We start from the raw sequence: 121896 nt of genomic DNA on the forward strand, positions 1-121896 counted from the left end.
GAAATTCTTCTCCGTCTCCCTTCATATCCATTTGTTAAATCCAGGCTGAGTCCTGGACAACTAAGCCATTTTCTTTTTCTGGCACTCAGGTTTTTTATATTATACATGAATTTTTTTGAACAGGAAATGCAATGGACCGATTCACCATTTTGTGAACCCGTCACATAACTACAGTAAAGTGAATAAACTGTGAATTGGAATTCACAGAATAGTATAAGATATACAGTATGCAAGTCACAAAAGATGAGGTCACCTAACGGTTTAAATCAAAACAAACCACGTTATATTATATGATATGAGTTAAACCAGTACACACATTATCTTCTATGCAAGTGCTCTGGTTTTTATATCAATAATTAGTTTTTCAGCATTCAAGGTGCTGCTGATGACCTATAAAGCCCTGAATGGCTTGGGTCCGGGATATTTGAGGGAACACCTGCTGCCAGCATCAAGCTCCCTTCGTCCAGTGCGCTCCCACAGGGAGGGTCTTCTCAGGGTGCCGCCGGTAAGAGATTGCCGGCGGGTAACACCCAGGGGTAGGGCCTTCTCAGTGGGTGCGCCTGCCCTGTGGAACCAGCTGCCTGCGGAGCTTAGGACTGCCCCCGACCTCCGTTCATTCCGCCGGGACCTGAAGACCTGGCTCTTCGAGCTCTCTGGCCCAGGCTGAGAATTTTTTAATTTTAATTTTAATTGGGTTTTTTACTGTTCTCAGGGTTTTATTTAATCTTTTTTAATTTGTTTTAACGTTTGTATTGACTCTCTTTTAAATGCCCTGTAAACCGCCCTGAGTCCTTCGGGAAAGGGCGGTATATAAATCTAAATAAATAAATATCTAAGTCTGCTTCAACACCAATAACAAAAGAACAGAGTGAGAAGGGATCTTGGAGATCTTCTATACTAAGACCCTAATATAGGGTCTTCTGAGCAGAAGACCGTACTATTTTAGACAAATGGTGGTCCAATCTCATCTTAAAAACCTCCAGGGTTGGAACACCCACAACTTCTGGAAGCAAGTCATTCCACTGATTAATTGTTCTAACTGTCAGGAAGTTTTTCCCTAGTTCTAGGTTGCTTCTCTCCTTGATTAGTTTCCATCCGTTGCTTCTTGTCTTGCCTTTGGAAAATAGCTTGACTCCCTCTTCTTTGTGGCAGCCCCTAAGATACTGGAACACTGCTATCATGTCCCCCATTGTCCTTCTCTTCATTAAACTAGATATAACCAGTTCCAGCAACCATTCCTTATATGTTTTAGCCTCCAGTCCCCTAATCATCTTTGTTGCTCTTCTCTGCACTCTTTCTAGAGTCTCAACATCTTTTTTATATTGTGGAAAATATTCCAACTGTGGCCTTAATTCAAAGGCACCAATAATTTTTGATCCTGCTTCTTCAAAGCAGAATGGAGTTGCTCTCTATATAAGAAAAAACTACATCTCTACAGAAATAGAGCACAATAATGATGAAAACTGTCTTGAATGCATTTGGATCAATATAAAAGGGGGGGGGGGGAATGACGTTGCCATAGGTGTATATAATAGGCCAGCCAACCAAACAGAGGAAATAGATGAACTTTTTGCTAATCAGTTAATTAAGATATGTAGGAAGCACATCACAATAGTAATGGGGGGGTGCTGCCACCACGTGGCTGTTTTGGGGAAATTACAATGTGGGCAGCCAGACCCCCCTCCTACCCTATGATGTATTTCCTCTTCCCTCCCCTTTTTTGGGATGGACTTCCTCCTTCTTGCTCCCTGGAGGTTCTCTTCCTCCATAACTGGGAGACACACATGTAATTCTTCATAACTGGCAGACACACGTGCAGACGCTGTGAGTAATTACTGTCTTCTGACCTTGGGAATACTGTCCAAATGTCATCTTAACGCACCTCATCTGCTGAAATCTACTCTTCATGCAAATAAAGGTATTTCTAGATGATAAAAGGTGTTTCCATGAGTTCTGCTATCTGAAAAGGACTGTTAATAGTGATGGCATCTGATTATATAGACCACAGGGGTCTTAACAAGGGGATCAATCACAATACAGCAGTTTGATTCAGAATAGGGGACTTTAATTACCCTGACATCAACTGGGAGACAAACTCTGTACCAAGTGGAAGATCAAACAGATTCCTGACAAATCTAGCAGACAACTTTGTCTCCCAAAATGTAGAGAAGGCAACTAGAGGATCAGCCATATTGGATTTAATTCTCACTAACAGAGATGAAATGATATAAGATGTTGAAGCCACAAGAACCTTGTGGGGGGAGTGATCATGCAATACTGGAATTCAATATTATGCAAGCACAAGCAATGGAACATAGTCAAACTAGAGTCTTGGATTTTAAGAGAGCTAATTTCAATAAATGTAGAGAGAACTTGGGAAGGATCCAAGGATGAGAATCCTCAAGGGGAAAACAACTCAAGAAGCTTGGGAAATTTTGAAAAGTGAGATTATAAAAGCCCAATCTAGCACAATACCAATGAAGAAGAAAAATACCAGCTCTTAAAAGAAACCAGCATGGCTGCATAAAGAACTCTCTGATAAATTGAAAGATAAAAAGGACAAGTATAAAAAGTGGAAAGAGGGGCACATAACTAAGGCAGAATATCAGCAAACAGCCCGAGCCTGCAAAGATGAAGTGAGGAAAGCTAAAGCTCAAAATGAACAAAGACTTGCATCAAAAGTCAAAAATAACCAAAAAAAAGCTTCTTTCAACATGTAAAAAACAAGAAAAAAGTTAAGGAAACGATTGGTCCCTTAGTGGGAGTAAGTGACAAGAAAGTGACAAGCAACAGGGAGAAAGCAGAACTACATAATCCATTTTTTGCATCCATCTTTACACAAAGGGAAAAAACAGACCAACCTATCAAAAATAGTGCCATAAAAAACAGAATAGAAACATGTTAAGATAGGCAAGAAAATGGTAAGTGAACACCTGTCCACTCTAAATGAGTTCAAATCACCAGGACCAGATGGACTACACCCCAAGGTTCTGAAGGAACTGGCATGTGATCTCAAGCTCTGAACTATATTTTTCAAAGATCCTGAAGCACTGGGGAACTATTATAGGACTGGAAAAGAGCTGTTGTAGTTCCCATCTTCAAACAAAGGGGGGAGGGGTGGATCCAGGAAACTACAGGCCTGTCAGCCTGATCTCAATACTTGGGAAGATTCTAGAAAAGATAATCAAGCAATGAATCAGCGAACACCTAGAGGCAAACAAAATCATTACCATAAGCCAAGATGGGTTTGTCAAAAACAGATCATGCAGACAAATCTTATTCTTTGATCAGATGACAAAATTAGTGGACCAGAGGAATGCTGTGGATATAATTTACTTGGACTTTAGTAAGGTATTTGATAAAGTAGACCACAGCCTACTACTTGATAAGATATAAAAATGTGGATTAAACAACATAACCCCTTGATGGATTCGTAGTTGGCTGACCAGCCACACTTACAGTAGCATGTGGTTCTCAATGGAACTGCATCTACATGGAGGAAAGTTTGTAGTGGGGTGGCCCAGGGCTCTGTTCTGGGCCCAGTGATCTTCAACATCTTCATCAATGATTTGGATGATGGGATAGATGGGGAACTCATCAAATTTGCAGACAACACCAAGCTGGCAGGAATAGCCAATACTCCAGAAGATAGGCTTAAGATACAGGAGGATCTTGACAGACTTGAACATTAGCCACTATCTAAGAAAATGAAATTCAATGGTGAAAAAAGTAAAATTCTACATTTAGGCAAGAAAAACTGTGAGAGGGATCTTGGAATCCTAGTGGACAATCACTTAAATATCAGCCAGCAGTGTGCTGCAACTGCCAAAAAAGCCAACACACTGCTAGGCCGCATTAACAGATGGATATAATAAATATCACATGAAGTGTTAATACCACTTTACAATGCTTTGGTAAGGCCACACTTGGCATAGTGCATCCAGTTTTGAGCGCCATGATGTAAAAAAGATGTTGAGACTCTAGAAAGAGTACAGAGAAGAGCAACAAAGATGATTGGGGGACTGGAGACTAAAACATATAAGGAACGGTTGCTGGAATTGGGTATGTGTAGTTTAATGAAGAGAAGGGTGAGGGGTGACATGATAGCAGTGTTCCAATATCTCAGGGGTTGCCACCAAGAAGAGGGAGTCAAGCTATTCTCCAAAGCAAGACAAGAGGCAACAGATGGAAACTAATCAAACAGAGAAGCAACCTAGAACTAAGGAGAAATTTCCTGAGAGTTAGAACAATTGATTCTGCCTCCAGAAGTTGTGAATGCTCCAACACTGGAAGTTTTTAAGAAGAAATTGGACAGCGATTTGTCTGAAATGGTATAGGGTTTCCTGCCTGGAAGGGGGTTGGACTAGAAGACCTCCAAGATCCCTTCCTATTATTATTATTATTATTATTATTATTATTATTATTATTATTGTTGTTGTTGTTGTTGTTGTTGTTGTTGTTGTTGTTATTGTTGTTGTTGTTATTGTTATTGTTATTGTTATTATGAGTGCCATAAAAATAACATGGCTTTCACAATTTTGACTTTGTAAGTATAGGCATATCATAGCATCTGAATATCTTTTCTTTTTTCCAATAATTTTATTAAAGATTATATTAACAAATAGATCTGATGCAAAAGTCTACTATAAAAATATATTTTTAAAAAAGTAAAAACGGGGGAAAGAGAAAAATCCCCCCCCCAAAAAAACAGAAAACAGTGAGAAGAACAAACTTCTCCATCCAAGCAAGCATATTTAACATTAGCAACTTGCCACTGTCTTTTAAAATGCAACCAAATACATCTTCATTCCATGCCTCATCCTATTTTATATAATTCATCTTCAGCTCTCTGTATTAATCAGCAAAAACCTTCATGGTTCCTCTACTAAGTGCTAGTTTGTGGTGAATACTATCTCTTTACTGTTCTTTATTGTTGATAATAATAATAATAATGATAATAATAACAACAACAACAACAACAACAACAATAACAATAACAATAACAATAACAATAACAATAACAATAACAATAACAATAACAATAACAATAACAATAACAATAACAATAATAATAATAATAATAATAATAATAATAATAATTTTATTTATATACCACCCTTCTCCCGAAGGACTCAGGGCGGTGAACAGGGCAGATATATAAAAAATACAAAAATACAAAAGTTAAAAGAAAATTAAACATATGCCCAACTAAAAACAGTAAATACATATATTAAAAATGACAATAAAAACCCAACCCATCCCCCATCAGATAAAAAAGATAAAGGGAAATATTTTCCCGTGTCCAACTCTAGGGGACGGTACTCATCTCTGTTTCTTAGCTGAGGAAGACACCATCATCAGAAGATGCTTCTGTAGTCATGTAGCCAACATGCCTATGTGCTAAGGCATACAGAACACAGTTACCTTTCCACCAAGATGGTACCTATTTATCTAGTCATATTTGCAGGCTTTCGAACTGCTAGTTGGGCAGGAGCTGAGGCAAGAACTGGAGCTCAATCTGCCACATAGTGCTTGGGTCTCAAATTGTCAACCTTCTGGTCAACAAGCCAGTGTCTTAACCACTAGACCACAGTGAGACTCTAAAAAGCAGGAGCTAATCACCACTTTCACATCCATTGTCAATTCTAGGGCTGGTATTGCCATTCTTTATATTTAATTTTAGTCCCATTTTTTCACTTTGGTCCTTCATTTTTATTACTGAAGCTTTCAAATCATTTGAATTTTCAGCAGAATAGTCAAAGACGTAGTAAATAGAGTTTTTGCTACTAATCACCCAGTCTAAGAGATGTAGCAATGGTCTGACATATTAAGCTTAGAGACTGAAGGTTTTTTTCCAAATATATCTGCATTTACTGTTGTATTATTCTGGTAACAAAATATCCTCCCCAGAGAAGTTTGCTTAGTACCAACTTTACTTGATTTAAGTAAACAAAATATAATTTACTGCTGTACTCGTATTTTTGCATGCAAATGATGTGGTTTGGCTGAAAATCTTCTAAACGATTAGATAGATTGTAGAATGTGGCAAGGGATATGGATCTGAAAATTAATGTTTCAAAGAGCACGGTGGTTGTGTTTGACAAGGAACAATAGTTAATAAGCTATATTCAAAGGATGAAAAACTAGAGCCAATTGATAGATTTATATACTTGAATAGAATGGTGACTAACAATGGAGAAACAGATTGAGAAATATTAAGATGTACAAATGCTGGTGAAAAAATAATAATAATGGGCCCCATGTGGTCTGTTGTAAGGGATGAATGTTTGTTGAAATTATTTTTTTAAAAAAATAGCTGTGTCTAAGAGCATGCACCTGCCCACTGTGGGAAGAATCCAGAGAAAAAAATATTTTGGGAAATATTAAAAAGGCAGAATATATTTCCCCAAAGGAATAATGGAGAAGATCTTTTAAAAAGACAGAAACTGCAGTGTATGCCTCCCAGCATACACAAAGGGACAGCACAGCAGGAGGCTGATGGTGCAGATCAGCAGAGGGGTTGGACAGCTCCGGGCAATAACTGCTCACTCAGGATAAGCCTAATGAGTTAAGCTGTTGACAGCCCCAGGCATGGTCAGCCTGGTGGGAAGCCAGGATCTACACCCATTGTCACCTGCACTGGCAGGAAGCCCAGGTTTGAACTGATTGGATGCCATCCACCTGGGCAGGTACAAATAGACGCCAGGCTTCCCTGTTTCCCCAGTTCATTCTGTTCAGAATAAACTCATCTTTACCCCAGCTCTGTGTCCGTCTCTATGTGAAGCACACGACTTTACAGAAACCAGCCCCCATAAATCAGCCCCAGCCTCTAGGCATAGGCCAGCTTTTAGAAATGCAAATTCAATCATCCTTTCAGGAAGGTTGGAGCCAGGAAGCTAGAAACTAAGAAGACAAAGACACCTAAAATCTATATACCCCCACCCAAATTCTAAGGACAGGAGACATAATAGTATTAATCCACCAATACCAAAAGGGCACACTTAAGACCCAGATCAAAGTACATGACACAGGAAATACAAAGCCTCAAACAGGAACAGGAAACAACCTCAAGAGCCCTAGAAGGTATAAAAGCCCACCACTCTGCTCCATGGGATCAGTTTTTTTCCAGAGCCATCTTTCTGTCTGGCTCTCCTCTTCAATAAACTACAACCTTCTTTCTAAAGCAGTCTCCATTTTGATTATTCCCAGCTTGGACTGGGCCCTGATGAAGATTTGTCTTTCTACACCACTTTGTTATTCTGGTAGTCCTTGACTTACAGCCAGTCCTTAGTCCTTCCCAGGAGTATTTATGACCTGGATTTCAAGTTTTAATGGTCTGGTTTCCCCCGCACTTCAGGTGCTCGGCCACCATACCACAATTACAGCCATTAGTAGCATCCTACATCAAGGTTTTATGACCTAGTTTTGAATGGTTGCTAATGTGACTGTTATGACAGTGCTGAAAAAAGTGACTTACAATCCATCACACTTATGATTGTGCAGTGTCCCCACATATGATCAAAATTCCAGTGCTTGGCAACCAACAAGTATTTATGAGGACTGCAGCATCCTGGGGTCATATGAATGCCATTTGCAACCTTTCCAGCTGGCTTCCAACAGGCAAAGTGACCAGGGATCAGTACAATTGGTTTTACCTTAATTTAATATTTTATCTCATATATTCTCCACATATTTTATATACATATATATTTTTGTTTGTATGTATGGTATGTTTTATTATGGTCATATATCAATGATTGCATGACCTCTGCAGGTGCCATGCACTAAACAAAATAATGACCATGGTGGGACATTTAATAATCACCATGATTTACTTATAAAAGATCATGGCAAAAAAGGTTGTGAAATCGGGTGCAGTCACCTGATACTTCGCATAATGACCTCACCATTTAACAACAAATTTGTTTGTATGTATGGTATGTTTTATTATGGTCATATATCAATGATTGCATGACCTCTGCAGGTGCCATGCACTAAATAAAATAATGACCATGGTGGGCCGTTTAATAATCACCATGATTTACTTAAAAGATCATGGCAAAAAAAGGTTGTGAAATCGGGTGCAGTCACCTGATACTTCGCATAATGACCTCACCATTTAACACCAAATTTGTCAGTCCCTGCTGTGATCATAAGTTGAGGGTTACCTTTAGTTTCATCATCAATAGATTAGATATACTTTAATTGGAAGTGATATTTCTATCGCAATCAAACTTTGAAATGAACAGACATTGAATTGGGCTCATATGCAGCATGGGTGCAGATTGAGTTTGTCCAGGAGATTCACTCGAAACTTTTACACAACGAAAGAGCTCCCTCTAGCTCTCTTTGAAGTATTTTCTATTAAATAACCATCCATCCTAAACAATCTCGAAAGAATAATGTTGGGGAGAGCTAGTAGACCTCAAAGCTTACTGTAATTTGAGATGTAATTCATTAAGGCTAATGTCTCTGAGTCTATTTAACAGGCAAAGCTGTGAAATTAGTAATCTGCTGGTCTTGTTTCTTTTTCTGCTAGACTTCTTTAAGCAGCTTTAATAAACAACAATTTAAATTTATGAATTTAAAATATACACACATAAGCGGCACGTTTATACATGAGCACATTTGGAAGTGTTCATTTCATCTATTTTTTTCACTTTGCATGTCATTCACATCCCCATTTCCTGTCTAATTCTTCTTGCAAATGTATTTTATGACAATGCATAGAACATAGAATCATACAGCTGGAAGGTGCCCTGGAAGTCTTTTAGTTCCACCCTGGACAAATGGCTGTCCAATCTTTTCTTGAAAACCTCCAGTGATGGAGCATCCACAACTCCAAGAGGCAAGCTGTTCCATTGATTAATTGTTCTCACTGACACGCTTTATCTTAATGACTCCATCTGGATGTGAGCCCTAGACTATCAACTATTTAATTTCAGCTGCAGTATTGTATTTTTAAACATTCCATATCCCCACAGCGGTTGAAGTATTTGAGGAAAATCTATTTACAGCTACTGAAGGTTGAACATTTCTTCCAGTAGTGTAGGCCTTCAGTAGACACCATGAAATCATCACTTAAAATGAGTTGTCACTAGCATCAGTTGTAGATGATACACTAGTTCAGACAGGCCAAACTCAAGGCCTGCAAGCCAGATCCAGCTCATAACGTGTTTAGATCTGGCCCGCAGGCAGACTAGGAGGAGAAGGTGATTGACTATGTAGCCATGGGGAAAAGGGGTAAGCTGAAGCAGCAAGAGTGCCAGAGAGGCCCAGGGGAGTCAGCTGGAGCTGCGGTGTTGCTGGGGCTCTGCTGAGGCCCCGGGATCAGCATGGCTTCAGCTGATTCAGGGGCTTCTGGCTGCTTCAGGGATGGCTAGCAGCCACCTGCAGTCTTCGGGAGAAAAGTCAGCTGGAGCTGAGGGGCTGTCGGGGCTTAGTCAGGACCCTAGAATCGGTGCAAGCAGCTTCAGTCATGAGCGCTGTGTGAAAAGGAGGATAGAAGAGGCTTCTCTGGGGCAAGCCCGAAGGAAAGAAGGGGGTAGAATAGGGGAGGCTTCCGAGGGGCAAGCCTGAGGGAGAGAAGGGGATAGGAGAAGAGGCTTCTGTGGGGCAAGCCTGAGGAAGAGAAAGGGACAGCAACTGACCCTTTGAGGGCAACCATAATGTTGATGCGGCCCTAATTGAGTTTGACACCCCTGCACCAGGTGAATGATGTGAGGGATGACATTCATGTTATTTTCATAAAGATATCATGAAACACACAAGAGATCTCCCAAGACCCCTTAGACATTCATGTATGGTGGTACATGGAGACTGAGGATTTGCTTTGCTTTTTGAAATTAAAAAACCACTAAAAAAAACCTACCAACCCCTATTTGAATTAGTAATTCAGTTTGGAAAATGTGTTTTTGGAGAAACACAAAAAACCATCAATATGCAAAGGATGTATTTCTGGGTAGACTACTTTGTTCATGTGAATAGAGGCAGGAATCTAATTTCTAAAATATAAATTCACTCAGAGCTTTGAACGATGGACCTGCCTCTATTCCTCAAAAGGCCAAATTCAGTTTAAGTCTTCAGTGCTATCAAAAACAGATCTTGAAAATGTTGTATATCTCATTGCTATGACAACGTAGAGATTGATGTCACAGGCATTTCCTCAATCAATGTTTCAGTTAAGTGCCTTCTTATCAGAATTTAAGTCTTCTGCAGGAATCGTATACATAGCACAAAAGCATTTTTGAGTATCCTATTCTTTGTGCTAGAGAAGATAAAAGTTTTATGTTCATATTAGCTTCCTAATAGTTTCATCAGCTCCAACTATCTGGAGGCCAAAAGGTAGCAATTAATATAAAGAAGCTTTCGCTATCGTATTTACCCTCTCTAGGAAGTAATGTATGGATGCAATAAGAAAGTTAATTGGTTTCCTGTGGCTTTGGAAGCACCAATGAAACACAAGAAAAATCTCAATTTCTGTTCCTAATTAAAATTTCTGAACGGGGTTATCATGGAAATGGCTCTCTAGGTTTTTAGGACTGTGCTCAGTCATTCTATTGAAATACACCAGAATGGTACATCTCTAATTCCATTACTTGCTAGGGGTAAGGATGCTCACACCTTATTTCGCACTTTGGCAAACAGCTGACACAAAATGTGGACTAGATAAATGTTAGAGACTGGTAGCTGGTTTGGGGTTAGGTAACAATGGGAAATATAGCCCTCCATAATTACTCGTGTTTCCCCGGAAATAAGACCGGGTCTTATTTTTACTTTTTTTACCTCCAAAAGAGGCACCAGGTCTTATTTTCAGGGAATATCTTACTCATCTCCAGCACTGACAGCCCCGTCCAGCCGGTCCACTTCTTCTGTGGACCGGCTGCAGAATGAAGGAGCAACTTCATTCTGCAGCTGCATTCCGGCCTGCATTTTGCAGTCAGGCCTTTCCGGAAGGCCTATGCATCCGAGTACCAAGCTATGGATTCAATCCACAGCTAGGTCCTCAGCTGTAGAGATCTTGCAGAACCAAGCTATAGATTGAATCCATAGCTTGGTTCTTGGCTGCAGAGGCCTTCTGGAAAGGCCTGTGACTGAGAAATGCAGGCCTGCTGCAGAAGACACTGCAGAAGAAGTGGGCCAGCGAGGAGAGGCCTGGCTGCCACACCCCCACTCCAGCTTGATTTTTAAGTGTGTGACTCAGCCCAAAACTAGGGCTTATTTTTGGGGAAGGACATATTTTAGGCCCACACCCCAAAAGTCAAGCAAAGGCTTATTTTTGGGGTAGGCCTTACTTCCAGGGAAACACAGTAGATACTGAGGATTTCCTGGTTCTGTGCCATCACCAAATCCTGTCCCCAATTTGGAACTCACAGGTTACTAGAATTTGCTGGGGATGTCCCTGAAAACTGGTGAAAACTTCAGCTGCTACAAAAATGTGGTGGCCCACATACCCACTGCGTTGCTGGAGTATGCCGTGTAACTGCTTCAAGAACTGCATTGATTACTATAGGAGAAAAGCAGGCAGAGCTGGAAGGCAGCATTATATGTGTCATTAGTTTGGAATCATTGCTTTGCCACAAGAGACCCAAATCCAATTCCCCATGAATTCTATTCATCCTTATCTAGCATCAATTTAGCACTAGTTGACCAGATTCTTGTGTATAGGTCCCATCAATAAACTCTTCTGTGCTTTCAATCCAATAAATGCTCCTTGTTATTTGCATCTGACAATTACTAATCTGTTGTAATTTGCAATTCGAGTTGTTGAACAACTACTGTGGGTAGTATCAAAATAAACCTGCTTAAAATTAACCAAATACAGTGTCAAAATTATACAGAAAGTCAAGGTGTACCCAAGCCCAAATTCAAATCTTCAATCGCACCATGCCTGCCTAATGAGGTTTGAACATTTAGGTTTTCAATTTTCTTGTTCATGGGTTCTTCACAGAAGAAGATTCCAGATTATAAGAATCAACTAAAATATGTCCCTCTTCCACTGAGAGATGGTATTTTCATGTAGACAAGATCTGGACAATGTTGAGCCTTTGCAATCTGATTGAAGAGGGAGATGAAAATGATGGAAGACAGTCTGTTAGATAATCAAGTCCAGAGTCAAAGGAGACAATCAGCATCTTTGATCATATCTAGTAACCAACAAGGCAGCTCCTAAAATAGTGAAATCATATCACTACTGTATATTGAGGTACACCCAGCACTGCCCAGGTACTATATTTTATAACAGGGTAAGCTTCTGAAGATTATTCAAGATAGCCCTATATACAAGCCAAGCAAGAGGCAACTCACATACATGTGATTATGAGCAGAGCCTTCTGATATGAAAATGGCCACAATTGGCCCAAAAAAGTTAACTCCACGAATGTTCTCCAGGCCATCTGCTGATCAACTGGGAGCTATAAATCAGTTGTTGTTGTTGTTAGTTGCAAAGTTGTGTCCAACCCATCGCAACCCCATTGACAACATTCCTCCAGCCCTTCCTGTCCTCTACCATCTTATGGAGTCCATTTAAGCTCACGCCTACTGCTTCAGTGACTCCATACAGCCACCTCATTCTCTGTCGTCCCATTCTTCTATTGCTCTCAACCTTTCCCAACATTAGGCTCTTCTCCAGTGAGTCCTTCCTTCTCATTAGGTGGCCAAAGTATTTGAGTTTCAACTTCAGGATCTGGCCTTCTAAGGAGCAGTCAGGGTTGATCTCCTCTAGGACTGACCGGTTTGATCGCCTTGCAGTCCAAGGGACTCTCAGGAGTCTTCTCTAGCACCACAGTTCAAAGGCCTCAATTCTTTGACACTCAGCCCTTTTTATGGTCCAACCTTCACTGCCATACATTGCAACTGGGAAGACCATAGCCTTGATTATACGCACTTTTGTTGACAGGGTGATGTCTCTGCTTTTTAGTGTGCTGTCTAGATTTGCCATTGCTTTCCTTCCCAGGAGCAAGCGTCTTTCAATTTCTTGGCTGCAGTCCCAGTCTGCGGTGATCTTGGAGCCCAGGAAAATAAAATCTGTCACTACCTCCATTTCTTCCCCATCTATTTGCCAGGAATTGAGAGCGCCGGATGCCATGATCTTGGTGTTCTTAATGTTTAGTTTCAACCCAACTTTTGCACTCTCCTTCTTCACCCACAACAAGAGGCTCTTTAGTTCCTCTTCACTTTCTGCCATTAAAGTGGTATTATCTGCATATCTTAGGCTGTTGATATTTCTCCCGGCAATCTTAACTTTTGATTCATCTAGCCCTGCCTTTCTCATGATGTGATCTGCATATAAGTTAAATAGGCAGGGCGACAGTTTACAGCCTTGCCGGACTCCTTTCCCAATTTTGAAGCAATCAGTGGTTCCGTGTCCAGTTCTCAATGTTACGTCTTGACCCGCATATAGGTTTCTCAAGAGACAAATAAATGGTCTCTTTAAGAACTTGCCACAATTTGTTATGATCCACACAATCAAAGGCTTTAGCATAGTCAATGAAGCAGAAGTAGATGTTTTTCTGAAACTCCCTAGCTTTCTCCATGATCCAGCGTATGTTGGTAATTGGATCTCTAGTTCCTCTGCCTCTTCGAAATCCTGCCTGTAGTTCTGGTAGTTCTTGATCCACATACTGCTGGAGTCTAGCTTGTAGGATTTTAAGCATAACTTTACTAACATGTGAAATGAATGCAATGGTGCAATAGTTTGAACATTCTTTGGCATTACCTTTCTTTGGAATTGGAATGTAAACTGACCTTTTCCAATCCTGTGGCCTCTATCGAGTTTTCCAAATTTGCTGGCAAATTGAGTGTAGCACTTCTACTGCATCGTCTTTTAAGATTTTGAATAGCTCAGCTGGAATACTGTTACCTCCACTAGCTTTGCTGTTGCTCAGATTTCCTAAGACCCACTTCACTTCACATTCTAGGATGTCTGGATCAAGGTCAATGACCACCCCATCGTGGTTATCTGGGACATTAAGCTCTTTCTTCTATAGTTCTTCTGTGTAGTTTTACCACCTCTTCTTAATCTCTTCTGCCTCTGTTAGGTCCCTGCCATTTTGGCCCTTAATCATGCCCATCTTTGCATGAAACGTTTCCTTCATATCTCTAATTTTCTTGAAAAGATCTCTGGTCCTCCCTATTCTATTGTTTTCTTCTATTTCTTTGCACTGTTCATTTAAGAAGGCATTCTTATCTCTTCTAGCTATTCTCTGGAATTCTGCATTCAATTGGGTGTATCTTTCTCTTTCTCCCTTGCCTTTCACTTCCCTTCTTTCCTCACCTATTTGCAAAGCTTCCTCAGACAGCCATTTTGCTTTCTTGCATTTGTTTTTCTTTGGGATGGTTTTAGTTGCTACCTCTTGTACAGTGTTGCGAACCTCTGTCCATAGTTCTTCAGGCACTCTGTCTATCGGATCTAATTCCTTAAATCTATTTGTCACCTCTACTGTATATTCATCAGGGATATGATTTAGTTTATCAGAAAGACCCCCAAACTGTGAATTATTTCTTAAAAGGCAAATATAACTCTGTTCAGAGTCAAAGAAAGCATGTAAATATAGTTGTTTGATCCACAAATCCAAAGACACTTTATCTTGGAAGTATTCTGTTTGAGTCAGTTCTTCCCCTCCTGTCAGTTTCACGTAGATTTTAAAAAGAAGCGAGGTGGATAGAAAGGTACTCCATAAAGGATTTCTCCTCATTTACCATCAGTGATTTGAACACACACACTCCAGGGAAGAGAACCATTGCAAACCACAGTCCTCCCACTCCAATGAGAGGCAGTGTAAAACAATACAATTGATGGCACTGAAAGCTGCTGACAGATCAAGAAGGATCAGGAATTCTCCTGAATACTCAAGCATGCCCAATGCAGTTCCCAAACTTACTTGAAGCCTGACCAAGGGTCCAAATAATCTGGTTCCTCCAGGATTGTCTGAAATTGTAGGTCCACTGGTCATTGTACAATATTTCCTATCAAGGGGAAATTGGAGACAGGTCTAAAGTTGTCCAAAACAGGGAAATCAAGTGAGAGTTTACTGAGTGGAGGGTGTGACACAGCTGCTTTCAGAGGTAATGGGGGATACTTACTCACTCAAAGAAGCATTGCTTACTGCATTTAGAAGATGCACAGTGATCACTATCTCCTCATTTATGATGAAGATCCTGACCAGACCCTGAGGATTCAAGATCAGTTGCAATATATTCACCTTCCTTTGAGTTTTCAACCCTGGCTTCCTGAAGAAGGTTTTCAGAGAGACAGACAGACAGACAATCTTAGTAGTGGTATCCTTTAAGGATGTTTTGTATCAATTACCAACATTCCTAGCCAGCATGCTAAGAAATTCTAGGGATTGAAGTCTCATTATATTTGGAGAGTGCCAGTTATGGAAGTTGCTTTAAAGTGTGAAGCTTGGGAAACTTTAATACCATGTTCGTTGTATCGTATCTACATCTTATTCATTTCTGATGGCCCCCAAGCCAAGCAGCCTTGAATCAAGCAATAATTTTCTTGGGTTGTGTATAAAGAATTAGTTTGGAAGTATATATTCAAGGCTACTGATTATGAACCCTCACCCTCCATTAATTCTGGCTCATCAGGGCAAAGGCAGTGTAATTACAGCCTAGGCAGGAGCAGAATTACTGAAGAACTTCATTGCATAGGAATGTAATTATAGCCTGCCTCTAATCCTTTAATTGCCACCAGCATTTGATGTATTGAAGGCAAGGCCATAGCATGGATCGATGGAAGAGGTGAGGGAGAACTTGTCTACCATAAGGGAATAGGAAAAAAGTCACATTATCTGCTAAGAGCAGCTGAGAGACTGAGTAGACTGCTCTGACTCATCTGGAGCAGCGGGGGAAACTATGTAAGATTTTAGCTCTGCATTTAACACAATTCTTCCATACACACTAGTGTCTAAACTTGTTGTCAAAACTCGCAGGAAGGCAGAAAAGCCGCGGTGCTATGAAAACGCTGGCTTTCTGTCAAAACTCGTCCTGCAACAAGCAGGGCAGAGTGCCGAACACAGGAACGAGAGACTTCCGCTGCGGTCTGGAAGCACTTTATTTTCCAAGGCAACAGCCGCAACAAGAAACAAAGCCAGCGTTGGCCGCTACCTGCAACCAACGCTACTATATACACACCCGAAACACCCACCCATACTCCACCCAAACACGCCCACGCCCTCCCATTCCCTATAACTTCCCCACCTCTCCCCTACAAGCCCCTTCGCCCGACGCCCAATCAGGTAAGCCCCCTCCCGTGCTTTGCCGCCACCATGCTCCACCCCCTCACCCCCTCCCTGCCGCGCCCAGCTCCGGACCCCCCTGTCGTCGTCCACGCTCGGGGCCCCCAGCCACCCGGGCACCGCGGCGGGGAGGGACCCGTCCCCTAACGGGCCCGCCAGCTCCCGAACAACACAGTCCTGCGCACGATTGTCCAGTGCCTCGGTCTGCTCCGCTGAACGTGGTCCCGGCAGCCGAAGCCGGGGAAAGGCCGGTGTCATGCTGCGGGCTCCCGAAGCGGCGGTCCCGCTCTCAGCTGGCTTGGAGCGTCCGTTGGGCGTGCCACCGGCTGGGGAGCCCCGTACAGGCGTGGCGTCGGCTGGAGGAGACAGCCGCAGCGGCGGGGTCTCCGAAGCTTTCTGTAGCGCGGCCGAAGCTCCCGAAGCCTCCCAGGCTGCCGAGACGCAGGGTGGGTCCGGGCCTCTGCCGGTCACGCCATGGGCCGGGGAGCCCTGCGCAGACGCGCCGCCGGGCGAAGACAGCAGCCGCGGCGCGGATGGAGACAGCTGAAGTGGCGGCGCGGCCCCCGGAGCCTTTCGGGCCGCCACAGAGCCGGTCAAATCCGGCGCGGCCTCCGGAGCCTCTCGGACCGCTGAGGAGCCAGGTAAGTTTGGCGGGTGCCAGGCAGGGGGTGCCGGGGAGGTGGAGGGGCCCCCCCTCGAGTGTCAGGCTCACGAGGCCCGACACTTGTCAACCTTGGACTTTCACATTCAATCTGCCTTTGGATTATGAACTTCCTGTCTAGCTGCTCCCAGAGGGTTAGATTAGGCAACTATATCTCTTCAGCCCTTATTCTTAATACAGGCTCCCACAGGGCTGTGTGTTGAGCCCCCTACTTTACACTCTCTATGCCTATAACTGCACCCCCATCATCCCAGCAATATTATTATTGTTAAATTTGCGGATGACACAAGAGCCATCGGGCTTATCTCCAAGTGGGATGAGGTGGAGTGTTTGCTCTTATGGTGCAGAGACAATAATTCGGTTCTCAACATCGCTAAGACCAAGGAGCTTATAGTAAATTACAGGAGGAATAGATCAGACATTCAGCCCCTGATCATCAGTGGAGACCGTGTGGAGCAGGTGGCCAGCTTTAGGTTTCCAGGTGTTACCATAAAGGAGGACCAGACCTGGAGTGCTCATGTTATAGCATTGGTTAAAAGGCCCAGCAGAGATTATATTTCTTGAGACTTCTCAGGAAACCACAACTGAATGAAAAACTGCTGGTGTCCTTCTACTGCTGCTCCATAGAGAGCATTCTGACCTATTGCATTTGCCTGCTGCACAGTAGCAGATAGGAAAGCGCTCCAGAGGGTCATTACCATCATCCAGAGGATTATTGGCTGCCCTCTTCTCCAAGAGCTGTAATCATATTATATACTACTGTATAGTGCAACATTGAAGTGCAATATTGGGGGCAGCGCAATGGTGAATAGAATGTGAAGGATGTCTGTATATGATGTATGTTTTAACTTGTGGTTCTTACTTGTGTGTAGTGTGCGCTGTGGATAGCACTTAATTTCGTTGTGAGATACCTAATGACAATAAAGATATTCTATTCTATTTTAGACATGGGAAAAAGATTCGTGTATTGAATAGGTCCATGGGGCATTCTCCAGATGTTGCTCTAAAACCTACAAGATCACTAGGAGAGTTCCTGCCAGAAACAACCACATCCATCGCCAAGATGACATGGAAAATTAAAGGTGGGAGGAAGGTGCTTTGAAGCACCTTTGTTGGGAGCAAATCCAGAGTGCTACACAAGCCCTAGTATATGAAATGTGTGGGCTTTTCCCTCAAGAATAATTATAATTGCTGGGAAAGGCAGATAATGATCAGGACCAAGAGAACTACCTACCACACTCCTTCACTTTTATTCCCACAACTTACAACTGGTCATTTAGTGACCATTCCAAGTTACAATTAACCTACTTAAACTACTTACAATGCAGATTCAAAGTTCCAACAGTTGTTTCCCCCTCCCCTGTGGTCATATGAACGAATTAAGAAGCTTGGAAACCAGGCTGCATTTATGGCCTTTGGCAGAATCCCAGAGTTATGTGATTGTGGTTTACCACAGTTTGTGGAAAACCAGCATTTCCTTCCAGTATTTAGCAAAACTGCACCCACAGCAAACCATTGGTTTACTTAACAACCATGGCAGCCTCTTAGTGAACATGGCAGCCACTTGACGACCACCACCTTCACTTGATGACTGCCACAAAAAAGGTAGTGAAATCAGGTTGGTCATGTGACTGACCAATTTTATGACCGACATGACTTATGGCCCCGAAGGCCAGGTTCCATAAGTAAAGGACTCCCAGTATATGAACTGGGAACAACAACAAGACACCCATTCTGTCTTCACAGGTTTCACTGGAAGATCTTTCTTTGGAACATCTAGAGTTCTCTGAGAAATGCAAGTACTCCTCAATTTACAACCATTTGCTTAGTAACCATTTGAAGCTACAACAGCACTGGAAAAAAGGGGCTTATGACTGTTTTTCACACTTACAACCATTGCAGCAACCCTCTGGTCACATGATCAGAATTTGGATGCTTGGCAACTGGCATGTATTTTATGACAGTTGCACCCTTCCGGGATCACATGATCCCCTTTTCCGAACTACTGACAAGTAAAATTAATGGGGAAACCAGATTCACTTAACCCCCTTGTTACTAACTTAACAACTGTAGTGATCCATTTAACATCTAAGACAAGAGAGGTTGTAAAATAAGGCAAAACTCACTTAACAACGGTCTTGCTTAGCCACGGAAATATTGGGCTCAATTGTGTTTGTACGTTGAGGACTTCCGTTAAGTGTTTATTCCCCTGCTGGCAGAGGACCTGGTTATCTAAGGGACCTGGTTATCTAAGGTTACTTCTGCCAGTGTTGCAGAAGAACTGGAATGTTCCAGGTCTCTTCCATTAAATAACAGGATTTGAGGGGCTTAATAAATGGGCCTCACAGCACCTGCCTTCTGGGAGAAGTTTGTCTGCAAGATCCATCAGGCCCCCTAATCAGCACCAGAATCTGGGCCTGATTGCACTGTTGGTTCCTATGCACAGTAATTTTTAGATTGGATGCTTTGCTTGTACTGGACATTGGGGGGGGTGTTTATTTACATTGTTTTTACTATTGATTTTATTATATGCCACCCAAAAAACTGTTAGGGTCTTACAAATTTTTTAAAAATCCTTGATGGAGGTATACTTGGATTTTGAACGCACCATTCTACACATTTTGCTTCTTCTAATCCATTTTAATTCCTTCTCTTCCCCTTCCTCCTCCTTCCTCATCATGTTTGTTTAGAGCAGGGGTGTCAACTGCCGGCCCGCAGGCCAGATGCATCATAGTGAAACCACGCCCACCCCCATTGCCAGCAATGTCAAAAAAGTCGAGATACCTCGGGACACGTCACGTGACATTGCGAGTTTGACACCCCTGGTTTAGAGACTTAAATCACATTGTGCTGTATCACATTAGGGTCATTATATTTGGCTTAATGCATTATTAGTCGCCTAAAGTCACTGCACTAAGATGTATGGCCTTAAAAATTATTTAAATATATTGCTTTCATTTATTTAAATACATAAAAATGATATTCACTTCACTAATGTTGTTATTACTACTACTGTTAGACATTATAACAATAGGGAAGGGAGCAGACGTTCATCACAAATGTTTGTGAAATTGGAGAGTAAATAACGGTAGAACTGTCATTAGTGTGGTGACGTCACACAAATGGCACAATTTATGTCATTTGCATTCTTTTCTGTCATTCTTTTACAGAAATGACTTCTTTACATATATAGCACCAGTAGCTCACACATGCAAGCTGCGAAGGCTACTGCTAAGTTTGTAAAGCTGCCCTGAGTCTTCGGAGAAGGGCGGGATATAAATGGAATTAAAATAAAATAAATAAAATAAAAAATAAATGAAATTTTTATTGTGTGGTTAATTATTTCACTCCATTGCAGTCCTATGCTGCAGAAGGGTAGTATCAAAGTTAGTACTGCTTTATACCACTTTGGTAAGATGACCCTTGGAATAATGTGTCGAGTTTTGGTTACCACAATACAAAAAGAGGATGTCAAGATCCTAAAAAGATCATAGGAAAGAAGAACATAGATGATTATGAGACTGGAGGCTAAAACATATTAAATATGGTAATAGGAATCGGGTAGATCTAGTCCAGGGATAAGCAACCTTGGCTCTTTTATGACTTATGGACTCCAATACCCAGAATTCCTGAACCAGCCATGCTGACTGAGGAATTCTGGGAGTTGAAGTCCACAAGTCATAAAAGAGCCAAGGTTGCCTATCCCTGGTCTAGTCTAATGCAGAGAAGGACAACGGGTGACATGAAAGCAATCTTCCAATCTTTGAGGGGCTGTCACACAGAAGAAGGAATCAACTTACTCTCTCCAGAGCCCCAGAAGGCAGGACAAAAAGTAACTGATGGAGACTAATCAAAGAGAGATCCAAATTAGAACCAAGGAGAAATTTCCTGACAAGTGAGAACAATTAATCAGTGAATGGGTTGCCTTCAAAAGTTGTGGGTGCTCCATCACTGGAGGTTTTTAAGAAGACATTAGACAGCCATTTGTCCAGAATAGTATAGGATCTCCTGCTTGAGCAGGGGGTTGGACTAGAAGACCTCCAAGGTCCCTTCCAATTCTGTATTTTGTATTCTGATTAATTGATTCAGCAGACTGCTCAACTCAAGCTATGTGACCTTAAACAATACAGGCCTTTCACAGCCATAATCCAAAGCAAGAGTTTGTAGCTTTGTTTCACACTCTCTAGTGTTATGTAATACTTTCCAGTTGACAATTAAATTGCAGATTATTTATTCCTGTTTCTGTTGCTCTCCGGGGTGAATCTGAGCCAGCTTTTGGCTTTAGTGCCTTCAGACACTCGTTTGGCACCCCTGTGCTCTTTTTCCAAACAAGAGAGAACAGCATGATCATAAAGAATGAATTATTTACAGGAGGATCAGCACTTCCCATCATGTCAAAGCTTTGCTAATTGAGTCTAATTGAAACTTTGATGGTGAGACATACGCACCACATTTTTCAAATTTATCACAAAGAACCCCAAGGGTCGTTAAATATTTACCAGCGAGGCAGCCTAGGGGATAGGCTAGTGTATGGAAAGCCAACCAGATATTTCTTTAAAATGTCAAATCCGGATGATTAAACAAAAGTTATTACGTGCACATTTTTGGCTGACTCATCCAGTCCTTCCCCATTGCTGATTATTGCGCATCCTTCAGAGTAAAACTGGATAAGATCAAAATCCCTATGTTCCTTTAACTCTGAATAATAAGGCCACACAGCTTATCTTCACTGCCTTCAGTTCCATTTATCCAGCAGTGGGATCTCACAGTAATAAACAACTTCAATTGTCATTAAGTGCTATACTCAGCTTTAATTGTACAATTCAAGCAACCCAATATAATACATAATATATATTAACATTTCAGAATTTATATCCAATACCGATATAATCTTTTTTAATCTCTAAAGGTTTAAATTACCTAAACTATTACAGTGTTAGCAATTTTTAGTTTACTACTACAGTTCTTCTGTCTGTTTGTAACCCTCAACTGGGAAAAACAGCACATCACAGAGCAACGGTTTTTGAAGCAAGGTATCTGTAGATGACCAGGCTGAGCCCAAGGGAGGGGTCAAATGCATCATCAGTCTCGAGTCCCTTCATGTCCACAAGAGGTCTAAGCTCAGCCCAGCTTGAATTCCTTTGGCTCTTATCGACCGCCAATTTCCTTTGGCCATTAGTAGTTCAGATTCTTGCAGAGAACCTAAGATTGGGATAAATCTTTATTCTTATTTGAATTGCCTGGATCTTCTGATTTCACTTGTGCATGACATTTATCTCAAATGAGCTTATAGAATGCATCCCAAATCTAGGACCTATCACTCCTATTGTTGTTGTTGTTAGCTGCGAAGTCGTGTCCGACCCATCGCGACCCTATGGACAACATTCCTCCAGGCCTTCCTGTCTTCTACCATCTTCTGGAGTTCATTTAAGCTCACACCTACTGCTTCAGTGACTCCATCCAGCCACCTCATTCTCTGTCGTCCCCTTCTTCTATTGCCCTCGATCTTTCCCAGCATTAGGCTCTTCTCCAGTGAGTCCTTCCTTCTCATTAGGTGGCCAAAGTATTTGAGTTTTAGCTTCAGGATCTGGCCTTCTAAAGAGCAGTCAGGATTGATCTCCTCTAGGACTGACCGGTTTGATCGCCTAGCAGTCCAAGGGACTCGCAGGAGTCTTCTCCAGCACCATAGTTCAAAGGCCTCAATTCTTTGGCGCTCAGCCTTTCTTATGGTCCAACTTTCACTGCCATACATTGCAACTGGGAAGACCATAGCCTTGACTATACGCACTTTTGTTGACAGGGTGATGTCTCTGCTTTTTAGTGTGCTGTCTAGATTTGCCATGGCTTTCCTTCCCAGGAGCAAGTGTCTTTTAATTTCTTGGCTACAGTCCCCATCTGCAGTGATCTTGGAGCCCAGGAAAACAAAATCTGTCACTACCTCCATTTCTTCCCCATCTATTTGCCAGGAATTGAGAGGGCCAGATGCCATGATCTTGGTTTTCTTAATGTTAAGTTTCAACCCAAGTTTTGCACTCTCCTTCTTCACCCGCAACAACAGGCTCTTTAGTTCTTCTTCACTTTCTGCCATTAGAGTGGTATCATCTGCGTATCTTAGGTTGTTGATATTTCTTCCAGCAATCTTAATTCCAACTTTTGATTCATCTAGCCCTGCCTTTCTCATGATGTGCTCTGCATATAAGTTAAATAGGCAGGGTGACAGTTTACAGCCTTGCCGGACTCCTTTCCCAATTTTGAACCAATCAGTGGTTCCGTGTCCAGTTCTCACTGTTGCTTCTTGACCCGCATATAAGTTTCTCAAGAGACAAATAAGATGGTCTGGTACTCCCATCTCTTTAAGAACTTGCCACAGTTTGTTATGATCCACACAATCAAAGGCTTTAGCATAGTCAATGAAGCAGAAGTAGATGTTTTTCTGGAACTCCCTAGCTTTCTCCATGATCCAGCGTATATTGGCAATTTGATCTCTAGTTCCTCTGCCTCTTCGGAATCCTGCCTGTACTTCTGGTAGTTCTCGATCCACATACTGCTGAAGTCTAGCTTGTAGGATTTTAAGCATGACTTTACTAGCATGAGAAATGAGTGCAATGGTGCGATAGTTTGAACATTCTTTGGCACTGCCTTTCTTTGGAATTGGAATGTAAACTGATCTTTTCCACTCCTGTGGCCACTGTTGAGTTTTCCAAATTTGCTGGCAAATTGAGTGTAGCACTTTTACTGCACTGTCTTTTAAGATTTTGAATAGCTCAGCTGGAATACTGTCACCTCCACTAGCTTTGTTGTTGCTCAGCTTTTCTAAGGCCCACTTCACTTCACATTCTAGGATGTCTGGCTCGAGGTCAGTGACCACCTCATTGTGATTATCTGGGACGTTAAGCTCATTCTTGTATAGTTCTTCTGTGTAATTTTGCCACCTCTTCTTAATCTCTTCTGCCTCTGTTAGGTCCCTGCCATTTTGGTCCTTTATCATGCCCATTTTTGCATGGAATGTTCCCTTCATCTCTCCAATTTTCTTGAAAAGATCTCTGGTCCTCCCTATTCTATTGTTTTCTTCTATTTCTTTGCACTGTTCATTTAAGAAGGCATTCTTATCTCTTCTAGCTATTCTCTGGAATTCTGCATTCAATTGGGCATATCTATGTTTTTCTCCCTTGCCTTTCGCTTTCCTCCTTTCCTCAGCTATTTGCAAAGCTTCCTCAGACAGCCATTTTGCTTTCTTGCATTCTTTTTCTTTGGGATGGTTTTGGTTGCTACCTGTTGTACAATGTCGCAAACCTCTGTCCATAGTTCTTCAGGCACTCTGTCTATCAGATCTAATTCCTTAAATCTATTTGTCACCTCTACTGTATATTCAACAGGGATATGATTTAATTCATACCTGAGTGGCCTAGTGCTTTTCCCTACTTTCTTCAGTTTAAGCCTAAACTTTGCAAGGAGAAGCTCATGGTCTGAGCCACAGTCAGCTCCTGGTCTTGTTTTTACCGACTGTATAGAGCTTCTCCATCTTTGGCTGCAGAGCATATAGTCAATCTGATTTCTGTGTTGACCATCTGGTGATGTCCATGTGTAGAGCTGTCTCTTGGGTTGTTGGAAAAGAGTGTTTGCTATGACCATCGTATTCTCTTGACAAAATTCTATCAGCCTGTGCCCTGCTTCATTTTGTACTCCAAGGCCAAACTTGCCTGTTATTCCAGTTATCTTTTGGCTTCCTACTTTAGCATTCCAATCCCCCATGATGATAAGGACATCATTTTTTGGTGTTACTTCTATAAGGTGCTGTAGGGCTTCATAGAACCGGTCAATTTCATCCTCTTCAGCACTGGTGGTTGGGGCATAGACTTGGACTACTGTGATATTGAATGGTTTCCCTTGGATTCGAACTGAGATCATTCTGTCATTTTGAGGATTGTATCCCAGTATTGATTTTCCTACTCTTTTATTGACTATGAAGGCTACTCCATTTCTTCTGAGGGATTCTTGCCCGCAGTAGTATACCTGATGGTCATCTGAATTAAATTCACCCATTCCTGTCCATTTTAGTTCGCTGATACCTAAGATGTCGATGTTCAGTCTTGTCATCTCTTGTTTGACCACGTCCAGCTTTCCTTGATTCATGGATCGTACATTCCAGGTTCCTATGGAGAAAAAATCTTTACAGCATCGGACTTTCCTTTCACCACCAGACACATCCACAGCTGAGCGTCCTTTCGGCTTTGGCCCAGTCGCTTTATTCTTTCTGGCGCTACTAGTACTAGCCCTCTGCTCTTCCCCAGTAGCATATTGGACGCCTTCCGACCTGAGGGGCTCATCTTCCAGCGTCGTATCGTTTTGCCTTTTGGTACTGTCCATAGGGTTTTCATGGCAAAGATACTGGAGTGGTTTGCCATTTCCTTCTCCAGTGGATCACGTTTTGTCAGAACTCTCAGCTATGACCTGTCCGTCTTGGGTGGCCCTGCACGGCATAGCTCATGGCTTCATTGAATTACGCAAGCCCCTTCGCCACGACAAGGCAGTAATCCATGAAGGGGCTTGCGTAATTCACTCCTATAGGCAGGGCTTTTTTTCTCATAGAACGCTCAGAACGGCGTTCCAGCACCTTTTTTTTTTTTTTTGCAAAAAAAAGCTCCCTCTATTGGCTTTAGGAGTAGGCAATCTTGGCTCTTTTTTATGACTCGTGGACTTCCAGAAATCCTGAGCCAGCCACGCTGAGGGGAAAGAGAGAGGTTTCCAAGCTGAGCCATACTGGCTCAGGAATTCTGGGAGTTGAAATTGAGTCATAAAAGAGCCAAGGTTGCCTACCCTGCACTAGAGGAGGACATTAAAATTATTTACAAGGTTTCTTCTTTAGGAACTAAACTTTTAGAATCTAAAACAGCTAATTCAAAAAAGCCAACAGGAAAGAACCTCACATTTTTCATCTGCTTCTGTTTTTTGGAAGGTAAAATTAGATAACAAAATAATATATTTCCTATGTTAACATCTCTGCAATGAAATAAGAAACATTTTTCTCAATATAATATGTCTAATTTAGCTGAGCTAGAAAAAAAATAGTATCTTTTGTACACTCTTGAAAACTATTTTGAATCTATAACCATCTATTACAACTAAACCACTTCAAATTAAACAATTCTTAAGAATGAAATATTCTTAATTTGGACTTTACTTTTACTGTTTGAACTGTTGTGTGTTTTGAAAAATAGATTATTTAGAATCTAGTTATGTTGCACTTCAGTCTTTAAATAATTAACCTAGTATATACATAACAATATATGATGTTTTCCATGGTGAGCTTAACATCAATAACATTTATTAAAAAGGCTAAAATAATTTCTGGTGGTATTATCTGTACATTAAAATTTTGTTTAGTCACAATCTTTCACTTTTCACATTCTGGAAAAGCAGTGGTCATGTATCCTAGCAAAAGATGTTACATATGTGCATAAGCGTAGTCAGTAGCATATGCCTTTTTAAAAATATCAAACATGCAAAGAAACAAAAATAAGTCCAAAATATCTGTATTACATCCAGAAATGCCAACTTTGCAACCAATATTTTTCACCCATAACTATGGCACCCTAAGGATATCTGCATACATGTAAATGCTTCTCTGGGATCAGTAACGCAGCAGGGATTGCTTTTTCCTTCCAGTAACAGATTGCTGGGAATACCAAACATGGCCTTGAGAATTCCAATGTTTGTTACAAATTTTTCTGGATGTGGTTGGAAAGAGGCTGTTTGGTGCCGGAGACCACTACCACGAGGAACACAGCTCTGGGTTGAGGTTCGGAGCAGTTCCGGGTGGGGGCTCAGCACGGGCCGTAGCATGGCAACTGCGGGGAGGGGAATCCCCACGGCGGCTGTGGGAAGGGGAATCCCCATGGCATGTGGTTCTGAGCCGCAGGAGCGGGGGCGCAAAGGACGGGCAGCGACGCCGTAGCAAGACACCTGCATCGCTCCCAGGGACAGCACCTCTGAGTTCTGGCACCTTTTAAAGAAAAAAAGCACTGCCTATAGGACAGAAACTTGGAGAAGTTGTGATTGTTTCATGTCAAGGACAGAGTGAGGTGTGCAGGGGTAACAGGGTAAACACTATACAGGACAGGAAGTGTGTGTGAGGGGCCCTGCCTAGGATAGGCAAGTTGTGCAAGGGAGCAACAGGGTACACAAGAGGGGGGTGCAGGTAGGGGAGGGATGTGGGGGTGCCCAAGAGGTACCAAGTAGGTCAGGGAGGACACAAGAGAGGGAGGGAGGGACACCACCTAATTTGGAGAGGATGCATAAGGAGGTGAATGCATGAGGGGTGCCAAGAGGCGTGCCTTGCACAGAGGTGCAAGGAGGCATCACATGGGATAGGGAGGGTGCACAAGCATGCAAATACAGGTAGTCCTCGGCTTACAAGTTCATTTAGTGGTTGTTCAAAGTTACAGCAGCACTGAAAAAAGTGACTTATGATTGTTTTTCACACTTATGTAAATCATGTGATTTACATTCAGATGGTCCTGGGTTCTTGTGAACCCCTTCTGTGACCTTTTGACAAGCAAAGTCAGTGGGGAAGCCAGATTCACTTAACAGCCGTGTTACCAATATAAGAACTGCAGCGATTCACTTAAATGTGGAGGGAAGTCACAAATGTGGGGCGAAACTCACTTAACAAATTTCTCACTTAGCAACATAAATTTTGGGCTCAATTGTGGTTGTAAGTTGAGAACTACCTGTATGTACATGGCAGGCACTGCACAGGTCACGGAGGTGCACGAGAGGTGCCATGTGGATCAGGAAAGGTGCCCAAGGGCAGATAAGAAGCACATCACGGGTCAGGGAAAGTGCACAGGTTGCATCAGCACAGCACAGGTCAGGATGGTGCAGAAGGCTGCAAGTGACGCATTGCTAGGGTCGGGGGGTGCGGCAGTGGCCAGGTTTTGGTCTGCATCCAGTTTTGGTCACCACAATGTAAAAAAGATGTTGAGACTCTAGAACAGAGATGTCAAACTCGCAATGTCACATGACATTGTGCAACGTATCAGAACTTTTTCCCCATTGCCGGCAATGGGGTGGGTGCAATTTCCTTGTGACGCATCCGGCCCACAGGCCGGCAATTGCTCTAGAAAGAATACAGAGAAGAGCAACCAAGATGATCAGGGGACTGGAGGCTAAAACATATAAGGAACGGTTGCTGGAATTGGGTATGTCTAGTGTAAGGAAAAGAAGGACGAGGAGTGACATGATAGCAGTCTTCCAATATTTGAGGGGCTGCCACAAAGAAGAGGGAGTCAAGCTATTCTCCAAAGCACCTGAAGGCAGGACAAGAAGCAACAGATGGAAACTAACCAAGGAGAGAAGCAACTTAGAACTAAGGAGAAATTTCCTGACAGTTAGAATAAATAACCAGAGGAACAACCTGCCTCCAGAAGCTGTGAATGCTCCAACACTGGAAGTTTTTAAGAAGAGACTGGCCAGCCATTTGTCTGAAATGGTATAGGGTTTCCTGCCTGAGCAGGGGGTTGGACTACATGACCTCCAAGGTCCCTTCCATCATCATCATCATCATCATCATTAAGGAAACATCTCTGAAATCATGATCCTGTGGCTCATGGGTTTTCTACTATTACATAAATATCACTGTATCTGGCCCAATGTCTGTATTTCATAATGAAGTAATCACATCTTATAATGAAATAATTCTGGGGACAGGTCCTGTACTTGACTGAAGGGTTGGGAAGTTACTACAGAGTTCAAATATTCAGTGGATTTTAGTATAATTCAACATTTTGCTTGCTCAGCATCAGTTATTTTGTCCAACCAAATCCAGTGAAGGCATGGATGTGTCAAACTAGCCTAATTGAAAGAAATTGCAAATATATGTTGTAATTGTCCTCTTATAGCCTGATTTATTTAAAAAATAAAAATAAAAATGGATTCCACTAAAGAATCCAGGGACAAAAGATTCTGTCTGCTTTGAACTGCCCAAGACCAGAAATTGGAATAATCTTTTAGCAGAATTTGCTAAGCAGAGGGGAAAAACTGGGTCACTGAACCTGTTGTTTGTACAAATGTGGTGAACGAGTGCTAGCAAATGTTCACTCACAGCAGGTGTGGGCAAAGCACAATTCCCTTTCACAACACCCAGACTACAGTGGTGGGATTTAAATATGTGAACAACCGGTTCTCTGTGTGGATGCTGCTTCCGGAAGTCCATTCTGGGCGTAGGCAACAAAAAATTAACTACTGGTTCTGCCGAAGTGGTGCGAACCGGCTGAATCCCACCACTGGTAGACTATCTCTTTAATATCCTGCCAAACTTCATTGGCAAAATGACTGCTTTCCAGCCACAATTTTAATCACTAATTTTTTAAAAAAAAAGTCAGCACTGGGTTAACTCTTGACTCAGCTGCATTTGGTTCTTCCTGAAAATAATAAGAAAAAAATCACATTATATCTTCTCCAAGAATATATTGAGAAATTAGCCCCACTTTATAGCAAAATATTTTAAATGGAGAAAAGGGCCTTAACAAGATAGAATATAACAAGTACAGTTGTTTGTGAACACATTAACTGTTTTTATTTCACCAAGAGAATCAATTCCCATTTTTAAAACTTTTTAAAACAATAACCCCCAAAATCAAATAAATAGCAGTAATAAATCGTACAAATTAATTCCAGAAGCAGAACATGTTCAGCCCAATATAAACATTGCCATTAAAAAACCCCATAACATCCTCAAAAATGAACTTAGGTTTTGTACTAATGGTAAGGAAGACTCATTATTATATTTATAAGCTGCTCATCTCACTCTCAAATAACACTGGGTGGCTTGTTAACATGATATCATAGGCCTCACCTAAACACTCAGATCACTTTCACAAATTGGGCATTATGATACTTGTACTCTTATGCAGAAAAAACAACCACAAACATAATCATGAGTGTAAAACTTTCAAAACCTTTGTATATTGCAAATGTGGGATACTTTTTTAATGAAACAAGACACCAATTTTACAATGGCTAAGCTTTCCCCTTGCCAAATTCACTATAACAGGCAAGAATTCAGGGAGTTGATGTCCACCCAGCTTAAAGTTGTCAAGGTCAAGAAACACTGCAATATAAGGTTAAAGCCAATGTCAGATTCAGGGGGAACAAAATCACATTTTGGGTTCTTATCTGGATCTCTGTTCATCTAGGCCAGGGGTCTTCAAACTTGTCCCTTTTATGACTTGTGGACTTCAACTCCCAGAATTCCTCAGCTAGCATGCCTGGCTGTGGGATTCTGGGAGTTGAAGTCCACAAGTCATAAAAGGAACAAGTTTGAAGACCCCCTGATCTAGGCTATTGTTTCTCTACCCTGGCAACTTTTAAGATGTCTGGACCACAAGTCCCAAAATTCTCCAGCCAGCATGGGAAGTTGTAGTCCACACATCTTAAAATTGCTAAGGTTGAGAAACACTGATCTAAACAGTTTCTGCTTTCACCCTTTCTAGGAAAGCAAATGTTATATACTAGAAGCTAACTTACAGAAAGGAGTTAATTTAACAATCAAGTTGAGTCATTTTTCTCCATTGAGTTCTAGCCAGTCCATTGCTTTGAAGTCCCTGATTCTAATGCATATTCTAGGCAGGGAAGCATCCACACCACACCGAATTTTGATATTTGCACCAAGTCTCTCTCCTCGTCAGCAGAAAGTTCGCCATCAAACCCCAGAGCTGCACCAGGATGCTGAACCGTAATGATGCTGCACTGTGAATCTTATGACATAATTCCAAAAACAGGATTGTGACGGCAAATGCCAGGACCATATTCCTCGTAGGCTTTCTTGGTGTGACACACTTCGAAGAACTCTGGCTGAGAAAAAAAATTATTAAGGATAGATCAGAAGCTGCCGCATGTGAAAAAGTACGATCAAGCAAATGAACCAGTCCAGAAGAAAAATTGGTGGTACATGATCACCTTCACAGTGCATTTATCTCCCTTGGAAATAGCAGGAATTCACCTCACAGGGCAAAGATAGAATGGCAGTTAATTTTGAAAGAAAGAGACACATATACTTAAGATATTTTTTACCAAAAGCCCTTTGGACAAGGAACAGAAATTTAAAGCAATACAGAAAGGTTTTGTTCCATTTCTAGCAGATGTTATACTACAATGCAAAGTGACTACATGCATGAAAACTTGCTGAAGTCTACTCTTACACCATGATTTCTCAAAATAAAATGATGGTTTATCTCCCATGCCATCACTCTGCTAAACAATTACCGTATATACTTGAGTATAAGCCGACTCGAGTATAAGCCGAGACCCCCAATTTCACCCCCAAAAACTGGGAAAAGTTGTTGAGTCGAGTATAAGCCGATCCGCCGTTCTGCAAGCCTCCGCCGCCGGCGGAGGCTGGATCCGCGCTCTGCAAGCCTCTGCCGCCAGCAGAGGCTCAATCCGCCATTTTGCAAGCCTGAATACACAGGAATACCCTGTGTGGCCGCGGCTCTCGGGGAAGCCCTGGCTGTCCGCTTCCTCGCTCCACGCTGCCATTCGGGGCCCGCGCGTTCCCCGGGCAAATCGCGGCGCCCAGCAGGCGAGGAAACACGCCCACTCCAGTCGCCCCCCCTTCCCTCAGGAGACGCGAAGCAAGTGACCGCCCGGAGCTTACCAAGGACTTGCGCGCGGCCGAGGCTTCGGTGCTTCCAGGATCGCGCGCACCTCTCCCAAGCCGTCGCCGTCCGGAGACCTGCCGAAGTTTGGGGAGGTTTGGGGAGGTGCGCGCGCACCTCCCCAAACCTCCCCAAACGTCGGCAGGTCTCCGGACCTCTGCGCCCTGCCTGCCTGCTTCTTTCCGCTGCGGAAAGAAGCAGCCTGCCTGCTTCTTTCCACTGCGGAAAGAAGCAGCCTGCCAGCGGAAAGAAGCAGGCAGGCTGCTTCGTTCCGCTGCAGAAAGAAGCAGCCTGCCTGCTTCTTTCCGCAGCCGAAGGCAGGCTGCTTCGTTCCGCAGCGGAAAGAAGCAGGCAGGCAGGGCGCGGAGGTCCGGAGACCTGCCGACGTTTGGGGAGGTTTGCGCGCGCACCTCCCCAAACCTCCCCAAACTTCGGCAGGTCTCCGGACGGCGGTGGCTTGGGAGAGGTGCGCGCGATCCCGGAAGCACCAAAGCCTCAGCCGCGCACAAGTCCTCGGTAAGTTTTTTTTGTTGACTGGAGTATAAGCCGAAGTGGAATTTTTCAGCCCAAAAAGTGGGCTGAAAAATTCGGCTTATACTCAAGTATATACGGTAATTCCCACAACACTGTCTTATGCCCTGGGATGTCAAACCATGTAATATAGCTGTATTACTATTATCCTTCTCATCTTTCCTATTACCTATTTCTTTAGCATCTTATGACTATAGCTCTGTTGTATGTATCTTATATTTTATGTTGATTGCTTTTATTTAGTATCCTATTATGATTTATGTTGTTTATTTAGCATCCTATGACCACCCCTGAATATTGTATCTTATGATTTATGATGATTGTATTTTATGACTATGATCATGATTTATCACTTCTTGCTTGTATGTACATGAGAGCTTATGCACTGGAGACAAATTCCTTGTGCGTCCAGTCACAGTTTACCAATAAAGAACTATGTTCTATTTGTCAAAAGTCCTATCTGACTTACTATTTTGCTTCTGTTAAGTTACCACCAGAAAGAGCTGGTTCTGAACTTGGAAGTCTCGGAATTGGCTCGGGGCTATTCCAAATTAGAGGCTGAAAACCTATCTGAATTTTCGTGAACTGGACTACAGAATTGTAAAAAGTGTTCTATGAAAGCAATTCAGTACACTGAGCAGTTAGCCAAGACTCAAGGCTGGAGAAGGTTCACTCAATCAGATTAGAGCTGGAAGGGGCATTAGAGGTCTTCTAGTCCAACCCACTGCTCAAGCAGGAGACCCTATACCATTTCAGATAGATGGCTGTCCAATCTCTTCTTAAAAACCTCAATGATGGAGCATCCATAACCTCTGAAGGCAAGCTGTTCCACTGGTTAATTGTCCTCACTGTTAGGAAGTTTCTCCTTAGTTCTTGGTTGCTTCTCTCCTTGATTAGTTTCCATCCATTGTTCCTTGTCTTGCCTTCTGGTGCTTTGGAAAATAGTTTGACTCCCTTCTTCGTGGCAGCCCCTCAAATAGTGGAATTTGAAGCAGAGATGCTGGGGAACAAAGGCAAATATACGTGTCCCAGGTTAATGCTGAAGGAACCAATCTGGATCAGTCATTGGAACCAGAGATTTAGTCTTCCAAGCTTTCAGACTCCTGCTGTAGCCCATCCTCAGAGAACTTCTCTCTACCAAACTGTTTGCTTTGGGCTATTCTATTTATGTGGTCCTGGGCTTTGAAAGCAGTAATTGCCAATTGCAAACATCTTCAGATGTTTAGGACTACTTCTTAAATGCAGATCATCTGAGTCTGTATCCTGCAAGAAATCCTCAATTTATGAGTCCGGAATTATAAGATTGTGGTTGTAAGCCAAGGCATCACATGATGAGATCCAGAGTTATGACCTTTCTTTTAAGGAAACACTGCAATCATTAAGTAAACGCCATGATCATTAAACAAATGTTTTCTCCAACAGGCTTTTTTTTGCTGAAAATTGGAAGTAAAACATCAGAAACTGGCCAAAAAAGTCACTAATCACAGTTAAGTGACTGTGAGACACTGCACAAAGCTGCAATTTGAGCAGGTTGCCAAGTGCCCAACATGCAGATCATGTGATGTGATCATTGTAGCCCTGAAAATGAGTCATAGGTAGCCCTGGGGAGGTACACTGAATGGTGATTAAGCAACCAGTTGTGAGAATTACCTGTATGTTCTTTGGATTTAGATGAATCTAATCAGATATCTTTAGAAGTCCCTGGGTCTTTTTTTAACTGAGAAATGTAATTTCCCCCCCACCCCAGATTTTGCCTAACATTTGTTCTCTCCATATTGATCTTATTACAGTAATGCAAGGTGTAAGTCTGACCATCAATGGGAAAAACAGTGAGTTTATTTGCTGGTGGGAACAATAAAGAAGCCAATTTCTTGCCTAGGAATCGAACAGATCATCTTTTTTTATTTAAAGCATGTCAGTTATCTTTTTGCTCAGTACAGAATAAGTAGAATTTTTGTCTGAGACTAAAATAAATTTGGAAAAAGTATTATCTTAAATAATGTATATAAAACAATCATTTTGCAGCTGAATGGAATACAAGATACATTTTGGTATAATCATTTCTTCTGAACTGTAAACTAGTAATGGTTTTGAACTAGAATATATGAAACATTGTACAATGTATTATCTTCTTTTGGGATTTTCCTGGGTGCTGCATTGTTTCTTCCTGTTTTTTTTAAACCTATATTATTAAGTTAATAAATTCAATGTTTCTCCAAAATGTCAAAAAATGTAATCAAATTCTTAGGATAGCTGCAGCAGTTAGTAAGAGTTCAAAAATTATTTAGGCTCTTTCATATAAATAATAATTTCATATAAATAAATCACTTGCAACTTTATACGGTATACATGCTTAATATCCTGGTTTTTTCCTAGGACCAGCTGATTTAATAAAAGACATACCGTCGACGCAAGCATAGATCCGCCAAACCAGACGGCATAACGCTGCATGTGATGACTGATCACTTGAACTTCCACAGGTTTGGGCTGCAAAACACAAAACAAAAACAGAATATTATCAGAACACAACACAGGCTGAGTTAACCAGGCCTACCAGTTGGAACAGCACACTGTGTTTAATGAGTTATTATGGGAGAAGAGATTCTGAATAACCATCTGTGCGGAATTAATAAAGCTGACTCAGATTCCAGCAATGGGGGTTGAAAATCTCTATGGCCCAATTTATTTATTTTATTTTTGGGACTTATATGCCGCCCTATCTCCCGAAGGACTCAGGGTGGCTAACAATAAAAAACAACAATACAAAAATTAAAAAAGAATTAAATAACAGCCCCAAAATAAATTGACTACACAGTTAAAAATTAAAACATATTTAAAAACCCCATCATCAATCCAGGTCAGCCTGATGGAAGAAAAAAGTTTTGAGGTTGCGGCGAAAGGACCGGAGGTCCGGGGCCATCCGAAGCTCAAGGGGGAGTTGGTTCCAAAGGGCTGGTGCTCCCACAGAGAAGGCCCTCCCCCTGGGGGTTGCCAGCCAACATTGTCTGGCCAACGGCACCCTGAAGAGGCCCTCTCTATGTGAGCGCACTGGGCGATGGGAAGTCGTCCCCAGTAGCAGACAGTCCTGCAAATATCCCGGGCCTAAGCCATGTAGGACTTTAAAGGTAAGTACCAGCACCTTAAATCTCACCTTAAATACCCAAGATTTGAGCTCTCCATTCCTAATGCAAAAGACTTTATCCTTCTACTAGAAAGAATGGCCTTGGTGGAGCAGTGGGCTAATGCCTCCTTAAGTAACACCAGCTGCCTGCAATTAGTGCAGGTTCGCATCCCACCAGGCTCAAGGTTGACTCAGCCTTCCATCCTTCCGAGGTAGGTAAAATGAGGACCCAGATTGTTGGGGGCAATTAAGCTGACTTTGTAATAATGCCACTTGGGGGGGGGGGTTGAAAGCCCTAATAAGCAGGCATATACATAGAATGAAGGCTATTGCTAAGCTTGTAAGCCGCCCTGAGTCTTCGGAGAAGGCCGGGATATAAATGGGATTAAAAAAAAGAAGAAGAATGGCACCCGCCTAAAATATTGTGAGTTCTGCTATTTCTTTTTACACTGTTGCTACAATTACAGCTTGGATATATATGGTCCAGCAAAGAGAAAATATTGATCCTCTTTTTTTTCTTTTTTTTTTCTTTCTTTCTTTCTTTTTCTTTCTTTCTTTCTTTTTCTTTCTCTTTCTTTTTTCTTTCCTTTCTTTTTCTTTCTTTCCTTTCTTTTTCTTTCTGTTCCCTTCCTTTCTTCCCTTCCTTCCTTAACTTTAGATCTTTCTGTTTCTTTCTTTTTCTTTCTTTTTTCCCTTCTTGTCTTGACTCCTGGCAACTAGCTGGATAAAGTTCCTCAGTTTTCTTGGCAAGATTTTCAGAAGTGATTTGCCACTGCCTTCTTCCTAAGCCTGAGAAAGAGTGGCTTTGCCTCTAAGACAGAACTAGAACTCACAGTCTCCCACCTGTTAGACTGATGCCCTAACTGCTACACCGAAATGACTCTCATTGATCCTCTGCTTCACTCCTAATAACCAGAATGAAATCCTTTGAACTAAATTTTTGCAACCAGACCTTTGACTGCCGAAAATCTCACTTTTGTTACAAAATAGTAAGATGAGCTGAAAATGTTCTAGCATTTTCTGGATGTTGGACATTTCTTTAAACCTGAAGAATTCAGCTGACTATCATCATATAAACAACATAATGTTCTTTGTCAATCATCTCAGAGCAGCATACTGGCCTGAATAAATGCAATTAGCATGTTAAAATGACATCTGATTTACAGGCCTTGCTAATCAGTTCAGGGCCTCTCCCTTTGCTTGTTCAGGCATTTAATGGGAAATAAAATCAATTTACCTTTATTCGACCACCACTGAGTTCTTCACTGATTTTTAGTCGAGCATCTACTACTCTTTTCAAGTCCCTCTGTAAACGACGACCAAAATCTCTAAACATTGTAGATCCTCCTGAAAGTACCACATTCTAGATGACAAAGAAACATTTTTGGGCTTTAGACAATACAACCAACCCTTTTTTTAAAACAATCAGATCTATAGATCTTATCTCTAGGCCACGGGTCGGCAACTCACAGCTCAGGAGCTGCATGCGGCTCTTTTAGCCTTCTCCTGCGGCTCCCAGTCCTCCTCCGCCATTTGCAGAGAGACAGAGACTGTTCCTTGCGGAACAGCAGGACACAAATGTGATAGGTCAGGTACAGCCATACTGATAGTTCTCAACTTACAACCATTACTGAGCCTGGAATTATGTTTGGAAGGTATTGCAGTCATTAAGTGGGTCACTACATGATTAGGCCTGACATTTTTGTGGTGGTTGTTAAGCAAATGCCATGGCCTTTAAGTGAATCCATTTTACCCCAAGGGCAGTTTTTGCTGAAAACTGAAACAAACGTGGGAAACCAGCAAAAAACATTGAAAGCCACAATCATGTGACCACAGACGACAGGAACCAGCTGTAAAAATGAGACGGTTGTCAAGTCTCCAAAATGTGATCACATGACCACAGGGAGTGAGTGTATATGCGGCTGCGGCCATCATAATTTCAAAATCGAGTCATAAGTATCGTTTGGGGGGGTCTATAGTAACTACCAATGATCACTAAGTGACCAGCGGTAAATGAAGGACTTCCTGTATGACATGACAGATCTACTGATGGTCATTCTGCATGGAGATAAAAAAAACTAAGTTGGTGGCTATCATCACCGCACAAAGTGCAATCAGATTTTCACAAGCATTTCACTTATAAATGTTTCTAGTGCAAAGATGCCATTTTTTGACACAGATGCTCCACAGACGCATCTACCTTCACATTGAGTGTCCACTTACTTTTGGCTTGCCTGGGCTGCATTGAAGAGGAATGATCTTGGGCCGCATATAAAATATATAATATAGTTACTGTATATAAATCATACAATCATATAATTATGTGATTTATATACGTTAACTATATTTTACTATAAACTATACCTAACTTAACATTAGGATGTGACTTATATACAGTAATTATATTATATATTAATTATGCAGCCCAAGACAATTCTTTTTCAGTATACATTATTGTTCTTGTTAGTTGCGAAGTCGTGTCCGACCCATCGCGACCCCATGGACAACGTTCCTCCAGGCCTTCCTGTCCTCTACCATCTTATGGAGTCCATTTAAGCTCACGCCCACTGCTTCAGTGACTCCATCCAGCCACCTCATTCTCTGTCGTCCCCTTCTTCTCTTGCCCTCAACCTTTCCCAGCATTAGGCTCTTCTCCAGTGAGTCCTTCCTTCTCATTAGGTGGCCAAAGTATTTGAGTTTCAACTTCAGGATTTGGCCTTCTAAAGAGCAGTCAGGGTTGATCTCCTCTAGGACTGACCGGTTTGATCACCTTGCAGTCCAAGGGACTCGCAGGAGTCTTCTCCAGCACCATAGTTCAAAGGCCTCAATTCTTTGGCGCTCAGCCTTTTTTATGGTCCAACTTTCACTGCCATAGATTGCAACTGGGAAGACCATAGCCTTGACTATACGCACTTTTGTTGGCAAGGTGATGTCACTACTTTTTAGTGTGCTGTCTAGATTTGCCATGGTTTTCCTCCCCAGGAGCAAGCGTCTTTTAATTTCTTGGCTGCAGTCCCCGTCTGCAGTGATCTTGGAGCCCAGGAAAATACAATCTGTCACTACCTCCATTTCTTCCCCATCTATTTGCCAGGAATTGAGAGGGCTGGATGCCATGATCTTGGTTTTCTTAATGTTAAGTTTCAATCAGTATACATATCTTGGGCTATATTACTAGCTGTCTGTGGGCAACAGGTTGAACATGCCTGATTTAAAACATTTTTATCAAATTCTAATCTACAGCAAAGGCAATGAAAACATATAAATGGCCACCATTAGGAGCAAAAGTTAACTCCTGTTAATCTCAGCAAATTTGCTCTCAAGTACAGCCTTCTTACTGCAGCTGAGCAACAGCTGCCCATTCCCAAGTATCTCAAAATTATTTTGATCACAATTTTCCAACTATGTGTTAGGTAACTCTCTTAGTATTCAAGATATAGCTTAAAATAAGGATCTCCATTACAAAATGAATTGAATTAGAAGTGAAAGAAAGCAGCAGCTAGGTTGGAGAAGGAACGAATTAATTTAAGCATGGATCAGTGTTTCTCAATTTGGCTACTTTAAGATGGGTGGACTTCAACTCCCAGAATTCCCCAGCCAGCTTGTGGGAGTTGAAGCCCACACGTCTTAAACTTATCAAGTTAAGAAACAGTAGTCTAAACCAATACACTATAAGATCTTAAGTGGGCTTTTGAAGATAGGGTGAAAATTAATCAGATATTTCAGAACAAAGAATTCCAAATTTCCATAACTGAAAAGGTCATAGACATCTTATCTCACCTCATAATTTACCTTAGTCTATAGAAGGGTACACAGTTATATATTATTTAGTATGTTAAATAGACTTAAGGCCCAATCCTTTTCCCTCACATGGCAGATTGCAATAATGAGGGCTAATTAAACTGATATGGATTTTGAGAAAATGGTTGGTTTACTTCTTTCAAACGACTAGAAAGGCTAATGAGAATTAGCCTTTATTAATTCCTTCACCTCAACCAAAGCAATACAGGCAGTCCTCTGCTCATGAACCTTAGACCATGACCAAAAACACGTTACTTACAACCGGTCCTCACATTTACGACTGTTGCAACTTCCCCACAGTCACACGAACAAATTCGGGTGCTTGGCAATTGGCATGTACTGTATGTACAAAGGCTGCAGCATCCCAGGGTTACATGATCACCATCTGTAACTTTCCCAGCCGCCTTCTGACAAGCAAAGTCAATGGGGGAGGTCGTATTCATTTAAAACACTGGGCAATTCATTTAATGCCAGCAGTGATTCACTTAGCAACCATGGTAAAAAGATCACAAAATTGGGCATGATTTAACAGCAGAAATTCTGGTTCCAATTGTGGTCATAAGTCAAGGAATGTAGAAAATGTCTGCTAGCTAATAGCAATTAAAGAGACACAGTGGCTCAGTGGGTTAGGACACTGAGCTTGTCGATCAGAAAGGTCGGCAGTTTGGCGGGTCGAATCCCGAGTGCCCCATAACAGAGTGAGTGCCTGTTACTCCTACCAGCTTCTGCCAACCTAGCAGTTCGAAAGCACGTAAAAATGCAAGTAGAAAAATAGGAACCACTACGGTGGGAAGGTAACAGCGTTCCGTGCGCCTTTGGCGTCTAGTCATGCCGGCCACATGACCACGGAGACGTCCTCGGACAAGCGCTGGCTCTTCAGCTTTGAAACAGAGATGAGCACCGGCCCCTAGAGTTGGAAACGACTAGCACGCATGTGCGGGGGAACCTTTACTTTTACCTTAATAGCAAATAAATCTAGAATGTTTAATAAGATATGCCTAAACATTGGAGAAGAGAATTAGAGAATTTACTACAGCACTTATAAACCCAGTTGATGATGGAATATGGGAAACTGATGAATTTTGATGCAGAAGATAATCTCCATAACTTCTACATTGAACTGTAGCACCTGGGGTAAAAATAATTTGAATAATAATGTACTAAAAAAACTGAAGGTCAGAAGACTAAATGAAACTTTTGGATGATCCATCCATATTCATGGAGAAAAGTTTGCTCAGCAGTTAATAATAAGAAAAGGGTAATAAAGTAGGTACTAATGTTAACTAGAAATGCCTATATTGTGTATGGTACAACAAAACTAATTAATCCACAAATATGTTATGGCTAGAAAACAGTAGTAAATACCAATGTAAGGTATACAAAAAGGGTTTTCATTTGAAATTCCTTTTATAAAGGTATTTTAAGACAACTTCTACTGCAAAACGGTATTGCTTCATTCATGAAATCAAAAAGCGGTATTCTTCAGTGGACAAATTATTTCCAGTTTCTCTTTTTCATTCTTGATTATGATTAAAGGTCAAGATACCCAAGAGAAAAACTGGATATTATTCCAAAGAAGATGACCCCAAAACACTAGTATAAACATGTGCTGTCTGAGCTTGGTTGTTTTCTTGCAGCCATTTCATTACCGAACTAGGTAACATAATCAAGTACAGGAGCAAACCCCACACTCAGTAGCAATGACGATGTTAGTAAACTGGGTAATGAAACGTCTGCAAATTCAGAGAACACCAGGGACGCCAAAGCTCAACCATGAACAACAAATATTCACTTCTATTGTTAACACTATAAAATCTTCAGAGTGATTTATAGCCTGCTCCAAATGTCATCTATGGATTTCCAGCAGATAGTGATGAATGAGAGTCAGTGAACTCTTTTTACTAAAGAATACTTCACTCAATAATCTACTAACTTGGGGTTTTTTCATTAGCTACCTTTTGAACATTTGAGCTTTAATCTTCAATTTTGGAATTTGTACATTTATGTTTCAGAAGGCCAGCCCTATACATTTTTACAACTGACTCCTTTTTTCCAGTGTTCCGAGAGTTTAACATTTTTTTAAATAATAGTTTTAAAATTATATATTTGCCTATAGGAGGGACATGGACAGTAGCAAATTACAGTATATTTGATCAATATAGCTAGGAAATTTTTAGCATAGGAAATATTTCTTATATTTTATTTTACTCTTTCTAGCTCAACAAGCATCACAGATTGATCAAGAAATGCCATTTTCAATACAATTTTACTAATAATTATTTTACTAATCTGAAAACAATTTATTTTTATTGTGATTCTATTTATCTTATTTCTATTGTATTTCCTGCCACCAGGTTATATTCCTAATGCAAACAGCTTTGTTTCATGTGTAATTATTTGATCAAACTTTTTTTAAAAAAATTATGAACTTTATGAGATTGTTTTCTTGCCACAAGAGGGGGCTCCAAGATAAGAAATAACTACTTGGGTGTTTTCTATTTTGAAATTAAATTTAAATTAAGATAGGCAGACAGAGTTTGGGTTTTAGTATAAACAGCAGTATTTTTAAAAAAACTTTTAAGAACTGAATGCTTAGAACAAGACTGTAGTCTTCTTTTAAGGATTTTCATTATATCTTTTTTCTCACACTATTATCTGGAATTTATATATTATATTTATGTATCATTTTTTAAATCTTACTCTTAACTGTATACTGGAGCGTTCCGTGCGCCTTTGGCGTCTAGTCATGCCGGCCACATGACCACGGAGACGTCCTCGGACAAGCGCTGGCTCTTCGGCTTTGAAACGGAGATGAGCACCGGCCCCTAGAGTCGGAAACGACTAGCACGCATGTGCGGGGGAACCTTTACCTTTACCTAGTCCTTGGCTTACAACCATCCATTTAGTGACCATTTAAAGTTACAACCACACTAAAAAATAAATGACTTATGACTGATATAGATCAAGGACTAACTGTACCTTGTTCCATTGCTTTTTCATGAAAAGAAATTGTGGGTATAATTAAAACAAGATTTTGAAAGAAAATTGGATTCTCTTAAAGGTCACTTTATTGATAAATAGGACAGCTGAATGGCCAAGTTAGAACACCAGGATAAAGAAATGAAAAAGATCTGTAGGCAGGATACAAGAAGACATCATTAATTCAGAGAAATTGAAAATGCTAAATATTTTGTTTATTTATTAAATTTCTATTCCAAATATATTGGAAGCTAAACTGGAAATAGTGAAATAGAATAGTAACAAGAACTTTAGCGGGGTACCTAAGGATTGGGTGAAAGAAAGTCTCGAAAGAGAAATGGAAAACGTGCTCAACACTTATCTTCAGTGGGAAGTAGAGAAAACTTTGGACATTAACAAAATCTACAGAATAAATTCATGAAAAAGAAAATTGCACATGATGTGCTTCTCAAGGAAAAAAAGCAGTAGTGGAATTAAAAGAAGTGATGTTTCCTTAACTCTTAGAAACATAATAAATGAGATTCTACCAGAGGTATCTCTAGAAAGAAAGAGGAGATTTCTGAATTTCTGACACAACAAGAAAGACCAATCCTACTTTATTGTAGGGTTACATTAATAGAATCTTGCAAGTCTAAAGGTGCAAATTTCCCATAGCCTCTTTTAGCTTCTTGATCCAATTATAAGTAAGTGAAGGTGGATCCTTCCCATCTGTGGCCATTAAGCCACTGAGGGCACCTCCCCCTCTTGACTGGTTGTTTATTTATTTAATTTTATTTAATTTATTTATTAAATTTCAATTCCACCCATCTAACAGAATAACAGAATGACAGAGTTGGAAGGGACCCTTGGAGGTCTTCTAGTCCAACCCCCTGCTTAGGCAGGAAACCCTATACCCATGGTGGCGAACCTATGGCATGCATGCCAAAGGTGGCACACAGAGCCCTGTCTGTGGGCACGCGCACCGTCACCCCAGTCCTAGGCCTTTAGCTGAGTTTTATAAAACCTTTTTTTATTATTATTTTTATTACAAGTTTTATTGGTTTTTAATATTTACATATACATGAATTTGTGAAACAATATGGTGGTTGGGTAATCAAAAGTAACAAATCACAAGTTGTTTGTAAGTAGTTCAGGATACATCAATAAAGATTCCCTCTCTGATTCCCTTAGTTTTCACATAGTCAAAGTAATCAAGTTAATACATTTCTAGCTGTAACCTAGTCAATTAACAAAATTTTCAATATAATTTCATTAATACATAACAAAATCCTGTTTTTAAGTTTTACCTACTTGCAATAAAATACTTTAAAGTAGCCTATAATATACAGAAGAAAGCTTAATTTTGGGGTAACCCACAATTCCCTATTTCAATAAAGAATAATTCTCTTGTCTACAAAACTTACATTGTTCATTACAAAACATTCTTATGATTTACCAGTAAAGTCTAGTTTTCATCTTAACAAATCACCAATTAGAAAAATGTTTTTTGTCTTAACCGTTCAACAATTATTAAAATACTATCTTTTGTTATAAGATTCTAAATTCTATAGTATAGTTCAAAATTTTATTCTAAAAGCTTAATTTTGTTTTCCTTTAAAGATCTAAAACCTAAATGTAAAATCAGTTTATATATATCTATTTTTTAAGTAGGGACGCGGTGGCTCAGTGGGTTAGGACGCTGAGCTTGTCGATCGGAAGGTCGGCAGTTTGGCGGGTCGAATCCCGAGTGCCGCGTAGCAGAGTGAGCGCCTGTTACTCGTCCCAGCTTCTGCCAACCTAGCAGTTCAAAAGCATGTAAAAATGCAAATAGAAAAATAGGGACCACTACGGTGGGAAGGTAACAGCGTTCCGTGCGCCTTTGGCGTCTAGTCATGCCGGCCACATGACCACGGAGATGTCCTCGGACAAGCGCTGGCTCTTCGGCTTTGAAACGGAGATGAGCACCGGCCCCTAGAGTCGGAAACGACTAGCACGCATGTGCGGGGGAAACTTTACCTTTACCTTTTTATTTTTTAAGATTCCCCTTATTCCATCAAAAGAGATTTTTTAAGCTCTGTCCTTGCAAATCCCAAAAAAGAGATAAGTCTAAATTTTTAAGTCTAACTCTCGCCTTCCTTTTGTGCCAATCAGGCTTCCATCTTTGAATGCCTTTGAATTTTTAAATGTGTCTCCCTTTCTTCCTCTATCTCTTATTTGAATCTGAGGAGACCATCCAAATGACAGTTTTGCCAAGCTGGTGTCCCCTTTATAATCATTGAAATATTGCTTTAATAGCTCAGTTTTTGATGTTTGATGTAATATAATTGTCATTAATTCAGTCTGATCTTTTTCTTCTTTCATTTCCATCTGGGTTAGGTAGAAAGTAGTAGCTAATGTTGTTATCGTTTGATTAGCTGAATCCTCAACATACTGTATTTGAAGGCCTTTGATATCTTCACTCTTAATGTTGCTTTCTTCGGGTGTTGTTTTTTGAGTTGTAAGTTTTGTAGTTGAAGTTGGAGTTTGGACTTCAAGGTTCACTGTAGGCTGCGTTTGTTGCTCTTTGAAGTCTCCTATTTTGATGTTAATTTCCACTTCTTCTATTTGTTTTTGAATTGTCAGTTCATCATTTAAGGTCAAAGTTTGGTTTAGTGGCTGTAAGTTGTCAGGTTTATCATGCAATTTGGCTTTAATTTGCTCAGTTATAGCCAAGATTATGTCCAATATCAATTTGTAGTTAAGTGGTGGGATATAGTCATCCATTTCGTTGGTGTTTACAGCTAAGTCTTCCATGGGGGCTATTTTAATAAGAGTCAATAATTTTCCACCTCCAGTGCTCCTAAAAGTGGTTTTCAGTGCCAGGTGTTCCCACACTTATCTTTGAAGATAGTATCAAGGACAGCTCTGTTATTCAGTCAGCTCTCACAATAAGCAAAAGGTTTACTTGCAATTCCAGGTTTAGCCACAAGATGTCATCAATAGCATATAGAATAAGTTGTAAAGTTCTTTTTTTCCAAATTAATATAATTAGTTCATTCTTTTCTCCTTAATTCACATCTTAAACAGAAAATAGGATAGTAGATCCCCACAAAAATAGGAGCTTTTTAATGAGTAGAAATAAGATTGCTTAATTTCTTTGCTTAATCAGATGGTTTTTTTCATTCCACACTTTAAGGCTTAAAATGTTATTCCCCAAGTATACAAATGCCGTTTTTTCAAAAAAAAAAACGGGGAGAAAATTTTCAGAAAAGTCCCACAGGCAGGCAGTTAAGGGAATAAGAAAGGTAAGGTCTCACCCAGGTCCTCCAGATTGCTTCGTTGTGCTAGGTAGTGCTTTTGGCAGGGAACGGCTTAATGATCGGCCATCTTGATGGCCGGTCTCTTCTTCTTTGGGCCAAAAGGAGCTGCTCCAGATTCAAGCAAAGGGCTGCCACCCTTCCATGATCACAGGAGGGCCTCCTTGTGGTGTATACCCTTCCAGGGCGACTTTCGACCCTTTCCAGGGTCCTCCAATGAAGAAGGATTGGACGGCAGGGAGAGAGCTCTTCTTGTGCGTCCAAAAGCGCCGCACGCGCAAACCAGAGTACTCTAGTTTTATAAAACCTTTTCACTTTAGGTCTCCACCCCCTTGTGCAAAAAAAGGGATGGTTCAATCAATCAATCAATTTCAACTTCTTGTGGGGAAAAAAAATCTCGCAAAGTTGGAATTGATTGATTGAACTTTTTAGTCTCACCCAGTCTGCCATTACCACCACAGCCACGTCCACCCAATGGGCCACAACCACCCAATGGGCCACGCCCACCCGGCACCCGATGATACATAAGTGGGTTTTGGGTTGCAGTTTGGGCACTCGGTCTCTAAAAGGTTTGCCATCACTGCCCTATGCCATTTCAGACAAATGGTTGTCCAGTCTCCTCTTGAAAGCCTCCAGTGTTGGAGCATTCATAACTTCTGGAGGCAGGTTGTTCCACTGATAAATTGTTCTAACTGTCAGGAAATTCCTCCTTAGTTCTAGGTTGCTTCTCTCACTGATTAGTTTCCATTGCTTCTTGTCCTGCCTCAGGTCCTTTGGAGAATAGCTTGACTGCCTCTTCCTTCAGCTTACAATATAATGGTATCATCGTTAATTGGTTCCAGGAAGCACAATGAATACTAAAAATGATGAGTACCAAACATTTTTTTCCCATAAGGAATAATGTAGTGAGTCACAAGCAGCCAACACAAGTTCAAGCTTGTGTGTACCAAACAAACTAAACAGACCCAAACGGCACCAAATGAACAATGAGTACTGGGACAAAATTTTTATGTCAAAATGCATTGAATACGATGAGTCTCAGGCCCCATCCGGAGAGCAGGAAAATCAAGCAACCGAGACGAGTGCCGAGTTCTCAGGAACAGTTTATTGACAAGAAGCAAACAAACTCCTATGGAAATAAAGCCAGCATTGGCTGCTACCCGCTTTCAAAGCAGTTGTGCTCTAAGCCAGTGGTGGCAAACCTATGGCACACGTGCCAGAGGCAGCACTCAGAGCCCTCTATGGGCACGCGCACCGTTGCCCCAGCAGAGTTCGCCAGAGTAGTGAGCATATGGAGTTTGGAAGCGACAGGGCAGGAAATGAGCAAGCAAGCGGTGTTGCCCATCCGGGGATGCCCCAGGGATGGCGAGGGACTGGCCCCAGCCAGGCTCACCCAGTCTGCCCTGACCACTGCAGCCACGCCCCCCCGCCGCCCCTGAGGGCACCACAATGCTGATGCAGCCCTGGCACTTTGTGACAAATAAGTGGCTTTTGGGTTGCAGTTTGGGCACTCGGTCTCTAAAAGGTTCGCCATCGCTGCTCTAAGCTATCACTGCATAGCAAAAAGTTTGAAAGTACTAAAAAAAATAAAATTCTAATAAAAAGATTAAAAGTTAAGGACCAACCTACCTATTCCAGCAAGCCGGCCTGGCCTGATAGATTTTGGGGTTTCACTTGTTTTACTATTGCTTTACTGTATACTTACCTTGCTCTGTACACCGCCCCGAGTCCTTCGGGAGAAGGGCGGTATATAAAACAAACAAACAAATAAATAAATAAATAAATAAAATGATGGGCAGTCTGGAGGTGAGAATCATATCTACTCTGTCAGCCAATCCCATTGTATCAGGGCCCAGACCAAGCAGCACAGCCAAGTTTTTAGAGTCTTCCAAATCCACAGTAGGCCCTTTCTGTTGGAATGAGTGGGGCGGTTAATACCATTGGGGAAAGGCAATTCTTCAGATACCACGCTATAAAGGCCTTTGAAAATGATGACCTTGTTTTTTGGCCAGCATATCTTCCCCCTTTTCCCCAAGATTATCCATGCATTCCATTACAAAACGTTTTCTCTTCCCAGGTCAGGAAAGAGACATCACAAAAAAACATATTTGAACTGTGTTGACACAAAATATAATAGCAGAATCTTAAAGCCTGTCTAAGATTCTTTCTCCTCTTCATACTAAAGAGAATCAAGACAGGGCAATCTTGAGTGTTTATCTCACCCTCTCTACCTGGGCTAAGTAGATATTTACATAGTAGTCATGGATTGCCTTCCTCAAGACTATCTCTATCCTTGGCATCTTTTGTACACCCCACTGATAAGCCATTAGAAGAAAAGAATGAAGACAAAGGATCCAAATATAACAGACAGAACTACTATTTCTTCATAAATGAACTTGATAATTAACATCATGCATCTAATTAAAAGACTCTCAGCTGATCCTAATGGTTCAGCAGCCCATTTAAAAAGGAAAAAAATGAAGCTAATAAAAGCTAAAAAATAGAGTTATTATATGTCTTTAAGAGAGACATAGGGAAAAAGAGAATGTTAACCTGTTGGGATGTAAGTGATCAAGCAAAAGATAAATACAATTCAATATAAGTAAGTATAAAATGATCCACAATGGAGCTAATTATCCTAACTTAATATAAAAATAGTCTAAGAAGGCCTTCAAGGCACTTCCTTGTAATTCTAGGACTGTCATAGTTTCTGATTGGCAGCATCCATCAAGGCACAACTTAAATGAAATATGTACCTCCTTGCTTGTGTGAAAATGCCAACTAATGTTTAATCACACCAATTTAACTTAAGGGTGCTAGGATGGCTAAGAAATGAACTAGCCGAGAATGCACAGATCGCAGGCAAGGAAATTTAAATGAATCTTTTCCTGCTAAATTACATTACCATTTTAAATATGTTTATCCCTACAAGGGTTTTTTTAATAAAAATAAAAGAAATAAAGATAAAGGTATGTAAGACAAATTCCTTGTGTGTCTAATTGCACTTGACCAAATAAAATATTTTATTCTATTTTGTTCTGTTCTTTTCTAATTCTATTCTATTCGACTTGACAAACATATGCATGGGTTTAATTATTAAAAGTTTATTTTTTAATAGCTGAAATTTCATGAGATCAGTAAACCTCATAATATTTTTAGAATTATGAGGCTACCAAAAGTCTCCAGCAACTAGAGCCACTTAAATATTTTTATAATATCTCATTTCATTTTTGCCTACATCAATGATCAACTGTCGTATTTTGTGGGTTATCAGTGCCCCTTGGACCATAAACCAGGAACCATCAAGGTAAAATTACCTTGTCAGTGAAATGGGCAGGCTCCAAATTTGTTAAGAATAATAAAACAAATAAAAAATAAATGTGTGATTTTTGTCTACTTCTCCAAGTATTGATGAACTGTAAAAGCATGAGAAAAGCTGAATCCATAGCTGGACACCTAATAATGTTCAGAAATGTTCAGTGTTGGAATAACACGGAAAATAAAAGCAGTTTTTACCAAAAGTATGTTTTCAAGATCGTAATCTATTTCTGTTTATCCCTCTATCTACAAGCTACTAATCAAACCAGCAGGCAGACGCACATGGTGTGAGACTTTAAATTTCACCTAAATGTCATTTAATAATTCTGTCTCTCTATGTACCTTATACAAAGGACGTCAAACATCAATGGGACAGTTCTGTATAACTTCATCCACAACATTCGAAATAGAGTCTATAAAATCTGGATTGGCAAACTAAAAATAAATAAGAGAGACAGATAATCAAATAATGCACATATAGAAAGCACTGGAATTATGAAAATTGGTTTAAACATATAACAGCTGAAGTTATAACAGCTGAAAAAAGCATGCAGGTAATTCTCGTACTATGGCCATTGCTTTAATGCTGTTTGAAGCTATGCTGCAGCTGAAAAATGTGACTTATGACTGGTCCTTGTGCTTACGACCGTCACAGCATCCTCACTGTCATGTGATCAAAACTCTGACACATATATGTACAATGGTTGCAGCATCCTGGTGTCATATGATTGCAATTGGTGACTTTGCCAGTAAGCTTCTGACAAGCAATGTCAATGGGGGAAGCGAATTCGCTTTGTAACCATGTGATTCGTTTAAGAACTATGGCAAAAAGGTCACAAAATCAGGTGCAACTCATTTAACAATATCATCACATAGTGGCAGACATTCTAGTCCCAATTCTTGTCATAAGTCCTTCCTTGGGAGCTAACAAGATCTGTTGTAGGTGAGCAAGAGAAGTGACATGCAACCAATAACAAGGAACTGTCAAAGGTGGGGGGGGGAACCTTCTCTGGATTTCACATAGTCTGGGCAAGGAAGCATCATTTATTTCTCCCATTGCTGGGTTAAAAAATTGACAAGTTCATCCACTTTCTGTTCTGTTCTAAGGACTTACATCATCAGAGCTCCTGAAAAACAAAGCCAGCTGAATTTGTCAATAACAGCTCTTACACTTTAAATTTAACAGAATAACACAGTTGGAAGGGACCTTGGAGGTCTTCTAGTCCAATCCTATGCTGAAGGAGGGAACCCTATACCGTTTCAGACAAATAGTGGTCCAATCTCTTCTTAAAAAGAGTTTCTCACGGACAAGGTGACCAATCATTCTGGTTTTCTTGGATCATCTCAGTTTATGCTTGTTATCCTAGCATTCCATCTGCTTTAGTGTTTGTCCTGGATTTTTCATTTCTTAGTGACGTAGGATTGTTAGTAACAGTTGTTTAGCAAGGCCAGTACTTTGTGAATGCAAAATCAGCCCCAGGCATACTCCACTATTCTTCCCTTGCAAGGCTGCTAGCCAGATGCCCCCTTCTTCCCCACAGCAGCTAACCCATAAGCCTTCCACGTCTGTTTCCCTTGAGCCTTCATCCCCAGCTAGTTTTTCACCTTTCCCCACACAAAAGGCCTGGGTTGGATGATAAAGGATATGGCCACACTACATGTGGATCTTAACCATAGCCATTAATTCTGCTGGTCAAAGAAGAGGTGGCCAAAAGAGATGAACGGCCTTCTGTCCAGAATGAACTTCATGTCAAAAACAAACAAAAAAATACCTAACACAACGTTTTTCAATTTTGGGAACTTTAGAATGGGTGGACTTCAACACCCAGAATTCCCCAGACAGCCTCCCTTCAATTGAAGTCCACACATGTTAAACTTACTAAGGTTGAGAATGACTAATCTATATCAAGTGGAAGTTGTGTATTTTCTAACACTGCTAGAAAATAATTTGGCCATAAGATGGTGCCTTACATCCATGAGTACCATTGCCTTCTTTCCTTCCTGCCTGCCTCATGCCTGCCTTCCTGCTTTCTTATTACCACCCTTGCAACTACTACTACTACTACTACTACTACTGCAATGACTTCTACTATAGCAATCTTGTCTCTTACCTCTGGATGAAAGAAAACCTCTGGCCCAAGGAATCTTTCATAGCCGACATCTATCGTAAATGTGTTTTTATTGATGGCATTAATCCCTGTGTATTGCTTAATCCATTTGTGGGGATCAACATCATACTTTGCAAATTCTTTTACTATGTCAGGACAAATGTAACAGTACTTTTCCTGCAAACGATAAAATAAAGAAGGAAATTGTTTCACTGGATGAAAGAAGGTAAGATTAATTTCATACGTGATTCTGCATTCTGCTCATTTGGTGGTCCTATATTGTACAATGTTGAGAAAAAAAATGTTTATTATCAGGACCTAAAAGCCATGAGTAAAAAAAAATGATCAGAGAACTGGTGAGCTACGTTGACTTAATGGGGTTGGGCAATATTTTGCATTGCAAGGCTACCCCTTCAAACTGCTGTCGCTCTTTTCCTAAAACCACACGGCAATTGCGTCATGCAGGACTTGCAGGCAAAAGAAGAAATAGAGCACTTTTTAAGCCAAGAACATCCACATAACATTCAGAAGTGGATCAGGCAAATTCTCCCTTATTCACCAAATTACAGGGAGGGCTTACAGCTCAATCAGACTTGCAAGATTCTGTTATTATATCCAGTCTCAATCAGTGTAGTTTTAGTTTTGATTTCTTGGTCAAGTCCATCTAGTGAGGCTGACATTTACGTTCATTCACCAATGTGCCAGGAGTTGAAGTCCAACTACCTTAAAAGTTTTTTATTATTATTATTTTATTCTACCTTTACTATTTTTAAAAATAATTCAAGGTGGCAGAGATACCTAATACTCCTTCCTCCTCGTTTCCCACAACAAACTTACAAGGTGGGTTGGGCTGAAAGAGACTGGCTGGCCCAAAGACACCTTTGTTAGGCATATGGTGCTAGCCTACAATGTTGGGTTGAAAATATATTAACCATAATGCTATGTCTTTAAGAAGTTAATTGGCCAATGGGTGTGTAAGTGTTCTCATGACCATAAGAGGGAGCTAGTAACGTAGCTTCTTTCTCTCTCTGAATTCACTGATCTCTACTATTAGTTTTTGCTCTGCTGTTGGTTTACTACTGTTGTAACCTGAACTGTGTATTGACCTCTGGACCAGTAAGAAGACTTTGTAGTTTGGATTATTCCTTGGACTGTTGCTATTGTGTATGACTTGGACTGTTTATTTTTGACTGTGCATTTTTGTTTTTACACCACCTCAAAGTAAAATACTTTTTGCTTTTACAACTCAGTGTACTCCTGTGTGTGACTCTTACTGCTCTCAGTACCCTTCCTTGTCTGTGCAACTCTTTGGTAGCACAAGGAGACCTCTGCACAACAAATTCCTTAACAACCTTGCCAGCTTCCATGCCTAGGGCAGGACTAGGACTTGTCTCCAGATTTCTAGCCTTAACTACTAGAAACACTACGCATTTCCTTATCTACAAAGGCAGCCTTCACAAGGATCCCAGTTCCTAATCAGGCTATTCCAAGGATTTTGGAAGCGTTGTAACTAATTGTTGGAACGCTTCTGTGAAAAACAATCTGTTTTGAGGCTGGAGGAACCTATTCTGGGATTGAGGTATTCTGTGACAGAATGTTTTACAAGTCCCTTGTACCATCATTTTAAAATAAATGGGGTATCCAGAAACCATGGGGAGCACACTTTACATTCCAGAGAAATAGAAATAAGTACTTACCTTTATAGCCTTTGCTGTTTCCAAGGATTGCTCTGGAGGGATCCCCATCTCCCTTTCCCTTAGGAGTTGCTGAATAAAATACGTGATGTCTCTTCCTGCGATGGGGATGTGCTTGATGCAGCTGCCAATTACATAACCTTCTGCCTTCCGAAGGGGGGGGAGAAAGTTACTCAGCTTTAGATGTCCAACAGTATAAGCAGTTCAGAATCTGGGGCATCCCGCTTTTCAATCAGTTACAGTAGTCCTTGATTTACAACCACAGTTGGAACCAGAATTTCCATTGTTAAGCAAATGTTGCTTAACAATTCACTTGTTGTTAAGTGAATTGTGCCTCATTTTATAACATTTTTGCCATGGTTGTTAAGTGAATCGCTGCAGTTGTTAAGTGAATCATGCAGCTGTTAAGTGAACGTAGCTTGCTTCATTAGGTGGGAAGGTTGCAAATGGTGAGCATGTGACCTCAGGACATGGCAATACATCGAAAATACATGCCGAGTGCCCAGGTTTTGGTCAGTTAATCATGGAGATGCTGCAACAGTTCTAAGTATGAGCACTGGTTGTAAGTCACTTTTTTCAGCACTCCTGTAGCTTCAAATGGTCACTAATCTAAATCTAAATCTAAATGAATGGTTATAAGTCAAAACTATCTATATTACTTAATAGAGCTTTAAAGAGGGGAAAAAGTCAAGATGGCACACCACCTTGCAAGAATAGAATAGAATAGAATAGAATAGAATAGAATAGAATAGAATAGAATAGAATAGAATAGAATAGAATAGAATAGAATAGAATAGAATAGAATAGAATAGAATAATAGAATAGAATAGAATAGAATAGAATAGAATAGAATAGAATAGAATAGAATAGAATAGAATAGAATAGAATAGAATAGAATAGAATAGAATAGAATAGAATAGAATAGAATAGGCTTCTGGTTTGCGCGCACAGCTCTGGAGGACGTTCTGGGAGAAGCTCTCCCACCACCGTCCGGTCTTTCTCCCTCGGAGGACCCTGCAAAGAGTTAAAAGTTGCCCTGCAGGGGCGACCACCGTGAGGAGTCTCTCTCTGCAATCGCGGAAGGGTGGCAGCCCTCCGTTTGACCCAGAGTTACTTCTCTGGCCCGAAGAAGAAGAGATCGGCCATTAACATAGCCAATCACTAAGCCGTTACTTGCCGAAAGCCAAAATTACTACCAAGCACAACGAAGCAATCTGGAGGATTTGGGTGAGACCTTACCCTCCTTACTTCCCTAATTACTTTCCTGTGGGACTTTCTTGAAAATCTTTTCTCCCCTTCTTGAAAGAATGGCGACTGCTTACTTGGGGATTTACAACCTTAAAGCCTCAAAAGAAATCAAATGACTAAACTAAATAACTAAGCAACCTTATTTCTACCTCTGAAATTCTGGGGCCACTAAAAAGTTTTTATTGCTTATTTTTACAAGGACCTACTACCCTATTTACTACTAAAAATAAATTAATTGGATAAAAGACTTATATTATATTAGTTTGCAAAAGGATGCAAATACATGCTATTAAGGACATCTTGTGGCAAAACCTGGTATAGCAAATAAACCTTTTTTTTTACTCTGAGATTTGTCTTAGAGATTTGTCTTTGACATTATCTTTAAAGATAAACATTGGGAACACCTGGCACAGAAAACAACTTTTAGGAATAGTGAAAGTGGACATTTATTGACTTTTATTAAAATAGCCTCCACTAAAGGCCCATCTGTAAAATACTAAAGAAATGGAAGAATATATTCCACCACTTGATTATAAACTCATACTTGATACAATTTTGGCAATGACTGCAGAAATAAAAGCCAGACTTAAAGACAAATCTGACAGCACAAACTCACCAAATGAGACTCTTACTTCAATTGATAAACTGACAATCCAAAAACGAACAGAGGATGAGGAATTTAACAACAAAACAGGGGACTTTAAAGTACAACAAGTGCAATCTACTGAGAGCCTTGATGCCCAAACATTGTTTCAACTATAAAACCTACAATCCAACAAGCAACAGAAGCTGAAGAAAGCAATACTAAGATGGAGGATACCAAAGGCCTTCAAATACAGTACATCAAGACTTCAACCAACCAAACAATAACTATAACACCAGACATGACCTCTTACCTAAGCCAGATGGATTTGAAAGAAGAAGAAGACCAGATTGAATTAATGACAACTGCACTACGCCAAACATGGAGATTGAATTTACTGGAACGAAAATTTAATGACTACAAAGGGGTCACTCTCTATGAAAAATTGGTAACTGGGTGGTCTCCCTGGATTCAAACAACGTGAGTAGGAAGAAAGGGAGACACATTTGAGAAGCTATAGGCAATGATATGGAAGCCTGCCTGGCACAAGAAGAAAGCTAGAATTAGATTTAGGGGGGGAAATGAACTTTTCTTCTTTTTCTGTTGTAAGTGTTGGGATTTGCAATAAAAAAGCTTAATTTTTTCTTTCAACAGGCCAAGGAGAACTGTTAAAAGATATAAACTGAGTCTATATTTAGGATCTAGATTTTTAAGGGAATGAAAATTAGCTATAAACAATAAAACATACTTTGTTAACTATAGATGAACTGTAAGGATGACAAATGGAATATGTATGTATTTCAGACATGATAATTACTATATAATGAAATAGATTAGCTATTAGAAAATAACTTTGAATTATATTATAGAATTTGCAATGATATAATAAAATATATTATTTTAAAAACTGATGAACTACTAAGATGATAAAGAGAATATATTTGCTGTAATGATAGAGCTAAAATTTTTCTTAATAGGCTACGGGAATCTTTAAAAGATACATATTGATTTTATACTTAACTTTTAGACCTTTAAAGGAAAGGAAAGTTAGCTATTAGAACTGACTTACCGGTATATTACAGAATTTGGAAGGAGACAACAGATATTTTCTCAATAATTGGTGAACTATTAAGATTTTAAATAGAATAAATTTGTATAACATAAGAATGCATTGAAATGAACAATATATGTATTTTAGACAGGATAACTACTATATAATGAAATGGGGGAAATGGGGGCTACCCAAAAATGAAGTTCTCTTTTATATATTATAGGCTAGTTCGGAATATCTTATTCCAATGAGGTAAAACTTAAAAACGGGATATGGATATGTAAACATATCTTGAAAATTGTTCTAACTGATTGTGTTACAATTAGAAATGTATTAATTTGATTAATTTGACTATGCTATCATAACTAAGGGAATCAGAGAGGGAATTCTTGTTGATATAACTTGACCTATCTAGAAATGATTTTGTTATTTACTACTGTTTATTTTTAACTACCCAACCACCATATTGCTTCATAAATACCTGGATGTAAAACTAAAAAATATATTAAAAATAGAATAGAATAGAATAGAATAGAATAGAATAGAATAGAATAGAATAGAATAGAATAGAATAGAATAGAATAGAATAGAATAGAATAGTGTAGAATAGAATAGAATAGAATAGAATAGAATAGAATAGAATAGAATAGAATAGAATAGAATAGAATAGAATAGAATAGAACAGAATAGAGAACAGAACAGACTAGACTAGACTAGACTATTGTCTATTGTCACTTTAAATGTACACTAATCAGCATCCATTAAAATGAAATTATGTTGCATTCAACTCTAAAAAAAATACCATTATGCACATACCCAGATACACACACATATATGACACAGAGAAACATTATAGTCTAGTCTGAATGTATACATATACATGGCGGGGGGGAGGGGGAAATCCTGCGAATTTACAAGACTGATCATAAATTCTATGGTTTCAGGCATGACGCAGAAGCTTCTGGAAGCAGATGTGTTTGTTTTAAACAGCCACACACAAGTGTTGTGTTCATGTCTTCCCAAGTACATCCTCCAAAACCATTGCACTATCTTAATACATTTCCTCACCTCTTTAGATCTAAAACTTACTTTCTGGTGTAATTAGCAGTACCCCAAAACAAAACAGAAAAACTAAGATCCTACAGGTACTCTCTTAACTTATGACCCCAACTGAGACTGGAATTTCCATCATAAGTCATTGCAGTCTTAAGTCAACTTGGACCGAAATTTATGACAATTTTTGCAGCAAACATTAAGTGCATCACTGCACTTGTTAAGCAAATCATGTTAACCAAATCCAGTTTTTCCCAATGGACATTTCTTTTGCCAAAAATCAGCATAGAAGATTGCAAACTGTGATTGTGTGACTGTAGGACACTGCAATCACTCATCAACGAGAGCTGGTTGCCAAGCACCCAAATTGTGATACCATAAGTGGCATGGCATGGGTCCGGGTTATTTACGGGAGCACCTTTTGCCGGCGTTAACTTCCCATCGCCCTGTGTGCTCCCACAGAGGGCCTCCTCAGGGTGCCGTCGGTCAGGGAATGTCGACTGGCGGCCCCCAGGGGGAGAGCATTCTCTGTGGGCGTGCCTGCCCTCTGGAATCAGCTTCTGGTTGAGGTCCGGATGGCTCCCGACCTTCGCTCGTTTCGCCACGACCTGAAGACTTGGCTATTTGAACTTGCCGGCCTGGACTGAGGGACTGGGATTTTAGATTTTAAATTTTAAAAACTTAAAATTTTAGTATGTGTTTATTGTTTAGGGCTATTTGATTTAATCTCATTTTAATTTTTATACATTATGTGTTGTTTATAGTGTTTTAATTGCCCTGTACACCGCCCCGAGTCGTTTCGGAGAGGGGCGGTATATCAATCCAAATAAATAATAAATAAATAAGTAGTCATGTGACTATGGGAGTGGTGAGTAACATCATTGAGAGCACAATCATTTTTTCCAAGGCCATTGTAATTTTGACCCATCGTTAAATGAATGATCCTAAGTCGAGGGCTACGTGTACATCGTACTTACCACTGGAATGACGTGAGTCACCCCATCACCACTGTCAACAACTGTGCCAGTTAAGGTACGGTTGCCAACTTGTCGTGAGGTCCAGGATGCAGCTAAGGCTAGCACTGCCTGTGAAAGGTAATTTGAAAAGATACAACAGTAATACAGAATTTCTCACCAATTTCCCAAAGAGTTGGTAAATTTCCAGCCCAGGTGGGACTCTATCCAATCAATCAATCAATCAATAATAGATAATAAATAAATAAATAAATAAATAAATAAATATCTTTCCTCTTTTTTTAAAACCAAAGAAAAGAAAACCTAAAAGACATTTCAATAAAATAACATTAAAAATAAAAGCACTTTCTATGCCTTCTGTAGAATGGCAGACTGGTCTTCCGGAACCAATATTTCCCGGACCAACTTTAAGAGCTGTGGATTTCAACTCCCAGAATTCTTCAGCGAGCATGCCCACTGGGAAATTCTGGGAGTTGAAGTCCACAGGTCTTGCTAAGGTTGAGAAACACTGTCCTAGAATAATGACTTCTACTTCTACAGATGTTCTCTCTGATCCCCATGCTAGTTAGTCCACAAACCAAAATAATCACGAGACTATGTTAGATTCCTGGAGCCGTGTCTAGACAGGAAAGGAACAGTAATTGAATAAGGCACTATCTGTGGTGGAAGAAGAAACATATCTTTCCAAAGAAATAGCCCCAAACATGTTGATAACATTAACTGGAACCAAGAGTTTCCCTTAGTTTTTGTGAAGCTGTGAAAGGAAAGTAGGAAGGAAGGAAGGAAGGAAGGAAGGAAGGAAGGAAGGAAGGAAGGAAGGAAGGAAGGAAGGAAGGAAGGGAGGGAGGGAGGGAGGGAGGGAAGGCGGGAGGCTAAAATTATGCAATAATGCAAAATGGAAAACATTTGGAAAAAATAGTTCAATAAAATAATCTTTGCTACAGAGATGAAATATAGTGACATCACAGCAAAAGCCTTCCTTCCTTCCTTCCTTCCTTTCTTCCTTCCTTCCTTTTCCTCCTTCCTTCCTTCCTAAAACCAAACTGACTTTGTAAGAATGATTTCGCTTCCTCTTTCTATGTATATAAGATCAGCCCTTTAGCAGTAACGTTCACATCAATCAGAGACTTTTGCTGGGAGGTTTAAAAAAAGTCAAGATGGGACCTGCAACTGCATGATCCAAACTCTGTTGCAACTGCGATCTTCATCTTTTGGACACCCTCTTCCAGAACATATTCTGAAAAAGCAGAACAAAATGCACAGAGAAGCCTCTGTGTCCAGTGCCAAAAGCAGCATCCCAGGAAGAACCCATTTGATTTTACCTGCACAGCAATATAAAGTCCAGGTATGTTAAATGATTCAAACATGATCTCTGCAAGATATTCTCTGTTTTCAGGTGTGTTCAGCGGAGGTTCAGTCTATTTCCAAAAGAGAGAGTTAAATAAAGAAGATACCAATCACATATTTTATCAAGGTTGATAGATAGCATGTGTGTTCATTGAAATTCTCTCTTTTGACAGCTAAAGTTTTGACAAGAATACAGTCAGCGAACCGACGGTTAATTTTTTTTTAATATATTGGCAACAATTAAACTGGTGTTGGAATATTTACCATCCCTTGTTTTCTTTATTGCTTAACATAATATTCTGCTCTATTTATTCTCTCACTTTGGCTCTCCTGACTCCAATAAACTTTTTATAGGAATGCTTAGGATATTATTTTTTTGAAAGGGACACTGTCTGTGCGTCACTTGGGTAAAGTCAGGATTGTAAATCTGTTTGTCAAATAAAACCTGCTCCAAGTTCCAACCATTTGTGATGGGGACTTTCCCACTTTTTTTTCCTTTTCTTTTAAGCGTCTGCTTATATTACTAATGTCAAAATGTGATTGATATAAATAATACTTAAACATGATATAGGGCAGGGGTCCTCAACCTTGTCACCTTTAAGACTTGTGGACTTCAATTCTCAGAATTCCGGGAGTTGAAGTCCACAAGTCTTAAAGTTGACAAGGTTGAGGACCCTGATATAGGGTACCATTTGCCTCTTGGTCTTACCATTAAAAAATAATGATCTTCAGGTTCAGCTCGAAGATATTTAAAAATAATATGTTCCATGAACCTTTCCATAAGATCCCAGTCTTCCACCATGCCATGTCGGATAGGCCACTGAAGGGAAGGAGAAAGGAATCACAATATCATTCCATGAATAAAACTGTCATCTTTATCTTGAAGAAACAAAGGTCTGTTCCATCACCCCACTCAACTAGCACCTTGTGCAACATTATAATTTGGGTGAGACTTGTCCCTTGGACTTCGATATGAAAGATACATGATATACTATGGCCCTGAAAACAAGAGGTCCCTTCACATTCCTAGGAGTTCATTGGAGCTTTAAAAGAATGGCCTCACTTGGACTTAGACCTCAGTTAAATCTGAGAAGGGTTTAAGGGGACAGTTCCAGTGTCTTAGACCAGGGATGGGGAACCTTGGCTCTTTTATGACTTGTGGACTCAACTCCCAGAATTCCTGAACCAGCCATACTTTTTGCTCTCCTAGACCCAACTTTAGGAAGAATGTCCTGCAAATTTCTTCCGTAGCCCAGCTCAAGAAACACAAAGAAAAGATTAGATGCTATGCATCACTCCCTTTTACGTGTCTATGGAAATTCTCAGTCATCCAGGTCAAGGCTGTCCCAAAGGTGCTTTTTCAGGAGGCAACTGGACTTTGTTTTTCTTTGAAGATGTTTTGCTTCTCATCCAAGAAGCTTCTTCAGCTCTGACTGGATGGTGGGGAATGGAAGGATTTATATTTCTTGCAGACAGCTGGGAAATCCTTCCACTCCCCACCATCTAGTCAGAGCTGAAGAAGCTTCTTGGATGAGAAGCAAAACATCTTCGAAGAAAAACAAGAAAGCCCAGTTGCCTCCTGAAAAAGCACCTTTGGGACAACCTTTTACATTTTTTATTTTTATTTTTAATTCCATTTATATCCCGCCCTTCTCCGAAGACTCAGGGCGGCTTACAAGCTTAGTAGTAGCCTTCATTCTATGTATATGCCTGCTTATTAGGGCTTTCACACACACCCCAAGCGGCATTATTACAAAGTCAGCTTAATTGCCCCCAACAATCTGGGTCCTCATTTTACCCACCTCGGAAGGATGGAAGGCTGAGTCAACCTTGAGCCTGGTGGGATGCGAACCTGCACTAATTGCAGGCAGCTGGTGTTACTTAAGGAGGCATTAGCCCACTGCTCCACCAAGGCTCCATCTTACTAGTTTCTTCCTTCTAATGAATTTGTAACAAACAATACCAGTAGTCCTTGGCTTGTGACCACAATTGAGCCCAAAATTTCCATTGTTAAACAAGACAGTTGATAAATGAGTTTTGCCCCATTTTACCACCTTTTTGCCAAAGTTGAGTGAATCACTGCAGTTGTTAATGAATCAGGTGGTCGTTAAGCGAATCCTGCCCTCCCCATTGGTTTTGCTTATCAGAAGCCATCTTGGAAGGCTATAAATGGTGATCACATGACCCTGGGACAGTGTAGCTGTCATAATACATGCCAGTTGCTAAGTGCTCGAATTTTGATCACATCACCATGATGCTGCAACACTCATAAGCATCAAAAAAAGGTCATTAGTCACTTTTTTTCAATGCTGTTGTAACTTCGAATGGTCTGGTAAATGTCTAACTCAATTCTCTGCCAAATATGTTCCTACTCCTACAAACGGCCTTTGGTTTCCTCAAAAATTTCTGCTGGATCTTCCTTCCAATAAATGCATCTTTATTTTAAATTTTAGAGAAAGCAAGAGGCCGGAAGATGCAGTAATCTTAAAGGTGCTTTTTCAAAAGGCAACTAGACTTTGCTTTTTTCCTTGAGAAAAACGTTTTACAAAATGACTTCCTCAAGGAAAAAAACCAGCCCAGCTGCTTTTTAAAACAGCACCTTTGACACAATCATGACCTGGTGACTGAGAATCTGCACAGATACACAAATGCAAGGGCAAAGTAGAAAGGTCTACATTAGCCTTTGGAAGAGGAGAACGAAGGAAAACTAAATTTCAGGGAATGGGGAGACTTCCGGTTTTGCGCCCACAGCGCATAGCCGCGCGAAAGTGGACCTCCCGCTCCCCACGGCTAGTTTCTTCCTGCTTGGGGGACCCTAGATAGTCCAAAGTTGCCCCGGAGAGGTGACCATGAAGGAGGGGTGCCCATGGATCACAAAGCGATGGCAATCGCTTCGTTTGATCTGGGGAAAGTCCCAGAATCCGACAGGAGAAAGGATAGCATGAGATCAGTGTCTGGCCCAAGCTGCTTGCAGCCGAAGTCCCAGAGCACGAACCTAAACATTGGTGAATAGTGTGCTTGGGATCGGTGAATTCAAATGGAAAATAAATTATAATTTTCCATCCCATAATGAAACTAGATAACAAAGTCAACTAACAGCCTAAAAACTCCCAAAACATCAATATCACTCGCTAAAATTATCTGAATTATTCTTTAATATTTGGATAACTGTATTTGAGCATCAAGGCTTTCCTGTCTAATGTAATCTATATCTATATATTTTATGGCAAGTCTTCAAATATACTTTTCTGGGAAGCTAAACGTAGCTTTCGGCAGTCTCAAAGGGTTCTATGGTACAGAAAGATTAAGGACCCAGAATGTGCCAAAAACTTTACATGGGTTAAAAGAACATCTGCAGAGAAGGGCCAAAATAATCAAGATAGCAGGCACTTCAATGTGATTTGGAGCCCTTGCATGCAAGTAAAGGTAGTTCTTTCAAGTACCTTACAAATGTAATTAAGCCTGCGATTTCAGTCGTAAGTCTGACAGTCATTAAGCAGGTCACCATGTGACCACGCCCCATTTTACAATCTTTTTTACAGTGGTCATTAAGAGAGCACAGCAGTTGTAAACACCACAGTTATTAAGTGAACCCATTGTTTACTATGTTTTTTTTTGCTGGAAACTAGAAATAAGCATTATTTTCCAGCAAGTGTCATAAATTGCAGGCATGTGACCATGTACTTCTGCAATCAGCCATAAGTGCAGGCAAGTTGTTGAGTATCCAAAAATGCAGTCACATGAACCTGGGAAGGGGAATATATTGGCATTTCAAATCCAGATTGTAAGCAGCCTTTTTTATGTCTGTCAAATGGTCACTAAGTGACTGATCATAAGGACTTCCTGCGAAAAGAAGCAGGGCTTCAATCATGGAGAGTCCTCCTAGATTCACAGCTTTCCCTAGAAGACCATATAGTAGCTGTGACTAGGGGGGCCTTCGCCCAGGTTCGCCTGGTGCGCCAGTTGCAGCCCTATCTAGACCGGGATGCCCTACGCACGGTCACTCACGCACTCGTGACCTCTCGTCTTGACTACTGCAACGCTCTCTACATGGGGCTACCCTTGAAGACCACTCGGAGGCTCCAACTGGTACAGAATGCAGCCACGAGAGTTGTGTTGGGAGTTTCCCGACACTCCCATGTCACACCTCTGCTCTGCGAGCTGCATTGGCTTCCAGTTGTCTTCCGGGTGAGATTCAAGGTGTTAGTAATGACCTACAAAGCCCTACATGGCATGGGTCCGGAATACCTTGGGGAGCACCTGCAGCCAGCGTCAACTTCCCTCCGCCCAGTACGCTCCCACAGAGAGGGCCTCCTCAGGGTGCCACTGGTCAAAGAATGCCGACTGGTGGCCCCCAGGGGGAGCGCGTTCTCTGTGGGCGCGCTGGATTTATGGAACCATCTTCCGGTCAAGCTCCGGATGGCGCCTGATCTCCGCTCCTTCCGGCGCGATCTTAAAACCTACCTCTTTGAACAAGCTGGCCTGGCCTGATGGGATGGGGTCGGGTTTTATAAATTGATCTTAACCTTTTAATCTGTATTAATTTATTACGGGCATTGCTGTTTAATTACTTTTTAATTTTTGTACCTTGTTTTTTATTATGTATTGCCCTGTTCACCGCCCTGAGTCCTTCGGGAGAAGGGCGGTATACAAATTAAATTAATAAATAAATAATAAATAAATGTGGGCACATCCACCATATTGATTTATTTGAATCCTTTCTGCAGATGTCTGAAATGCAAAGAACTGGCTGTTCATCCATTCCTTTGAAAGCTCAGTGTATGAGAAGAGTAAGCAGAGCTGGGGGGAGGGGGGGAGTTAAGCACGTCATTAGCTTGTCATTACGTTCCCATAGTCTAAGTCCAACCTCTTTTGAATTCTGTTCTTAACTGGTGCCAATTTAGTACTGAACTTTAACTGATGAGATTCTCGAGTATAGTTTTGAGCAATAAATCTTCTGAAAGCGAAACTCAACATATGTTCCTGATTCTTTGTGCCCAACACTCCCATTATTCACTCCAACTTTACCTTTATAGCATAGGTGGGCTTAACGAGAGCTTCATCTCCAATGAAAAAGTCTAGATCATCCACGCCTTGGGCCAGTCTCCTCTGTGCCTGGTCACCTACTTTGGCCGATTCTCTTATTGCAATGCCTAAATGAAAGAGTTGCAAAGCAAATAACCAAGCCTGTTGATACCCTTGCTTTGGAGAACAGTTAAATATTTGCTGTTAGAGAGGTGCTTTGTCCCACAGCCAGATGGCATCTTCAATTCAGAATGCAAGCTGCCCAAAGAGTACCCCAAGTGAAAAGTCTTTCAAGCTGTATCCATGGTGTCAGGTAAAAAAGGAAGTCACTTGTTCGTCAAGGCAGATCTCTGGCAGCCACATAATAGAGATAGGAAGGAAAGAAGATTTGTCATAGCAACCAGAAAGTGGCTTAATGAGGGCCAGTCTTGGCAAGGAGGCCTTTGTCTCTCCAGCTCCATACTAGCCAAGGACACTAATGTAGTAAATACTACTTCACAGAAAGAGACCCACACATCCCACCCTCAAACCCCCACCCCCCAAGGAAACTCACTAGACAGTACAGAAGCCAAATGCTTCCACTGATGAGCACGTATTTTGAAAACAGAGCACCCTCTACTTACATGATGGGATAATAAATTGTGGTTCAGTATTTCCGGCATAACCCAGTTTTGTGTACCTAGAATAAGAAGCAAGTGGATAATCAGAGACTCGGTGTGGTTTAGCCGAGCCAAGTTTATACAAATCAGCTTGTAAATAAATGCATCGCATTGTGCCAGCTTTTTTCTGTATAAAATAAAAACATATTGTGATCAAGAATTTCATGCAGGTAAATGCATAACATTTCGTAAAGCAGAAATACGGCTCTTCATCCAAACTGCTGGGTTTCTACACCTGCCCTGGAGTAGAAGACTTAGAACAAATACAAATGTATACAAGACTCCATTTTCAAAATGAATCTGCAGCAGGGAGGGCCATAAAGAAATCTTATTTCACCATCACCACTGCTGAAACCTTGAAAGCAGGGGTGTCTATCCTTGGCAACTTTAAGACTTGTGGACTTCATTTTGCCACCCCCCGCCGTGGAGGTACGGAGCCAACTAGATGGTACCGCCCCAGACGCCTAATGGATCCTGAGAGATTCCAAGCGGCGCTGGGGTCTCCACCTGCCTCCATTGCTCACAGCTCGGCGGATGCCTTAGTGGAAGCCTGGGAAAGGGCAGCCACTGAGGCACTCGACCGGGTTGTACCCTTGCGGCCCCTGACCCGGCGCAGATCCCAGCGAGCTCCATGGTTCTCCGCGGAGCTCCGGGAGATGAAGCGTCGGAAACGGGGCCTAGAGAGCTGCTGGAGGTCCAGCCGATCTGAACCCGACCGATTGCGGTTAAGAACCTACATTAGGTCTTATCTCGCTGCGATGAGGGAGGCGAGGTGTAATTACTTCTCCACCCTCATCGCGTCCGCAGATAATCGCCCGGCCGCCTTGTTTAGGGTGACTCGCTCCCTTCTTAATCAGGAGGTGAGGGAGGATCCCTTGCAGGGTCGTGCCGAGGAGTTTGGTCAACATCTGTCGGATAAAATCGCTCGGATTCGGACCGGTTTGGACTCCAGCTGGGCAGAGTCTGACGATCAGGACACGGGCGGTCTTGTCAATGTTATCTGGGAGGAGTTTGATTCTGTGACCCCTGATGAAGTGGACAGGATTATGGGGAAGCTGAGTTCCACCACATGTTTATTGGACCCGTGCCCTTCTTGGCTGGTTTATGCAGCTAGGGAGAGGACACGAGGCTGGCTCCAGGCGGTTATATCTGCTTCTTTGAGTGAGGGTTGTTTCCCCACCATCTTGAAGGAGGCGGTGGTGAGACCTCTCCTCAAGAAGCCTGCCTTGGACCCAGCTGTATTGAACAACTTTCGTCCAGTCTCCAACCTTCGCTTTCTTGCGAAGGTTGTTGAGAGTGTGGTGGCGCATCAGCTCCCTCTGGTCCTGGATGAAGCGGATTATCTGGACCCTTACCAATCGGGTTTCAGGCCCGGGCACAGCACGGAGACGGCATTGGTCGCTCTGGTGAATGATCTCTGGAGGGCTCGGGATAGGGGGTATTCCTCTGTCCTAGTCCTATTAGACCTCTCGGCGGCTTTCGATACCATCGACCATGGTATCCTGCTGCAGCGTCTCAGGGGATTGGGAGTGGGAGGCACGGTTTTTCAGTGGTTCTCCTCCTATCTCCTGGGACGCTCGCAGTCGGTGTTGGCAGGGGGGCAGAGGTCGACCCCTAGGACTCTCGCTTGTGGAGTTCCTCAGGGGTCGGTCCTCTCGCCTCTCCTGTTCAACATCTATATGAAACCGCTGGGTGAGATCATTCGTGGTTTTGGAGTTGGGTATCATCAATATGCTGATGATACCCAACTTTTTATTTCGACCCCAAACCACCCCAGTGATGCCCTCGCTGTGATGTCCCGTTGCCTGGAGGCGGTTCGGGTCTGGATGGGGAGGAACAGACTTCAACTCAACCCTGACAAGACTGAGTGGCTGTACATTCCGGCTTCCCGAGACACCTGGGATGTTCCACCTCTTTCTATGGGGGGTGAGCTTTTACCCCCTGTGGATAGGGCTCGCAACTTGGGAGTCCTCCTAGATTCACGACTCACTTTGGAGGATCACATAGTGGCCGTGACTAGGGGGGCTTTTGCCCAGGTTCGCCTGGTGCGCCAGTTGCGGCCCTATCTGGACCGGGAGGCCTTGTGTACGGTCACTCATGCGCTCGTGACCTCTCGCCTAGACTACTGTAACGCTCTCTACATGGGACTTCCCTTGAAGACTACTCGGAGGCTCCAACTGGTACAGAATGCGGCCGCGAGAGTTGTCTTGGGAGTTTCCCGGTACTCCCATGTTACACCTTTGCTCCGTGAGCTGCATTGGTTACCAGTTGTCTTCCGGGTAAGGTTCAAGGTTTTGGTTATGATCTTTAAGTCCCTACATGGCATGGGTCCGCGATACCTCGAGGACCACCTGCTGCCGGCGTCGACTCCCCTCCGCCCTGTGCGCGCCCACAGAGAGGGCCTCCTCAGGGTGCCTCCTGTCAAGGAATGTCGACTGGTGGCCCCCAGGGGGAGGGCCTTCTCTGTGGGTGCTCCGGCGTTATGGAACCAACTGCCGGTTGAGCTCCGGATGGCATCAGACCTCCGATCCTTCCGTCGCGGGTTGAAGACCCATTTATTCGAACTAGCGGGTCTGGCCTGATGGGGGTACTTGGGTTGTTTATAGGTTTGTTTTATTATTCTGGTTTTAACTTGGGCATTAATTTAATTATCTTTTAATGTTTGTACTGTTGTTTATATTTATGCCCTGTGAACCGCCCTGAGTCCCTTTGGGAGAAGGGCGGTATAAAAATCTCAATAAATCTTAAATCTTAAATCTTAAACTTCCATGCTGGCTGAAGAATTCTGGGAGTTGAAGTCCATAAATCTTAAAAGCTGCCAGGGTTGGATACCTCTGCTTTAAAGTGTGTTTGTATTTTGGTAATGATAAATTGAATATCATTGTTCCAATACTGATCAACATCTTCTGAGAAGAATGGATTTCAGTTTGGTTTAAAGGTAAGCAACATCTTGGCCTGCTCCCCATAGAAATTTGAAGACTGCCTTTCCTTTATCCCTGGTCATCAGCAATTCTACCTGAGAATGATGGTTGATGTGTTGGTTAAGGTGCTGGCTAGAAACCAAGAGACTGTAAGTTTTAGTCCTACCTCAGACATGATAGCTGTCTGGGTGACTTTGGGCCAATCGCCAGGAGATGGTGAGTTCTAATCCCACCTTGGGCATGAAAGCCAGCTGGGGGACTTTGTGCAGTCCCTTTCTCTCAGCCCAGCCCATTTCACAGGCTGGTAGTTGTAGGGAACATAGCAGAAGGAAGGTGTGTTGGATATGTTTGTCACCTTGAGTGACAAATAAATAATAATAAAGATCAGATGAAAATCTAGTAATAAAACTGTAGCTCAAAACATGCTAGGATACTGTAATATACTCTAAGAACAACCTGGAAACTAAACTACTTTAACTACTGCTTGAAGGCAAGCATGAGTTCGAAAGAAGAAACAATTAGGCTGCATTCTATGTGTTTTATTGATTACCAGCATTTCTAGGCCTTACTTTAATGCTGAGCATTCAGCTTTCAACACAACACACTTACTGATCACACCAGGGGTCTTCAAACTTGGCCCTTTTATGACTTGTGGACTTCAACTCCCAGAATTCCACAGCCAGCATGCCTGGCTGTGGGATTCTGGGAGTTGAAGTTCACAAGTCATAAAAGGGCCAAGTTTGAAGACCCCTGGATCACACCCTCCTCTAAGCCCAGGGCTAAAGACCATAACTGCATGTCCAGTTTTTCCATTGCTTATATTTGCAGAACTTTCTCATGGATCAGTGAGCCCCAAAATGATAGACCTTCAAGAATGTCTAAAGAGTAATTATTAGATTAATGTGATGTTTAATTCTGCTCGATGATGGTTATGTTATTCATTCAGTCACGTTTAACTCTTGGAAACTCTACGGGCCTGGTCTCTCCACATCTTCCGATCTTGCACTGCTTCTTTGAGTTGTTCTATGCTCTGCTGTCAGCTTTGATGGTGTCCGGCCACCATGTCCTTGGGCGGCCTAGTTTCCTTTTATCCCTAATTCTGCTTAGTCTTTGATTACTTCACTCTTCTTATTGGAATGTATATAATTTATAATTGTTTCAATTACTAATTGCTATATACTGATTTTAACATTATAGATTAATGCTTTGGCTTCACTAAAGTAATTAGTCCTGCGTTACTTAAAACTGTGGACTAAGCAGGGTGCATCATCTCCCGTGCTTTTGAGAACTGGCCTGCCTGGAAGGTCCCTGAGAAGATCATATGGAACAGCCCTCCGTATTTCCGTCTCTGCCCAGTTTAAGGTTGAAGTTCAGCCACCATGTCTAATTCCAAGGATGATGGCTCTGTAGTCTTATTTAGCCCCTCAGCCGCAGACAACCCTGAACTGAAGGGACAGACAATGACTTTTTCGATTTACAAGCAAGAATCAGACTGAAGCTCAGGATCTGTCATCCTTTGTAACAGCTCTATGGGATGTCCTCAACTTTTGACCTCAACTGAGAACAGAACTTCGACTGCTAACCAGGACAGTTGTTAAGTGAATCACACCTGATTTTACCACAGTTATTAAACAAATCACTGTAGCTGTTAAGTGAATCATGCAGTCGTTAAGTGAATCCATCCCCCATTGACTTTGCCTGTTGGAAACCATCTGGGAAGGATGCAAATGGTGATCCTTTGATCCCAGGACACCTCAACTATCATAAATACTGTACATGCCAGTTTCCAAGCATTTTGCTTTGAGACAATATCTTATTCCAGCCCACGTAGCCACATACACAGAAAACTATCTAAATAAATTATCTAGAGCTGATTCCATAATTTCATCAAAATTGAATCAGCAAATTGGATTAATCTACCTAATTGCAGGATTTGGGAATGGCCAGTGTAGAGAAAAGAAGGACTGGGGGGGGGGGAGACATGATAGTAATCTTCCAGCAGTCTTCTAGTATTTGAGACCCTGCCACAGAGAGGAGGGGGTCGACCTATTTTCCAAAGCACCAGAAGGCAAGACAAAAAACAATGGATGGAAACTAGTCAAGGAGAAAAGCAACTTGGAATTAAGGGGAAACTTCCTAACAGTGAGAACAAGTGACCAGTGGAACAGCTTGCCTTCAGATGTTGTGGGTACTTCATCACTGGAGTTTTTCAAGAAGAGGCTGGACTGTCTGAAATGATATAGGGATTCCTGGTTGAGCAAGGGACTAGACTAGAAGACCTTTCAACTCTATTCTGATTATTATTACCTATCTTGATCATCATTCTATAAGCCTAGAGTGCAAAGCAAGTTCAGCAGAAGAGATGTAGGAAGATCATTACGTCTAGACATCTTTTGTCTCACATACTCAATTCCCCAGCATTTATGTGTATAAATGCATAAAACAATGTATGAATAACTTAGCAACCTTTTATTCTAGATTAATTACATATCCTGAATAAATACATAGGAATTGCATGCAAGATTTTAAATGGAAAAATAATTTCAAAATTTTCCAAAGCTAAGTTTGACAATTTCATATAATTCATCTAGTTCTACAGCATCTACCTATATTGACTGGCAACAGTTAATCAGTGGAATGATTTCCCTCCAGAAGGTGTGGGTGCTCCATCATTGGAGGTTTTCAAGAAGATAGGGGACAGTCTCCTATTTTAGCAAGGGGTTGGACCGAAAGACCACTAAGGTCCTCTCCAACTCTGTTATTCTGTCTTTCTTTATAATTTATAATCCTAGAAGGGGCAAGGCACAATTTTAAGGATTATTCCTTAAACTTTGTTTGCTCTTTATTTAATAAATAAACCAAGTGGAAAAGGATACTTGAAGGACATTTGCTAGAATTTCTGCAGCCCTTGAAACTTCCTTCATAACAATTATTTTTTCTATGTAAATAAGCATACTTTAGCAGACCAAACAAAACAAAATCTGGATACTGTTTTCAACCCACAGAGAGGCTGTTCTGGCTATTCATGACCAAGGACTATTTTATAACTATCTATGCAAAGCATGTTTTCAATTGCAGAACTGTAGTTCTTTTCTCAAAAATAATCAACACTATTTATTTATTTATGCTTTGGTTTATTAATACTCTGCTTTTCCAGTCTGAGAGAACTGGAATAATAGAGACCTTGCAAATGAACAGTGTGTACTATATAGGATTCAGTCTTCAGTCTTCCCCATGAGGTAGTATTAATTCAGGCTGGCAAAAGCCGGCCATCAATTCCTAAGCCTTCATGCAAACACTTGTTCTTCAACAGGCAGCATAAGAGAGCAGAGCAGGTGTGTCTGTTAGAAAAACAAACAGAGTTAGAAATCTCTACGGTATCTCACCTGTTGACTAGGCTGTGAAGTCCCAAAAAAAAAGCAACAGCAAAAACATTTCCATATTTTTGTTAGGAAATCTGCATGAATGGTTGCAGCCATAAGGTGATCAGAATTAACACGCGACACAAATAGGAAACTTTACTTTTAAGAAAATTGTCAGTTTGATTAGTGGTGAAAGTCCTAGCTTAGAAATCAAGACACTCTGATGTCTAATCCCTCACCCAGCTGGCTGGGTGACTTTGGGCCAATTACTAGGAGACTGTGAGTTCAAGTCCCGCATTAGATATAAAAATCAACTGGGTAACTTGAGTCACTCCCTCTCTCTGAGCACAAATCACCTCACAGGGTTGTTGTTGTGAGGAAAATGGGATGAGGAAGGAGTATTAAGTAAATTCATTGCCCTGAGTTACTTACGAAGTAATATAGATGAGATGGAAATGTAATTAAGAAATAAAATAAGTAAAAATATTATGACTCTCATTTCTCCCCATCAAAATGGTAGATCTTAAATCACTTTATTATGCAACCCTCACAAACCTGCTACCTTCCAAACGTCTACAGTTTACAAATACAGACTCACAGCCTCACCGTTAGTCTTAGCCAACTGAAGAATGCCAAAAATAGAAGAGAATGCCTAAAAATGGAATTTTCAAGACTGCTCCTAACCTCTTTCTTCAAATCTCAGGTTCTGCTCCGTAGGAACACATTTTGGTTATGCCTACTTTGCATTGCAATGTTCAGAGACATTTTGGCATCTGAAGGGAAATCAATCTAACGTGTCACTACCTCTCTAGAGTTAATGTCATTATCTGATATGGTATACAAGACTTTGATCTTGCAATCCAGATATATTCTGAGAGGTTGTATCGATTTACAGGACAATCCTCAGCAGGTTTCTAGCAAGTTCATGGAGACCTGCTTCTGAAATAGAGATATATTTAGCAATATTGATTCAATTGCAAACTCTACACCAAAAATGAAAAGCCTCGAAGCTGACCAGATTGCTCATCTAACTGTAATTATATATGGGATTACTAGATTAGGCCTTCGTTAATATATGCAATGCCACCTCAGTCAGATTGAATAACATCAGAGACATGCCATCTAGGAAGCTTTAAATAGATCAGAAGGCCTCCTGACTTTAGGGTCAATGTGTAAGCTGATCTCTAGAACTGCAGAAGAGAGGATTGATAGAAACTAAAAAGAGAATTGAAACAGGCAGATAGTGTTGCGTTATGCAGCTATTAATGGATCCGCCTAAATTTGGTCTAGTACAGGGGTAGGCAACCTTGGCTCTTTTATGACTCGTGGACTTCAACTCCCAGAATTCCTGAGCCAGCCATGCTGAGGGGAAAGGAGAGGTTTCCAAGCAGAGCCATGCTGGCTCAGGAATTCTGGGAGTTGAAGTCCACGAGTCATAAAAGAGCCAAGGTTCCCTATCCCAGGTCTAGTTGTTAAACCACCAGCTAGAAACCAGGAGACTTAAGAGTTCTAGTCCCCCCAGGTGACTTTTGGCCAATCACCAGAAGACTGTGAGTTTTAATCCCTCTTTAGGCATGAAAGCCGACTGTGTGGCTCTGAGCCAATTACCAGGAAACTGTGAGTTCTAATCCTGCTTTAGGCATGAAAGCTGTCTGGGTGACTTTGGGCCAATCACCAGGAGACTGAATTCTAGTTCCACTTTAGGCATGAAAACCGGATGACTTTCGGCCAGCCCACCTTACAGGGTTACTTTTGTTGGGAAAAACAGAAGGAATATTAAGTATCTCAGTGCCTTGAGTTATTTATAAAAACAAAGACAGGAGAAAAAAATCTAAAACAAAAAAAATCCAAAATAAAACTATCCCAACAATGCTATGAAGTTTAGAAGGAGGACAAGCACTCAATGAATAAAGGATCTATCAATTACCAAATCAATGCTGGACTGCATGACGCAGATGCAGATTTATTAGCATCTAGCATCCCTACAACCCATCAGGGACAGAGACTGATGCAACCACTGTAATTTGGATAACTCACTATTAGCTACAGTAGAAAACAGAAATAGCCCTTTTCTATTTCATTTACATTAACAAAGAAAAGATTGCCCATATACAAGGTTATACATCTGATGGGCTTGTAGGTACATTTACAATCAAAAGCAAGCAGAAAATTTCCATTACTAAACAAAGCAGTTGTTAACCAAATTGTGCCCCATTTTATGAACTTTTGCCAATTATGGGCAAATCACTGCAGTTGTTAAGTGAATCGTGCAGTCATCAAGCAAATCTGTCTTCCTCCATTGACATTGCTTGTCAGAAGCAAGCAATGGTTGCAAACGATAATCCCAGGATCCCAAAACTTTGCAACCATTACAAATTAATGACAGTTATGAAGCACACAAATTTTGATCACGTGACTGTGGAACTGCTGCAATGGTCATAAGTGTGAGAACTGGTCATAAGTCTATTTTTTCAGTGCAGTGACTTTGAATGCTCACTTAAGGAATGATTGCAAGTCAAGGACTATCTGCATTTCTAAAACCAGGATGCACAGCCATCCTTATATCTTATGAATTCTGATTTGGTTTTCATTGCTTCATTCTTATTACTGTTTCCTTCCCACAATAAGGTGACTTAAAATATATGTTTATGTTATGGTAATAAAAGAAAGGGGCCCTTAATCACTCTTCTCCACTTTTATCTATAGTTTTGCAAATAATGCCCAGCGTGTAATTTAATTCTTTAATTACACTGAGATTTCCTCCCATTGGTTGTCTGGATTAATGTATTAATGTCAACTTCATATATTAAGTTTTGTCTTTTTTCTATGTTTTATCTGTTTCAGGATCAGGATAAAAACATTCACAGATTGTGACAGCATGATGAACTTGGTGCTACTTAATGAAATTTTACTTTTTAATGTTACGTCTTCAGAAAAAAAGCAAACCAGGAACCAAAATAAACAGAATTCCCAAATCTTTGGGAAAAAAGAAAAGGAAGTTTTCTCAAGGGAGCAAAGATTCCTTTTGTCCAATAATTCATGTTATTTGGGGAACGATACAGCTAAGCCAATGCTTCATCACATAAAAAAAGTGTTGATGACAAACTAAAAAAGAAAAATTCAACACAAAATCCAATCCAGCAAGAAATATAAACTGTGCATTTAATTTTGCACATTTGAAAACAAATAGCCAAGATCATTATAACCAGCTGTTGCAAATGTCTTGCCCAAATGTCACGTTTTGAAAATAATTTGTGATATGGTATGAAAGATCAGTCAAGTTACAATGGCACTGTAGATACTGTGTTTAGGATGCATATTTTAAGACAGGCATTGCTGAGAGTTTGGAAGAAGTATAGACATAAGTTAAGCAGCAAGATACCATTGTGGGCAATCCCAAAACACGCAATAGAAAATATACATGCTGGTTTCAAACATGATGAGACTACTTACAAGGAAATTTTAAGTTTGGAAAGGAATATTTGGTGCTTGAAATCATATAGTTTCTTGCGAGAAGAGAAGGTTGTTCAGACTTGGTTTCAATATATTCAGTTACAGGCCAGGTGGAAAGAAGACCAAAAAAATGGATTTGCAACGACTGATGAAAATTTGATAAAGCAAATTAGAAATCAAGGACCAGCACATATTAAACGGATATATCTTGCATTGATAGAGATCGATTCAGAAACAGAGCTTGTTAAGGATTGTATGATAAAGTGGGCCCAAAACATTCAGGAAGTTATTACAATGGACACGTGGGAAAAGATCTGGGTGAGGAATGTAAAATTCACTCAAGCTCAAAGTTTAAGAGAGAACTTTTACAAAATGTTTTATAGATGGCATCTAGATCCTAAAAAGCTTGCAAGTATGTATCCGAATTATCAGCCTAAATGTTGGAGGTGTGGTGATGAAGAGGCAACATATTTTCACATATGGTGGACATGTAAAAAGGTCAAGGCTTTTTGGATAAAAGTCTGGTGGAATATGCAGAAGATTTTTAAACGGAGGATAAAGTTTTGTCCGCAATTTTTTTTGTTGGGAATAATTGTTGACGCTACAGTTGTGGACTTTAAGTTGATGTTGAATTTAGTTACGGCAGCAAGACTTTTGATAGGTCAATATTGGAAGAAAGAGGAACTGCCGACTATACAAGAGTGGATTTTAAAGGTTTCCGACTTGGCAGAGATGGCGAAGATTTCGGCCTATTTGAAAGATTACTCGCAAGAACATTATATTATGGAATGGAGAAAATGGATTGAGTTTATCCAGAATAAGTATAGGGGCAAGAAGTTTTATCTAGCATTTGAATAAGTCTTCTTTCGTTTTCTTTTTTCTTTTTTTATTTTGTTTTCTATATATATTTAATAATGCTAAGTTTTGTTTGATCCTATATAAGTTAGAGAGTGATGGATTTTAGAATTTATAGTTGTTAGTATATGGTTGTTTATGATTGCCTTTTTATATATATATACCTTGTATTTAGCTCTGGGAAGTCCGGGGGGGGGAGGGGGGTTAGGGGGAGGTGGGGGGGGGGAGGGAGGGGGGGAGGGGGGGGAAGGGAGGAGGTAGGGAGGGGAGGTAGGGAGGGGGAAGGGGGTTTTTTAAAGGAAAACTGTATTTTTAAAACTTTTCAATAAAAAAAAAAAAAGTTACAATGGCACTGGCAAAAGTGGTCCTCGCACTTATGACCCTAGCAATATTCCCACAGGTCATATGATCAAAATTTGGGAACTTGGCAGCTGACATTTTTGCAGAGTCCAGAGGTCACGTGATCACCATTTGCAACCTCTCCCAGCCAGCTTCCAACAAGCAAAGTCAATGGGGGGAAGCCGGATACACAAAACAATTATAATAATTATAGCTTAACAATCAGGCAGGGCTAGATGAATCAAAAGTTGGAATTAAGATTGCCGGGAGAAATATCAACAACCTAAGATATCCAGATGATACCACTCTAATGGCAGAAAGTGAAGAGGAACTAAAGAGCTTCTTGTTGCGAGTGAAGAAGGAGAATGAAAAAGTTGGGTTGAAACTAAACATTAAGAAAACCAAGATCATGGCATCCGGCCCTCTCAATTCCTGGCAAATAGATGGGGAAGAAATGGAGGTAGTGACAGATTTTATTTGCCTGGGCTCCAAGATCATCGCTGACGGGGGACTGCAGCCAAGAAATTAAGACACTTGCTCCTGGGGAGGAAAGCCATGGCAAATCTAGACAGCACACTAAAAAGCAAAGACATCACCCAGCCAATAAAAGTGCATATAGTCAAGGCTATGGTCTTCCCAGTTGCAATGTATGGCCGTGAAAGTTGGAGCACAAGAAAGGCTGAGCACCAAAGAATTGAGGCCTTTGAACTATGGTGCTGGAGAAGACTCCTGCGAGTCCCTTGGACTGCTAGGCGATCAAACCAGTCAGTCCTAGAGGAGATCAACCTGACTGCTCTTTAGAAGGCCAAATCCTGAAGTTGAAACTTAAATACTTTGGCCACCTTATGAGAAGGAAGGACTCACTGGAGAAGAGCCTAATGCTGGGAAAGGTTGAAGGCAAGGGAAGAAGGGGACGACAGAGAATGAGGTGGCTGGATGGAGTCACTGAAGCAGTAGGCGTAAGTCTAAATGGACTCAAGAAGATGGTAGAGGACAGGAAGGCCTGGAGGTACGTTGTCCATGGGATCGCGATGGGTCGGACATGACTTCGCAACTAACAACAACAAAAATCATGGCAAAAAGGGCCTAAACTCAGACACTTAGACACTTAACAACCACTTTATTTAGCAATGAAAATTCTAGTCCCAATTATGTCCGTAAGTAGAGGACGGCCAGTTTGGTGTAGTGCAGGGGTCCCCAACCTATGGTCTCTTGGTCAGCGGGCCACAGAAATGGCTAGCCAGGGTGCGCACATGTGGCTCCGCATTCCCCCCCATTCACACGTCCATGGGCCTGTTTGTGCATGTGCATAGGCACAAACAGGAACACTAGTGCAGGGAGCGTGCACACCCCGTTCGTGCATGCGCAAACGGGCCCCAAGTGCAGTGTGTGTACGTGGCCCATTTGCATATGCACGAACAGGTGCTAGCCACCGTGGGGGTGTGCAGCCGTTTGCGCATGCGCATGGTACCAGTGCATGTTGCATGCACAAAAGTGGCCACTAGTACTGCACCAGTGGGTGTGGCCCCATTTGCATGTGTGAACACGCAAGCACACGCAGTAATTTGGAAGGTGGTCTCCCCTCCAGGCCACGAGCCTGGAATGATTGGAGAACTTTTGTCTAGTGGTTAAGGCTAGACAGCAGGAAACTGTGAGTTCAAGTCCTGCCTTAGGCATGAAAACCAGCTGTGGGTGACCTTGGGCCGCTCACTCTCTCTCAGTCCAGCCAACCTCACAGGACTGTTGTTTGGGGGGAAAATAGGAAGAGGAATATATTGGATATATTCGCAGCCTTGAATTATTTGTAAAAATAATAAAGGCAGTATATTAATACATATATATACAGGTAGCCACAATTTCAGCCATTCGTTTAGTGACCATTTGAAGTTACAATGGCGTTGAAAAAAGTGGCGTATGAGCTTTATGCACATTTATGACTACTGCAGCATCCCCATGGTCACATGATCAAAATTTGTATGCTGGGAAACTGGCATGTATTTATGACGGTTGCAGTGTCCCAGGGTCATGTGCTCAAGCCATTGTGACATTCTGACAAACAAAGTCAATGGGGAAGCCAGATTCACTTAACAACCATGTTACTAGCTAAATAACTGCAGTGATTCATTTAACAACTATGGCAAGAAAAGGTCGTAAAATGGGGCAAAACTCACAACAGCTGTCTCGCTTAGCAATGGAAATTTTGGACTCAATAATAGTCATAATCATGGAGTACCTGCATAGAATGGCAAACTGAGCTAGTTGCCACAACAAGTAGAATCTTTAGCAAAGGAGCCCAGTTCTCAAGTTTTGTTCTCTGAACGTTTGCTTGGGGAGGGAAGCTAAAAAAGGTAGGAAGATTGGCGAAGATATGCAGGCCAGAATCACTCAGGAGCTTCTGTTGGACGTCCCATCAAGCCAAGAGAAGCGAAGGACCCCTTTGGAAGATCTGAAACTAAGGAATGGGACAGAGAAGGAATGGAACTCATACGTGTAAATGAGTGGAAAATGGAGCTGTAAAATGAGAGCTGGGTTTTTTTTGTGGGGATTTCCAGGGCTTGCAAGAAAGTGTGGCAGAAAGCAGAGAAATAAGAGAGAACTCTTATTTTTAGAGACAGTAACAGAACTGGGAAAGGATGGGAGAAACAGATGCTTAACTGTTTGTTCTCCTTCTATAATCAAGGACGAATGGCTGGTTCTACTTGACTTCTGATAAGTTTGAAATTTGTTTGTTTTTTCAGAAGAGGAAGGAACACAGCAATTTGCCCCTTGATGCCCTTGCAAGGAAGTCAAGGAGAGGCAATTATGGGTCCCAGGCTGGAAGGGCAGGGAGAAGTGACTTGAGAGGGGTGCAATCCTAATTTCCGGGGCCTCCAGCTAATTATTCCTAAAAACAACAGAATGAGATTGCTGGGGCGGTGTGTGGGGGGGGGGGTTGGATCTGGCATTAGGGGGAAGCAGAGGCACCAGAAAATAGTTGTCCTTCGGGGAGGGGTGAAAAGACAGGAATGCCATGGCAGAGAAGCAGGACGGAGCCCTACAACTAGTTCAGGATTGCGAGGGAAAACCGCGTAGAAGCAAAAAAGCACGTGGTTCGTTTTAGCGCAGCCGTCCGTGTGAAGGAGCCCCCCATTTGGCACAAGGACCCTCAGCGCTCCTAGTACAGCCACAGGGTGGGATGAGGAGGGGCAGAGTTTGGATCCAGAGCAGGGCTGGAGCAGGTGCAGAGAGCCGGTATGTCTGGGCAGAAAGTAAACCTCCGTCTACCAGGAGAGCAGAGCCAAGGCGCTAGTGCTGGCGGAGGAAAGGGGACGGAGGTGGTTAGGGAAAGGGCCAAACCGCCCACTTATTCCGACGCTATGATGGGAGGAGACGAGCAGACAGCAGCGACTTGCCCGACCCTACCAGGGCAACCCCGCCCAACCCAGCCAAGCCGCTAGTGCTGCCTGAGGAGGAGGCGATCCCGCCAAGGGCAGCTCTCGCCTGAGCGGCTTTTGCCCTCGGCTTTCGCAGCGCTCACTCACCCGGTGCCGCTGTCTACGACGCAGGGCGGCAAGCGGCTCGCCATGCTCGGCGCTGGGATCCGGCAGGAGGGAAAGCCCGTCCCGAACCCGACTCCCGGGGACCGCCGCAGCCCGGCAGCGCCGGCGATCGCGCGCCTGCGCCCGGCCTCGGTGCCCACGTGTGCGGCGTGCCAAGGCTGCCCTGGCGGCCATCTTGGGAGGTGGCACCGCTGGGCAGTTACCCGGCCGCTTCCCAGGGTGAGAAACGCCAGCTGGAAAAAGAATCCGGGCGCCTCGAAAAGCAGGACATTGTCTGCTAAAAATCCTTGGCGGCTGTTGTTATCGCTTGCCAAAACAACACAACTCAGGCTGACATCAAGATTGTTATAGTTATTGCAATGCCCTAAGCTTAGCGATGTACTGTATATCCTTAGTGTATTTTATTATTTTCTCTCAGTCCTGCCGTAGGAAAAAGACAAGGAGGGAAAGCCATCCACAAAAATTGTGGCCAGGGAAACAGCAGGATCTTATTTCTGTTGTTTTTTTAAAAAAAATGTTTTATTAGGGGTTTTTTTGGGTGAGGGTAGCTTCCCCGCCGTCTTGAAAGAGGCGGTGGTGAGGCCTCTCCTCAAGAAGCCTGCCTTGGACCCAGCTGTATTGAACAACTTTCGTCCTGTCTCCAACCTTCGCTTTCTTGCGAAGGTTGTTGAGAGTGTGGTGGCGCATCAGCTCCCTCTGGTCCTGGATGAAGCGGATTATCTAGACCCGTACCAATCGGGTTTCAGGCCCGGGCACAGCACGGAGACGGCATTGGTCGCGCTGGTGAATGATCTCTGGAGGGCTCGGGACAGGGGATATTCCTCTGTTCTAGTCCTATTAGACCTCTCGGCGGCTTTCGATACCATCGACCATGGTATCTTGCTGCGGCGTCTCAGGGGACTGGGAGTGGGAGGCACAGTCTTACAGTGGTTCTCCTCCTATCTCCAGGGACGTTCGCAGTCGGTGTTGGCAGGAGGGCAGAGGTCGACCGCGAGGTCTCTCGTTTGTGGAGTTCCTCAGGGGTCGGTCCTCTCGCCTCTCCTGTTCAACATCTACATGAAACCGCTGGGTGAGATCATTCGTGGTTTTGGAGTTGGGTATCATCAGTATGCGGATGATACCCAACTTTTCCTTTCGACCCCAAACCACCCCAGTGATGCCCTCAACGTGATGTCCCGTTGCCTGGAGGCGGTTCGGGTCTGGATGGGGAGGAACAGACTTCAACTCAACCCCGACAAGACTGAGTGGCTTTGCATATCTTCATCCCGGGTCTATTCGGACATTCCACCTCTTGCTATGGGGGGTGAACTATTACCCCCCGTAGATAGGGCTCGCAACTTGGGAGTCCTCCTAGATTCTCGGCTCACCCTGGAAGACCATATAGGAGCTGTGACTAGGGGGGCTTTCGCCCAGGTTCGCCTGGTGCGCCAGTTGCGGCCCTATCTTAGCCGGGATGATTTATGCACGGTCACTCATGCGCTCGTGGCCTCTCGTCTGGACTACTGCAACGCTCTCTACATGGGGCTGCCCTTGAGGACCACCCGGAAGCTCCAACTGGTACAGAATGTAGCCGCGAGAGTTGTGTTGGGAGTCTCCCGATACTCCCACGTTACACCTTTGCTCCGTGAGCTGCATTGGTTGCCAGTTGCCTTCCGGGTGAGATTCAAGGTACTGGTAATGGTGTTCAAAGCCCTTCATGGCATGGGGCCGGAGTACCTTAGGGAACATCTGCTGCCGGCATCAAGCTCCCTGCGCCCTGTGCGTTCCCACAGAGAGGGCCTCCTCAGGGTGCCACCGATCAGAGAATGTCGATTGGTGGCGCCCAGGGGGAGATCCTTCTCTGTGGGCGCTCCGGAGCTGTGGAATCAGTTGCCGGTAGAGCTCCGGATGGCGCCCGATCTTCGCTCCTTTCGTCGCGATCTCAAGACGTTTTTGTTTGTACAAGCCGGCCTAGCCTGATGGGGATTGGTGGGGTTTTTATTTTTTTTTTGTATTCTTAATTTTATTTTTGGGGTTTTATAATTGTATTAATTGTTTTAACTTGGGCAATTATTTAATCTCTTTTTAATGTTTGTACTTTGTATTTGACTTTTGCCCTGTGAACCGCCCTGAGTCCTCAGGGAGAAGGGCGGTATATAAATATTATTAAATTAAATTAAATTAAATTAAATTAAATTTTTACATAATCACCTTAATACATACTTTTATTTTACAATGAATGTAAATATTTTATTTTTACTTAATGGCCAAAATGGCTCTTTGAGCTTTCCGGCCCAGGCTGAGAGTTTTAAATGGGGTTTTATATTTGTTCAGGGATTAAATTTAATTATTTTAACTGTCTTTAACTTTTGTATTGTATTGACGTTTTTAAATACTTTGTAAACCGCCCTGAGTCCTATGGGAAAAGGGCGGTATATAAATTCAATAAACTAAACTAATAAACTAATATTTGGTTAAAAAATGTATATTTAATTATTATTTATCTAAATAATAAGGCACTTATTTCTGAATTGATCGTGAAGATGACTAACGTGAAGCTTTTAAATGCTGATTATTGTTGCATTGCTTTCATATAGTTTAGCATTGCCTTGAGTTTAGTGTGCTTAATGAATTAATTAACAGTATGAAATCCCAATGCAAGCTGCTAAGTACAGGTAGTCCTTGACTTACGACCACAATTGAGTCCAAAATTTCTGTTGCTAAAGTGAGACATTTGTTAAATGAGTTTTGCCACATTTTATGACTTCCCACAGTTGTTAAGTGAACCACTGAAGTTGATAAGTTAGTAACCCGGTTGTTAAGTGAATCTGGCTTCCCCATTGACTTTGCTTGTCAGAAGGTTGCAAAAGGTGATCACGTGACCTTGGGACACAGCAATGGTCATAAATATGGAACCAGCTTTGTCAAGCATCTGAATTTTGATCGCATGATCATGGGGTGCTGCAAAGGTCATAACTATGAAAAACGGTCATAAGTCACATTTTTCAATGCTGTTGTAATTTTGAATGGTCACTAAACAAACTGTTGTAAGTTGAGGACTATCTATATTGTAGTTGACCTCCAGATTCCAAAATACTTTGACATCCACATCAGGAATTCAGTGTCAGAGCTGTTCACTTTGGAAGTGACATCTGGAGCATAGACATGTGGAGGCCTCTTAAGTTGGAAATGAGTTACTTGCAAGCTGAGAAAGTGGGAGTTTCCCACACCGGAGATGAACATGTAATAGAAATGGAATTTCATTGGATCTAAATATTGCAAAAGACGGGGAATACCAATGAGTAGTTATATAAGAAGATTTACGGAGAAAATATAATGTGGATGCAGAGCTATGATTTTTTCTTTTGAAACAGTTCTTACTGGTGAAACAAAGAACAGCTAATCTGCTCCATATTTTGCAAGGTGGCTTTTTAGGGGACAGAAAACAGCTGGATCGGGTTGTATGAATCATTGAAATTACAGCTTGGAAATGATAAAAGGCTAGGTTATTGTGGAACAGTCAGGAACCTCTCCAGAGTGTTGAATAAAGTCAAGTTCCCATCACACACTTCATAACATTTGTGGTCATTTTGCAACCCAATTCTTATTTTTATAACATTGGGGGTAAGATTGGAATCTGAGAAGAGCTGTATGTGTGATATAGATCTTTGTATCAATGTCAGAACCTGGCAACCAATCTAACTGAAAATGATTAAAAGATAATATCTCTGTTGATTTATCCATTTGATAAATGTTAAACAGAGAAAGGACAAGAAAGGAATGACCTCAGGACAGAGGAAGTTTAGACAAAGAACATTTACAAAGTAAGTGGGCAACATCTGTAAATTCTTCAGTTCTAGAATGGACAGTAAAATTGAAAGGAAAAAAACAAGTCTGGAAGAAGGCAATGGGAAATTACGTATTTCCATATTGTCTGTGAAAACTGCAAGGACACACCCATGAAGTCCCCAAGAGTTAAGAGATTTTACTTAACTCTGCTCCACCACCTCCAGAATATTGAACTTCTCCAGATAAGGTTCTGCTGAAGCTGATTCTTCCTTCTTCATCCAGATGTGATATAATCTAAGGAAAACCACAGGCCTGTGCCAATATTTTTCTGTAAGTCCAGGTTAAAAATAGATAGCCCTCAATTTACAACCATTCATTTTACGACCATTTGAGATTACAACCCGTGTTGGCACTTGCCGTACACCCCATTGTCTTGTGATTGCAATTTGGGCATTTGCTAACCTGCTTGCATTTACAACTGGTTGTGGTGTCCTGAGGTAATTCGCTTAATGAAAGCGGTAAATCCCTGCTGCGATTTCTACCATGGAGGAATAGTTACAAAAACTGATGGAGTTAGCAGAAATGACCAAATTGGGGAAAAAATGGGAAAAAATGATATCATGATTTTGGGTTTTACCGATTAGACTGATTTGCCGATACAGAAATGAGTAGTGCATAATGTCGCGGAACAATTAACAGTCCGACCAGAGGTGGATGGACCGTGGTTCATTTGCATGGTCAATATCAAAGAAAAGAAATCCAAGGCATATTCTATAGTAAAACTTTTAATGAGAAAACAAAAAAAACTAAACTGGCCACATTCTCTCGTCAGGCAGAAGAAGAAAGTAAAACTGAAACTGAACTTTTTTAGGCCTGCGCACAAAACAGTTTAAAACCAAAACATTGGCTGGACATAGCTGGAGTCACTATGGTTACAAGATAAGATAAGGTGCAGAGCAGAAAGAGATGTACAATTAGAAAATGAGCGAAGCTGGCAAAACTAAAAAAACACGCAGTGACATCCCCTTCTTTTGTCAGCGAAGCAGAAAATCAGATAAGGCACATCTTGCGCAGATACTCGTATTGGGCTGTAGGAAGTGGTTTGTTCAGCATATCAGCAATTTGGTCATGTGTAGGCACATACTGCAATTTGACAAAACCTTGTTTAACTGCTTGTCTTATATTTTGGTAACGGATGTCAATGTGTCTAGACCTGGAACCTGTAAAGCGATTCTCAGATATATAGACCACAGATTCGTTGTCCTCCATCACAGTGATTGGTTGAATCGGAGGTGACCAGATATCTGTGACTAAAGCATCAAACCACGTTAGAGAATTACATGCATCTGAAACACAAGCATACTCAGCTTCTGTAGAAGAACAAGAAACAAAATTTTGTTTACGCACATGCCAGTAAACAGGACATCCATTCAAAAACATCATATAACCTGAAGTGCTTTTACGTGATTTCTTATCACTTGCCCAATCGGAATCTGCATAACAACATAACTCTGCATAGTCAGTATGTGTGGGTTCTAACAATAACTTCATGTCTTTGGTGTGTTTTAGATATCTCAATAATTTCTTAACACATGTCCAATGAAACTGTTTTGCCTTTCCTACGTGTCGTGATAGGAGATTAACACTAAGTGCAATGTCAGGTCTAGTCCAACTACTAATATATAGGAGCGACCCAATGACTGAGCGATAAAGTGTTTGATCCTCGAACTCAGGACTCAGTTCATGTGTCAAGTTGTGAAAATCAGTTTGCATGGGTATACTCACAGGTTTAGCATCCTTCATGTTGCAGTGATGCAATAGTTGTTCAATCTTATCTTCCTGTGTAAGACTGAACCCCTTCTGAGTTTTGGTAACTTGAACACCTAAATAAGTGTTAATATGTCCTAAAGACCTCAATGTGAAAAACTGTTGTAAAGCTTTAGCAAAACATTCACTCATCTGCTTATTTGGACCAATATAAACAATATCATCAACATAAACAAGAATTATCTCATACCTATTATCAGATCTTTTTGTAAACACGCATTCATCTGTTTCGGACTTAATAAAGCCCATTGAATTTAGTTTGTCAGAAAGACATAAGTACCACATTAAACCAGACTGTTTCAGACCATAAAGACTTTTGTGTAGAAACCAAGTATCCCCTTCTTGCTGTCGGAAACCTGGAGGACCTTTGACATAAATTTCTTCATCAAGATAAGCGTGTAGATAAGCTGTTTCAACATCAAACTGGAAAACTTCTAGGCCAAGGATAGTTGCAGTGGCTAAGGCGATTTTCACACTCTCCGTCCGCACTGTGGGTGAATAGGTATTTGTATAGTCCTCAGGATAACGTTGAGCGAAACCCTGGGCTACAAGTCTGGCCTTGTACAACAACTCACCATTCAGCTTCTTTTTAATTCTGTAGACCCATCGAGTGCCAATAACTTTCTTGTTTGCTGGAGGGCTTGCAGGCGTAAACACCTGAAGTTTCTTTAGACTGTCCATTTCAGCCTGCATTGCCTCAAACCATTTATCTTGCTCTGATTCAGGAAGATGTTTGATTTGTGTGAACGTCTCAGGAGGAAGTGTAACATTACAAATCAAAGGTAAAGGTGCTTTCGTTACTTGCCACGAATACCGTTTTGGAGGAATTCCCTTTGTGGTCCTCTTGGAACGTCTTGGAACAACCGTCCATTCTTCTTCCGTTTCGTCCTCGTCTTCATCGCCAGCAGCATTGGCGGCTTGCGGAGACGAAACAATGGGTTGAGAAGAACTTGTGGAAGGAACATTCGCCTGTGCATCTTGACCATCAGGCTGCGTGGCATCAGCAGCAGCATCTCTAGGAAAATAAACTCCAGGATCGTTAGAATGAATCCTGGACCAGTCAGCATCTTCCTCAAAAATAGCAGATTGTGAAATCACTATTACATGATGAGAGTCAATATATTTGCTCCATTTTGAATTATCATCAATGCCCATAAATCTCATCCTTTTTGCTGCAGGACCCCCTTTCTTTCTTTGGGCTAAAGGAATATTGACCATAGCATAGGAACCAAAAATATGGAGATGTGAGAGGTCAGGCTTGTGTCCATATAACATGTAATAAGGGGTCTGATTTATCACACTACTCCAAGTGCGGTTGATGATATGGTTAGCATATTTGATAGCTTCACCCCAGTATGGAAGACTGAGGTTAGCATCTTCAAGAAGGCAACGCATCATGGTTTGCAGAACTCCATTTCTGCGTTCTGCCACTCCATTTTGAGCCGGAGTATAAGGAGCAGATGTCTGATGTACTATCCCATTCTTACACATCCAGTCCTGGAAACGCTGAGACATGAATTCAGCACCACGATCACTCTGAATTCTGGCAATGCTGACTTCGAATTGGGTATAGACAAGATTGGCAAAGTCTTTAAAGATCTGAAAGGTCTCAGATTTTTCTCTCATAGGAAATACATAACCATATCTAGAGTAATTATCAACAATTGTCAAGAAATATCTTTTACCACCAATTGTTGGTGCAAAAGGACCCACTATGTCGGTGTGTACCAAATCAAAAATGCGTGTTGACAGGCGTGTAGCGTGTTTTGGAATTGCTGCTGCTTTAGATTTGGCTTTCTTGCAGACAGCACAATCCAAGAACACCTTACACCCCTTAAGATCCAAACCTCTTGCGAACTCTGGCATCTTCTTCAGAACACGGAAACTGGCATGACCCAATCTTCTATGCCACTTATGGATACACCTGGAATGCAAAGGTTTACCTGTTAGTGAATTCTCAACATTAGCATTTTTATTAGGAACCTCAGGCTTGTTGTGAGCAACCTGTGTCTTATTTGTCCTTTTATTGGCTTTAGGAGCCTTTGGAGTAGCAACAGGATCTCTCTCTGGGACATCTCTCACTGGGTCTGTGCTCTCCCTTTTTGGAGCTTGTATACTTGCCTGCTCTTGTGGCTTAGACTTTGGTTTTAAGTAATAAACACCACCAATCAACATGGTTTCAGCAACAATATCTCCATCTTTAACTACATAACTTGCTTTTTCGAGATGGTGTACCTGGAATTTTGACACCCTAGACAAGTGACTCTGACTAAGCAAATTACTACTGGCAGACGGAACGTAGTAAACATCGGGAATGAATGCACCGAGCTCTTCAATATAAACAGTTCCTTTTCCCATTGTTCTGAACCAGCCTGCTACCGGCCTTGCAATAAGGCAAACCCCTGTTCAAACAGTAGAGACTGGAGAGCGTCTGAGGCTGAAAAGCGTCTGCCAAGATTTATTACTCAAACAACAGAACAAGAAACAAAACACTGGAACTTGAATCCTCAAACGGAAGGGTTGCTTTCAGCAACCAGCCCTTCCCCAAACACTCCTTTTATTTAGAGTTCAGGGCGTGGCCTCCCTGTGCCTCCTCCCGAGGAGTCCCACAGCCTTTCTCTGTTTGTTCCTGCTCGACTGCCTCCTGCGTCGGGCGTCCTTGAACAGGGCCAGCTGTGGGTCATCATCCTCCGCACTATCGGGCTCACGCAGCTGAGAAGAGGGCCCCAGCTGGGGGCTCTGCGAAGCCTCCAAGCCATCATCAGCCAGTTCGTCTTCCACACCCTCCTCCTCCCCCTCATCTGAGTCATCCGAGACATCTGAGCCGGCTGCCGGACCCACAGGCTGGCCCTGAGTCACAACACTCATGACCTGAACAGGATGATTTGAAAAAGAGTACAGTTCATGAAGTTCAGGTTCAGGCTCGTGCATCTCTGTGTAAAGCTCTTTTCTGTAGGTAACATGTAATGCTGCTCCACTGTCCAAAGTCCAAAGTAGGCATCTGTCATACTCTGGTTGAGGCTGTGGATCATTGGTTACAACTAATGTGGCAAGTGGAGCTTGAGGATCACGCCTGGGACCACGACCACGACCTTGTCGTCCGCCTCTACCTCTGCCTCCTCTGGAATCTGTTCCTCTGGGCTGGTACATGGCGGGTGCTGGAAACCGTTGGGGACAATCCCGGGTGGCATGTCCCACACGACTGCAGATGTAGCATCTTGGCATCCTTAGAACGTAGGCCCTTCCACGGAAGGAACGCCTCGCTGAAGCTTTTGATGCAGGTGGTTCCCTTAAATGTGGCGCGGCTTGCATAAGTGCCTCTTCTTCGGTTAAAATTCTGCATACATGATCCACTGTGCGTTGAGCAATAGGCACTTGATTAATCTTAGAAATAGCATCTTTCCATTCATAATTCAAAGAGTTAATGATAATGCTGATCATTTGAAAGTCATCAATAGGATAGCCTTTTTCACCCAGTTCTTTTCTTATTCCTTTCATTTTAGTTAAGTGTTCTCCAATATGCTCACCAGGTTTTAATCTAGAACCATGGAACTCAGACAAAAGCAAACATGTAGACTCAATGGATGTAGGCTGGTAACATGCCTCTAATTGAGCCCAAATTTGTTGGGCAGTTGCATCTTGTGAAAAAGTGAGCTGCAATTCAGTGTCCATGGACATCAATAACGTTGTGCATGCTCTATTATTCAAGTCCCATATGTCAGGAGGCCATGGCTGGGCAGGAGGATTAAACATCATCACATGGGTACCTTCTCTACGAAGCAAAAGTCCAACTTCACTGACCCATGCCCTGTAATTCTGTCCTGACCGCTTCAGTTTTGAATCACCAGCCAGTGGTACAATAGAGGGTGCCTGTTGAGGAACATGCAATAGGGGTACTGGCTGTGCAGGTTGTGCAATTGGGACCTGGCCTGCAGGAGGTGCTGGTTGTGCAGGCTGTGCCATCCGGACATAACCAGCAGGGGGCACCAGTGGCACCTGTGCCAGGGCCTGCAGCAGTTGCACTGAAGCTGCTACAGGTACTGGTGCTGGGGGTGGCTGTACTTGAGCTGCAATGCCACCCTGGCCAGCAGAAGGTGCTGGTGCTTCAGCTGCTACATTAACTTGGCCTGCAGTTAGCACTGGCCTTTGTATTTGAGGAACCAGTGGAGGCTGCACTTGGGGTGAAAACTGCTGTGCTCCATCTGAGACAGGAACTTTAATAGTAGCAGTATTAATAGGCATTCTAGCTGAAGCTCCCAATGAATGAGGAGGTGTGGCAGCTTGGAGCGATGCCTGCTGAAGGGATATCTGTGAAAATGCATTCTGCATTCTTTGACACAGAAGACAGTCAGGCTCCCATTCGTCTGACACAAGATTCCACTGTGGACGTGCCTCTGTCTTTGAGGAAGAAGGCAAAATGGCGATCCCTTGTGGGTGTGGCTTTGCTTGTGAAAAGGGAGGCAAAATGGCCGATTCTGAAACCTGAATGCCAGCAGAGGCTCTCCCATGCTTTTCATACCATGCTGCACACAACTTTGCATTTAGCAGCTCCTTCTCTAAAAATTCAATTTGTTCATAATAACTTTGCAAAGCCTTCTCATGCAGTTTGCTCAGGGCTTGGAGGATAATGGCTCACCTCCTTCCCTGGTGAAGCCCTAGGTCTAGCACCAAATCTTTCATAATCAGCCTGATCCCCATGAGCAGAGGTTACTGCTGGGGCATCAGCTTGAGAATCTGTAAAAACAGAAAATGGTGAAACTGACCTTGGCTCAGAGGCTGCTTCTCCAAGACGTGTAGCCGATGCCAACGGAGTCTGTAAACTTGAAGGAAGATCTCTCTGTGGAACGGCTGCCTCCTCCTCAGCAGAGAAATAACCGGCCTTCTTCTTTCTCCCTTTCCTCGGCATATTAATCACAGCCTCCTCACTAACTGCCTGGCTAATTGCCTATCAATAAATCTGGAAAATAAAAATAAACCATCCTCGGGGACCAAATGTCGTGGAACAATTAACAGTCCGACCAGAGGTGGATGGACCGTGGTTCATTTGCATGGTCAATATCAAAGAAAAGAAATCCAAGGCATATTCTATAGTAAAACTTTTAATGAGAAAACAAAAAAAACTAAACTGGCCACATTCTCTCGTCAGGCAGAAGAAGAAAGTAAAACTGAAACTGAACTTTTTTAGGCCTGCGCACAAAACAGTTTAAAACCAAAACATTGGCTGGACATAGCTGGAGTCACTATGGTTACAAGATAAGATAAGGTGCAGAGCAGAAAGAGATGAACAATTAGAAAATGAGCGAAGCGGGCAAAACTAAAAAAACGCAGTGACACATATATTACTTTAGAAAGGTAAAAAGTTGAGATTTGATTTTAATGTCTGATTTTACTACAACAGAGTCGGAAGTCAATGCCTTTTGTTTCTTCTCCCCATTCTTCACATCTTCTGTGTTTCCCCTTTTTCTACTGTTGTCCCCCCTTCTATTCACTTTTGTATTTTCACATTTTCTATTATAAAACTAATAATAAAAAAGAGAAAGCAGTAAAGCAGTAAATCCCTTAACAGCCATTGCAATAAAAGTCATAAAAAATGTCTGACACAATTTATGACCGTAAAACTGTTGTGGTTGTAAGTCAAGGTCTACCTGTGTACCTACTTCTTCACTTTCATAATAATTACTGAGAAATGTACCTGTTGGCTAAAGTGGACAACAAGTTGAACATAGATGATCTTTAAAAAAGAGCATTTGCCATAATTAATAATAGCAGTTAAATATGACTTGCTGTAAGAGGGTGAGCAGAACTAGAGTAACTGATTACACAAGTCAATTTATCTTCTTGGACCTCTCCTTTAAAGGAAACTATGTGCAGGTAGTCCTCGACTTACCATCTTTCATTTAGTGACCAAAGTTACAACGGTATTGAAAAAAGTGACTTAAAACTGGTACACTTAAAACCATTGCAGCATCCCATAGCCATCTTATCAGAATTCGGGCACTTTGCAAACCCACATGTATTTACAATGGTTGGACTGTCCTGAGGTCATGTGATCCATCATTGATGACCTTCCCAGCTGGCTTCCAACAAGCCAGATCAATGGGGGAAGCCAGATTTGCTTAACGACTGCATGATTCAATTAACAACTTCTGTGATTTTCTTAACAACCATGGCAAAAAAGATCATAAAATTGGGCACAACTTAACTTGTTTAGCCTTATTTAGTAATGGAAACTGTGGTCCCAGTTGTAGTCATAAGTCGGGGACTATCGTGATGGTTGATTCCTGGGCACAACCTTGTAGTTTTCTTGGCTGTAATTTATATAGAACTTTTTAAAACAGAAAATTAGTGTTTGATCCCAGTGGTTCATATGCTACAATCAGGAGTGTGTACAGAGTGAGGTTAAAAAAAGATTTTGAATTTTTATGCAACATTCATAAATAAAATCAGAGCTTTGATTAAATCATTGCAACTGTCACTTTGACTTTTTGACCAGACTGTGCCAAAATCTTTGGCCACAATGTGTGTCTCTCACCCTCTGTACCTTGTTTTGCATTAATGTTGATTAAACCCTAAATAATTGATTGCAAAAAGAATTCTGGAGTAGCATTCGTTTTATATCAAGCACAAAACCATTTGCAAATGGACTCAGGCAATAGTCCAAAACAACCATCAAAAAGTCTGTTGAATATGGGAGAGAGAATCTTACCATATAATAGATTGAAAAATATAAATTATAAGAGGAAAGACAATATTTTTGCTGAAAATCAAAACATTTTGAGTTTTGCCCCATTTTGCAATCTTTTTAGCTAGCGTTGTTGTTAAGTGAATCACTGCAGTTGTTAAGTAAATCGTGCAGTCATTAAGCAAATCTGGCTTTCCCCACTGACTTTGCTTGTCAGAAGCTGGCTGGGAAGGTTACCAAGGCAACCGTCATAAATACATGCCATAGGTCATGCATCCAAATTTTGAGCATGAGACTTGGAAGCCTTGCAGCAATTTTATGTGTGAGAAGTAGCCGTAAGTTGCTTTTCTCCGTGCTGTTGTAACTTTGAATGGCCACTAAATTTGTATAACCTATAATGTGAGTTTGGGTCATATGTATTTGAGAGTGGAAAAATATAAATTATAAGAGGAAAGACAATATTTTTGCTGAAAATCAAAACATTTTGAGTTTTGCCCCATTTTGCAATCTTTTTAGCTAGCATTGTTGTTAAGTGAATCACTGCAGTTGTTAAGTAAATCGTGCAGTCATTAAGCAAATCTGGCTTTCCCCACTGACTTTGCTTGTCAGAAGCTGGCTGGGAAGGTTACCAAGGCAACCGTCATAAATACATGCCATAGGTCATGCATCCAAATTTTGAGCATGAGACTTGGAAGCCTTGCAGCAATTTTATGTGTGAGAAGTAGCCGTAAGTTGCTTTTCTCCGTGCTGTTGTAACTTTGAATGGCCACTAAATTTGTATTACCTATAATGTGAGTTTGGGTCATATGTATTTGAGAGTGGAAAGTCTTTGAATATAGGATAATAATGAAACTAGCTTGTTTAATTTTCTTTATCAATATCATTTTTTATACACAGGATCCAGGAGGCTAATAATACTGTTGATTGTCCTATGGCAGGGGTCTTCAAACTTGGCAACGTTAAAACTTGTGGATTTCAACTCCCAGAATTCCTCAGCCAGCCTGGGGAGTTGAATTCTGGGAGTTGAAGTCCACAGGTCTTAATGTTGCCAAGTTTGAAGACCCCTGTCCTATGGTATATGGGGGGGGTGTCGTGCAGTTGCAACTGTCCTATTGCCTTTTTGACTCCTTGTTAGATATCCCTGGGCTAGTCAAATAAAGACAATAAAGGAATCATGTATTACAGAAATAATATGTGAAATGCAAAGCCATATATACACATACATAGGGAGTCCCTGACTTATGCCCAGTTGCTTAGCAGCCAGTTGAAGTTAGGACAGACGTCTCTAGGGCTGGGGCTACTTATGACCCGGAATCAGAGTTTTGACGTCCGGGGCCCCAGATTAGGTCATGTGATTGCATTTTGGGTGCTTGCCAACCAGCCTGCATTTAGCATGGTGATTCGTTAACAACCAGCACGACATACAACAGTAATTCAAGGTACTGGTAATGGTGTTCAAAGCCCTTCATGGCATGGGGCCGGAGTACCTTAGGGAACATCTGCTGCCGGCATCAAGCTCCCTGCGCCCTGTGCGTTCCCACAGAGAGGGCCTCCTCAGGGTGCCACCGATCAGAGAATGTCGATTGGTGGCGCCCAGGGGGAGATCCTTCTCTGTGGGCGCTCCGGAGCTGTGGAATCAGTTGCCGGTAGAGCTCCGGATGGCGCCCGATCTTCGCTCCTTTCGTCGCGATCTCAAGACGTTTTTGTTTGTTCAAGCCGGCCTAGCCTGATGGGGATTGGTGGGGTTTTTATTTTTTTGTACTCTTAATTTTATTTTTTGGGGTTTTATTATTGTATTAATTGTTTTAACTTGGGCAATTATTTAATCTCTTTTTAATGTTTGTACTTTGTATTTGACTTTTGCCCTGTGAACCGCCATGAGTTCTCAGGGAGAAGGGCGGTATATAAATATTATTAAATTAAATTAAAAATTAAAATTAAATTCCAGACTAAATTTCAGTTGTAATTCAAGGACCACTATGTTCATATGACTTTTTCATATTGGTTACTCAGTTAGCCCAGTTTTCCAGATGGTCATGGTGCAGCAAGTGATAAACCAGCCTCATGAGTTGGCTTAAAAGTGGTGATCTATTTTATGATCCAAACTATGTTGTCTAAATACCAGGCATGAGGGTCAAGATGGCCCTTGCAATCATGTTGATCAGATTTTGCAACCCAATGAAAACTAGGCTAATATGCTCTCTACATGGGGCTGCCCTTGAAGACCACCGCTTCAGCTGGTGCAGAATGCGGCCGCGCGGGTTGTGATGGGAGCATCCTGATACTCCCTTATTACACCCCTCCTGCGCGAACTGCATTGGTTACCGGTTGCCCTCCGGGTGAGATTCAAGGTGCTGGTCCTTACCTATAAAGCCCTACATGGCTTAGGCCCGGGATATTTGCAGGACCGTCTGCTGCCAGGAACGATTTCCCATCGCCCTGTGCGCTTGCACAGAGAGGGCCTCCTCAGGGTGTCGTCGGCTAGACAATGTCGGCTGGCAACCCCCAGGGGGAGGGCCTTCTCTGTCGGGGCACCTGCCCTGTGGAATCAGCTCCCCTTGAGCTCCAGATGGCCCCAGACCTTCAGTCCTTTCGTTGCGACCTTAAGACATATCTTTTCCAACAGGCCGACCTGGACTGATGATAATGGGGTTTTAATTATGATTTTAAATGTTTTTATTGGTTTTAGTGGGACTTCGATATAATTTAGTTCTTTTTTAATATTTGTATTTATTGTATTTTATTGTTGTTAGCTGCCCTGAGTCCTTCGGGAGATAGGGCGGCATACAAGTCTCATAATTAATTAATTAATTAATTAAAATATAAATAAATAAATAAGGTTTTCCTTTGCCAACATCAGCTTTTAAGCACATAGTACCCCTTCTTTCTGCGTTTTCTTTGATCTGCAGCAACTTGGATGATCAGTTTGCCGAAGCAGCATATTTCTCAAGCCCTGTAGTTGGTAGCACTCATTACAAAAACACATATTTGGCAGGAGAGCCCCTGAGAGGCAGAAACAAAAGACTCTATGACCTGGTACAATTGATTTTCTGTCCCATATAGCAGATAATAAATGTGAGCCTGGCTCAATTCTGACAGGGGAAAGGTATTGATCTAATATATGTCTTCTTTTTTAACTACCACAATCCATTAAGAGCTTGTTTTTGAAGACAGCGCTAGAGAAGTGCTGAATCTAACTTAACATCACCGTTCATTTTGGTTTTCTCCCTCAAAACACTAATGAACTTCCGAACAATGAATAGGGGTAATCCATGATTTACTACCACAACTGACCCCAAAATTTCCATTGCTAAGTGGGTCGGTTGTTAAGTGAGCTTTCCCCCGATTTATGACTTTTTTGATCATACTTCTTAAGCGAATCACTGCAGGTGTTAAGTCAATTGTGTGGCGATTAAATGAATCTGGCTTCCCCCGTAGAGTTTGCTTCTTGGAAGTTGGCTGGGAAAGTTACAAATGGTGATCTCACGACATCACGATTCTGTAACCATCCTAAATATATTCCAGTTGCCGAGTGCTCAGATCTTGAACACGTGACCATAGGGATGCCACGATGATTTTAAGTGTAAAAACCGGTCATACGTTACTTTTTCATTGCCGTTGTACCTTCGAACTGTCACTAAACAAATGGTTGTAAGTCAAAAACTACTTGTACATTTTACTGCATATTAGCTATTGCCAGGTAAGAATTTTGCTTTAAGTGATACCATGTCAGCCTTACTAGGTAGATGAGCTAATTCTACTTTATTATGAAGCTATATTAACAGAATCTTGCAAGTTTGTTTAGAATAGAATAGAATAGAATAGAATAGAATAGAATAGAATAGAATAGAATAGAATAGAATAGAATAGAATAGAATAGAATAGAATAGAATAGAATAGAATAGAATAGAATAGAATAGAATAGAATAGAATAGAATAGAATCTGGAAGTGAGAGAGAGAGGAAAGAAAAAGTTTATTCTAGCATCACAAGGAAACATCACAAAGACTTCTGGATTTGCAGCTCATCTTCAAGAGGTGTGTGGAGAAGGTTTCAAAATGGCAGCCACAACTGTAATAAAAGCACTATCATTTTATGCGCATAATGCATGTTTAAAAAGACAGTGCTTTGATCTCATGGTCTCATAGCCATTATCCTGACTTTTTTAACAGCCCTGCTGATGTCAGACACAAATGGATAAATTACAGGGTTGGTATTGACATGCATCACAATGCATGTTTCTTCCTTGCCCTTCAGCCCTATAGCTGCTTCTGCTGACAATTGATCTGTTGTCATATCTTTTGTGTTTTATTGCCTCTGCCTGATATATGAACCACTCAGTTGACAAGCAAAGAGTTTCGGTTAAGATTTTTAGTCTGAAAGTTATGGCTGGGCTCGCTCAACATAAATAATGGATCACTGCACCGTGCAAACCCAGCCATGTGATTAAATGCTGCTGCAAAGGGTCAGGTAAACACCAAAAATAAGGGCTAATTGGGAAACCATGCTTAATTAAACTTAGGAGTCAGCTTCACATGCAAATACAGTTCATAGTTGGCTCTTAAAATACATAGCTGATACTGACTCTGAAAGCGGAAACATGACACGAGAAATTAACAGCTCTTGGCACAATTGCAACAATCCTTTTCAAATTTTGTTAGGCATGATGGTGGTATAGATTGTGCACTATTTTAGAATATAGACCACTGAAGTATAGAGTTTGCAGGGAAAGCATGGAAAAGTCAAGATGGCCACCACAATTGCATCTTCAAAGCCCCGCCCCTTTTCTACACATGTTGTAGACCTGTAGTCCAAAGGTTACTGGTAAACAGTACAGCTGGCCCAGCAGAGATAATATATGAGAATACCTGGATACACCCTCAATTGCCCACACTCTGAATTCCAGAGTAGTCACATGAGCTGAGCTGATTCTGAGTGATCTTCAAGGGAAGCCTCTGGGCAGCACATTGTAATACAAGTAGTTCTTAACTTGCAACCACAATTCAGATCAGAGGTTCCATCCCAGTGGTACCTCAACACTCATCATTAATTTGTCCTGGGAGATGCGATGAGTACCAAACAAATTTTTCCCATAAGTAATAACATAGTGAGTCACAAGGCAGTCAACAGTGACAAGTTCTAGCTTGTGCATTGAGCAAAAAACAAATGATGAGTACCGGAACAAAATTTTCATATCAAAATGCATTAAGTATCAAATTTGATGAGTTTTAAAGCAGTTGAGTACCAAGGTACCACTGTAGGGTATTTTTTAAGTAAGTTGTGTCCAATTTTATGACCTTTTTTGCCACATTAAGTGAACCACATACTTGTTAAGTGAATCTGGATGGCCCCATTGGTTTTGCTTTTTGGAAGATGACTAGAAAAGTAGCAAATGGTGATCAAGTGATCCCAGGACTCTGCAACCATCACAGTTACATGCCAATTTCCAAATGCCTGAATTTTGCCCATGTGACTGTAGGAATGCTGCAACGGTTAAGTGTGAGGACTGGTTATAAGACACTTCTTTCAGCATAGTTGTAACTTTGAACTGTTGCTAAACTAGTAGTTGTAAGTGAAGTCATATGTGATCTGATTAAGATATAAGTGACCATGACAGAGTATTTCCAGGAAAGAACAAAACTGATACATGCTGGCTGGGAAATTCTATGAGTTAAATGTTTGCACACCTTAAACTTGTTAGGTTTGAAAAGCACTGATCAAAAGGTCCATTAGCTAGATTTGTAGTGCCTAAATCACATCAACAGTTCCATCCTTGCTAAGAAATCTGTGTTCAATTCAGTTGATGATGTCTTTAAAAGCGGAGAATTTTTTTTTTAAAAAGGCCATGTAAGAAGGAGTGCATCAGCCTTGGGGAAGCAAGATTGATTTACAAGAACAGAAAATGTGGAATTATGTTGCAAGTGACTAATTTGCAGATACTAAAAGTATAGTACAGTACACTACAGTACAGCATTTAGTGCAATATTCTCTTTTATCTCTCGATGTCGTCTGGGCTGCCAAATGTAGACAACCACGAGAGGGCAGCAGAGATACACAACCATTAGTAGCTCTTGGCTGCCGCCTAACAAAACTTGCTGCAAAAGAGACGAGGATGAAAATCTCCACCCAACGCAAAGCGCTATGAACTGCACGAGGGCGCAAGAGAGCCGGAATGCGCATTGCGCGTGCGCAGAGCAGAATTTCGTGGCCGTCAGGCAGAAAGCCCTAACCAAGATCCTTCTGGCGAAGCGGCCTTGAGGAGCCAAACGCGCCTGCTCGAATGGCGGGATGACGCATGCGCGCTGGAGGCGTTGAGTTCCGGTGGTCAGTGCCTGCTTCGGTGAGGGTGCTTTTGCGCGCTCTCGGCCTGAGCGATGACCAACGGGCTGTCGAAGTCGGAGTCGGGTGCCCAGGTGAGGCAGGTACCGGTTCGCCGGCTCCTGCACGGGAAGGGGAGGAGACAGGCCGTTTCCTGATGGAGGAGTGTCCCATCAGACGAGATGATACACTGCTCCAGATAATGGAGGCTCCACTGTGATTCTGCTGTGAAAGATTCACCTCCTTCCTCACTTCTCTCCAGTGTCCCTTTTTGTTCTTGTTGCGTGGACCTGTGGCCCTAAAACCGTCCATTTGCTTTAAATCAGCTTTCCAACCAGAAAGATTGGCTTTCTAGTTTCATCGGGGTAGTTGGGGATTATGGGAAATGAAGTCAGTGGAGTGCTTCTCAACCTCAGTAACTTTAAGCTGAATGAATTTCAACTCCCAGAATTCCCCAGCAACGCTGGCTGGGGAATTCTGGGAGTTGAAGTCCACGCAACTTGCTAAAATTGAGAAATTCTGCTTTAAAATCTGTGTAGGATGCAAAGTGCATGGAAATTACACAGACACAGAGCTGCAAAAGGTGTGTGGACGTTAATAAAGGCAGCTGTGGAAAAGATAACATGTCAGTTGTAAAGCTATTGGCACAAAGTTGGTGTCCTCCTCTTATGTGCCATTCCAATAACCCAGAGCAGAAGAGGGATATGAACTGGATAAAACCTTGCTAAGTCCATCCAGGTTGGGAAAAAACCCTAAAACTTTTTACCAAGCAATATGTAAGCTGACTTCACTCTGCAACAGACTGATGCCAGCCATTCAGACAGCAGGCTGGCTTTAAGAGCTTTAAGAAATCAACAGTTTGTCTGGATGTCTGTCATTTGGTTGTGTCTCCAGTTTTTGTTTTTTTATGCTTTGCAACTCACAAAGTTTATTAAAGTTTGGTTTTGTTATTTTTTTACAACTGTTGAGACAGCTGAAAAACTTTTTTATGTGTCATGAATTATGACAAACCTCAAGGGTTGGCCCGTGAGGTTATAATAGTTGCCAAAATGGTCAACAAGTTTTCTGTTTAGGTTACTTATTTTCCTAATTTAATCCAGCGCTCAGAACCCCTTCTGAAATATAAAGTGACAATAATGGAAAGCAGTGATTTTGCCTAGAACTCTTTGCAGCTAAAGTGAGATTAAAAGATCTCAAATAGATAGCAAGGTGGAATTCTGCAATTTATTCAGCCAGTGGAGTTTTTAAAAATCTGTTTAGAGTGTGATCAAAAGTACAACCTTTTATGAAGATTAATATTTAATATCATTGCTTGAAACTGTGGTAACAGTGGTTGGTTTGGGTATGGCTTTTTTCCTTTTATTTCTTTCTGGCTCTCCCAGGATGTTGTTAGTGCACACAGCATGATGCTAAATCACTGCACTTAACTTTCCCTTAAAAACCAGAGCGTAAACATGAATGAAAAACACAGGTGCATTAGTGTTTAAATTATTATAATAATTTGCATCAGCACTTAAGGACTTGCTGTTTTTTCTCTGTCAAAAATATCCAAGCCCTTGTAGGGCAATTGCCCATAATAGTGAGAGGAGTTCTACAATTTAGTTCACAATAAATAGCAAGAATGACTTGCTAAGTAGTTAGAAAAGCAGAAACTAAGCAATTTTTTAAAAAAAAATTACCAAGGCAAACTATCCGTCATTTGATTGCAGCTGCTTGTTAAGTTTGTCTGGAATTGGGAAGATCAGCAAAATCTACCTTGGTTAAGTGTTTTATAGAATACCACCAGGAAACCTCAGAGCTGTATTCTAGATTAGGAAATTTAAAAAGATCCTGGAAAAAAGGTAATGAACCATGTCTACATTACCAAAAGTATTACATGGATATGCAGTAAGCAAAAACTAAGCTCAATTCAAGAGCATTTTTTTTAAATGCTGGTATTTTAGAGCCTCTGAATCTTATTTGTAACTAGCCACCTGATCTTTTAATCTTTTAACTGGAGATATAATGTAATCTTGTAAATTTGGGTCTTACATAGACAGAATATGCATTTCGAATGAAGGCAAAATATAAGTGTCCCATGATAATGTTGGTGGATCCAGTCTGAGTCAGTCACCGGGACATCCTCCAAGCTTTTGGATTCATGCTGGAGCCCATTCTCAGGAACATCTCTCTCTCTTCAGAATGTGCATTTTTTCACCAAGTTATTCCCATTCTACAGCCTGTCCAACCTTTTTGGAGACAAAAGTTGAGAAGACTGATTTATTTGTTAGCTGAATTTTGTCTATCCCAAGTTTCGATATTTTCATTTGTCAAAATTCTTTCTGTGGAAATTGAAAGTGGAAAGCTACAATAAAAAATAACTACACTGTTGCCCTAAAGTACAAAGGGTTTTCATCACTGATCCTCCCGTAGAGAAGTGAGCGGCAAGAGCTGAAACTTAATTATTTGATATTTGCTTTTTAAAAAGTCATTACTAAAAGAAATTAAACTTCAGCAAAAATAAACTCAGTGACAAGATTATGGGTCAAAAATATTACACAGACGTGTAACAACTTGCCATGTGATGCCTTTGGGAACATGTCCATTTCTATCTTTTTGAATCTCAGGAGATTTGAAATATTAAAACAAAGCATCCCATTAAATTGAGAGACTTGTCCACCTAACACAAAAATCCATATTGCTTTAGCTCCTTGCGTGTGTTTTCCAGGAATTTCTTGTTAAATGCCATGAAGCCTGTGGTCCAAGGGATGCGGTGGCTCAGTGGGTTAGGACACTGAGCTTGTCAATCAGAAGGTCGGCAGTTTGGCGGGTCGAATCCCGAGTGCTGCGTAACAGAGTGAGCGCCTGTTACTCATCCCAGCTTCTGCCAACCTAGCAGTTCGAAAGCACGTAAAAATGCAAGTAGAAAAATAGGGACCACTACGGTGGGAAGGTAACAGTGTTCCGTGCGCCTTTGGCGTCTAGTCATGCCGGCCACATGACCACGGAGATGTCCTCGGACAAGCGCTGGCTCTTCGGCTTTGAAACGGAGATGAGCACCGGCCCCTAGAGTCAGAAACGACTAGCACGCATGTGCAGGGGAACCTTTACCTTTACCTTTACTGTGGTCCAAAATAAATGGGCAATTCTGTCTGCAAAGCCAGGGTGTTAGAAAAAATGGACACTTAAAAATCATTTGACCTTCAGCTGCATATATGACTGTGCTTGTTGCCAAATGCCTAAATATTGCCTTCATTTGGAACTGTTGTGTAGCTTGCAGATCTGCAGCTTCCAGAAAGAGTTGGAGGATTGGTTATTATTCACAACAAGCTACCACTTGAGTTTGGGGTTGCAGTAATTTGTGTCTGATGGCTAACGGAAGATGGTGCAATTTCATCTTGAAATATTGATTTGTAGTTAGACCGTTAATTTCCCATATTTAGACAGTTAATTTGATTAGCATCACCATAAAAGGCCCAACAAGTTTTCAAGTATTTGAGTTCTCCAAGACTTTATCCTCAGAAAGAAAGTTGCAAACAAAAAACAAGATATGTCCAGAAAACAACGAAAATAGGCCATGAATTCTGCTATTCAGTTTTGTCTACATTTTTCACCTTAATATGTATCTGAAGACCCTGAAAGGATTAGTAGCAGTTTAAAAAACCTGAAATGTTTTTCTTTTAAATTTGCTTGGCTCTGATGGATGTGAACAGGTTACACTGAAATTCAGATAAGTTTCAGTAGTACCTTGGTACTCAACTGCCTTGAAGCTCATCAGATTTGATATTCAGTGCATTTTGATGTGAAAACTTTGTCCCAGGACTCATTGTTCGTTTCGTACTTAGCACAAGCTAAAACCTGTCCGTGTTGGCTGCCTTGTGACTCATTATGAGAAAAACTTGTTTGATACTCGTCATTTTTGGTACCCATCGCAGCCTCCCGGAATCAGTTAACGATGAGTACCAAAGTACCACTGTTTTTTTTAAAAACACCTGCATGTCTAGGAAAAGAAAAGTCATTTGGGAAATGTCTTTGCCCTTGAAACAATTTGTAGTTTACAAGTGCAGCTGAAGTTGGTGGTTCCACTATTTTAGACGTTTTGTTTATTCTGCAGATTATGGGATTTCCCTTGAAAATTAATGGGAAACTGGGGACCACCTGCTGCTGGCGTCAACTTCCCTCCGCCCTGTGCGTTCCCACAGAGAGGGCCTCCTCAGGGTGCCTCCGGTCAGAGAATGCCGGCTGGTGGTCCCCAGGGGGAGGGCCTTCTCTGTGGGCGCTCCGGCTTTATGGAACCAACTGCCGGTTGAGCTCCGGACCTTCGCTCCTTCCGGCGCGGTCTGAAGACCCATTTATTTGAACAAGCTGGCCTGGCCTGATGGGGGATGTTAGGGTTTTTTAATGGGTTTTTATATTGTTACTGTTTTATCTGGGCAATTATTTAATTCTCTTTTAATTTTTGTATTTTTTATTTATATATGCCCTGTTCACCGCCCTGAGTCCTTCGGGAGAAGGGTGGTATACAAATTTAATAAAATAAATAAAATAAATGTTGCAATCAGTCTCAAGATTAAGGAGAAAACAACACATACATGGGCAACTGGAACTGTCTCTGTTGTTCCAGGATTTCTGGAGAATAGCATAGTGTGGTGGACTTCAATCCTGGCATCGCTGTTCATCAGGGACTGGGAGCTGACAATTACCGTATACTTCCAGATTTAAGAGGGAATAGAGCGACAGCCTTGCTATCTACGGATAGTCCTTGGTTTACAACAGTTCATTTAGTGACTGAAGTTACAACGGCACTAAAAAAATTTGACCTATGACCATTTTTCACACTTAGAACTGATGCAGTATCCCCACAATCACCTGATCAAAATTCAGACACTGGGCAACTGTCTCAGATTTACGACGGTTGCAGTGTCCTGGGGTCACATGATCCCCTTTTGTGACCTTCTGACAAGCTAAGTCAATGGGGAAGTCAGATTCACTTATCAACCGTGTTACTAATTTAACAACTGCAGCGATCCATTTAAGATCTTTGGCAAGAAAGATCATAAAATGGGATAAAATTCACTTAACTGTCTCACTTAGCAACAGAAATTTTGGGGTCAACTTTGGTTGTAAGCCGAGGACTAGCTGTTCGGGTCAGGTACTTAACATAATCAGTAAACTTTAAGCTAGGCACCCCCAAGATAAACTTAAGAACTGGTTGCGCCAGGAAAATTGGTGGAGCAGTGGGCTAATGCCTCCTTAAGTAACACCAGCTGCCTGCAATTAGTGCAGGGTCGCATCCCACCAGGCTCAAGGTTGACTCAGCCTTCCATCCTTCCGAGGTAGGTAAAATGAGGACCCAGATTGTTGGGGGCAATAAGCTGACTTTGTAATAATGCCGCTGGGGGGGGGGGCGAAAGCCCTAATAAGCAGGCATATACATAGAATGAAGGCTACTGCTAAGCTTGTAAGCCGCCCTGAGTCTTCGGAGAAGGGCGGGATATAAATGGAATTAAAATAAAAAAAAATAAAAAATAAAAATTTGATGGCAGAAGAGCAGGCCCGTTTTAGAGAAGATAAAGGCACCACTGATCAATGTTTGGTCCTACATCACTTAATTGAAAAATATTCAAACAACAATGTATTACTGCATGCTACCATTACAGCTCTTAAGGCAACTTTTGATTCTGTATCTTGGACCAAATTATGGGAGAGTCTGGAAGCCCATTCATTCCCAACTGATGGCATTCGAATTCATTTTAGTCTTTTTTGCCTGAATAATCAGGTCCCTAATGTACAGTTGAAAACATTCTCCAATTTTTTTGTTGTTGTTAGTTGCAAAGTCGTGTCCAACCCATCGCAACCCCATGGACAACGTTCCTCCAGGCCTTCCTGTCCTCTACCATCTTCTGGAGTCCATTTAAGCTCACGCCTACTGCTTCAGTGACTCCATCCAGCCACCTCATTCTCTGTCGTCCCCTTCTTCTATTGCCCTCAATCTTTCCCAGCATTAGGCTCTTCTCCAATGAGTCCTTCCTTCTCATCTTATTCTTCAATATAGAAGCTGTTTTATTAACCGATCCCATTGGATATATGGGAGGTAATCTGGGTTAGAAATGTAAAATTTACCCAGGCCCAAAATTTAAGAGAAAATTTTTATAAAATGTTTTATAGATGGCATTTGGATCCTAAAAAGTTGTCTTGTATGTATCCTAATTTACAGCCCAAATGTTGGAGATGTGGCAGTTTGGATGCCACTTATTTTCATAACTGGTGGACTTGTAGAAATATAAAAGCTCTTTGGATTAAAATTTGGTGGAACATTCAAAAGATTTTTAAGAGAAAGATAAAGTTTACCCCACAACTATTTTTATTGGGTGTTATTATAGATTGTGATACTAAAGAAACTTAACTTGATGTTGAACTTGATAACAGCTGCAAGGTTATTGGTAGGGCAATATTGGAAGAAGGATAGTTTGCCTACTATAGAAGAATGGACGTTTAAAGTGTCAAATTTAGCAGAAATGGCTAAGATTTCTGCTTATCTGAAGGATCATCCACAAGAAAGATACATTTCGGTCTGGAGAAGATGGATAGATTATATTCAGAATAAATATGGGACCAAAAAGTTCCATTTAGCTTATGGGTAAATTTTAGATTGTTATTATTAATAATAGTTTATTATAGCGGAATTTTTATTAGTTTTAATTATATGGTATTATTATTATTTTTAGTATTAGTATTGTTTAATAACTTGGATATTAATTTGTTTATGTTTTTATTATTATTATGTTCACTTTTATTTTGTTTGTATTTACGTTAAAGGGGAGTTAAAGCGCATTATGAACTTGGTTATTTATATAGTTGGTTAATGTTAGTTAGATTATGATTATTATATTTGTAACCCTGTGTTCAGCTTTGGGAAGTGGGGGAGGGAGGGGGGGTTGGGGTGGGTTGGTTTTGGGGATTGTAATTTTTACAAAACTTTTTAATAAAAAAAGAAGCTGTTTTATCTTCCAAGATTAGGAAAATACTGGAGTTTTATATTACCAGGAAGCTGGATTAAAGGAGAAATACTGGTGGTCTTTCTTTATGGCCCAGGACTTCCTAGAAAACCTAGTATTACCATTAACACTTCAAAATAGGAAATTATGAAAGGCCTTCCTGGAAAGAAGCTGTGATTCTGGCTAAATTTTGTGTCTGCCTTAAGATCGCTGTTATTCTGGCACTTTCTGTATACTTGATCTCCTCAGTACAATATAATGATGCTAGTTTTAAAGCCATTAAATTGTCTTTAGATTGCAGTAGTAAGTTATGTACCTGCTTTGGGCAATTTTAGTAAAATGAAGAAATAAGGTAAACTTTATATAACTTGTTATGAAACACTGATTACAGGTAGTCTTCGATTTACAACTGTTCATTTGGCTGTCATTTGAAGTTGCAACTGACCTCTCCAAAAGATATTTACAGTCTAACTCTGAAGTTCTGATGGCCTCTGCCAAATAATCTTCACAATCATGTGACTGCATTTGGCACTTGGCATCCAGCCTGCATTAATGTCATTTGCAGCATCCCTTGGTCATTTGACCATAATTTATGAAGTTTTGCATTTACTTACAGTTTTTGGCAAAAATGCCCATAGTGAGCAATGGATTTGCTTAACAACCACCACAAAAAATGCATAAAATCAGTCAGTCACATGGGTCAGCTGTCAACGCTACTAACATCGGATGTTCTTACTTTGACAACAGATGGAAATGCAGCCATTTTTCTCTATTGATTTTAGAGTTAGTTGATGCTGGGAGGGGGAATGTCCAGCTAGTCATAACAATAATAACTCAGCCGTGGGAATCCAAGGTCATTGGGCCCAGAGTTGATAGAGTTTTGGCAGGCTGGAGAGCTGGGGAGAAAGCCCTCGCTTCAAGCTAATTGGGGAATGTGATTTATGATTGTTTATTGGAGGAGGGAATTATGCTTTGTTACTTTGTATCCAGGGTAGGGGAATTTAGTTTTTGGTTTCGACTATGTAGTGCCGATACTTTCTCAAATAAAAGATTCTTTAAAGTAAACAATGACGCGAAGTTCTTTTGAAGAGTTTCATCTGTTGGAACCATGACATCAGCCATGTTACTACAACTATAATGGGCACCTCCATTACAGTTGTAAGTCAAGGACTACCTGTTATAACAAAAATAATTTTCTATGAATAGGCTGTTGAAGCATGTCTGGAATTTTAAAATTAATTATATACATATACAATGTAGATACTTAAGCTAATGTGAAATCACTGAATTCATATTATCTTTGTATAAAAGTCTACAAATTTAGTGCATTGACATATTTATGGTATCTAACGACTTGCCTTTTTTTTTCAAAGCTGATTGCACGTCTTGAGGGTCGAAGTTCTCTGAAAACTCTTGAACCATGCCTGTTCGCTGAGGAAGGATATCCCATTTATGGTTTGAAAATATATATATATACTTTTCCTGGCAAATATGCTATTTTGCATATTCAGCCAGTGTATATTATTTGAGATACAGGTAGTTGTCAACTTACACCCACAATTGAGCCCAACATTTCTGTTGTTAAGTGAGACAGTTAAGTGAGTTTTACGACCTCTCTTGCCACAGTTGTTAAGCAAATCACTGCAGTTGTTAAGTTAGTAATGCAGTTGTTAAGTGAATTTGGCTTTGCTTGACAGAGGGTTGCAAAAAGTGATTGCTTGACCTTGGCACCTTGCAAAGGTCATAAATGTGAGTCAGTTGCAAGTGTGAATTTTGATTATGTGACCATGGGGATGCTACAGTGTGAGAAATTGTCATAAGTCACTTTTCAATTCCATTGTAACTTCGAACAGTCACTAAATGAACAGTTGTAAGTCGAGGACTACCTGTAGTACAAATCTCTTCTCTTCCAAAAACACAATTTAACGCTAAAAATTAACACATTTTGGAAATTTAAAGAAACTCTCTATGGTTACAGAGTGATTGTTAATCTGTTTTATTATATTCTCTTATGTCAGCTGGTGGTTTCCAGTAAGTTTTAAAATGTTCAGTTTTGCCTTCAGTTTTTTGTTTTTAATAAGAACACTGGAGATTGGATAAAGATTTGGGAAGCTCTAGAAAATATAAATGTACAAATGTTTGCTCCTCCATTTTTGCCCTGGAGTTATCTCCTTGTATATAGTGCTACTTACTCCTTATTAATTCCTGTAAAACCAGGAAATGCAAACTACCGTATTTTTCGGACCATAAGACGCACTTTTTTCCCCCAAAAGTGGGGAGGGGGAAACGAGGGTGCGTCTTATGGTCCGAAGGTGATCCGTATGGCCAGCCCCAACCTCTGCAAGTGGAGCACGAATCGGCACGTGCTGAGAAACGCCGATCTCACGCTCCTGCACTCTCCCTCGCTCGGTTTCAGCTTCCCTTGCTACAAGAGAAAGCAGGCTGAAACGGAGTGAGGAGATTGCCAGGAATGCGAATTGGCTGATCTCGCTCTGCTGCAATCTCCCTCGTTTCAGCTTGCTTTCTCTTGTAGCAAGGGAAGCTGAAACCGAGCGAGGGAGTTTGCAGGAGCGCGAGATCAGCCGATTCGCATTTCTGGCAATCTCCCTCACTCCGTTTCAGCTTGCTTTCTGCAAGAGAAAGCCGGGCTGCAGGGCCGCCTCCGCGGGTACTGCTCTAATGCAGAGAGGGAAGGAAAAAGAGGGAGGGAAGGAAGGAAGGAAGGAAGGGACAATGGGAGAGGGAGGGAGAGAAAGAGAGAGGGAGAGAGAGAGAAGGAGAAAGAATTTTTTTTTCTTGTTTTCCTGCTCTAAAAACTGGGTGCGTCTTATGGTCCGGTGCGTCCTATGGTCCGAAAAATACGGTAATTATGCTGGATTGGAGCTGTCAATAATCAGAAGATTCCGTATGTTTTTGCTTTGGATGACATGTGAAGTGTGAGGCTTCAAACGAAAAAAAAAAATTGGAGAGATTCATTGTATGTGACCACACTTCTCTTCACTGCTCCCCAGGAGACGTCGTTGAATTCCACGGTGCAGAAGGAACGGGGAAAACAGAAATGCTGTATCACCTCATTGCTCGCTGCCTCCTTCCCAAATCAAGAGGTGGTTTGGAAGTGGGCGTGCTCTTTATTGACACGGACTTCCATGTCGATATGCTGCGTTTAGTGACAATCCTGGAATACAGGTTGTCATCTCAAGGCACCGAGGCCACCATCAAGCACTGTCTGGAGAGGCTTTTTCTTATTAACTGCCACAGCAGCTCTCAGCTGCTGCTCAGTCTTTACTCTCTGGAAAGCATGTTTTCGTCGCACCCTTCCTTTTCCCTCTTGATTATAGACAGTATATCAGCTTTTTATTGGATAGACCGGGCCGACGGAGGAGATAACCTGAATCTGCAGGAAGCAAACCTAAAGAGGTGCGTGTGGCTTCTCCAAAAGCTTGTAAAGGAGCATCACTTAGTTTTGTTTGCCACTACTCAGTCGCTTATGAAGAAGTCGCTGAACTTGGTGGGAAGCTCAGAAAAAAACGACTGCGATGCAGGTTCAGACTACCGCCCTTTTCTTTGTAAACCATGGCAACAGCTTGTCACCCACCGGATTTTTTTCTCCAAGCAGCCCCATGCAGATGGCACCCAAGGGTTTTCAATGACTAGGTGTCACATTCGGAACGATATCAGGGTAAAACGTTCATTTTGCATTACGGAACATGGGATCCAGTTTTAAAAGCCAGCTCTTTTTATTAAAAAAGAGAGAGAGAGAGAGAGAGAGGCTGCATTGATAGTGCATTCAGGTTCATTTTAAGGGCACATGTTCATTTTTTGAAGCAGAGTTTTTACATTTTTGTACTAATGTTATCTAAAATTAAATTTTAGAAAGCGCGTTGATCAGCTTTGGGCTAATATTCAGGTGTATAGTGGGGAATTGATGAAGCTGATTTAAAAAAGTTAAGTCTAGAATTTAATAAAGGTGGAAACTTATTATTTTCAAGCACAGAAACAAGCTAGATCTGGGTTGAGCGCTGAAGTTGGGCTTCATTTGTTTCTGTTAGAAAAGATATGTTTGTTGAATGCATGCACAGCATGCAACCAAATTTAATAAGAAGAATACTATTTTTTTTCTCAACCCACCGAATATCATGCTTTTTGTTTTTTCCTGATTTCCTGGAAATTGTTCTTACTTATTTCAAAGGTCTTCATTCTATCCAGGGTTGTGAAGTCTTGGGTTCAACCAGGGAAATAGCTTTGGAAAACTTTCATTGGCCTTTTCTTCAAATTGTAGGTTTAAAAGTGGAAAGCCATGGATGCAGTGACAGAACAAGCAAGTTCTTAGAAGGAACTTGATGTGTCTTAAGTCCCCAGTATTTTTATTCAGCATGTCATATGTCAAAAGCTCGAGAAAACAAGGTTTGTTCAAATAAAAATTGATCTACAGCTCAGAGCAGTATCAAAAATAATATTGCATCTATAAAATGCATGTTAACTTCATTGCCCTTTGATTATTTCAGTGCTTTGCAACATATATTTTATTACTAACAAGTTCAAGATATATGCAAGACTAAAAATAAAGTCTTAAACATACATTATAGGTGAAATCCATATATTTCTCGACTTTCCGTTAATGTATAACTGTCACACTTCCAACTTTTAAGTGAAGTCCCTTGTATATGCCATGTTACAATCTTCACAACAATCCTGAAAAATGATCCACATTGCAGATGGAGGAACAATTTCCCAATCAGCCTGAACAGGAAATTACAGTATTGTTTACATGTCTGAATGCATGCTTTGTGTGTTTCTTCTCCTGAGCATATACATGAGACTGTACAGATTGATTGATTGATTATGTGCCATCAGGTAATTTGGTTCCTAGCCACCATATACAGGTAGTCCTCAATTTACGACCACAATCGGGACTGGAATATCCATCGTAAGTCATTGCAGTCGTACGTTGAGTAGGAACCATATCTACAGCAGTCATGAAGCAAATCACAGGGTCATGGAGGAAATCCAGTTTCCCCGTTGCATTTTGTTTTTGACAGAAATCAACAAAAAAGATTACAAACTGTAATCACATGACTGCAGGTTGTTGCAACCAGTCGTAAATGCAAGCAGGTTGCCAAGTGACTCAATTGTGATCACATGCAAGTATGAATACAGGTTGCAAGTTACTTTTTCAAAGGTTATCATAAGTTTGAACCATTGTTCAATAAATGGTCCTAAGTCAAGGACTACCTGTAGATAAATTTTCTCCATGACAATCTATCGCTTGGCCTATTCTTTCAGGTCTCCCAACAGGGCACTCGTTGCCACCATAATTGAATCCATCCACTTGCTCCTGGTCATCCTCTTTCCTCTCACCTTTTCCAGTATTAGAGTCTTCCAACAGAGAGCTGGATCTTTGCATAATGTGTGCAGAGTAAGATACCCAGAGTGAGAATCCTGGGTTGATATCTTTGATGATACATTATTTTGTTGGCTATCAATGTTATCCTCTGTCTTCTCTAACACAAAAGTTCAAAGGCATCAGCACTCTTACTGTCCTGCTTCTTCAAAGCCCAGCTGCCGAAAATGCCCCAGGGAACACATGGCTTGCACTGTTCTCATCTTTGAAGGTATAAGTGTGTCAGGGCATTTGAATTATCTTTTCCAAGACCTTCGTGGCTGCTCTACCCAACGCTAGTCTGCAGCTGTTTCTTGACTGTTCCTTTATTGTTGAGGATTGACAAGGGCAAAGGTATTCTTCTCTTTAATATCTTCATTGTCTATCCTAAGGCTGGTTGTTCTACTTGAGGTCAGTAGTTTGGTATTTTTTATGTTGAATTTTAGTCTCATTTTTTTTCCACTGTACTTACAGATTAGTGTATTTGTAGATGGTGGGAAGTCATAAGAAGAGGTTTATCAACCTTTTGACATTTTGCAGGCCTGATATGGGCATTCGGAGAAGGGGTTGCTAGGTCAACCACAAAATGTTTACAGTGGGTGCTGCCATTTACAAAATATCACAATGGTGCAGTCAAGCTTTCCAGGATATTCATCATTCACTTCCCCCCCCCATCCCATTCCAAGGACTAAGGGGTGCATTTGCAAACAGTAGGCTTGAGTAGCCTACGTGGAATCCAAGACTTGACGGGAATAAATCCGAAAAGGGTGCTGAATAGTCTTCATAAATACAGGATGGGTAGGTGGGTAGTTAGATGGGACGGAGGGAGGAGTTCAGCTAGTTAGTTCTTAACAGGTGTTTAATGTGCTGGTTGGAATGGGGCACCTCAGTTGCGATTGACCATTTTCTGAAAGGGTTTTAAATGAACCCTGGAAAAACAAACTCGATGTGAAAGCCCATTTATAAGCCAAAACAAGCTTACCCTCTCATTCTCTTCTTTTGTTATCTTTCTTGTTTTACGTCAACGTTACTCAGCGCTCCAGTAAATTCATCGGCCAAGTATGAAAATAAATGCACAAAGGCACTTCCCTCTTATTAGTTCCTTCATTTCATTCTTTTCTTTGAAATGCTTTTTAAAAAGCTCTGCAGCTCCTTTTATAGGTCAAGGTTTCTGCCTGGACTTGTATGAGATGCGTTGGATTGCATCTTCTGTGGTTTTTACATCTGTAGTAAATTACCTGTTACCTTGAATTTAAATTACCCATTCAACAAAACTGACACGTGGGGCTATTGCACAGTGGATAGGAGGGTGGAACTTCACTATTTCAGATTTAGTTATAGCAAACGTTTGCAGCCAAGGCGTCACTAATTACAGTAAGAAAAGCTATTGGACAGATCTTAAAATGAATTAGTAAGCTTTCCTATGGATATTCTGATTAAGAGTAAGAAAGTGAAGGTGGTTGGAAGTCTCCAGAAGAATTTTTCTTTCTTTCCATTTCTTTCTTTGCTCATTTCCTTAATAAACTTTAAAAAGTATCTGCATTTTGGCCATTAGCTGGTTACTTGATCCTAACATCTTGGTCTTGCAGTATCTTCTAGAGAGAGTCAAGTTTTTTTCTGATGGTGAAGGCACCAGACTAGAAACTAGAAGGGTGTGAGTTCTCTTCCTACCTTAGCCATGAAAGCCAAATAGGTGACTTGGGGCCAATCACCAGGAGATGGTGAGATCTAGTCCCACGTTAGGCAAAAAGCTGGCTGGGTGACTGGGCCAATCATTCTCAATCTAGCCCGCTTCACAGGATTGTTGTTGTGGGGAAAATAGGAGGAGGAGTCTTAGGTATGTTTGCTGCCTTGAATTATATAACATAATAAGGGCAGACAAAATAAAGACAGGATTAAAAGTATCAAATAAATAAGATTCATCCTGAGGTTCTGGATTGGAGACTGTTCAAGCCACTTTTGAGGTTTTGGTTGACAGAAGCCCAGCCGTCCACCACCCCACCTTACATCACCCTACTCGGTTATTGGGGCAGGTCACGAGCAGATAAGGGACAGGCAGCTTCTTTGCTCACCAGCCCGTCTTTTTGTGCAGTGGCATTCAAGATCCTGGCAAGGCCCAGAGTTTGAGCTGGAAGCAAAGGCAGATCGAGAGGGCGAGAGAGAGACTGCGCTGCCTGTTTCTGTGTATCCCCAAGGCAGAGCTTGATGCAGCTGTGACTCTCAGGGCCACCTCTGGAAAGAAAGGGGCAGCTTATTACCCATCTTCTCCAGTCCCTGTCAGGACCTCCACATCCTGAAGCCAGGATTAGAGGCTGCACAATGCTCTTTGATGGCTCTCAGTGGGCCTCCTTGTGCTGCATCCAGCTGCCTTCACATGCTGCTTTCCCCCCTGTCTGTCTTCAATATTTTTTTCCAGTTGACTTAATGATTACAGTTCATGGACCAAGGCTGAAGGCAAAGCACCAATAGATGGCCTGGGCATTATGCTGTGTGCAAAAAAAAGACGGAAGCGCTCTTGCCATGCAGTGACATCACCTGGAACACGATTGGTCAGCTTTGGATTGAAAATAGGGGCTGGCCTGGGGCCTCAGGGGTTTTGCCGCGGCTTCCATGATACAGAACAGAGACGGGGCCTGTCTCTTGCCAGCTTGCTTTGCTTCCAATGTCCTGGCAGAGCCTGAGACATTGAGAAAAACAGAACAGTCCTTTGGCTTGTGCTGAGAGGCGATGAGAGAAGGCGAATACAAAGTCCTTTCACGGTCCCAGCTTGGATCCAAAGTGGGAACAAGCAAATGAAAAAACACTCCAATAAACAGCTCTGCACATTTGGATCCCAAAGAGCTCATAAACAAGTTGGATTCTCCTCCTGAGAAGGATGAACGCAAGCAAAGAGAGCTTGTGGTTGATCTCTGAGGGACAAGGGATTAAGCACCAGGCAAGCCTTACAAGAGGTTTTATTTAACGATGCACTAACTAACCAACCATTCAGCCGATTGTAGAGCTGCTACACAAAGCAATGTGATTTGCAAACTTCTGGCAAGGAATACATGGGAACAGAGAGAATGCAGGAGTTATCAGGAACACACACTTCAATTCACCCATTAAATTAACCCTAATTTCTGAATTTCAAATATGGGAAAGATAATGTGAGCCTATGGGGTTTTTTGTTTGATTTTTTTTTTAAAAAACAAACAAACTAGGGTTTCCTTGCATTGGCATGGATGGAACTACAACCAGAAGCTCTGCTAAAGTTAAAGAGTTTCTCAGAGCTATTACAGCAGGGGTCTACAAACTTGCCCCTTTTATGACTTGTGGACTTCAACTCCCAGAATTCCTCATCCAGGCACGCTGGCTGAGGAATTCTGGGAGTTGAAGTCCACAAGTCATAAAAGGGCCAAGTTTGAAGACCCCTGTATTACGGTATCATTAGACTGCAAATGTCCCGATGGCCACTAGGAAGCAGTAATTCTGTGGGCCTCTAGTGGTAAGCCCAGGGGTAGGCAACCTTGGCTCTTTTCTGACTCGTGGACTTCAACTCCCAGAATTCCTGAGCCAGCCATGCTGAGGGGAAAGGGAGAGGTTTCCAAGCTGAGCCATGCTGGCTCAGGAATTCCGGGAGTTGAAGTCCACCAGTCATAAAAGAGCCAAGGTTGCCTACCCCTGGGTTAGCCATTGGTGTACACACAGTAGCCTTGCTAACAATTCCCAACTACTGGTGAGTCTCCAAATTCATCACCAGAGAAAATTCTCACTGGTTGGATAGCATAGCTGGAAAGGGCTGGGAGTAAAGGAATCTAAGCTGACCTTGAAGAAAGGGTTACCAAACTTTTTAAAGAGAGACTTGGACAAGAGATCGGCCGTGGAAGTCTGGGAGTTGAAGTCCACCCATCTTAAAGTTGCCAAGGTTGAGAAACAGGATTATTCAATATACAACGTGAAGGAAACATGAGGGGGGAAAACTCAATTTAACTATGTCTTGATTGTGTTTACTGTAAGATGGGACAGGGAGAAATTTGTAATAACAGAATTTCAGCATTCTGTTATTACATCCTATAACAATAAAATTAGGAGTCCTGAACAATCTGTTTCTTGATCAGTCCTATCTCAAAGAGTTGTTCCCAGGCTGGGTAAGCCATTCTAAGCTAGGAACGTCTCTCTGCAATTTCCCAATCTTAACTCTCCAGATATAAAGTAGTATGACTGCTATTTTGCAGAGAAGTTATTATAATTTTTACAAGTGCATCTAAGGTCATGATTTTTAACAGCTAATGTGCTCAGAAAGTTATTTTTTTTTCTGCAATCCTATCTGTCACAGAAAATAAAAAATATTTGAGAAATTGCGTAAGTGTAAAGCTAGATCGTATAATTATATGTAATATACATGACATCCATGGCTCTCCTATGACATCAACAGGGGTACTCCAGTTTCCCAGGCTAAGATCAATTCTGAAGGGGAATTCTGAGGGTTGATGTCCACAGGTCTTAAGGCTGCTGAGGTTGAGAAACACTGTGGTATAATAAAATAATAATAGAATGTTGAAAGCCGATCTAAGATTCCTTCCGTGGCCTCTTGTACAATGAACATCAAGACAGGGTTAGTGTGAGATTTTTTTTCTCACTCTTGCTTCAGGCTCCTGACTAATTGCTTCTTCACTCCATCCCTGACGATTCTTTCATCTCCAGATTTCTTCCTTAAAGTGATCTCCTTTTCTAGCAGTCCACAGAGTCAAAAAAAAAAAACCACCTCAAGATGATAGCCAGAACCTTGCAACTGAGACCTGTCCCCATATGTATTGAGATCTAGGATGAATGTAAAAAAAATTGTAAAAAAGAGAGTGCAACTTTGATTGCGCCGTTTGCATTATGATCATCTTGAGGTTTTAAAACCCTCCACTTCATATCTCTGATTTCTAGCAAGGAAAACGCAACCAGTGGACTTTTCTACGTTTCTTCATGGGGGAGCATAGATACATAAGGTTGAAGAGCTTGCTAGTTGAATTGAGGAAGAGGAGGCAGAGGTAGCAAATAAGAGCAGATTATTTCTACAGTAGAACTCTTTCCGTCTCCTTCTGTTGCATTTCAGCAATGGAAGTGAAGGTAACTTGAAAGTGACATGATTTTTTAAAAAAACAAAAACATTCAATCTATAAACAGGTTTGTTTGTAAGAGCTCCCTACAGACAGAACAGTGCACGCAACATATGTTATTGCTAAGCTGGAGAGGAAAAAAAGAGGGTTAGTTTAGAGGGAAGGAAACGGAGAGGAGGGAGGAACCACTTTAATGGACTCATTATTCCCTTCCTCTGGCAGCGCGCTTAATTAATTAAATAACGAGATGTGAATGGCACCCTCTGGACAGGTGCATTAGAGCTTCCAGATGTGTGATGTGAGCTCATTTGGGACATAAAAGGGTCACCACAAAGTCACCACTTACTCCAGGATGAATTGGCACAGGACGGCTCCTGTCGTTTGTCCCATATTTGTGCCAGGAGCTGATAATAATTAGTTCCTTTAAAAGCTCAAGTTCCTTGATTTGCTATAAAATATTTACAGCAAGCATATGTAAAGCATCAGGGAGAGAGAGGAGAAATGGAGAAACCTTGAAAGGAGAGCTTTAAATATGGAATGATGAAAACCCAATTACCAAGCCAGTTAAGTGGAGGCACAGTTTGAAGGAAACTAGAATTAAGATGACTTCAGATTTTTAAAAAAAATTGTTTTAAATTTTTCATAGTGAAATATTAAAAAAAAATCCTACATACTCAGAAGAAAAAAGATAGTGATTATATAGTAAAGAAAGAAAGACTAGATATAGTATAGATATAAAAGCAATGTGACAAAAACGGGGGGAAATCCATTTAATAACTGCAATAACAGTATAAAGTTAATTCAATCCTTAAGCTTATCTTTACAGCTATTCATTTAGTAACATGTTGTGTTATCTTCTCATTTTTAGAGACTTTCCAAAAATAGGTAAGGAGCTCTGGATTCTGGATTCGTAATCAGGATAATAGGTTTCTTTCTAGATCTGTAAAATTATTTTCATTGCTGTACCAAACCGATGCAAAACTCTTGATGAAATGAAATATTTCATGTCTTAGAAATATAGTTTAAGATTATATTGAGATCCTTCTCAAAATTGTATTGATATATGGAGTAATTTGACTAAAGCAAGACAGGACCAAATCATGAGTTTGAAAAAAAACCTTCAAAGTTCTTACAAGGCCAAGATAAAAAAAAAATAGTGTCTGTTCCTTTTTAAACATTCTTTGAGGGGTCCAACAGACATAAGAGATTGCCGGCGGGTGACACCCAGGGATAGGGCCTTCTCAGTGGGAGCGCCTGCCCTCTGGAACCAGCTGCCAGTGGAGCTGAGGACTGCCCCCGACCTCCGATCATTCCGCCGGGGCCTGAAGACCTGGCTCTTTGAGCTCTCGGGCCCAGGCTGAGGAGAAATTTATTTTAATTGGGGTTTTTAATTGTACAGGGTTGGTTTAATCTTTTTTAAATTGGTTTTTTAACTTTTGTATGTTTGATTTTTAACTCCCTGTAAACCGCCCTGAGTCCTCAGGGAAAGGGCGGTATATAAATGCAATAAATAATAATAATAATAATAATAATAATAATAATAATAATAATAATAATAATAATAATAATAATAATAATAAATAATATTTTCTGATGAATTAATTTCATTTTTAAATTATAAGAAGTATACACTTTGTGTAACCCTTAGACCTACTGAATCTCCAAAAATATATATGATGGACATTATATATAATGTACAGAGATGACCTGGGAGAAATTATGCAGCAATACTTACAAAACCAAAAAGATGTTTTAAGACCAGGAAATGAGGAAAGTATAAAAAAAGGAACTCTAACTAGCTCTGTAGTAACTCTGGTGTATAAAAGAAAGGGGAAGGAATTTAGAATCAGACTTTCAAAACTGTATATATTGCCAAGTAAGCCATACTCTTCATACAAACTCTCAAAATCTTCATAAAAGCCAAGCTACTAAAGCAAGCAGAAAGAAACTTTCAACAGAGCAGCTGAATCATCACCCAGAGGGAGGACTTTAAAGAAATCAAGCACCTGTCTTCTGCTCTGAAGACAGAAGACAGAAGAGCCACAGTGGGAACCTACAGAATCAAACACACCAAGAGAAGGTGATGCAGTGTATTACTGATGGAAATTAGTTCTGCCTCCTCCTCTTTAACCCTAAAGGGAAGATTGCTTAAGAGGGAATTATCTAAAACCTAAGTACTAATAGTACTGTACTTCCTTATCTGAATCCAAATTGGCAGAAGAACAGAACATGGAGCCTCTACAATGGGACAACTCACCGTGGACAACTTACCACAACTCTCTCGCTGCAGCCAACCTGATGCAACCATCTTGCCGTGGTCAACTTGACATGAGATAATCCATGCTGGATACCCAGTGGTGGGATTCAAATATGTGAACAACCGATTTTCCGTGTAGATGCTGCTTCCGGAAGTCCATTCTGGGCCTGGCCAACAAAAAATTAGCTACCGGTTCTGCCAAAGTGATGCAAACGCTGAATCCCACCCCTGAGGATACCTCAAAGCAATAAATGTTATCCACCACTGTTCCTTCTACATTATTTCCATTTTTGTCAATGGAAATAATGTTGAAGAAAACAGTACCGGATAACATTTACTGTATCAGTTTGAATTATACAGCGTGGAATTGCCCCACGGCAAGTTGTCACACAGGGAGTTGTCCATGGCAAGATGGCTGCAGTGAGATGGCCCCAACAGGCTGGCTGCAGCGAGAAGGCCAAAGCGAGGTGGCTGCAGTGAGATGGCCATAGTGAGTTGGCCTCAGCAAGATGGTCTTAGTGAGCTGGCTGTGGTGAATTGTCCCATTCCGTGGTGACATCAGGTCACACACAAAAAAGCAGAGAAGATGAAAACAAATAAGTGGATGGAATAAATTTTGGATGGGATTGAAAAAGGGCTTATGCTGGAATAGTTATAATAAACTATTATTATATTCACATTTTAATAATTTCCCTTTTCTGCCACTTTCCAAGTTAAAGGTGGTGCTATTCGGAGATGATACATCCAAACTAACTAAAGGTGTCCACAAGGTGTATTCAAAAATATCAACTGATGGCCATGACAGAGCAATCAAATTTCTGCCAGGCCATCTACATCAGTGTTTCTCAATGTAGATGAGCTTTAAGATGAGGAAACCTCAACTCCCAGAATTCCCTAGCCAGCAAGGAAATATTGATATATGTGGTATCTAAGAATCAATAATAAGCACATGGCATGTCATCAATCGTGCAATGAAAAAAAAGCAGAGCTTCAGTCTCATTATTGTGGCCACTGTGGACACTTTTCAAACCTACCTTGTGTATCTTTCTGATAGTACAGAATAGGGAAATTGGTATGGCAAAGAAAGACTTGGTTGTGAAGGAGAGGGAAAACTTTATTCCTCTTCACCAGCCTTTCTTTGTTTAATTGGAGCAGCAAATATGATGTAGCAGGCGAGTGTTCGTTGAATAATTAATAGTGGTTAAAATACTGTTAAAAGTTAAACAGTTATGAAAGATTTTCTGTACAGTATGTGACCCAGCAAGCCATTCCCAGCTCCCCTCCTCATTTGTTGCAGAATGGAAAAAACAAAACAAAACCCACAAGTGCTGTAATTCATGTGTTTAATCAGTTTGATTCAACCAAACCCACTGCAGCCCTCCATTATAAATTTAAAAGTGGGCGGGCATAATTTTGATCACACATGAGCTGGAATATGAATTCACTGAACATCAAAATACGTAGTGGTTTTTTTTTTTTTTTGCTTCCTGAACACATTTGGGTGTATCATAGATTTTTGATCACAAAAATAACCTGAAATTTATCCTATTATGTACTATTTTATAGAGATCATTTCTTTTTTCAAAGCTGAGAAGATGGTTTAACAGATTTCTTTGCACAGGTTGACAATCTTGCTTTCACTGCTGACGTTGACAGATTGTTTAGTTTGGGGTTGTGAGCAAGACTCCCTAGAATGACATCTTCTCATCAACATCCATCAATGTTTAGCCTCAAGGTTGCCTTGTTACTTTATTTATTTATTTATTTATTTATTTATTTATTTATTTATTTATTTATTTATTTATTTATTTATTTATTTATTTAGATTTATATACCGCCCTTTCCCGAAGGACTCAGGGCGGTTTACAGGGCATTTAAAAGAAAGTCAATACAAACGTTAAAACAAATTAAAGAAGATTAAATAAAACCCTGAGAAAAATAAAAAACCCAGTTAAAATTAAAATTAAAATTAAAAAATTCTCAGCCTGGGCCAGAGAGCTCGAAGAGCCAGGTCTTCAGGTCCCGGCGGAATGCCAATGTACATCCTTCAGTATCTGTTGGCTATGCTACACACATGAAAGAAACAATACATGGAAATGTTGAGACATATCCAAACACCAACTGCAACTGGAATATCAGTGGAGATCTAAAAGGACCATCTCTTCTGCTTGGAATACAGCTTGGCTATACCAAGTACTGTTGTTACAGATGCGAATGGGATAGCCATGTAAGAGAGTTGCATTACATTAAAAAGAAATAGGTACTCCAAAAAAATCTGGTACCGTGACAGAAAAACTTGACACACAAACCATCTGTTGCCCAATAAATATATTTTTGTCTCTGCTTCATATAAGACTCAGATTGATGAAAATTTTTGTAAAAGCGAGAAGGGAGGTGAAGTTTTTTGTTAAATAATAAAGATGGATAGTTAAAGATGGCTATTTCCAAGAATAACTTATGCCAAGATTAAGGAAGGCATATTTGTTGATTCGCAAGTCAGATATGTCATCAGAGACACGTGGTTCAAAGATCTGTTAGTGGAGCCAGAGAAAATCGAGCCTTGGTGGAGCAGTGGGCTAATGCTTCCTTAAGTAACACCAGCTGCCTGCAATTAGTGCAGGTTCGCATCCCACCAGGCTCAAGGTTGACTCAGCCTTCCATCCTTCCGAGGTAGGTAAAATGAGGACCAAGATTGTTGGGGGCAATAAGCCGACTTTGTAATAATGCCGCTTGGGGGGGGCAAAAGCCCTAATAAGCAGGCATATACATAGAATGAAGGCTATTGCTAAGCACATTGATTTGTGCTTTAGATTGTAAGCCGCCCTGAGTCTTCGGACAAGAGTGGGATATAAATGGGATTTAAAAAAAATTGCTTGGAAAGCATTCAAGGATGCGGTCAAGAATTTTGTTAGCAACTACGGAGCATCAAATCATATTCAGCTGGTTGACTAACTTCTTACAGCGTACACAGCCAATGTGTCACTAAAGTCCAACATATCACTAAAGATTCACTTTCTGCATTCATTTTTGGAATTCTTTCTTAAAAATTTAGGTGCAGTCAGTGATGAACATGGTGATAGGTTTCACCAGAATATTGCCACAATGGAAAAACTGTATCAAGGCAACTAGAATCCATCAATGCTGGCTGACTATTCTTGGACATTACAGTGAGATGCATCTGACACTGAGCACAAACAAAAATCAGCAGCAAAATACTTTTAGCCCTGTTAAACTCAATGTAGTGTGTTGTAAACATTATGAGACTAAACACATTATAGTCATTAAAAGTTAATTTCATGTTTCTCAAGATTCCTATGTGAAACAGTCATTCTGAAATTGTATTTGTGTTAACTTTGAAGGGGTCTATCATAATCACCCAAAGGGTTTCAGGAAGCAAAACCTTTGAAAAATTTGTTATCCACTGTTACCATCACTCTGCACAGCACTTATATCTCAAACATGTGCTGGCTTTGGAGGAACATGTTTCTCTAATAATATGTCACAATTTGACCTTCCAGAAGAAATCCTATTTAAAGAAACAGCCCTTGCTAAAGAGATATGGCATCCTGTTCCTCACAAATATTCTGTATTGATCCTCCAGGATCCACAACTCTACAAGTATCTGATGTCCAACTGTAATTAAACCTCACTGCATCATCCAGTGATTAGTAATGGAAGAAAAGCAGGATTCTACAGAACATGATCTCCTTGTTGGGGATGCTGAAGTTTAAAGTCCCAATACACTGAAAAGTTTGCTATTAAGAGAGCAACATGCTCTTTCTGACTGATTACTGCCAATTTCTCCATCCATATATCTTACATGCCGGGTTTGCTGCAGATGTTTTTGAAGTTAGATCTACCGCAGTGGTTAGAATGCAGTATTGCAGACCCAGATTGTTGGGGGCAATTAAGCTGACTTTGTAAAAATGCCGCTTGGGGGGCCCCAAAAGTCCTAATAAGCAGGCATATACATAGTATGAAGGCTACTGCTAAGCTTGTAAGCCGCCCTGAGTCTTCGGAGAAGGGCGGGATATAAATGGAATTAAAATAAAAAAATAAAAATAATTCTGTTGACTGTCAAGAGTTCGATTCTGCCCAGCTCAAGATTGACTCAGCCTTCCATCCTTCTGAGGTCAGTAAAATGAGGACCCAGGTTGTTGGGGGCAATATGCTGACTCTGTAAACCACTTAAGAGACAGCTGTAAAGCACTATGAAGGGATATATAAGTCTAAGCACTATTGCTATCTGGTCAACTTTTCAAGCTATCTGGGATAAATTCAAAGTTATCTCTATCCAGCTTAGCCTTTGGATGAATAGGTTGCTAGTCTTGTATGACTTCATTTGCTATGAGTAGAGTATATAGAGAGTGTCCCATCTTTATTGACTACTCTGGATGTTCTTGGTCTGTACAACTGCTGTCTCTAGTGACTTCCTTTTGCTTTTTTTCTCAAACACCTATATATTTTTGCTCTCTTTACTATTCCATTTAGATGCTAGAAGTTGCTCATTTTCTTTTCCTTTCTACTATAAATCCTGCTTCACTCATCACTCCTCAAGTTAGATATCTACCCAGAACAAATCATGCACAAATTCTTTCCCTTCAACAGATCTAAGCTATCTTCGGGGTTTTCCAGGTGTGGTGAACTTCTCCTAGCCCAGGGGTCCCCAACGTTTTGGGCACCAGGGACCAGTTCTGTGGAAAGTGGTTTTGCGCGGACTGGAGAGTGTGTGTTTCTGTATGCTGCCTGCATCCCACGGATGGTGCTTTGCTTGTTTGTACAGACCGGTAGCTGGTGTGCTGTGGC

At 41.2% G+C, this 121896-nt stretch overlaps 2 protein-coding genes across 2 annotated transcripts; one reads left to right on the top strand and one right to left on the bottom strand.

Moving 5' to 3' along the window:
* Nucleotides 1-29481: 29481 nt before the first annotated feature.
* On the bottom strand, nt 29482-79038 carry ACTR3B (actin related protein 3B). Its single transcript, XM_081343575.1, is given in 13 exon segments — nt 29482-30755; nt 34497-34580; nt 36452-36577; nt 48927-48941; nt 48945-49019; nt 50696-50869; nt 52390-52533; nt 57299-57406; nt 58618-58713; nt 59352-59462; nt 63671-63795; nt 64291-64346; nt 78778-79038. Coding segments are annotated over 13 exon segments (1386 nt in total). The 5' UTR covers nt 78822-79038; the 3' UTR covers nt 29482-30527.
* Nucleotides 79039-97269: 18231 nt separating this feature from the next.
* Nucleotides 97270-108982, top strand: XRCC2 (X-ray repair cross complementing 2). The gene is made up of 3 exons (XM_081344875.1): nt 97270-97484; nt 105740-105821; nt 107378-108982. Exons 1-3 carry the CDS (start codon nt 97446-97448, stop codon nt 108088-108090), a joined length of 834 nt encoding a protein of 277 aa, XP_081201001.1. The 5' UTR covers nt 97270-97445; the 3' UTR covers nt 108091-108982.
* The last annotated feature ends 12914 nt before the right edge of the window (nt 108983-121896 follow it).

The sequence above is a fragment of the Vipera berus genome (assembly GCF_964194415.1).
Source record: "Vipera berus genome assembly, chromosome: Z".
In the NCBI taxonomy this organism is placed as follows: Eukaryota; Metazoa; Chordata; class Lepidosauria; order Squamata; family Viperidae; genus Vipera; species Vipera berus.

Bases quoted from the DNA above. Each gene is read 5' to 3' on its own strand.
- XRCC2 (XM_081344875.1), top strand. From the start codon at position 97,446: ATGACCAACGGGCTGTCGAAGTCGGAGTCGGGTGCCCAG. The intron at 97,485-105,739 runs GTGAGGCAGGTA...TTTTTTTCAAAG, and splicing joins AGTCGGAGTCGGGTGCCCAG to CTGATTGCACGTCTTGAGGG. The intron at 105,822-107,377 runs GTTTGAAAATAT...ACTGCTCCCCAG, and splicing joins GGAAGGATATCCCATTTATG to GAGACGTCGTTGAATTCCAC.